The sequence below is a fragment of the Camelus ferus genome, chromosome 16 (assembly GCF_009834535.1).
Source record: "Camelus ferus isolate YT-003-E chromosome 16, BCGSAC_Cfer_1.0, whole genome shotgun sequence".
NCBI lineage: Eukaryota > Metazoa > Chordata > Mammalia > Artiodactyla > Camelidae > Camelus > Camelus ferus.
The window spans coordinates 3288651-3432829 of record NC_045711.1 but is presented as its reverse complement, the minus strand read 5'-3'; the positions used below and the strand labels follow the sequence as shown (position 1 = coordinate 3432829).

Below are 144179 nucleotides of genomic sequence, written 5' to 3'. Positions count from 1 at the left end.
TTTGGTTGTTATTTATTATATTACAAACATGTTTTCATGTTTCTATGAAATCTTTTTTAAAAAATCATCTTTAATAATACTCTTAAATTATTTCTTTAAGTGAAATTCCAAGGAATGAACCATATGACCAAAGGATATGAACATATCCTGCTTATCTTAAGTATTGCCGTATTACTTTACAAAAGGATTTGACTAGTGTATAATGCTACAATCAGTGGTGAAGTACGCTAACATCACCACAACCTCATCGTTCAGATTTCCTTTTAAAAGCGTAACATAGAAATTAAGAGTGTGAACTCTGGAAACTGACTCCTTGGGTACAAATCCTGCCTCTGCCACTCAACTGTGTGACCTTGACTTTTGTGCTTCAGATTCCTCATCTGTAAAATGAGAGTAATAACTTTATCTACTCCGTAGGAAAGTTACAAGGATTATATGAAATAATATTCGTGAAAACCTAGAATAGTGTCTGACATGGAGTAAATGTTAGATAAAAAAAATTTTTTAATGTTAATTTGGAGGAGCTTCGAAACAAGACTGTGTTATCCAGTTTGTATCTTATCTGCCTTGTTTGATATTGTGTGATTATTTTGCTCCTAAGATTTGTCACTTTTTGTCTTTTGAAGCAAAAACATACCACATAAGTGTTTAAATATGTAACTTTTGAGTAAAAGTACCTGTTTTAGTGATAAGGAAAAAGATGCATCTATCAAATGTAAGAGATTTTGAGTCATTTAATTTTCTGCCTTTGGGCAGGTAAATGTCTGAATTATACCTATTCCACAGCACTTTTGGAATTAACATACTGTATTTCCCACCTGGGTTTCATTGGAACCTGATTCCATATTGGATCTTAGGCTAAGGAAGGATGTGAGGAGGGAGATACATTTAGTGATGATAAACATCAGGTGCAAGCTAATGAAAAAACATTTTTATTGAGCCCTTACTTTCAGATGCTGTGGTTCAGTAAAAAGTGAAAGACTGGGAATAGTAGAATTGACAGGACATTCATTTGATCATTTAAAAAAAATCTAATCTTTATCCAAAAATTGACTGAACATTAGTAATATTTAAGGTTCTTTGATAGGTGTTGGGATACAGATTAATAAGACCATTTCTTTGTTCCCAGAGAGCAGAGGGGAGGTATATAATTAAATCAACAATACAATGTAACTTATGTTATTTGAAAGTTAAAGCATTGAAAGTTTAATATTGAGTAAGTAGTGGTAAGGAAGGTCATTTTGTATGAGGGGCACTTAACTTTAGGTAATGGGGCATGGAAATCTTTAGAATATACTTCAAAAAAAGGTAAAGGAGTGATATTAAACCGAGTCTTGAAAGATGTTAGGCCAGTTCAAGTAATTGGAGTTAGTGGACAGAGGACAGTGCAAAGAAGATGGCAGTGAGTATAATGTAGTTAGGGAATGAATGGTAAGTACAGTTGACCCTTAATCAACATGGGTTTGAACTACGCAGGTCCACTTCTGTGCAGATTTTTTTCAGTAGTAAATTCATGTAGTAGTACATGATTGCTGTTGGATGAATGAGAATGTGGAACTAAGGATACAGAGGAACCATGGATCTAGAAGAATCGTGGATACAGAGAACCAACTCTAAGTTATACATGAATTTTCAACTGCACAGAGGGTTGGCACTCCTAACCCACATTGTTCAGGGGTCAACTATAGTTTGGAATAGCTCAAGCCTTTATATCTATACTTCTTGTTCTAAGGTTTACATTTAAAAATTTCATCTATTTATTACGTGTCAGAACATTTTAGATCTTTTTGGTCTAAGACAAAAATTTTCAAGTCTTGGTAGGTGACATCCTTCGTGGCCTTGTAACCATGTATATTTTCTTAGTTTCTGATGATGCCCTGTGAGGTAAAATCAGAAGCCTTGGGAAGCATCCTCATCATCAATTTTCTGGTCTTGGCTAGTTTCTCCCAATTCAATCTATAGTAAACTCCTTCTTTAAAAATTCCTTTCATTTTTAATCTAATTTTTAGATGTAGAAACTCTTGCTTGGGCTCCTGTTTTCAGAGTGGTCTTTGATATTCTTGATGTACAGAGTAACATTACCTTTATTAAACCCTACCTTTCTTGGTTTTCTGCTCCTTTGAATTTTGCATGATTTATATTTTTCTAGTACTATTTCTCAGTTGTGACATTCAAGCTGTAACTGATTTTTTTCCTGATTGCTTCCTATACATTTTTATATATTAAAGTAGCCATTAATTGTCTTTATATGCTCTCCTTATTCAGATCTAGTCCAGAAGTTGTTCTTTTCGACTAGTTTAATATATCTATATCTTTGCAATTTACTCATGCCAGACATAATTTATTCATCACTAGTTTGCAGTTTTCCTGTCATAGTTGTAGAAATTTTTTTGTTTCTATTCTGAGATTTCTTCTATATTACTTCTACTTTTATGTTTAGTTAATCATTTATATTTTACCATTCTTTTCCTCTCTAACAGATACTTTGAAAACTTTGGAGGAATGGTTATTTTTGGCTTTATGTTCAGAATGCTGTATTTCTGTTTTAGTTTAGAGTCAAAAACCAAAATATTGTGAATGCTTAAAGGGATTTGTGAAAATGTTATTTTGATAGACATGTTCACTATCAAAAATTAGATTGCACTACTGAGTGATTTAATGAGGTTAGAGAAACAGATTAGATTAGCTGAGCTATTGAAACACATTTTTTTAATCTGAAAGAGAGTAAGCTAGTTTTAAAGTACACTATAGGTTGAGTTCCAAAAATTTTTTTGGTTAACACAGCATTGTAAACCAACTATACTTAAATTAAAAAAAATTTTTTACAGGCTATGCCCCCCCCCCCAATTTTATTTGGAATTTAAAATTTTTTTCTCCATAGAAACAATATTATAAATGATGATTAGATTCATAGGGTGGTGGCATATAGAAATTTAAGTCATTGTGTAGCTGAAATACTGTATATTTGCAATAGAAAAGTAGTAGAAACAATATTGTGGGGATACTAGATGAAGTACAATAAAATTGAAAAAGCATAGGGGAGGGTATCAGTCAGCGGTAGAGTGCATGCCCAGCATGCACAAGGTCCTGGGTTCAATCCCCAGTACTTCTGTTAAAATAAGTAAATAAATAAACCTAATTACCTCCTCCCCCAAACAAACAAACAAACAAAACCAATAGATAAATTAAAAAAAAAAGTTTAAAAATGTATCTAAACGTTAATATTTGAAATATAGAATACTCTTCCCTTCTAGGTCAGCCAGCCCATTTCAGATGCAGCCTCACAGTGTTTATATATAACACTCACCTAGAAGGATAAGAGTATCTTTGGAAATTTTTGTCCATTTGTAAATAGCTGGGGAGTTGTCACTAAGTCAGATCAGATATTTGTATTTGTTGGACTGTTCCTATGCATTTAGGATAGGTTTATTCATTTTTCATGTAAGCAGAATCTACTCTTTTTTAAAATCAGCTTTCTTTTGTTCATACTGTCTGTGAGCTTCGTCCATGTCCTTATGTCTGTCAGTAGCTTTTGCCTCTTTGTTGCTGAATAGTATTCTATAATATTAATGTATCATAATTCTTTGTTAACTTGTTCATGAACATTTGGGTCATTTCCAGTTTTTGGCTATTATCAGTGAAGTTACTGTGAACATTTTGTACAAGTCTTTTGGGATCTTATGTTTTTATTTCTCTTGAGTAAATACTTAGGAGTGAAATTACTAGGTTGTAGGATAGGTGTGTGTTTAACTTAATAAGAAACTGCTGAACTTTTTCCCAAAGCAGATAAACCGTTTTATTATATTCCCACTGGCAATGAGTAAGAGTTTTCAGTGCCACTATATCCTTGCCAACATTTGATGTTCTCAGGTTTTTAAATTTTAGTCATTTGAATAGTTGTGTAGTAGTATCTCATCATGCTTTAAATTTACATTTCCTTGATTACCAAGGAAATTGAACACCTTTTCTAATGTCCTAATGAACACCTTGGCTGTCTTCTTTTTTGGAATCTCATTTAAGTCTTTTTTTTCCCCCCCGTCTTTTAGTTGAGCTCTCTTTCTAATATTTGCTTTAAAGGGAGATAATAAAAGGAGTCTGATACTTTGAGGTCATTCCCTGTGACATGAAGTTGTAGATGTTCAGAAGCGATGTAATTAATACTCTTAAATCTGGCAATGACTGTTTTCTAGATTGACGAGGGGTCTTGGAGTTGGAATTTTAATGATCTTATTTACTTTTTATATTGTGATGGGTAGAATTCAGAGTAAGTAGAAAATTATTATTTTAAACTATAATAATAGAGTCTATTCTTTGGATTCACAGGTACAACCATAACCATATCTACCATAATCTGCCACAGGAACGGTTTGTATAAGCATTGTCTATGAGCCGTTACTTTTTTTGAGGATAATACTGTTTAGAGATCACAATCAGTAATTATAGTGTTAGCACTATCTTTGTTTAGCCAAATCAGTCTTTTGGCCTCACAAAAATTGGGAACTTTTTTCCTGCCTTATAGTGGTACTGTGCAAAATTGTGGCTCTCTGAAGTCCTTTAATCTTTTTAGAAGAATAAATCTTTAATCATTAAAATTAGTTTTTTCCATTATCTTATTTAGAGCTAATTTTTTGTATACTTTTTGTTAACCCTTAAAATACATAAAAACCAACTTAAAATGAAAGTCTACTTTGAAGGAATTGATCCTTTATATTGTTAGAAACTCTAGTTTATAGAACAAATGTTAGGCCAGTTTCAGAATGTCTAATTTTGTGCCATTTGATTAAAGATTATGAATGTCTGTGAGAGTTTAATCCCTCACCTTTACTTTGCCTCTTCTTACAAGAGAAAAACTCTTACGACGCCATTTGACCCTAGATACAATCTGAAACCTTGGTGAAACTGTGTTCTCTACAAAGTTACTAGTGGCAAAAACCATCATGGTTGTGGGCTGCTTCTTGCCTGAGATGTTCCATTTAGGTTGCCCTTTATCTACTTGAAATAGCTTTGCAGTAGCTTTTGCTATAGTTAGTCTGCCAGAGGGACTTTTGGTAGGTAAATTCACTTTAGATCAGCTGCACCAGGCACATTTATAAATTAGTATTGGTTGTGATTTCTTTGCCACGTTGGGCATTTTCTTTCTTTTGTATATTTGGAAATTCTTACGCTGCTTTGGCAGTGAAAAGCATATTTCCCAGTGTTTGTTTACTTCTGTGGTTATCCTAATTCAGATGTTGTTAAATTTTTATCCATGCCTTTGGAACTGAACTGTTAAAACAGCATCTCCTATCTTTTAGCAAAAATCTGATTTTATGACAAGCCTTGGCTCTTTGAGAAAAACGAAGAAATAGATTACTTGGTCCCTGCAAAATCTACTTCGGGGGATAAGATTTAACCATTATCTTTGAAAAAAGTTATGATACAAGGCAGTATATAATAGGAGTATAGATAACCAATATGTGGTCTAGTGTGAAATATTTTGTAACCAGGCAATGAGTAACAACGAAGTACTGAACTTTGTTTTAAAAAAGCGTAGCTTTACAATGGATTAAAGTTCACGTACTTCACACAGGTATGTGATTTCTTAAGTGGAAGTAAAAAAAACTGTAGTTAGAGCTAGAGTTTAGGGAAGGCACATGGAAATGAAAACATCCATCCTGTGTCATTGCAGAAGAAGGTTGATACTACTAGTATAGACATGAAAAAATTATAAGAGTTTAGAGATGAGCACTGTGCTGTTCTTTCTTTTATATGGAGGTGTTTTTGTTTGTTTTTTGGTATGATCATTAAAGTACATATTTTTATTTTCCTTTCGAAGACAGTGAGTTCTAATCTTTTCCACTGACCCTGCAAAAACCATTTAAATAGATTTTCTATCTAAATTGGGGAGAAGGAGTTAGCCTATTTGTTATTGGTATTATAAATACTTATGGAAGCTGGAAAGTCCAAGATCAGGTGGGAAGAAGAGATAATAGCAAAAGGACATTGCTAGCTATCTGGGGCTTTTAAGGAGTCTTTTTAGGGGTCCTCCCTAGTAATACCTATTACATTTCATTTGCCATTTCTAGTTCCATTGCAAGGGAAGCTGGAAAGTATAGTCTTTTAGCTGGGAATATTATCACGTTGAAAAAAGGGTTCTGTTTATCATTCCAGTTGTCATTCCAGCCTCATTTCCTACAGCTCTGCTTCTTGCACCCAGTACTTCATTTATATCAAGCAACCTGCAGTTCCCTGATTATCCATGCCTCTTTATTCTTTCATATATGTTTTCCTTGCAGGGATTACTCTTCTGCCCTTTTCTTGCCAGGTGAATCCCTATTCTTTAAGGATCAACACCTCGTGGAAGCCTTTCTTAATTACCAACTCAGACAAAATTAATGACTCCCTTTGGGAGTCTGTTTTAATATTTCCACTTTAACATTTCCTTTTTGGCACTGCAGTTAGTTTGGTTGTGTGTCTTTCTTCCCTACTAAATTTTGAAGTATGAGAATGCAGGGACTATGTCTTACTCATCTTGACTGTGCCTGACACATAGTAGACAATTTAATAAATGATTGTTGAAAAAAAATCAGCTAACAGTACAATTGAAAAACAGCTAGGTGGCATGTTATTCTTGTAGGCCACATGCAGTTAGGAACTGCCTCTACTGCAGGTAATGAATATGTAGGGTTTATGGACTATAGCATTAAAATGATGGAATTAGAGAAAGTTCTGAAATCCCTGGCTGAATGATTTGAACATGCTTATTGTGTAAAACAGAGTTAAACAGAATTAGGCCTGATAGCTCTGCATTGTAAATGAATTTTTGTAAATGGATTTTTTTTTTTTTTTGCAGATTATGCCTCCTCCTCCCCTTTAAAAAAAAACTATGACAAAACAGTTATAACTAACTAGCTCTGTTTCATCTTTGATTTTTTTCCCCTCAGGGACAGTGTATCCATTGCCTTGATAAGTTGTACTTCATTATCCAAGTTGACTATGGGAAAAGAGAAAATTTTCATTTAAACTTTCAGGAAGAAGGGCTCTAGCTAGACCTAGAACCTCAGATCACAGATTAAAGCTAACATAACTTTTTTTTTATCCTTTTGCTTTGGAATATATTTCCTTTTTCTTTTTCTTTTTCTTTTCCTTTTTTTTTCCTTCTTTTTTTTGCTCTTCTTTTGCTAGATCTTAGTTACTGAAGTTCTTAGTGAAGAAGTTGATCAGTTGCCTCTCCTCTTTTTTTTCTCTAAGGCTAGGTTACTCCCAGTTTGTGAATTGGTGCGCTTAAATATACTACAGATGGGGTTTTGATCTCTCTCAGTGAAGTAGCGGGTCACGTGGTTTTATTCTTTGTCTTCTCCGTGTTGATCCTGTATCTTTTCTAAGATGTTAGGTTGAAAGTTTAAATCTTTAGTTTAACTCTCTTTGGCTAGAGGTAATCCTCTATAGTAGTTTAGTATTCCTGAAGGAGAGTTGCATGATTAACAGTTTTAGGACCAAGTTCTTAGTAACACTTTTTGCTGAAGTACCGTTTTCTCCAGTACTTACACTACTGGAGAAAGTTACACATCTAACTTACCTTGCAGAGATTTGTAAATATTTAAGAGTAGAATAAGATGTAGAATTCTTCAGGTGCCTACAGGAAAAAGGAAACCCAGTACAAATGTAATATGTAGTATTCTTGTATATATATGGTAGATTATATTTTCAAAAGATAGTTATGACGATATCTCCCGTCCCACAAGGTGCTTACAATGTGACTTTGACGCTTACTTCTCCCATGAGATGTGGAACCTGTGGTTTGCTCCTTTTGAATCTGGGCAGGTTTATGACACAGTAAAAGTGACAGTCTTGTTATTTCAGCTTCTAAAATTTGGAATACTGGTGAAATGTATGTTGATTTCCTTTGCCTCTTTGTCTAATATTTTTTCTCTAATCTTTCTGTTTTTGCTTTGTTAACTTTCTTATTCTATTTGCCTTCCTTTCCTCAGTCTCATTCTCTTTGTTTTCTGCATCCAGGAAGCAGATGCTGGGCATTTTGGTAAATATTTTTCCATAATGCTGGAGAGTTCAAACCAAGGCCAGTGGCCCTTCTTTTTTCTTCTCTGTTATATCAGAAAATGAAATTAAATGAGGTGTGGGTTTGTATGAGGGCTCATGTATGTTTCTCTGGCTTTCTTTTTCAAGTTGTAAACTTTTTCAGTGTGGACCATGTGTTTATATGAACACTGAGCACTTAATAGTTGTCTTAGATCAGATTTAGTTTTTCATTAGCTTCCAGATTTTCATTCCCAATTTAAAAATCTTACACCTTATTATTACTTCTTTCACACTCTCACCAGAATAACTCCTGAAAAAGTAAAAACTCATTAACATGTATTACCCTAGATATTCCTTCCACTTCTCTTTCCATACTTTTCTCTCTTGTAATCCCTACATTTTACATTCCAGCCTCTCAAACTGTCCTCTAAATTCCCTAACATCTTCTGACCTCTGTGCCATTGCTCATTCCCTTTCTGATACTTGACATGTTCATGTCTCCCTGTCTTGTACTCATTCTTGATTTTCTAGCATGAGAACTGCCCCCCTTTCATGAAACTTTTGATTCTTCCCGTTATCTTTTTTTCTGTACTCTGATAGCATTTGTTTATACCCCTTAAGCCATTTATTACATAATACTTTTGTGTTATTAGCATGTTACTTATGTATTCATTTATTTAGCAAACATTTGAATCTCTAGGTACTACTTCCAGAGACTCTGATTTATTGGTTTGAGATGGAGCCTGGGCATCAGACTTCTTTAAATGATCCTCAGGTGATTTCAGGATTAAGAACTAAAGGAATGAAGATAAAACACAGTGACTGCCTGGCCTGTAATGAACACTCAAATATTTGTTGACAGTTTTTAAGCTTTTAAATCCAAGGGCCATAGTTTGTTTTTGTAACCCCCCATAGCACCCAACACACTACTGCCTATTATTACATACGGGTTTCCCCCACTATCTGAAAGTAGAGCATTCCTATGAAATTTTTTGTGAGCTGAAATGGCATAAAGTGAAGAGACAGTTACCCGAGGACACATCATGCTAGCAATGTACAAAATAAATTGAGATAAAGCACAGGTAGTCAGACACGGTTCAGAGCTATGGCGGTTTGATGCTGAGATGCTGTTGTAGCTCCTGGGGAAGGAGCTTGGCGGTGCCACTCTTGCTGCTTGGAGTGCATTACGTCTCTGTAATAGACAGATGTCTGCAAAGCAAATGCTGAAAGCTATTTTCACTTTCTTTTCGTAAAAATGGAAATCCTCTTTGGATTTTGTTCAGTTGGGAAAAGCAGGTGCTAAAGTGGATTTCTCATAAAAGCAAAGTGACATAAAGTGAACTTTAAAAAAGTGGGAGATACCCGTATATAATTAAGTGACTATATAGTTCTTTTCAGTTTTCATGATATTTCATGTAGTTGTAAGGGCCGTTCAGAATAAGCTTGGATTACCGTATAACTAGAAACTGCTAGACAAACAACTGTGAAAGGTTTTTCTGCTCTTGTCTGTATTTTTAAAAATAAGTTTAAAAATGCTGTCTAGAGAAGTCTTGGATTTAATGAATGTTTAAACAAGTCTTGTGCTCGATCTATGGGTTAAGTAGAATATAAACTCCGTTCTTTAATCTGGTACAAAGTAGACTTTATAAAATGTGGCTTTAGTTCAACTATAATTGAGATCCTTTATAGATAAGTATAATAAATAATAGCAAATGAATGTGCCCATGTTCTCAGTGAATATCATTTAGCCCAACCTGTATAGCCAGTGCCTGCAGCAAAATTACCAGGTTGACCTATTAAGATCACATGGCTCCTGTCTTGCTTCTTTTATGTGATATTGATAGCAAAATTTGTTTTACAAAGGTTTTATTTTGTTTATAATTTTACGGAATGTTAATGTCCTCTTTAAGTGTTTATGAATAGTCATAGTTATGTGACTCGCCTGGCTTTGAGTAGGACAGCACTCGTGCTCAAATGTAACACAGTTGGCCGTCCATGTCAACAGGGTCCGCGTCTGTGGTTTCAACCAACTGTGGGTTGAAAATATTTGGGGGGAAAATTCCAGAAAGTTCCAAAAAGCAAAGCTTCAATTTGCCATGCCTGCTAGGCACAGACAACTATTTATATAGCATTTACACTGTATTAGGTATTATAAGGAGTATGGAGATGATCTGAAGTATACAGGAGGACTTTTGTAGGTTATATGTAGATACTACACCATTTTATATAAGGGACTTGAGCATCTGTGGATTTTGGTATCCTGGATGGGAAGGTGGGAGGGTGTCCTGGCACCAGTCCTCTGAGGATACCGAGGGATGACTTGTATGTTGACTTGGGTATGGTCTTTACAATTAATGGCAATACTTGCTTGTCTGTCATACCTGCAGAAATTGCCTTCCTCTTGGTATTTCTCTTCCCCTTCTGCTCACTCTCTCTCTTTTCCTTCCCTTCGTTCCAGTGTTAGGTGGCAGCTGGGTCTGCTGGGATGATATTAGTCTGTAAGGAGGAAAGAGGATGGGGGCAGAAAAACTTGTTTTTGTTTGTTTGACTTTTACCTCCTTTCTCCAGTCCTTATTTTCACAACTTTCCTCCAGAGTTAGGAATGGAAAGTGAACAGGGGACATCCTCACTATTGCTAGAAACCCTCTCCTCCCAGACTATCATTATTAGGCATCCATTATTTCCCTGTGTTTGTTAAACCATTATATACATATATGTTTTTTATACATATATAAAATACATATTAGTAAGTGGCAATGTTGGATTTGAAGCATACATATGTTTTGTTTGTACCTTTAACCATTCAGCCAGAGGTTGCCAAACTTGGCAGATAGCGGGCCATATTAAGACTGCCTGTTGTTTACAATAAAAAAAAAATTTGCGACTAACAATTTTTAGGTAGAGCTATTTTAGGAAAAAATGTATATTCTTGGTTTCCTCATTGCCACTTTGCAGCAAATACCTTGAACTTTGTAGCAGCTTCATGCTGCAGATGGGAAATGGGATATATACTCTCAGGTTCCACAGGCCCCACCTGGCCCACTTCATCATTTATATTACCCTCCTGGTCCCTGTATTCCATTTTTGAACTTTGCATCATCAGTCTTTACTAACTCCAGTAATTCCTTTTATGCTTGAATTTGTGTTCCAGAGCAAAGGAGCTACAGAATATTTTTATTCATACAGCTTTTCTTCCCAATGTCAGGTCTGAGAATAGTCAGGTGTAAGGGAGATGCCTTATGTTTCTGGCTTTTTCAGTTGGAATTACACATGTATTTTTATTTATTTGGCCAATATTTATTGATAGTGAGATAAAGGCTCAGATGGAATGTGGTTCAGAAATAGTGGAGAGTACTAAAGAAGCACAGGTCAGCGCCCACTGCCCTGATTATGTAGTCCTTCAGCAGGACATAGGCTGCCTGGAGTGAATTCAGTGTCCTCCCTTAGTTCACCAGGGTACACAGTTGCCTTCACTGTGCTCAGAAAACCAAGTGATGAGAGAGGATGGGAAAGTCTTGGATGAGAGGGTGTCCAGGAAGCACAAATTCATGGCTAGCACCATTGTCTGTGTCTGAGGGCTGTTCATTCTTCCATCCAGATGAGGAGGTTGAGGGCCTTAAGTCACATGGGGAATTCCTAAAGTTATCTGCTCTCCTTCAGGTTACAGTTAACTCACACCCAGCCATGTTAGTCGCAGTTTTATCAGCTGATGTAACCTGTAAGTCGTACTTAGCTCAGAAGGCTACAGTTTTCTCTTAAAAACATTATAACTGGTGATTAGGTTGTTTATGTTGATAAGTTGCTATATTAGGTTTATTATAGGTGAAATAGATCTTGAGAATGTCATGCTATCAGTGATCAAATGTAAGAATTCACAGTGAGACCTTTACAGAGAGTATATATGCAAATAATCACTAGGTGCAGCTAGCTGTTTTGCTCAAAGTTGTGCTTAGTAATGTAGTTCTAGAGCATTCGATCCCTCCTTTTAAGGTGTCTTCCTTTTTGCACAACTATGTCTTTTATATTTACTATGTTGTTACTGTTTATTCACGAGTCTGTCTCTTTGCTGTGAGTTCCTTGAAGGCAGAAGTTGGGTGTCTTACTTTTTTTGTGTTCCTCATGGCCTAGCACAGAGTTTGGGCATAAGTAAAGGATCTAGTAGCCTTTAATGAATTAACTGATGATTGACTGATTGGTTGTATTTCAACAGGATCTTACTGGAAGAATTCTTTTTCACTGGTGATCACCATAATCTTTATTTTATCTGTTTCACTATCTGCCCTTTCTGTGTAATCGCTTTTACTTTTGTAATATGATCATTGATTATCAAGTACTTTTTCTTACCAGATCTTGGTATTTGATCGTGAGTTGCTAATTATACTTGAATATTTAAAAAACTGAGATGTCTTGAAATCACCACGGCTTTTTGTTGGGAGAGATTTGTGTTAAATTCCCTTGAAAATCTGTTTTGATGTGAGAAAAGAAAACTTTCTCCCTTTGTTCTTTGCCTTGAGTGTTCCTTGGTCTTTTGTTCACGTTTACTTCCTGTTTGAGGAAAAATTTTAATTCTGTTTCTGTGGTTTTCAGTAAGATTCTGGTTGGTTGAACTCTCATGACAGTGTTGTAGATGTACTTGAAACATTTCTACACTTCCTTAGATTAAGAAAAACCTAAAGTAAAACCAGTCCTTGACATTTATTTTTTGAAGGTGAAATACCTCTTTAAGCTGTTCCCATTGTGGTCAGACGTATTAGTTTACTGTTGTGCTTTCCTTTTTTTATTCTGAAGTCCTTCATTTCTAATCTGGTCTTGTTCTCTAGGCTTACTGCATAGCTGTCCTCCTGGAATATTGTATCATGATCATCCTGGAAATTCCCTGTACCTCTCTGATGCAGCACTCAGTGTTTCCTGGATCCCTTTTCTTTCCTTTGTTTACCCCCTCATTGTGTTGTAGGACATTCTCCTGTAGCTTGCTAGGAAAAGGTACAAGATATTGTTTCTACTTTCTCCTTGTTATATTTTTATAGTACTCTGTTCTTATTTAGATGTAATTTTCTTTTTATCCTTCTCCAAGAATATTTGGAGGTTTTAATATTTTTTCTTCTTTCTTCATTATTTCTGTTCATCCTTGTTCCCCTGTTGGTTTGTTTTGGTGCCTTTCTTGTTGGAGTCTTCCTCAATATTTGGTGTTCCTTGACCATTCATTTTTTTAAGGTCTACTCTATTGATACATAATTTACATATAAAATGCTCAAATTTTAGGTATACAGTTTAATAACTTTTGATGAATGTATTCATTTATGTAGCCACCACCCCAGTCAAATGTATAAAACATTTCCATCACCTCAGAAGAGTTCCCTCCTCGTCTCTTTGCAGTGTCTGTTCTCTACAGTTCTAGCCAGTTCTCCCCACTCCACCGCCTGTCAACCACTGTCTTTGTCACCATAGCTAGTTTTGCCTCTTTAAGACTTTCATATAATGTGGTCATATGATATATGTTCTTTTATGTCTGGCTTCTTTTACTCAGCATGGTTTTTGAGATTCATTTATGTTGTTGCATGAATTGGTAGTTTCTTCATTTTTTTTGCAGAATAGTTTTAATAACTGCCAAACTGCCTTTTAAAAAGTGATACATTAAAAGATTGATTGGAAGACTCACATGTTTGAATATATCATTTGTTGACTTGTGGATTTTCCTGTTGGGTAATTAGTTTGGAACCCAACCATTTCTAAACATGGAATGGAGACGCTCCCCTCACCCCATGTCAGTAACAGTAGGTCTTTATTCTAGGATCATTTGCTTTGTTTAGAGAAGAATCCTCATTTATTCTGCCCAGGTGATATATATGTCCAAGTAGGGCAACAAAGTTCAGCTAGATGCAAATACTCACGCCGTCTTCACCTTTTTCATACCTCGTTGTCCTTCCTGTAGCTCTCAGCTAAATCTGGTGTTACCGTGTATGGAGCCTTTCTAGCTCGCTTTCTCCAGAGAATGTACCTCTGGTTTTTGATATATATCTACATTTACAAGTGTTGGTTATGTGGGCAGTTGGTAGGTTGGTGCCTGACTGCATTGTGCTACTGTGGACTCAAGAGTCTAAGCACTCTTCACATAGACTTTCAACCAATGTCTCTTCAATCCTACTCCCCCCACCCTTGCTGGTAATTGATACAGTGAATTCCTGAGCCTTTTTTTGGGTGCTCTGGACAGAGTAAATTAGTTTACTTTCTTGTTCACGTTTCTCAGCTGCTAGTGCTTAGGTTTTAATTTTCTTTTGTCTGCTTAGGTCAGTCACCACTCCTCCAGACACTAATGTTGACCAGAAAAAATGACTGCCTCTTAAGTCCTCAGTTATTTCTTCTCCTATTCCCTTTGTCCTCATGAGTTTATATATTTTTTTATTCTTGCTGTAATTTTAGTGAAGTCTCTAGAGAGACAGAAAAAAAAAAAACGTGTTCAGTTTTCTTTTCTACTGAAATTGTTTTTCTTTCTAAAACTAAAATAACTGCATTAATAATATATTTTCCTACCTTAAAATTTTACTAGGCTTGATTCTGTTTTATTTTCCATCTTGTCTAAATTTTTATTTTTTGAGTTTTCAAAGTTTTACTTGTATAATGAACACTTTTATGTATTTCTTGTCCACAGATGAACTAATTGTTGTACTGATTATTTTGAATAAAAATACTGTTTATTTTCAGTAAAGATCTCTGGCAATATTTCAGTGTATGATAGTCTATTTTGTGCATGTATAATAACTTATTCAATCTGTCCTCTGCTGATGGATGCCTGCTTTTAAAATGCTTTAAAAAATTTATATTTTCTCATGTTATAAATGAATAAATTCACTAGTCAAGTTGCTATTTTTTTAACATATTACTGAACAGTCCTTCAAATATCTGTAACCAACAGTGTATGAGATTATCATTTTATATCACAATGATTGATTTCTCTTGTCTCCTCCACTAGACTATGAGCATCCTTATTTGTTAGTAAAGCCATTGATGAAAATTATGCATCTTAAAGAAATAGATACTCCAGTACCTGAACTAATTTCTTCTCTGTTACTGTAATATATGAAACAAGGCTTTGTTCTGTTTTTTACTTTTGCATTCTAAAAAGGAAAAAAAATCAGTTAATTGGGGTTAATGTTATGAGTTCAATTTTTAATGAATTAAGCATCTAGTATTCATTCTTTTTTCTAGCTACTTATTCAAGTACTACTTCTTACTTATGTTTTATCATTGCCTTACAGGTTGTTGAACCCATGAACTTTCCCTCCCTGCCACAGACTTTTATTGGGTGATAATCTGTGCGCCAGGCCCTCTTCAGTCTTTATCTTGCTGGCCCTTTCTGCCTTACTTGCGACTGTAGACCAGCCCCTTCTTCCTGTCCTTTGGAGACTACGCTGTGTGGTTTTTCCTGTTCTAACTATTCCTCGTCAGTCTTCTTTAGGGTTTTCTTTTTTCTTTCTTTCTCTGCAGGTACTGTGAGCATTGGTTTCTTTCAGTTGTGTCTCTGTGTCATTGTGCTTTTTATTCATTCGTGACTTTAATTGCCACCTGTATGCTGATGCCTTTCATCAATGCCCTCCTAAGCTTTACACTCAAAACCCAATGACTCTCCCCAAGGTTCATCATATTCAATACGTCCTTACCAGAATTTATTATTTTTTCTTCCTCACTTACTCTTTTTCTTACTTTCCCTTTCTACATGCTAATACCATCCTTCAGGTTTCCCAGGATGGAATCCTGAGTGTTATTCTAGATTGCTTCTACTTTTAGTCAAGCTTCAGGTTCTACCAAATTTTCCTTCTAGTATTTCCCAGATTTAGCTCCTTCTTTTCTTCTTCTCATACCAGTCTACTTTTTGCTTCCAGGTTGGTTCCTTTCTCTGCAAAACTGATTAACTATCTGAATTTTATCTGTCTGTTTTCCTATCTGCCTGTAGTTTTTATTTGAATTGTATCTGACTGAATCTCTTCCTTATTATGACAGAATAGAACCTCTATTACTTGATCAGTGACTGCCTTAGGTTTATCGTTTCCTGCTCCTTGCTTTGTTCATTTTGTCCCAGTGACATACAAGTCTCCATACGCTTGGTACATCATTGTACTTTGAAATAAACTATTATCTCTGCCTGGCATGCCCTTGTCCCTTTGGCTTGGGTTAGCCTTTAAAATTTTATGTAATCATCTTTTTTGTACAGAAGTCTTATCTTCTGGCATGGGCTAAAGGTACCATTTCTGTGCCTCTGTTGTGACCATTTTACTGACCCCATAATACTAAAGAATATTTACTTTTTCTGTCCTTGTAGGCAGAGATTGTTTTATTTAGTGGAAAAAAAAGTCTTCAATGCCAAAAATATAAAGTAATGGCTTAGTAATTTTTTGATAGTGGGTATCTAAAAATTATAGGTTATTAGAATCATCTGTTTATTTATAGGTTACTTTCTTTGTAGATGATGATGCAATCTACCCTAAACTTGAGGGCTGTCTTCTACATACATAGATACATGCTCAGAGAGTACAAATAATACAATTTTTATCCTGGATGAAATGAGTTAATTGTTGCTAAAAACATATTAATGCCAAAGTCTAATGCCATTTAGCTTACCCGCTAATGTGAAATACTTGTTACCTCTTCCTTGCCCTTGCCTAAAATTTGTATCCATAAATTAATGTTCTGTCATTTGAAGATAGTGAGTCAAGAATTTTCATATTTATTTTCTAGGTTAGATTTGAAAATAGAGAATTACGGCAATATCTTTGGGTTTGTTTTATTTACTTGGAAAGAGAGGTAATATTTGCCAGTTTTTATTAGGAACTGGGTTAAAAAAAATGTAAAGATTTTGAGAGATGATTTTTCTCCTCCAGTGTCTTACCCGTCTCCTATTTCTGAATTGCAGTTACAGATGTAGAGCTGAAACGACTGAAAGATGCCTTCAAGAGGACCTGCGGACTCTCGTATTACATGGGCCAGCACTGCTTCATCAGGGAAGTGCTTGGGGATGGAGTGCCTCCGAAAGTTGCTGAGGTAATCTTTACGTTCTAGGTTTTCCTTTGAGGTAGTTATCCACCAGCTTGAATTCTTGAGGGCTCTCCTGGTCTTGACAGATTTAATCTTCCCTCCAGTTACTTTTCCTGCTGAGTAGGTGAACAGATCTTGTTTTAGATGTCAATATGGCTGTGTTCTTGGAGGCCAAATGGGAGTATTGTAGAGTTGCAATTCTCCTTCTTATGCACTGAACTCTAACAGCCATGATTATAATCATGGGACCATGTATATGGCTGGCTTCTTAGTCTTGCAGACTTTGTCACTCTGACATAGAATTTTTATGTTGGGAGTATTTTTTTTTTTTAATAAGTTTTGTGTTTAAAAACCTCCCCATATTGTAAAACCTAATTAATTCTGTAAAATTAAGTATCGTATATGAAACACTAGCTTATTAGAACTTGTGAAGGCTTATTTGAATTCTACTAAAATTTTTTGGTGGAGATAAAATGACCTAAACTGATATAAATATCCCCTTTCTAACATGAATTTCACTGTTTTATAGGTATATACACAGGTATGTGTTATGTCATTCTAAAGGTGAAATGAGAATAAAATTAATAAAATGGCAAAAATTACAAGAACTTTAAGCTTGGTGTATTACATAAAACCTTAATTCACCATTTCTAGTTAGTGACAGTGTTTCTAACCTGTTCTGTATGCTTTTGAACTTTGTGGTTTACATAATATAGAAAGTAAATTTATTGCTTTTTTGGTGTGTTTTAATCTTTTTTTTGGTGGGAGTATATGACGCATTAATTCTGGTATATGTATTCTTGTGTAAAATTATGTACTTTCTTGTTCTGCCATTATTTTGGATTTATGACAAGATTATTTTTTTCCTGATACTATTTATTGGGTTGTCTTTTTCAGTATGAATTTATCTTCCCATTTTCTTTTAATCAATTTGTCTTAAATACTAATATAATATAAAATTTGGAATTTAGAATTTTTCATTTTAGGATATACCTAGCAATTTAATGAGATAATCTAAGTTGCCAATTAGAGAAAGGGGTTTAAACTGAATCCATAGTAATTAATACAGGATGCTTCCAAATTCAAATATATACTAACTTCAGCCTTTCTTTCCCCTCAGCCTCTTCCTTAAAGCCAAAACTGTCAGACTCAGAGTAATTCATAGTGCTAAGAAAACTTAGGTCAGAATATACTTATCTCTTTGGATCATGTATAAAGATTTACATGTGTATGTCTGCACACCTGTGAACGGATAACCATTCAGTTTCTTGTCCATTTTTTAACTGAGTTGTTTGTCTTTTTATTCTTGAGTTGTAAGAGTTCTTTATATGTTCTAGATACAAGCCGCTTACAAGATACATGATTTGCGAGTATATTCTCCCATTCTTTAGCTATCTTTTTACTCTCTTGATGGTGAAACACAAAACTTTAAAATTTTGATAAAGTCCAGTTTACCTGTTTTCCCTTTTATTGCTTGTGCTTCTGGTGTTGTGTTTAGGAAACCTTTGTCTAACCCAAGGTCACAAATTTCCCTCTAAGAATTTTAGCTCTTACATTTGAATGCCACCCATTTTGTGCTAGTTTTTCTGTATGGTGTGATGAGTCCAACTTTATTCTTTTGGAAATAGTTCTCCAGCTGTCCTATTACTGAGTCCAAGCTCATACTGCTCTCTGCATGACAGACCCAGTAAATTGAGAGATGAGTTGTTGGGGCAAGGAATAGAGCCTTTGTTTGGAAAGCCAGGAGACCAAGAAGATGGTGGACTGGTGTCCTAAAGATCCTGAGTTAGAATTCAGGCTTCTTTAGTACTAGAAGGGGAAGAGGTGTGGCTTGTTGTTACAGACTTCTTGGTGTCAGAACCCTTTGTTCTTGCAGCTTTCCACATAAATCTGGTCACAATGTTCCTATAAACCTCCAACAAGACAAATGTTATTCTGTCTTTTTATCTCTATATGAGTGGAAAAGTGTTATACCTTTAAAGGTCAGAGTCTTGAGAATGGGCTGTCCTGTATATTTAGGGCTATAGGCAGCATTCTTTTACAAAAGGTGCAGAGCCAGCATGACTAAGCACAGGCAGCAGAGCACAAAGGTTAGAGCTAAAGGAACAGATTCAACATGGAGTTAGGTTAGTTCTCTGCAGTCCTATCCCTGTTTGTTGAAAAGATTATTCTTTCCCATTGAATTGTCTTCTCACTCTTGTTAAAAGTCAATTGATTGACCATAAGCATAAGGTTTTATTTCTAGGTTCTCAATTCTGTTCTGTTGATTTCTGTGTCTGTCCTTGTATCAGAATCACATTGTTTTGATTACTCTTGTTTTGTAATAAGTTTTGAAATCATGAAGTGTCATTTCTCCAGCTTTCTTTTTCAAGTTATGTGTCTATTCTGGGTCCCTTGCATTTACGTATGAATTTTAGGATCAGCTTTTCAATTTCTGCAAGAGAGGCAGCTGAGGTTTTGATAAGGATCATATTGAATTAGTAGATTGATTTGGGAGTATTGCCATTTTAACAATATTTAAGTCTTCCAATTCACAAAATTAGAATGCCTTTGTTTGTTTGTTTGTTTCTTTCTTCCTATCTATCTATCTATCTATCTATCTATCTATCTATCTATCTAACTGAAGTACAGTCAGTTACAATGTGTCATTTCTGGTGTCCAGCATAGTGTTGCAGTCATACATATTTTTGTTTTCACATTCTTTTTCATTATAGGTTACTATAGGATATTGAATATAGTTTCCTATGCTATACAGAAATTCTTTTTTTATTTATTTTGTATATAGTAGTTAATACTTGTAAATCTCCAACTCCCAATTTATCCCTTCCCACCCCTTTTCCCATTTATTTCAATTTTTGACTTCTTTCAGTGATGTTTTGTAATTTTCAGAGTACAGGTCAAAAGTCCATCAACAGAACAAAATATGGTACATCCATACAATGGAATATCGTTAATAAAAAAGGAATTAACTTTTCTGATATGTGCATGGATAAACCTTCAAAACATTCCAAGTCAAAGAAGCCAAACACAAAAGACCACATATTTTTTGGTTCCATTTGTATGTAATGGCAATGATAACCCAATCTATGGAGACAGGAAATAGATTAGTGACACTTTGTTAAAATTTTAGCTGATTTTTTTTCTTACTCACGTGCATAATAGCTGCATCTTCCTACTGTTGTTTTGGAGGAACCTGTCTTTCTTGGAATGTCAGACACAGGTTGCCCTATTATCTCAGCTCTCTGATAGGATCGAGAAGTGTAATATGATAGTTCAATTGCTTTTTCTTGTTCTTAGGTTAGGAGCGACACTCTTTCAGGCTTTCTACATCTAAGGTGGAAGTGGAACTCCCTGCAGCATCAGTTTTATGTGACTATTTCATAAATTTCATTTCACTCAAAATTGTTTCAAGAGTCTCTGTCCTTTGGACTATTTGTTAAGAGTCATTACTGGCTTGAATAATTAAAGTAATTATTTTGCAAGAATGATCTTAATTTTAAATTGTAAAATCCACAATGATAGTTTCAAATTTCAGTTTCATTGTAGTTAACACTTTTATGTAAACTCTAGAACAGTATTAAACACAAATAGAAAATTTATAAATGCTTTTAGTAATAATGGTGAACTTCTTTTGCCCTGTTATTCATTGAGTTGGCTTATTTTAAGTGAGAAGGAGGCTGTACACCAGAAATTGACGCAACATTGTAAACTGACTACACACACACACACACACACACACACACACACACACACACACAGGCACACACACTTCTACTGGAAAAATAAAATAAATGAGAAAGGAGTATTATTAGCAAGTAAATATTGATTAATACATATAACATACTATGTAAGTTTTAAAGTATTATAAGTAACTGAGTCCTTCTGTCTTTAATTAATCTCTGGTGTTTTCTTACAAAAGTAAATCTTTATAGTTTTTCATACAATAATTTCAAAGGATGGGTGAACCCCATTAAGCTCAGTTCTGAAACAGTTTCAGCATTCAAATAAAATGAGCTTATGGCACATTTCAGGCACCCCTCCAAGACAAGCAAGTCAGTAGACAGATTTCACCAGCTTTTGTGTGTATTTGGGAAAGGGAGAGAATTTATGAGCATATTTCATCCTTGCAGAGTACGGAGTTATTTGCTGAAGGAGAAATGGTGCATTTTAAATAAAATGGAAGTATAGATCTGGGCAGATAGTTTTGAAGTTTGAATTTAGTTTTAGTGCGTAGGTAGACTCATAGAATGGGAGATCTATATTCTTTAGTTGCAGGGAAATCAAGTCAAATGATGGGATTTATAAACAAAGTGATTAGTTGCAAATCAAAGGAAGTAACCTTTCTACTGTATATGGCCTTGTGAGATCTTTCTTAAAATCCTACAGAGAGCTTGGGCCTTAAATCTGGGTGAAGTGGGCCACCTACTCATGATGAGATTCTGAAATTAATATTTTTGAGGCAGTAGCATTATTTTAACATCGATACCTCTCTAAGAAGAGCCATAGAACCAGTATAAGCTGCCAATTGTGGATGGAAACTTTAAACTTTATTCTCTAGTTAATCAGAGCTTTTATTTACAGTAGAAGTAATAACAATATCTTTCAAGAGCAAGAAAAGGTGTTTTTGGAATCTTAGTGCAAAAGAATGCTAAACCTAAAAAGACAGTAACTTTAATCCTTAACATATTAAGGAGGCAACATAAATTTCTCAATTATTTTCTAGAAGAGAGTAGCTATATATTTTTAAAGCAAAAGAGAGATTTATCTAGGATTGAACTAACCTCCCATTTTTTACCTTCTCTGAAGACTTGGTGTGATAAATTCCAAGACAGAGGCTATTTTGGATGAGGAATAAGAACTCATGGCAGTTTACAATTTTTAGAATCAAAGCATTGATTTTATTAGACTCATTATTTCTAGGATAGATGAGTGTAATTAATATTTTGATGAAATCCTGATCTTGCTTATAATAATCATGTATTATTTGAATAAAATATTAAATGAATGGAATTTGAGAGGATTAAGAAAACAAGGTCAAGCAAGGTAAATGGAAAAATGTGTTATATTTGAAATTGGGCTTTTCTGAACCAAGGCCACTAACTCTTAATAATTCAGTGTTTATATTTTCTTTAGTGTGTCACCCATTCCCTAATCCCTATTCACCCAAAGATATCTAATAAGAAAACATTGCCATGTAGTATTAATTTGTAATCATTTCCTATTGTTTTCACATTCACTTAAAAGTGGTTTTCACCATTTACAAAATATGGTAGGCAGGTGAATTTATAGTGGCTACTCATTAGCTCTTTCTTTCAACTGGAAACTCTTAAATCTCTATCCCAGGATTGATTTCAATTCTGGATGACTGGCTCATACGAAAATACCACTCCACCTTCCTCCATAAATCTGCTTCTGGCAATTTTAGCCCACACTTTTCCTCCAATTCCTAAACCCTTAACAGACATTAAAGCCTGTCTCTGTACTGCATATGTAGCACAATATTTTATTAGATGATGGCTTATTTATTGTGTCCATTTAAATATTGTCTCTCAACTAAGTTATCATTTTTGATGGGCAAGCTTTATGATTTTTTAAAAATGTGCCTCAGAGTTCTGGGCATCTAATATAAACTTAGTATTTTGATTAATTTTTGTTTGTTTGTTTTTTAAGTAATTGCATATTCTGCAAAATCCTATTCCAAGAATGACCAGGACAGTGACCAGGAATCTGTGTTCCTAAAATCAGCTTCGCTAACTTTGCAATCTTTGAGCATATAACCTTTTCCAAATTAGAGGAAAATGCACATTTTAATCAAAAGCAATCATAGGACCTACAGTGTTTTCAGACAGTGTTCAACATGTGAAAACAAACAGCTGATTAGTAGGATATTTTTCCATTAGTGGTGGTAAATGTATGCTGCGTTATTCATACTGCATTTAGATGCCCCTTTGGGACTAGGGACATACATTTATTAGATAGTCTAGGTTTAGGGAGACTGCCTGACCACAGAATAATAATTTGTGATTTTTTTGTTTTGTTTTGCTGTTAGTTGATCAGTATTATTGTTTACATCCTTTTATGTTGGATTTACTAGCATCGTGAGTGACAACATTCTTGACAGCGCTAGTCATTGATTGTTAGCTATTGATACTGTTAATCATTGACTGTTGTAATACACTAAAATAATGTGTTTATATCAACCAGAGAAAAGCAACTAAAGTTTTCATTTGTTATAGTAAATCCTAATCTTAGCATTATGGCTAACAGGAGAACACGAAGCAGGATACTGGTTTAAAATCTTTCTCTGTAACTGGAATCTGTAAAATATCCACTAGTCTTTATCTTAAGACTTTCTGTTCGAGTTCTTAAATTTCATTGTTTTTCAGTATTTCTCTCTGTAAGACTGGACGAAAAAGATTCCAAGGGCTCTGTTAGGTGAAGATAATCACAGAATATAGCATTCTTCTTGCAAAATTACATATGGACATTTAAAAAATGTACATTACTGTCTTGATGGTTCTTAACTGCCAGGTTTTATCCTAGAGCAGTTTTTAAACAGTTTGATAAACTGTTGAAAACAAAGTTTATCGTAGAAGAGCTGACATGTCATTAAGCATAATGGGACTAGTGATCTCCTTATAAAACATTACATCAAATATATTACATAAATTATGAATGTTCTAAGTGATACGCCAGATGTCAAAGAAGTTATTCACCTATACTGGCACTAAAAAATACTCTTATAGAAAATAACTTATGTATAATCACTTACTTTCAATCCCTGGTGTATTAAGTGAGCTACTGACATGACTGGTATAGTAGATAATAAAAATAATTGGTATCCTGTTCAAGTCAGTCTTGATAGGATAGTTCTATCTAATAGCATATTCCTTAATTGGTATTATAAGGTAAAATAGGTTGATTTAATTTATAACTGAGAATGTTAAAAATCTCTGCCAAAATTTAGCTGATAAAATTTTGCTGAGTTTGTCTATAGAAATTGTAAATTTTTTTCTTCTTTATTTTTTTTGATCTTTTTGTGGGGGGGAGGTAATTAGGTTTACTTATTTACTTTTGACCAGATTGACTATAATTAGAAGAGTTTGAAGTGCAGTTAAATTGTGATGCTCTACTCTTGACTTTGAAATCTGCCTGGATTGGAGGGAAGAAGGAGATGGGCCAGGTTAGGCTGCCTTTTTTCTTCTGATTTAAACTTGCAGGTTAAATTAAGCTTCTAGAAAATAAAAGTTAAAGCAACGAGATTCCAGAATGAGATCATTAATCATAGAGCATCCAGGATAGTTATCTTCCAAGAGATGTATAGGTACAGGGAAACGTGTGAGGCCAGGCATCCAACCTTAGGATCATGAATTAAAGTTGGAACAGCAAAGGAAAAAGCTAGCCAGGCAATCTCCATAGGCAGAACTCAGGGATGCTAACTCCAAGGAGAACAATTTTGACTTGAAACCTAGTAGTTGAACCTGAAACCTAAACAGGCTTCTTTGTTCAAGCATCAGTGGGTTTAAGGAGAATTCAGTTTCTTCCTTGGGATAGGAATAGATCAGCTATAAGAAAGGGACAAATAATTGCTCTGAAGGAAGCTAGTGAGTGGAAGGGAAGTTGCAACCCAGAACTTCAAAGAAATTATTTAATTATGTTAAGCCAATGACAAGCTAATTGAGAGGGTGTACCAATAATTTACCTCACTGATGTCTAGTGACGCTGTAGTTTGTGCTCTGATCTCTCTTGTAGTTGTGTCTTTGGATAGACTTAAGCAGACAAGGTATCTTCAGAGATGAGAAAAGAGGGTACAGATTGAATCTCAGGACTTGCTATCCGGTGTGGTGGCAACAGAAAGTCACCTAAGACAGTGGTAATAGTCTGGCTTGTCCAGTCAGTCCTGGGATTAGCTTATTGGTCCAACAGTCTGTCAGATATAAATAAGAAAGTACAGAGGTATTCTGGATATTTTGTTTAGGCAAAGCTCTTTTGCTTTTGGACTTGAGGAAGAGAGAGAAGTAATGAGTATTATATTCTCTAAATTTAGGAAGAGTATTAGTAACTTACTTTCTGACTTATCTAAACATTTTATGGCATAGGTTCATGACAGGCATAAAATGTCAACATTTCTGTGGGATATATATACCTGACATAGGCCTAGGATAATTCTTATGTAAAAAAAATGAATTGTAAGGCAGATATTAATGAAATATACTAAGAATATGGAGCAACTAACATGTTTTAGTTTTTTTCTGAAAATAGTATTTAATATTTTCCCTTTAACAATAAATTCAACAATTTATTTTTTAACAATAATGTTGACAGGATAGCAATTTATGTAAACAAAATTAATTTCTGTCTCTTAGAACATCCTGTGAAAATAACCAGACTTATTTTCATGAAACTTGGTAAGGCTGTTTGGGAATATAGGACTTAAAGACTATTCTCTACGCTATGCATGAACTTTTCTTTGATGATTTTCTAGGGGAATTTCAAAGAGAGGCATCTTACAAAGTATCTCATACTGAGGTCCAAGAATTCCATGTGACTAACCACAAGTATTAAGTCCCAACAGAATGAGAAAATAAACCATGGTGTCAAATATGGACTCCAAATCAAGTTGCAAGGGCAGATGGTCTGAAATGCAGGCTTCGATTTATTATTGATCTATATATCAGTGGGAAACACATCACTACTCTCTCCCACCTAAAACCCACAGTGACTAAATGTATTAGTTTTGTTTTTGTTTCATGTAAAAGAATCTCAAAGCTAGGAATTGAATGGCAGCTGCACTTTGTCATTAGGGACCCAGGTCCCATTTGATGAGTCTTTTCCCACTGACTTTCAGTTATTTCTCGTTGGCTGTCCCCAGTTGCCAGAGCCTCTAGAAAATGTAAAAAATGTATGTAAGTTTGAACAGGTATATACGTATCTTGGAAAAAATGGGGTTCTTTTACTAAGGAAGAAGAGAAAAATGGATATTGTGTAGATAGCTAACAGTTTCTGTCACAAACTATATCATTACAAGCTGTATTATGATCTAGGGTAAGTAGCAACAGGAATATGTTTAAATGGATTGGACAAGGTTGTGGAGACTAGTTATTCCTATAAAGATGTAAATTTTATTTAGTAAAATTGCCTTTTTAAAATGTATGCAATAAATATTTTAGTTATGTTATTTAAATAGAATTAGTGCTGTTTTGTACTTAATTGCTCTGTATTTCATGTTTTATAATCCTGTGAACTATTATTTATCAAGTGATTTAAAAGAAATAGGTAATGTGTACTTATGGCACGTTATTTAAAACTACAGCAGTTTTAAGTGAAAAGTAAGACTTCTCCATTTTACCCCCATTAGTCTAGAGACCCTCCCCAGCAGCAACGAGTTACTTGTTTTGCAAAAACAGTGTTAAAATTATTATTTTTGTCAAACTGATATGTGTACATAGTTAAAGCAGAATCAGAGAGAGTGAAAAACAAGAATCTTTGTCCCCACCTACCTCAATCTCATCCCAGTTCCAGAGGCAACCACTTTCCTTCTAATAGTTTTTTGTATATACCTCCATTTTCTAAATACTGTTTTTTACTGATATTTCTTCCTTAATTTTAGATTTTATCCTTTGCTTTCCAATTACAGAAGATATTTAGCATTCTTAAACATTCCCCTCCACATCTGCCCAATGCAATTATATCATAGTTTTTGGTTAAATCAGTATTTGTTACTTACAGTATTATGACTATGTAAGTATTCTCTGCAACATGGTATACTATGATTTAGTTTTCTTTCTTACTCAATTTTTTTGTTTTTTTCTAGAATTATAACAGTTGTCTTATTTTTTTTTTACTATAGTTGATTTACAGTATTTTATAAGTTTCAGGTGTTCAACATAGTGATTCACAATTTTTAGAGATTACACTTCATTTATAGTTATTATAAAATATTGCCTTATTTTTTCATCTGCTTAGTTTTCATACCTGTGGCTAAATCATTCTATCTCTTCCAACAACTTTTTAATATAATTTTCTGTGAGACAGTGGTTAATTTTTTACACTGATCTTTTAAATGTATTTTTAGCTTACTTAAGTATTATAGTTGTAAGAGAGAGAAAGAGATATTATATATAATGTCTGTCTGTCTGTCTTTCTGTCTGTCTATTTATATCAGGCTCTCTTTGTATCCTCTAATATTCCATGAGTTTTGATGCTTTTTGGCCACCTTTGTCCCATCTGTGAATAAAAAAAAACTCTGTTGCAAGACTTAATTATTGAGTTTTCTTTATTTGCTGTTGGAGTAATGTGGAACATCAAGATAAAATATAAGAGGTGAATTGAGGGTGAATTTTAATCACATCATTTGCATGTTGTAAAGTTACCATTAATAACAACAATGGGAATACACTGGATATAAAATTCCATCTGTACAAAGCAGTTGACCTCAGAGGAAGGAGAAATCAGGCTTAAGGACTGTTATTTTTTTTCTTGCTTTGTGTGAAAGAAGCTGAGATACTCTTTTTAAAATCAAGTTAGCATCTCTGAAAACATGTTTTCATTTTTTACAGATTCTGGTTAGAGTTTAGTTTTTTAAATAGTTTATAATTTTAAAATCAGTTTAAGTTGGTATTATTCATAAAAATTGCTACTAGGCAAAATAGTTTAAAGTTATTTTGTGTATGAGTGGCAACTTTAATAGTATTCCAGCTTTGAAAAATAATTTTTCCAAATGACAGAAGCAATGAAGGTATTTTGATATGTATACAGAAAGCTATACTGGCATATAATACCTCACATTAAGATTTGTTTTGAACTATTTTTCCCATCTTCGCTCTTTCTGATAGTTAATTTGATTTTGAAACCTTTAGATTAGGAATAAAAAGGAGCAGTCTTTGGGAAAGTGTGTTAAACTGACTTTGCTGCGTATACCAGTTCTTTGCTTTAAATGAAATATAGTAGTATTCTTTTTTTCCTAACAGCTTTTTCCTTAACAGTTATTAGGATATAATACATGCTATTCCATTCATCCATTTAAAGTACGCAGTCAATGGCTTTTAGTTGTTCAGAGCTGTGCAACTATCACTGCAATCAATTTTATCACCCATAAAAGAAACCCTATTCTTTTCACCCTGTCCTCTGCCAGCTGTGAGCTAACTAATAGACTAGTCTACTTTCCATCTCTATAGATCTACCTATTCTGGACATTTCTTATAAGTGGAACCACATATATGGTCTTTTGTGACTGGCTTCTTTGACTTAGTTGTTCTCGAAAACATTATGCTATGTTGCAGCATGTATCACTTCATTCCTTTTATTGGTGAATAATATTCCATTGTATGGATATATCACATTTTGTTTATTCATTAATCAGTTGATAGATATTTGAGTTATTTTCACTTTTGGGCTAATAATGATGCTATGAATATTCATGTGTATTTGTGTGGACATTTATTTTCATTTCTCTTGGGTATATACCATGGATGTAATTTCCAGGTCTTATGGTAACTGTGTTTAACCTTTTGAGGAACTGCCAGACTGTTCTCCAGAGTGGCTGTGCCATTTTACATTACCACCAATGGTGTATGAGAGTTCCAGTTCATCTACATCCTTGCCAACATTGTTATTAACATCCTAGTGGGTATGAAGTGGTATCTCATTGTGGTTTAGATTTTCAGTTCCCTGAATAGTGGTATCCTGGAGTAAACTTTTTAATTTTTAAAGCAGAATATTTGAAAAGAATATCCAAGTGTTCAAGTATCCTGATTAAATATATTAGTGGATCTGAAATGTATAGTAAAGGTTTGTACATTCTGTGATGTACATGTATATGGAAATTTGTGTTTGGCTTAATTGGCTCAAGCCATTTCAGGGCACGGAAGAATTTGAGGTTTCCTGTATTTCAGCAATAAATAGTTTTTAAAATGTAAAGTAATAGTCATTTATCAAATTTAATGTTGATATAAAGAATTTAATATATATTTCATATGGTGGTTCTATAAATATAACTTAAGGTCTAGAACCCAGGGACTGTTGTCTCTTTTTTGAACATCAAGTCATTTAATTTTTTTTTCTTTTTTCAAGTCATTTAATTTTGATGTTTTCCACTCTTGATCCTTTTCTGAAATTCTACCTTTTAAAATTCATTTTTTACAATATCTATTTAGCTCGTAATTTTGTATAAATAACATTCTGTGAAGACTTACTAATGTAGAGAACATAGATGAAATGCCATTGGATTTTAAATCACTTATACATTTTCTTGGTTTGTAGTTTAATACTTATTAAACACATAAATGAACACGGTTGAGTTCTACAGAGCTACCTACCCATCTCACTTTAAAGAAATAGCACATGGAGTCTCAAGATATATTAAACATATCTTGTAAAACAGTGTGTCTGCTTTGTACCTAGTAGTCACATTTTAGTTAATTTTTTTCTTCATCCCTTCAGGACTTATATTTTGATACTATTTATTTTTGTTCATTAACTTTATTCAGTAGTCAATGAGTGCCAACTATGGGCCCTTTGTCAAAAAGAGGTGACTAAAGTTGTGACAAAGTTGAAATACAATGTCTCTTTCACTTAGTCATACTAGAGTTATGAAGAAAGTCATCTGATTAAAATAATGAACACTGAGATATTAATGACTAATAGAGTTGGTCTTCACAAGAAGTTGTCACTCTTAAAAGAGGAGCTTGTTTTCCCAGATTTCCAATTTAGACTTCCAGTCTAGGGAAGTGATTTTTCTTTTTTTTCTGGTTGTTGTGATTTTCAGTTCTAAAATTTCCATTTGGTTTCTATGCTGAGACTTTCCATCTTTCCATTCAAAAGTGTTTGATCTCATTTCTTTGGACGTTTTTATAGTAGTTGCTCCAGGGTCTTTTGAGAAGTCTCATGTAATAGTTGTAGGTAATAGTTGATGCCTGTTGATTGCATTTTTCTAATTAAATTGAGACTTTCTGGTTCTTTATATGCTGAGTAATTTCGGAATATAGTCTAGACACTTCTAGTATTATGTTATGAGATACTGAGTCTCTTTAAATCCTACAGAGATGTTGGTACAGTTAGTTCTCCGTATCCCCAGGTTCCCTTTTGAACTGCAGGTCAAAAATAGTTGGAAAAAAAATTCCACAGGCTGGCAACTATTTATATAGTATTTACAACTATTTAGTTAGCATTCACATTGTATTAGGTATTATAAGGAATATAGAGATGATTTAAAGTGTAGGAGAGAATTGCGTAGGTTATATGCAACTACTACATTTTATACAAGGGACTTGAGCATGCATGGATTTTAGTATCTGCCAGGGTCCTGTAACCAGTCCTCCCTGAATACTGAGGGATTACTGTATTTTTGTTTTTATTAGATCGTGGATATTGATGGGTTCAGGCTGCAAATTCCACCCAGTCTTCTTTTGTTTGTGTCAGTGAAGTTTTTACAGCCGTTGCAGTGCTGTTTGGATCTGTCCCACATGTGCACCATCCAGTGGCCAGTCTGGAACCTGGGCATTGATCTATCCTGAATTTGTAATGCTGTTGTTTAGGGTCAGATCCATGCATGTGCAGTTAGGAGATGAACCCAGGAGTTCAAAAGCAACTTTCCTGAGCTCTTTCCTCCTCTCAATATCCATAGTTCTTTTCCTTTCCCTGAGCTCCCATTTTTAGTCCTCTTATCAGGTGCTTTCATTACCCTGCTGTGCCACATGCTTAGCAAGACCATCCCTATGTCCTGAGCCAAGCCATAGGACAATAGAGAGAGGAGAAAACAATGGGAGTTTATCTCACCCTCTTAGGACCATAGCTACTCTGATTGGAGAGTGTGGTAGACTGAATAATGGACCCCCAAATCTCTAGGTCCTAATCCCTGGAACCTGCATGAGGCATGTGTCTGTGAAATTGTGGTAATAAGTGTGCATGTTCTAAAATGCCAGGTTTATTACTTATAACTTAACCTGAAAATATTTTTATTTATTAAGGAAATCTTCCTTGCCTACTGGAAATAGGTTTATATAATTATGTATTCTCGGTCGTTTAAATCTCAGTTTGAGATTTTTAACAGTGATTACTCTCTGAAAATTTATTGTGTGGGTGGCATTGTTCTAGTGATGATATGAAAGATATTTATAACCTGTCCTCTTTTGTTTTGTAATGACCATTCTAGATAAAATAAAATTCAGCTATTGACACAGTGTTTATCACACCCTCATACAAGTTGTTGAGTTAGGTTTTGATTTTCCTGTTTCTCATAGAGGTATGTAGTATTTACCTAATAGTTGAGTGCTATAGTGGATGAGGATTTTTTTTTTCCATTTTAGTGTTAAAGACCTTTCCTTCCCCCAGCCCCCCCCCCCACCCCCCCCAAAGGTTGTAGGTAAGGGCATGAACTGGCATGAGTTTTGGAAGAGCTCACTCTGAGCATTCCTGTCTCTTAGCTGGAAGGGGAGGTCAAGCTAACAACTGTATGTTAATGTAATTTGCTCATTTCTTGTCTAGGTGACAGACATTTTGACTATGAAGGTAGTTCTCAGAAAAGCCATGCTTGCTACAACTTTTATGAAATGAGAGTAATACACCACTAGATCAAATCTTTCTCCATCTCAAAGGGCTTTTAAAAATCTAAGAGAATAAGTCTGCCTTCAAAACCAAGACACTTTGAGATGAAGATGTAGAATAAGGAAGCAAATTAAGCACATGTAACGGAAGACGTATGCATCTATTTATGACTAAAGTTCAACAAAATGTTGGTGCCAAGAAAGACCAATTAAGTTATTTCTCTTCTTCAGTCTTCCTTATCCCATTTGATGCCTGGCACATAGATAATATTTATAATGTGGGATATAATTTTTATTACTTATTTGACTTTATGAATAATTTGTTTCTTCTTTTTAATCAGAAAAGTGTTATGTTGTTTCTTGTTTTCACATAAGCTCATGTTCTATATGTATGGATCTTTGTGGAATTTTTTCCCTTGGTCACATGCCCTTAGGAGAAAAACTGTTAAAGCTAGGAGTAGGGAGAAAATATTATTTAGAATACATTGAATATGAAATTTTTTCTAAAAATTCTTTCCATGGTAAACTTACTTAAATATTCCGAAGATCTGTTCATCCTGAATTTTTTACTTGAAATTTTAAGATAAATACAGATTCACATGCAGTTAATAAGAAAGAAAATAGAGATCCTTTTTATATTCTGCCTGTTTCCCCTGAAGATAACATTTTACAAACGCATAAAATCATAACAAGGGTATTGTCACTGATACTATCCATTGATCTTATTCTCTTTTCCTCAGTTTTATGTGTGTGTTTGTGTGTAATTCTATACAATTTTATGTCATGGGTGCATGTGCCTACCACCACAGTCAAGATACTGAATAGTTGGTGAGGTCACCAAAGCTTGATAGTTTGATAAACTTTGGATTTTTTGGTGTTATACATCTTCTGTTGGTGGACATCACAGCATGGAATCCATGTGCACTCTGCTTTGCCACTGTCCATTTATCAGTCTTCCAGCAGAGTTTCTTTGGTTTCTGGTTCTGATTGGGTTTGGTTTGGGGCACTTTTCGTGGTACCCTTTAGTTCTTGAGAATTGGAGTCCCTCATCCAAATATGTTTGAGGATACTTTTGTTTGTCCAGGACAGCCCTGAAAAAGGATCAGCAGCTTAATTGTACTGATATTTTATAAGCTATGTATTGAAGTTTTTTGGACTGAAAAATAGTCACTATTACTGATTTTCATTATCTTTTTCTTTTCCCCTTCATTATGTTACCACCCAGGGTTCTTGGGTTCTTTAATCAGTAGAAATTGGTAAAAGGCCAGATGAGAAATTCAGGCAAGGCTTTACTGGGACTCGTGCTGCAGCATGAGCTTCCCTTTCTGGCTCTCTGAGATGAGGTGAGCTGGTCCCTTACATGGGGTGAGAGTCGTGCTGCTGCGTATAGGGATCACGCATAGGATCCTGCTTCTGCTCCCGGGGCCCTACTTTTGCTCCCGACACCTCAGAAGTGACAATTGGGTTTTTGATCTTCTTGTATCTTGTCCATATTTTGCCCTAACTGTGCATGTACACAGTTATTTTTAGTCCCTTACAGTTTCTTTGTATTATGTTGGTCGAGGATAGGAGACATTTGTCCAGGTGCAAGCACTGCAGCAAAGGGTCCCAGGTGCCAGCTTGTCTCAGTTAGGGTCAGGGACATGTTTTCAATAACCCCAGGGAACCACATTAAGCCCTCGCCAGCATATTTATTTGAAGGATAATAGGATATTTGTTTAACATCCTTAAACTCCAAAGAGATACTACTTGAACGTATCATTAGTCTGTTTCTCTGTTAGGTCATTTCAGAGCATCATGCTACAATGGCCACGGTTGTTAGATTTACCCTTCTATGGATAATTTTAGTTAAACCCCAAGCCAGAAATATTGTTATTATAATAACAATTATATATAATAACATAGTTTGCAAATGTTACAGGAGGTACAAATAAAAGTATTTAGTTTATTTGAAACCAAACCATTCCTTCAGAGACACTATATGACTCTGAGGGACTTTGGTTGTTGTTTAATATTATATGCTAATTATTTTATTAGCAGCTTCGCTAATATGTCACTTAGTACTTTGAACAACTACATTATACTATTAATGGGGATGTTAACTTTGACTACTCAAAATTGTGTTGCCTAGTGAATTGGCAAATTTTTATCAATTCATTTAATTTATATGACATTTGTCATGATTCAAGTACTAATGTTACTACCATTTTATGAATGAGAAAAAGATACTGGGGCTTAATTAAGGAGGTTAGGTTACTCAAGTATTAAAGCTAATGAGCAGATCCAGGATTCAAGTCCAAGCTTCCAAATTCTTTTTAGCCACTGTTATGTCTTGCCTCTCATAGATGATGATAATAACTAAAATTTGTGGAGTTATTTACCATGCACCTGGCATTAGGGTAAACATTTTATGTAAATTATGTAATTCTCACCACACCATGTGAGGTGACATGCTATTTATTAATCCCATTTTCTAGAGGAGCAAGCTAAAGTTATATAATTTATCCAATTATAAGATAGCTAAGATTTGACTCCAGGTCTACTTGGTTCCAGGGTGGTTCACCATTTTGTTTCACTGAAAACTCACCTACAGTTGCATACTCATATATTTATCTGTCATGTTGACTCTTACTTTTATATAAAATGCCCAACACTGTCTTATTTGGTCTATTGGAAAACTGTCTTGTCTGGTGACTATGGCTTCATTTTTGCCTGATTTAGAGCTCTGTCAGTATGAAATGGCTTGTGGGATATTTAAAAAGTACATTATCTTTTCCTTATTCTCTTTCTGTACTTCTTAACAAATGATACATTCTCATGTCTCAAAATTTTAAAAAGAACAATGAGAATCTCCTTTCCACCCAGTCCCCTAGCCACCTAGTTTCCCTTCCCAGAAGGAATGATCTTACCAAGTTTTGATGTATCCTATCAGAGTTAAGATGTATCTTAAAAGTATGAATTGGGATATTTACTCTATTTTTTAAAAATTACCATCATAGCAGTTTCTTTAGATTTCTAAAACACTTTGTTACCCTGGAGTTTACAGAATCTAACTCTTGAGTTTTGTTTTGTTTTGTTTTGTTTTGTTTTGTTTTGTTTTGTTTTGTTTTGCTTTGTAAGAACATTAAAGTACTCTTCTTAACAAATTTGAATTAGTAGTATATAATATAGTGTGATCAAATACAGTCATCATGTTAAACATTAGCTTCTCAGACCTTATTCAGCTTAAACCTGAATGTTTGTGCTCTTTTATTAACCTGTCCTCGTTCCCCCCATGCCCCCAGACCTTGGCAGCCACTTTTCTACTCTCTGGTTCTAAGAATTTGACATTTTTTCTCTTTAAAGTTTCACATATAAGTGATACCATGAAGTATTTTTCTTTCTCCTGCTGGCTTATTTCATGTAGCATAATGCCCTCAAGGTCCATCCATATTGTTGCAAATGGCAGGATTTTCTTCTTTCTGATGGCTGAATAATAGGTGCTGCATTGAAAATGGGAAGTGTATGTATGTCTTTGATATCCTGTTTTCATTTTCTTTGGATATATTCCCAGAAGTGGGATTGCTGGATCGTATGGTATTTCTGTTTTCAGTTTTTTGAGGAACCTCCATACTGTTCTCCATAATAGATGCACCAGTTTACATTCCCAATAATGCACAAGGGTTCTCTTTTCTCCACATTCTCACCAACACTTTATCTCTTGTTTTTTTCTTCCAATCTTATTGAGATATAAATTGACATACAGTATTGAAATTCAAGATGTACAGCATAATGATCTGACTTACATATTTCTTGAAATATTACCACAGTAAGTTTACTTAACATCTATCTTCTTATATAGATATAAAAAAAGGAAAAAAAGGGTTTTTTTCTTGTGATAAGAACTCTTTCAGTTTATGCTTAACAACTTTTACATATGCCATAGAACAGTGTCTCTTGTCTTTTTGATAATAGTCATTCTAACAGGTGTGAGGTAATACCTCACTGTGGTTTTGATTTGCATTTTCCTGATGATTAGTGATGTTGAGCAACTCTTAATGTACCTGTTGGTCATTTGTATGTCTTTGGGGAAATGTCTGTTCAGTTCCTCTGCCCTGTTAAAAATCAGATTGTATGGTTTTTTTTGCTGTTGATTGAATAAGTTCTTTATATATTTTGGCTATTAACTCCTTATCATATGTATGATTTGCAAATTTTTTTTCCCATTCTATAGGTTGCCTTTTTATTTTGTTGTTGGCTTCCTTTGCTATGTAGAAGCTTTGTAGTTTGATGTAGTCCTACTTGTTTATTTTTGTCTTTGTTGCCTAGAATGACTTTGTATTTGGGTTAGTGTGGTGTTTCTCTAATTTGCCTGATGATAAGATATCCCAGGGTGCTGTTTATTTGTTAAATGTAATTCCAGTTTCTTTGCTGGATCATACTGAACTGAGAGAGAGCAAATAGTGTTTGTGTTAAAATATATAACAATATATATAACAAAATACTACTGAGCTGTAAAAAAGAATAAAATAATGCCATTTGCAGTAACATGGATAGACCTGGAGATTGTTATACTAAGTAGAGTAAGCCAGAAAGAGAAAGAAAAATACCATATGTTATCACTTATGTGTGGAATCTTTAAAAATGACACGAATGAACTTATTTCCAAAACAGAAACAGACTCACAAACTTATGGCTACCGGGTGGGGAAGGGAGAGGGGGGAGGGATAAATTGGGAGTTCAGGATCTGCAGATACTAACTACTATGTATAAAATAGATGAACAACAAGGTCCTACTAGATAGCACAGGAAACTTTATTCAATATCTTATAATAGCCTATAATGAAAAAGAGGATGAAAAGGAATATAATACATATAATACATATGTGTAACTGAATTACTATGTTGTATACCAGAAATTAGCAGAGCATTGTAAACCAACTATACTTCAATTAAAATATATATATAATAAATTTGCCATTTTAACCATTTTTCCTCAACATAATGATTGTATTTATTATTTTATTGCTACATTAGAAATGAAAATAAACTGTGAGAAGCTGCAAAGGCATACATACCATGAAGGTTATGGAATGACGGAGATATCCAGTGTAGAAAGTTAAAAGTGGCTTATCCTTTAGGGATGCAAGGACTACATGCACAAAGATCATTAATGGTGAGATTACTGACAGCGTCAGCCAGCTGGAATTTATGCACCAATGGAAAGTTGAAAAATGAAAGTAAGGGACCATTGGCTACCCCTGACTTCTTAGCTAAGGATTATGGGTGAGAAGACATCAGAAGATGCCTAAAATCTCTACAAACACATAGGTTTACAAAAACTAAGCCTAAAACCAACACTCAGGCAATGTTGAAATTTGTTCTTGAGAGGAGATCCCCATGCATAGCCCTGGACGTTGTCATACTAAGTTAAGTAAGCCAGAAAGAGAAAGAAAAATACTATATGATATCACTTACATGTGGAATCTGAAAAAATGACACAAATGAACTTATTTACAAAACAGAGACAGACTCAGACATAGAAAACAAACTTATGGTTACCAGGGGGGAAAAGGGGAGGTGGAGGGATAAATTGGGATTTCAGCATTTGCAGGTACTAACTATTGTATATAAAATAAATTAACAACAAGGTCCTACTGTATAGCACAGGGAACTATATTCAGTGTCGTGTAATAGCCTATAGTGAAAAGGAGTATGAAAAGGAATATATATAAATATATATACACACACGTATACACATATGTATAACTGAATTACTATGCTGTACACCAGAAATAAACACAACGTTGTAAACTGACTATGCTTCAATTAAAAATATATATATAAAGCAAAATTTGCCTTTTTAATCATTTTAAACAATTTTGAGTGTGCATTTAAGTGATATTAATGACATTCACAGTGTTATGGAACTATCACTACTATCTTTATCTAAAATGTCTTCATCAGCTAGGAGGGTATAGCTCAAATGGTAGAGCACATGCTCAGCACGCATGAGGTCCTGGGTTCAATCCCCAGTACCTCCTCCAAAGATAAATAAATGAATAAACCTAATAAAATAAAATAAAATATCTTCATCACCCCAAACAGAAACTCTGTACTAATTAAGCAATAATAACACTGCCTTTTCCCCTCTCCAAGTCTCTATGATTTGCATACTCTAAATATTTCATATAAGTGAAGTCATGCAATATTTGTCTTTGTGTGTGGCTTATTTCCTTTGTATAATGTATTCAAGATTTGTCCATGTTATAGTATGTGTTAGAACATCATTTCTTTTTCTGGCTGAATGATATCCCATTGTAACTAATAACTTTTAAAAGTGGTCAGTTTTAACTCAGACATCCTTCTCTTTAACATTTCTCTTACATTATTAAAAGTTTTGTGTCTTGCTGAGTGTTGGATGTTGTAAATCAATGTGGTAAATCACCTTGAAAATGTAAGGTATTATGAATTCAGCGACATTTTTGTTTTTTGGTTCCACCTCATTTAGATTTGGGGGCATTGAACCAGTTCTAAATATTCATCTGACCTAGACCCAGCCTCATTTTCTGGCTTTAGAGATGGGGTGGGGCTTGAAGCTACTGGGGATTTTGGCAGGGTATCATGATCTCAGAGTTTTTGCTTTCTCTACTAGAACCCCCATTGGAAATCTGCTACCTCTCAGAGATGGAATTCAGCTCTTTGAACTGGGAAACTAGAACCTTCCCTTCTAGGCACGTGAACAAGTCCTTTTCCCCTGCTGCTCCTTAACCATAGTTAATATGCATATTGATTAATCCCATGCTGTTCTCTAGATGGAATTAGATTAGTGAACAGTAGGGGAATATTTAATTCTTTAATCACTACCATGCAGCATAAATTTATATAAGCTTAAGCATAAAGGTCATAGTTATGTTGTCTAAAATTTACAAGCTTGATCTTGTTCTTTTATCCTTACATACAATACTGAGTTTTTAAGAAACTCTAAATATATTACATTTAATCTTGTTGCATTTAGACTAGTGTCCCTGCCTAAGATGAATCTGACTCTGTATTGTTAACTATTTTCTTAGCCATTCCTCCCAGCTTTGTCGTTTTTAAAATTAATACACATGCCTTACGTCATAATCCAAATTACTGATTAAGTGTTTAATAGTTATGATAAAAATAAAGTCCAGTTGGCACTTCTTTAGAGCTTTTTCCCCAAGGAAAATGTAGAATTTTTAATCAACACTCTTTATGTGGTGGGGAGGGTATAGCTCAGGGTAGAGTGCATGCTTAGCTGGGTTCCATCTCCAGTAGCTCCAGTAAACAAATGAATAAAACCTAATTACCTCCTCCTCCTCAAAAAAAACCCCCTCTTTATGTTTATAATCTTCAGCCAGATTTGTATGACCCTAACTATAATTATTCAGTCTACAATATACTATATTATCTAAAATATACTGTTATGAGACCTTGTCAAGTACTTTCTTAAATAAAGTCAGCATATATTTATCTTAATTCTTATTAGTTAATTTGATCACTATACCATTTTAAATTTCTGGAACATGATCTTTGTCACAACATAGAATCTAACTTTTTGTAACTTCTAGGCTGGCTTTATAGTCAGGCATATGTGGTTATTGGTCTACTTCTTATATGTGATCTCTTAGCAGGAGAGGTATATATATACATTTTTTTCTGATTTATAAACCTCTTAGGTTCTTTTTTTTTTCTTTCCATTTGCCTATTTTTTAATTGGGTGTTTTTCTTTTTGTTAATGGATATAGAATCCTAGGCTCTGTGTGTGTGTGTTTTGCTTTCAGCACTTTAGAAGTGTTTCTTCTGTTACCTTCTGGCTTACATTGTTTCTGATTAGAAGTCAGTGATTATTTTTATTTTTATTTTTGTTTTGCTATGTATGTGTCCTTTTTTCCCTCAGGGCTTTTCAGGATTTTTTCTGTCATTGTTTCTCAGTAATGTATGATACACTTTAGTTTGGTTTTCTATGTTTATCTTGTTTGAGATTCTTTGTGCATCTTGGATCTGTGAGTTTATCATCAGACTTAGGAGATACTAGCCACTGTTCTTTAAATATGTCTTCCACCCACCCCCTTCCCTTTTCTTGGCCTCTAGTTATATGTATGTAAAAATGGTTGGTGATTTTTCACATTGCTTGAGACTCTGATTATTATCTCTCTTTTATTTACTTTCTATCTCTCTCCTGCCCCTCATTTTTAGCTTTTTTTCCTCTGTAATTTTTTTTCCAAACTGTACTTCAGTTTGGATAGTTACTATTACCTTGTCTTCAAATTCAGTGATCTTTTATTTGCCTGTGTTAAATATGCTGTTAAAGCTCTAAACTTTGTATTTCAGATGTTGTATTTTTTCACTCTAAAAATTCCATGTTTCTTTTAAAATAGTTTCAATTTCAGTGTTCATATTTTCATTTAAATCCTTAAGCGTATTTGTAATAGCTGTTTCCAACTTCTTGTATACCAGTTTTTATCATATTTGTCATTCTTTTGCTTGTATTTTTTCTAGAGATTGGTTAATTTGCCTTCTTCTTACATTTAGTAATTGTTTATATATGCTGGACATTGTAAACTTTATGTATCGAGCACCTGAATTTTGTTGTCTTTATTTAAAGAGTGCTGACACATTTTTATTCTAGCGTACAGTTTAATTAGTTCCAGATTAATATAATCCCTTTGAGACTTGCTGTAAAGTTTTGTTATGTTAGGTTTTGAGTAGCCTTTACTCTAAAATCTAGTTTAGCTCTAATACCATGGATTGACTCTTCTGGGGTTTCTACTAAATTCACTGGATGTTAATTGAGGTCTCTTTTCTGTCTGACTGGTCAACTCCATTTGACCTTTGAGCTTTGAGCACTATTCAGCTTTCCGATTCCTGGTAGTTGTTTCCTTAGTATTTTGTTCTTTGCTTGTGGAATTTACTCTATGAATTCATCTTATTATTCATTCAGAATTTCAAGGGGCCTTTTATTATTTTCTGGAGCTAAGTGTGACTCTATCTTATGATATTCCTATATGGAATTTATAGAAAATAAAAAATGTGATTGGTATTATGAAATACATTTGCAATGGACTCTTCTCTGCGAAGACAGTAATGTAAACAAAAGTACTTTTTATCTGTAAAAGAAAAAATCTTTTTAACACATATATATAGAATCAGAGTTTGAATTTAAATTGCAGTATTTCAAATTTTATGAGTACTAAGTATGTTTTATGCAAGTAAGTACTTAGTGTTTTAATAGTTTATACACCGTGGGTCTTATGGTGTGCTCGAATTATTCGCTGAACTTCACCAGCATACAGTGTGACTCCTTTTGTCACATGTTTGTATTCATGTTATGTATCTGTCATAGGTTACCTAAAGATCGTTTTTTAGGCATCAGGTTCTTTGGGAAAGGGTATCTTTTTTGACTTTTAACTTCTGTGCTATTTTCTTTTCTAATTCTGTGTCAGTCAGTGTAGATTATGCTTTGCTTTTTTAACAGATGTACCCTCCAAAATACCTTGAGATAACATAAGGTTATTTTTCATTCATAAAAATTCTATTGATGGAGTTGGGTGACTCTCCATGGCAACTTTTTTGTTGCTTCAGCTTTTCAGGCAGTGTCCATTTCCCTCATTTTTCTTTTCTTTTTTCCTGCACTGAAGCCAGAATGCTGATTTGCAATTTGTTACTCATTTATAAGATAATAGTGTACGTTTGCGTGGGTCTTTTTTACTATGAGTTTTTTTGAGGTATATTTGATGTCCATTTTTATTATGTAAGTTTCAGGTGTACATCACAATGATTCTAATTTTTAAATATATTCCACTTATAGCTGTAAAATATTGGCTATATTCCCTGTGTTGTACAGTATATCCTTGTAGCTTATTTATTTTATATATAGTAGCTTGTACCTCTTAAGCCCCTACCCCTATCTTGCCTCTCCCCCACTGGTAACCACTGGTTTGTTCTCTGTATCTGTGAGTCTTTTTCTTTTTTGCTGTGTTCACTAGTTTTTTGTTTTTTTGTTTTTGTTTAGATTCCACATGTAAGTGATGTCATATAGTATTTGTCTTTCTCTGTCTGATTTATTTCACTTAGCATAATACCCTCTGAGTCCATCTATATTGTTGAAAATGGCAAAATTTCATTCTTTTTTTATGGCTGAGTAGTGTTCCATTTGTGTGTGTGTGTGTGTGTGTGTGTGTATCTCACATCCATCATCTTTATCCATTCTTCCTTTGGTGGGCACTTAAGTTGCTTCCATATCTTGGCTATTGTAAATAATGCTACTATGAACATGGGGGACACGTATCTTTCTGAATTAGTGTTTTTGTTTGGCAGTGTCAATTCTTTGGTATTTGCGTATTAGAAAGAGCTTCTATTGGGGGAGGGTATAGCTCAAGTGATAAGAGTGCATGCTTTGTATGCATGAGGTCCTGGGTTCAATCCTCAATACCTCCTCCAAAAATAAACAAATAGATAAACCTAATTACCCCCCCCAAACAAAACGAAAAAAGAAAGAGCTTCTATAAATCAACAAGCGTAGTGGAGGTCATGCTAGAGAGGGGTCTCTTGCAATTAGGTAGTTGGCCCAGAAGTGGTGCCTGTCATTTCTACCCATAATCTTTTGGCCAGAAGTAGTCATACAGCCCTATTCAGTCGTAAAGAGTGTGAAGGAATGTTGCCATGCCTTATGCCCCCAAAAGAGGAGAAGTACATTTGTGAGAGCATCGAGTCTCTTCTTCAATTTCTAGGCCCAGTATTCTCATGCTTTATGTTCTCAAACTCCCTTTTGAAGTTATCATTTAGAATTATCTTCTCATTATCCTACCTCCCTGTTACCTTAGTTCAGTGATGCCCTTTAGAAATATTGAAACATTTAATCCATATCAACATATAATGATTAACTTAGTCGGAGATGAAATGGAAAAGATTGTATGTACATGGGAGTACTAGTATGGAGATGAAATGGAAAAGATTGTATGTACATGGGAGTACTAGTATCCATTCATGATATGTTTTAGTTTCCTAGCTCTGTCCACTGAAAAGTTTGAGAAACAGTCACTAATATCCAAGCTCTAAGCCCCCCTAGTACCTGGATGGTAACCTCTAAATATCATTTCCCACTTAAAAAAACCAGGGCTGCTTGGAAAGATGTTTGATTCTAGGTCTGGGCCACGAAATTTTTAAAATGAGCTTGGAATCATATAAAAAGGATTCAGGAGCCAGTATGGAGAGTCTCCCTTTACAGAGGGATGGGCAAAGATGGCAAATTTGATCATCAATATGGATAATTGTAAGGAGATCGAAATGTATCAAATACGGTATTTTTAAAAATACCCCTTTTGGACACAGGAGTTTCCAAGACTACCCCTAGATTGATGATTCACAGGAAGGGCTCACAGGACTCAGCATATAGTCATACTGACTACTGTGATTTATTGTAGTGAAAGGATACAAAGCAAAATCAGCAAAGAGAAAAGGCATATGGTGCAAAGTCTGGAGGAAACCAGGTACAAGCTTCCAAGAGTTCTCTTCCAGTGGAGTCACACAGGATGTCCTTTGTTCCTTTAGCAATAAGTTGTGGCAATAGGTGTGAAATGTCTCCCAGAGAAGCTCTTTAGAGAGACTCAGTGCTCAGGGCTTTTATTGGAGCTGGTCACATAGGTATCTTCTACCTGTTACATACTAAAATGCCAGTCTTCCAGAAGAAAAGCAGAAGTCGAGCATAAATCACATTGTTTTCACAGTTTAGGAAGTTAGCCACATTTCACATTTAGGGAATAGTGGAAACCTCCCTGAAATCCAAGTTTACAGATACCAGTCAAGAGCCAAACTTGCAAGCAGACCTAAGGATAGCAGTCCCAGGTCTTCTGTGTTCTCTTTTTTCTGCTCAGATACCTTTGAAAGTTGCTGGGAAACCACTTGTTGTTTAAAAAACTGATTAATGAAGGAAAAGAATCTAGCATTTATTCTGGCTGTTCTATAGAAAGTATATCTCAGGGTAACCAAATAGTAGATTAGGAGAATTCTCTCTTACAGAAATATTCCAGCAAATAAACAGAAGAATGGAAGAGTTATAATTATCAGGATTTTTTAACCTTTAACGAATTTATGAATATAGGCAATGATTATTAGTGGCTACGAATATCACAAAAAGAGAGATAAGCAGTCATTATGTGCCTCCTCATGGAGACACAATAGCACCAACTGGGAGATGGTTCTTGCCAAAAAATATAACTTAAATGTGATCAATTCTCTGGATCTAACTACCACTTTACAAGAAATACAGAGGACAGAAGATACAGTCATCAAAATGCAGACTTTGGGAAACTCCACAGGACAAACATCTTGGTTCCTTCAGCAAATAAATTGCAATGAAAAAGAGAGAAAAGGGTGAGAAGAAGAAAGAGCAAAAGAAAACCTACAGATCAAGCGACTTAAAAGATTAGAGACCAGTTATATATTTTAGATCCCCAGTTGGACAAACAAGTTGGAAAAAAATTATGAGACAGTGGGAAAATGTGAATACTGACTATATATTTGATTACGCTGAGGAATTTCTGTTTGTTTTTGTCTCAGTCCATTCAAGCTGCTATAACAGAATACCACATTCTGGGTGGCTTATAAACAGGATTTATTTCTCACAGTTCTAGAGGCTAAGAAGTCTTGAGATTAAGGTGCCTGCAGATTCAGTGTCTGGTGAGGACCCACTTCTTGATTCATAGATGGCTATCTTTTCACTGTCTTCACGTGGCAGAAGGGGCGAGGGAGCTTTCTGAGGCCTCTTTGGTAAGAGCACTAATCCCATTCACCCCCCAATCAGCCCCCAAAAGTCCCACTTCACATTGGATTTCAACATGAATTTTGGAAAGACAGGTTTTTTTTTAAGTTGTGATAATGACATTATGGTTATACTTTAAAAGTGTCTTGTAGACATACACAATAAAAATTTATATATAGAATTAAGAATAAACTGTATAGCAGTTTTTTTTAAGCACAGAAAGTTTCTTGTTATTTAGACATTTCCAGAAAAATCAGTTCTTCATTAACAAATTTAGATCAGCTAAATTTGATGTAAGAAAACTGGATTTGATAGAAATAACATCTTCAAAAAATAGTACAGAAAATTTTTGATATGGAGAAAAACCAATTGGTAGTCAAATCATTAAAATCTTAAATGGAAAAGCACCGATCATCATGAAAATTATGTAAAATGAAATGAAAATTTGAGAACATTAATTTGGTTTGTTGAATGTTTTACACCATTTAAAAGGTGTAATAGTTTACTCAGGAAAAATATTTTCCAAGGCAAAAGGCATGAGCTCATCGATGCTGAATTAATTCTTACTAATTTACAAAGTGGAATCAAGCTCAGATTTCTGCCTTTTGCCCTGAGACTAGCATTTCCCACACAGGAACCGCTCTTCAACCTGAGTCCTGGAATGAGAAGACATGTGACACATTGCTCCTATAGTGGAATGGAACTAAGGCTCAAGTAGTTAAGGGATTTGCCCAAGATCACATAGCTGGTAAATTAATAAAGCCTGGCTTCAGACTGAGGACTCCCTGACTCCAAAAGCTGTAATATGAAACCGTATGCATCACTTACTACTTTGCCCAAGGAATAGTGGAATACCCTTGTACCTTAAGTCCAAAAGAACGTGGAATGAGAAGGACCCGGGCCTAGAGCATCAATTGAGACAAGACACAACCTTTTCTTAACTCTGGAGACCTACACACATTTGCCTTTTTTAACCTTTTAACTAACTGTTTGGCAAGGGGTAGGTTCTTGGTACAAGTCTTTTTTTTTTTTTTTTTTTTTTTTTTGTTAATGCAGACCAATTTCCCTCTCTTCTCAACTAATCATATTTACTGGATGATATCATTGTCTGAAAGGATTCTAGTGAGATCATTACCACAAGCATCAATTTTATACAGCAGTATAACAGTATGCCAAGTCTCCATCTGGATATTAATGGCTACCAAATGTTTAAGAAAATGTCTGTTTTTTTGTTCTTTATCTTTTAATAGCTGTAGAAAATTATTAGAGGAATTTTAAAATAAAGATCTTATAGCAAGTTATATTAATAATAATAGTTAACACATATGCTTTTTTAAAAAGTAACATCACAATATCCTTGCTATCCTGTGCATAGTCCCTCTCATCATTCCTAAAAACAGTGTGAATAATAATGAGCATAGCACTTAATATTTCATAAATGTTAAAGCACTGTCAGTTGTAAGATGATTGTTGATTTAAAAGTAACTTTTTGGGGTGAAAAAAGTTTACATTTGATGTGTGAGATGCATGATGATTTCTGGAACATTAATAAAAGGTGGAAAATACATATATCTTAGAATTCAGGAAATAATGGCGATTTTTTTTTTCCTGGGACTCCTTTCCTCATCTGTCAGATGAACTTTTGAACTTTATTGTTTTAGAAAGTTATTGCTGTACTTGTATGCTGGGAGTGAGGTGCCAGTATATTTTCAGCATTTTAACCAAATGTATTTTTTAAAAATCTACACTTTGAGAATACTTGCAAAACTAAACATCATATCTTACCCAAAATTTCTTGGTTAATTTTTACCCTTATTACTTTACTCTTTTTGTATTAAAGTCAGTGATGTGGTCAAAAGTGAAGAGAGTGTACTATCAAGCTAAAGTGGGGAGAAACAGGACACCAAGAACTTCGTGTCTGTAAATTGAGTTTGTGATCATTTGAAATTTCTTGATCTTCAATATATTTCACCAAAATGGTGTACATCTTTATGGTGATGTCTTTCATTTCATACAGTACTATAGAATGTATATAATTGTACTGTAGAACTATGAAGTGGTTAAGAGTTTAGTTTCAGGAGCCTAGGCTTGAATCTTGACCCTACCACTTCATTTGTATGGCTCTGCACAAGTTAACTTAAATCTCCTTGGGCTCTAGTTTTCCTCAGCCATAAAATAGGAACACCAGTAATATCTTCCTCATGGAATCATCTTGAGGCTTAATGCTGGTAAAGCACTTAGGACAACAGTCATATGCCACATAATGACCATTGAAGTGTTAGCTGTTGTTTTTATTACTATGATAAAAATTTATTAATGGAGTTAATGTTGAGTTAAACACAACATTTTGTGTTTTTGTGCTATGATTAATTTCTTGCTGACTGACAATGTAAAGATCAAGGTACGTGGTATGACGCAGTATACAACAGGATGCTTTCAATTCCTCTTCCAATTCCTTCTGTGCTTTTGATATATGTTTTACTTTTACATATGCTATAAACTCATTAAATTTTTACTATTATTCCTTTAGCCAGCCAGTTACCTTTTAGAACAATTAAAAATAAGAAAACAAGTAAATTTTATATTTACCTTCATTTATGCTATTTTCTACTCTTATTTCTTTGTGTAGATACATGTATCTGTTTGGAATCATATTTCCTTCAGCCTGAAGTACTTTCTTGTGTCCTTGTGTGTAGTAAGTTTTCTGGTAATGACGTCTCTGTTTTAATTTTCCTGAAAAAGTTTATTGTTCTTTCTTTTTCAAAGATATATTCATTGGGTATAGGATTCACAGTTTTGTTTTTGTTTTTGTTTTTGTTTTTGTTTTTGTTTTAGTGCTTTCAGTGTGTCACTTCACTGTTTTCTGGCTTATGTAGTGTTTGATGAGAAATGTTTCTCTCAATGTAATTTGTTTTTTTTTTCCTCTGGCTGCCTTAAAGATTTTCGTTTTATCTTTTGTTTCAAATAGTTTGGATATGATTTGTCCAGTTGATTTTGGGGGCGAGGGTTAGAGGTGTGATTTATCCTCCCTGTTCTCTGAACAGCTTCTATCTGTATAGTTTTATGTCTTTATTAGTTTTGAAAAATTCTCAGTCTTTAGCTCCACCTGTTTCTTCTGCCTCATCCTCTTTTCTTCTAGGATTTCGATTACGTGTAAAATCATTTGATATTTTCTCACAGCTCTTGGGTTTTCTGTTTTGTTCCCTCCCATCACCACATTCTTTTCCGCTCTGTGTTTCATTTTGGATAATCTCTAACTTGATTCTGTTGAGTTTACTGTTGAGCCAGTCCAAAGGTTTTTTTTTTTTTTTAATTTTAATTTATTTATTTAATTTTTTTTGTTAGGGGGTGATAACCAAAGATTTACTGAACTCTGTTGCCATGTTTTTCCTTTGTCAGTATGTGAGGTTTGGGTTTTTTTCTTTTCTTCCTTGTGTGACTTACAATTTGTGGTGGGAAGGTGGATGTTTTGTATCAGACAGCAGAGATTGAGCTAATAATAGTGTTTATGCCTGGCTAGGTCTTTAGCATGAGTAGTTGAGTCAGTCTAGTCTGTAGATGAGCTGTTTCTTGTGTTGCTATGGCTACCCACAGTGCACTCTAGGCTTCAAATTCCAGTTTAGGGTTACCTTTTTTACAGTAGAGGCCTGTTTGCCAGAAGACTCTTTTCCAATGTCTGCTCTGCCTTGATCTTTTGAGCTTATTTTCTCTTTGTTTCTGTACCTCAGAGAAGATGTCTCTCCACACCTTTCCGCCTCCTTCAGCAGTGGACTGCTTGCTGTTATTTATTCCTCAGTGTTTGCTGGCCCAGTGGCGGGGGTGGCTGAGGGGTACAAATGTGGGGAACATTCTCTGTTGTCCTATTTCTGTCTCAGTTTAGGCAGTCATTGTGTCTCTGGATCTTGGAGGGTGAGACTTCCTCAGTGATTCTGCCTCTCCCCTAATGATAGAGCATTTTTAAAGGTCTGAGGTTAAGATGTTTTCCTATTCCTCCCCCAGGGATAGAGTATTTTTTTCTGTTACTTTCTTCTGTTTATGGAGGGGCCAACTAGAAATAGTTATTCCACAAAGTATATTTGCTATGTTCTTTTTATGTTTTTTATCTTTCTGATCTGGAGCCATCTCCCTATGCTAGTTTTTGCTATCAGTGGCACTAGAGACACACAGTTTTTGCATCAGCTGTCAAAATGTTATTAAATATACTTATAAATATCATTTAATGAATATGTATTTTCATATGTTGACCATTTAAGTTTCATTTTTTGAATTATCTTTAATCATGTATTTTAGTGACAGACTATGCATAGCAGATACTAGATCGGGTTATTTTGTTTTCTTTTTAAACAGCACAGCACTTCTGACACCAAATATGTGGGGTTTTTCCCCCACATTAATCAGTTCTCCAACTCTCTGGGCACCAACTGGATGTCCTACAATTCAGCTCAGTTCTGATACCAAGTAACCAGGGTTAGCGCAGACCCCACAGGTCTGCCCCCTTCTTCAGAAGATGCCAGTTGCAGGTCCTAGACTCTGTACTTCTGACCAATCAGCTGTAAGTCAAGGGTTCCCATGTCCCCCTCCTGGGATTCAAAAATTTGCTTCAGAATGGCCCGCAGAACTCAGGAAGTCACCTTCTTACCAGTCTATTGTTATAAAGGATACAACTTAGGAGCAGCCAAATGGAAAGAGATGTGTGGGGTGTGATGGGGAGTAGGTAGGAGGAAGGGGATGGTGCACAGAGCTTCCATGTCCTTTCTGGGAGTAACACCCTTCTTGCACCTTGATGTGTACACCAGCAAACCCTGGAGTTCAGGAGTTTTTACATAGGCATGATTGATTAACTCACTTGCCATTAGTGATTAGCTTCAGCCCCTCTCCCTTTCCCTGAGATTAGGAAGTGGGGCTGAAAGTTCTAACCCTCTAATCACAGCATTAGTTTCTCTGACTACCAGCTCCCAAGCTTTGTAAGGACCCACCGAGAGCCACTTTATTAGCATAAATTCAGGTACAGTTGAGAGGGGCATATTATGAATAACAGAAGATGCTTCTTTCACTTATATCACTCTGGGAATTCCAAACATTTTAGAAGCTTTTATGTTAGGAACCTGGAGGAAGACCAAATAAATGTTTGTTATATCACACTATCACCCTAGGCGTTCAACAAAGAATTGTTGAATGAATGAATTTATGTGATTGATGTTACTATCCCTTTCTTTAATGGAATAGCTTTTCTTCTTTGTTTCTGAGTACTTTAATACTCAATTCTAAGAGTGTAAAGAAGTCTTTTGTATTTCCTTCTTTTTTTAACTTAAAGAAATCAAATATATTTGACATATAACATTGTATAAATTTAAAGTGTACAACATGTTAATTTGTACATTTATATATTGCGATTTAATTGCCATTGTATTTCTGAATATTCACTTAGAGAATGTTGATCTTTCAAATCAAGTTGATGTGTATAAGTTTAACAGAGTTTGAAGGATGTTCTCTCATTGCACAAAATTCTTATCACATTATTGGGACTATTGAGGGGGGAGGAACTTACCTCCTTGACCTTGATGAGTACTCTCCAGAGAAGGTGTGTGATCTAGTGATATATGTACTTTAGAGCAGATACAGTATATTCTTGGCTGAGTGCAATAACAGGTGTAAAGGAGGAAGAGGAGGAAGGACCTTTGTAGTAAATCATTGCACTTAAGTTTGCCAGGGCCTTGTTTGAATTGGAGATAAGATTTGTTAAAGCTGATATCAGCCTCAAATTCCTCAACAACTGAAACATCTAAGGTTGGCTTTATCATTTTCTTCTAGGTGATTTACTGTTCTTTTGGTGGAACATCCAAAGGACTGCACTTCAATAACTTAATAGTTGGACTTGTCCTTCTTACAAGAGGCAAAGATGAAGAGAAAGCAAAATGTAAGTACTTTTACTGTCTCAAAATGTAAAAAATACTACATCTGGTGCAGAATAATCTACCTCAAAATTTTGATGACGTTCCAAGGATTTGAATTGATATTTCTTCAAAGAAGATATACAAGTAACCAATAAGCACTAGAAAAATGCTAAACATTAGTTATTTGGGAAATATAAGTTAAAGTTAGCAATGAGATACCACTTCACACTCACTGGGATGGCTAAAATAGATAGTATTAATATTGGTGAGGTGAGGATGTGGAAAAGTTGTAACCCTCATACGTTGGTGCTGAAAATGTAAAATAATGCAGCCACTTTGGAAAATTGGCAGTTCCTCAGACCATTAAACATTGAGTTTTCGTATGACCCAGCGATTCTACTCCAAGGTACATACCCAAGAAAATTGCAAACATATATTCATTAGGAAAAAAATGTTCATAACAGCATGTTTGTAACAGTCACAAAATGAAAACAGCCATAATGCCCATCAGCTGATGGGTTCAGCTGAGTAACTCACAGTGAAGAAAAATGTGGCAATGAATATATGTATGTTCATGTATAACTGAAAAATTGTGCTCTACACTGGAATTTGACACAACGTTGTAAAATGAGTATAACTCAATAAAAAAAGTTTAAAAAAAACTGATGGGTTCAGCTGAAACAAAATATGATATAACCAGCAATAGAATATTACTCACCAATAAGAAGGAATAAAATACTTTGTAGGAGCAGAAAAAATTTTCCTTCTTCCCTTCTGTATCATAATTAAATTGATATAAGACAGATTAACAGGAGAAAAACAAACAAATTTTATATGTATGTCCGTGAGCCCCATAAAAATACGAGACCCAAAGAGCAGCCAGGTAATTGAGGCTTATATAACATTCTGAGCTAAGGAAAGGGACAGGAGTCTTGGGGGTACAAAGGGAAGGAAATCCATTCACTGGAAGGCAGCAGAGATGTTTGGAAAACAAAGGCTGCCCAGTTATGCAGGTAAGTTTCTTAGGTAAAAAGGTTTCTGTGATAATAGCTCTCTTTCTGGTATTTGCCCCCTTTTTTAATGTAAATTTAGACTGTTGAAGGGGAGGGAACAGAGGTTTTCCTTAATCTGCTGAGTTTCTATTGCCTTTAAGCTCAGAACAATTCTCATGCCAAAATGACATATTCAGGGGCAACAAATTCAACTCTCCTCCAACTGATATATGCTACAACATGGATAAACCTGAAAACATGTTAAGTGATAAATGCCAGTCAAAATAGGCCACACATTATATGGTTCCAGTTATATGAAATGTCCAGATTAGGCAAATCTATAGAGACAGAATATAAATTAGTGGTTGCCAGAGGCAAGGGTGAGAGGGAAATGGAGAGCTACTGCTAATGAGTATGGAGTTTCTTTTGGGGTAAAAATGTTCTGAAATTAGATAGCGGTGACTGTTGCACAATCCTGTAAATATACTAAAAACCACTGAATTGTACATTTTAAAAGGGTGAATTGTATGAAATTTGCATTATATCTCAATAAAGCTACTATTTAAAAAACAATTCTGGTGACATAGACTTAGTAATCTCTTCTTGCCGTACTTCACAAATACACCAAAAGTTCATTTACTTTATAATGTTTTATACAAATTCTTGGTAAAATGTTTCTTTTTAACGGTTTTATTCTTAACTTCAGAGATTAAGTTTATTAGGTCAGTTATCTAAGCCTAGAAGAGAATGGCACCTCATCTATTACTTAAGTCCTACTAAGAAGGGAAATGTTATGATGAGAGGGCATCATTTACTGCCTAAACATGAAAGGGAAGATAGCCTTACGTTCATTGTCCATATGTGTTTCCTAGGATATTCATTTATTTTACTTCATTTTTAATTTATTCATTTAATTACTTCTACTATTTTCTGTCTCCTCATTCATTTCTTTGAGGTCCCCAGAGATAAATCTGCTCTTACCTAGGGTATTAATAAGCAAAGGAAATTTTATTGGAAAATTTCCAGGGGAAGTTTAGGAAGGTGTTTATATTAAACAGAGAATGACATTTTGCTTTAAAAATCCCTGGGTTTTTACCCTTGCCCGCTGGATGCTGGTCTTTCTCTCTGCTTTCTTCCTTTTCTAACCTACACTCTTAACTGCATCTAAATCTCTCAGAATCTTCTTACTTCTGACTTTAGACTGTTGTTCTTAATCTGTTTCCTTTTTTACAGTTTTATTGAGGTATAATTGACATACAATAAAATGCACATATTTAAAGCATGTAGATTTTGATACGTTTTGAAGCATGTATATATCCATGTTATCACAATGAGGCTGATGAACATACCCAGAAACCCGATTTTGTGTATTGGAATTGAACTGTGACCCTGGTTTTTTCAAATTAGCATCCCTCTACCAACAAACACATGCTCTGGCTCCAGGCAGCCAGTAAATAAAGATAACCAATTTGGAGGTCACAAACACCTATATTTTAAATTTTTAATAATTTTTATTATACAGTTGTATTAGTTTCCTAGGGCGGCTGTTACAAATACCACAAACTGGATGTCTCAAAACAACAGAAATGTATTATCTCTGGATATAATTCTGAAGGCTAAAAGTCCAAAATTAAGATGTTAGCAGGTTCTTGCTCCCTCTGAAATCTCCAGGGAACAACCCTTCCTTTTTCCCAACTCCTGGTGGTGGCCATCAGTCCTTGATGTTCCTTGGCTTGCACCTGCATCACTCCAATCTCTTATCTCGTCACATGGCTTTCTTCCCACTGGGTCTGTCTTCTCTTCTTATAATCAGTCATACTGGATTGGGACCCACCTTAACCTCATCTTAACTTGGTTATATCTGCAAAGACCTTAGTTCAAATAAGATCACATTCATGGGTACTAGGGTTAGGACTTCAACATCTTTTGTGGGGGATACAATTCAATCCATAACACCAAATATTCCCCACAAGGGGATCAGCCTTGGGATGTGGAAGGTCAGGCAGTGGAACCCACTGGGCCTTCAGAGAGATGGAATGTCCTTTCTATCTTTCTGTCTTCTGTCTTTCCACATAAGGTCATATTCTCAGGTACCTGAAGGTTAGGATTTCAGCGTATCTTTTGGGGTGATGCAGTTCAACCCATAACAGTATTTCAAACGTACATATAATATGTCCACATCGTGTTATTTTTGTACCAGATCTTGTTTTTTAAGAAATAGAAGTCTTCTCCACGGCGCGGAGCCGCGATGTCTCTGGCGGCTGCTGCGGCTGGAGGAGGCGCGCGGTGGCGGCCCATGGCGAGTGCCAGGGACGGCCGGGGCGGGGGCAGCGGCGGGCCAGCTGGGCGGCGCTCCTCCGCCTGTCGCTGCTCGGCCTCGTGCTGGCGGCGGCTGCGCTGGCCTGGTGGGGACTGAGCCGCGAGCCCCGAGGGTTGCGCGCCTTCTGGTTCGTTTGGAACGCGCGGCGTCAGCGTACACTGCTCGCCTCGCCTCCAGCTAAGTCGGCAGTAAGCTGAAGTCTCCTAGAGCCGCGGAGCCTTCTCGAAGGACCTGACCGCGCTGAACTGCTCCTCATGGGCAGTTACCTGGGCACGCCCGACCCCCCGCAGCCTGCCCCCACCCCGGAGGCCAGGGACCTGCGGGAGAGGCCTGGCCGCCGCCCACCCGCCCGCCCCGCAGCGCCGCCCGTTCAGTCAGCGCATCCCAATCGCGTTCGCGTTCACCCCTCCTTCCCCTCTCCTCTTCGACCGTCTCGGAGGCCTGCCCACCGGGATTGTGGGACTTCATCACATCCGTTTGTAATAACACCTCGAAGAAGATACCCAATCCAGCGGGCCCAATATTCCTTGCTGGGGACACTTCCCACAGTATGCTGGAATGGTTATCACAAGAAGACTGTGCTTTCTGTTCGAAACTCCAAAATGGTGTGCAGCCCAGTGACAGTGAGAATTGCTCCTCCGGATAGCAGATTGACTCGTTCTCCAATACCAGAGAAGATTATCAGCTCAACATTGTCCTCACCTTCAACTAGTGCCCCAGACCCATGTGCAAAGGAGACTGTACTGCGTGCCCTCAAAGAGAGGAAGAAAAGAATAGTAGAGGAGGAAGACCAAATATTTGCTGATAGCCAGGAAAACAAAAGAGGGCGCCATGATAGCAATGTGAGAGGACTTTCAGCATTTGAGCCCCTGGTGGCCAATGGAGTCCCTGCTTCTTTTGTGCCTAAGCCTGGGTCTCTGAAAAGAGGTCTCAATTCCCAGAGCTCAGATGACCACCTGCATAAGAGACCCTGCACCTCTTATGTGAGCTGCTTGACAAGCACGTACACGGGTGGCATCCCTAGCTCCAGCCGCAACGCCATCACCAGTTCTTACAGTTCCACTCGAGGTGTCTCTCAGCTGTGGAAGAGGAGTGGACCCAGTTCATCTCCGTTCTCTAGCCGCCCCTCACCCCGCTCCCAGACACCAGAGAGGCCAGCAAAGAAAATAAGAGAAGAGGAGCTTTCTCATGATTCTAGCTCTTCAACTCCATTGGTAACAGACAAGGAGTCCCGGGGAGAAGAGGTTGCAGATACAACCACAGGGAAGACACCGAACTCGTGGAATTCCCCATCAACACCTGGCAGCTCTGGGCAGCGTAAACGGAAGGTGCAGCTGCTGCCCTCCAGGAGAGGGGACCCGCTGACCTTCCCTCCACCTCCCCAGCTTGGTTATTCAGTCACCGCTGAAGACTTCGATTTGGAAAAGAAAGCTTCACTACAGTGGCTTAACAAGGTCTTGGAGGATAAGACTGATCCTGCCTCGAACTCTGTCACTGAGAACCCATCTCCCAGTCAGCCTTCTTTCACTTTTACCCTGCCTGCTTCTGGGACTGCCTCCTCCCCAGCCTCCTTCCCAGCCCCAAGCACTAACCCACTGCTGGAGAGCTTGAAGAAGATGCAGAATTCCCCAGGCCTACCATCCCTCCCTGAATCTGCTGGAGTGGCAGCCACTGTGGCCCATTCACCTCCAAAGTCACCCAGCCCTCTGGCCCTTCTTGGCTCTTCACAGTCAGGACCCCTTCCAGACATCTCCTCAGACTCCACATCCACAGCCATTTTCTTGCGGCTGACCCCTGCTTCTTCCACAGGACCAGTCACTGACACCACCAGGTCACTGCCAGCCCCTCAGGCCAAGACACCTGCCAAGTCCCCAGCTCTGCCTGCCCTATCTCCCACCCCCAAGCAGAGCATTCTGTTTGGAATGCTGAACACCACACCTGCAGACCCTCCTGTCTCTGCAGCTCCTGCTGTGTCATCAGCATCTCCCATGATCAAGCCAATTTTTGCAGCTCCACCTAAAAGCGAGAATGAAGGCCCCTTGCCTTCTAGCCCATCCAGGGTCACAACCATGGCCTCTTCCAGCTCAGCCCTCCCCACGACGACCAGCACCCCACCCCTGACTTTCAAGCCTATCTTCAGCACCGTGGGGCCACCTACATCTGTGCCCCTGTTAACTCCCTTCTTCAAGCAAACAGCTTCTCCAGTCACTACCACGAGTGCCCCTCTCTTCATGGGCCAGGCCAGTGCCACCCCGACAGTGGCTTCCATGACCACAGCCAGCACCTCCACAGACTCTGCTCCGAACCCTCCATTCGGCTTCAGTGTGAGCAACACGACCAGTACCCTGAACAGCATGACCAGCACGACGGCCTTCACCTCCCAGCCCTTCCTCTTTGGGACCCCCCCTGCTTCTGGTACCAACTTCACCCCAGCCGTGGGCTCCATATTCCAATTTGGCAAGTCTCCTTCCGTGTCTGCTTCAACAACAGTCACCACCTTTGGCCAGTCCCTTCCCAGTGCCACTCAGACCACTGCCAGTGGCAACAGCACTGCCAGCTTTGGTGGTTTTGGTGGCACCCTCAGCACCTCCGCCCCGGTCGCCAGCAGCCAGCCCACGCTGGCATTCAACATTCCCTTAGGCTCAAGCGCCAAGCCCCCTCTGCCACCCTACCCGGGAGCCAACCCCCAGCCCACCTTCAGGGCCGCTGATGGGCAGCAGCAGGGGGCGAGCAAGCCAGGCCTCATCCCCAGCTTTGGCAGCTCTTTCACTTTTGGAAACTCTGCAGCCCCAGCCCCAGCTGCAGCCCTAGCGCCAGCCCCAGCCCAGCCGGCCTTTGGCAGTACCACGCAGTCAGCATTTGGTGGTGTGAAGCCCACAGCCCCTGCCTTCGGCACCCCTGCCAGCACCCAGCCAGCCTTCGACAGCACCACAGCTGTTTTCTCCTTTGGTGCAGCCACCGTGTCTGGCTTTGGAGCTACAACCCAGACCACCAGCAGCTTGATGTTTGGCAGCACAATGCCATCGCCCTCCACATTTGGGGGATCGGTGGCGCCAGCCAGCAGCGGGGGCTCTGGGATCAGCGTGGCCACCCCAGGCACCAGTACCACCTCTGGAGCGTTTGGCTTCAGAGCAGAACAGAGTGGGACCACGGGCAGCACCACCCCTTTCGGGGGAGGCTTGAGTCAGAACAGCTTGGGCGCGTCTAGCCAGAGCACAGCCTTAGCCTTCAATGTGGCCAGCACGCCAGATAGCAGACCTGTGTTTGGAGGCACCTCCACATCCACCTTTGGTCAGAACACCCCTGCCCCTGGAGTGGGCACATCGGGCAGCAGCCTCTCCTTTGGAGCATCCTCAACACCCACCCAAGGCTTTGTTGGAGTCGGACCTTTTGGACCGGCGGCCCCTTCCTTTTCCATTGGTGCAGGATCCAAGACCTCAGGGGCTCAGCAGCGACTGCAGGCCCGAAGGCAGCACACCCGCAAGAAATAGCCTTTGTCCCTGCCCCACTCCCCTGCCCCTTGCCCAAATCTGGATCTCGGCACCTGCTAGGAAGAGCCTCTGACCCCTCTAGTTCCATAAAGCAGACCTACCCCAGACCTCTGGCTTCAACCACCAGGGAGGTAGTGGCAGCCCAGGCGGCTGTTCCCCTCTCCTCCGGGAAGCAGAATCCTTGGGCCTCTCAAGGGAGGTGGGGCAGGATGGGGCGGGGCAGGAGCTTGCTACCTTACTGGGACAATTCCGCTGGTGAGGCTGGAGAGAACTTAAGAAACACCTATACATACGGTCTACTTCCTTCCCTGACTCTTGTGTGGTGTATAAGCTTAGTCAGGCGGCCTTCCTTCCCTCCTTTTCCCCCAAGAGCCATCTTTGCTGGAGGGTAATGGAGGGTCACCCTCTTGCATCTCTGATATGCACTTGATGGGATTGGGGGAAATGGATTATCCCTAAAGCTTTACCTTGCTTGGCTTGGCTATAAAAAGTGGTTCTCCCCTTCTTGTCCCTTTAGGGGACTGTTTCCCCATTTCTTGCTGCTTTATCCCTCTCTGGTTCCTTACAGGATCGATTCCTTTTAAAATGATCCTGAATCTAGCTTTGCCTTGGAGACCCCAGTGGGTGCCGCTCCTGCTGTTCCACTTCCTCCTGCCAAGTCTGAGCCGATGTTTCATCCCCTACCCTCTCTGCCAGTTTGGCTCCTAAAAGCTTGGTGGCTCAAGACTGTTAGCCTGGCAGACCCAGGGGTGGTACCTCACTCCAGGAGATGGAAGCTCTTGGAGCAGGCAGGATGCCCACCGCTGCTTTCAGCTGCCCCCTCACCCACCTACCCTGTTGGCCTCACTGGGCTTGTCTGCCTCTCCGGGATTGTACATTTAAAGCCTTGTTCTGTGTTATTTTGTCTGATGCTCATGTCTGTTGCTCTTTGAATCGAGTTTGGAGGAAGCATTGAATTGTATGAGTGGCGGCACGTTGGTAGTGCCGGACTTAACTGTTTCTTATGTTTCTAGAGCCTAGCTAATTGAATGTGCAAAGTAGCACCACTTTACGGCTGTAAGTGCCGAGTCCTGGATTTTCAAATGGTGTTTTGACTTTAAGGGCTGGCAGCCCAGGAGGATGGGGCCAAGGGGAAGCAAAGGCCTCTTCCCTCTGCTGTTTCTTTTCCACCTCCCTCACTTCACTCTAGGCAAGATCACGCATAGGGTATGTTTGAAAATCTAAATTAATGAACCACATTTTAAAGTTATATTACTCCCCACCCCTTCCCTTCTTTTTCCTTTGTTCCAAAACCGCATACCTTAGGCCCAAGAGCCTTGCTGCCAGGCCCATCCTCTTTGGGAGAAGTATGAATGTGTGTGTCTAAACTAAAAGAAAAATATTTTTAAAAATTTTTAACAAAATAAAAATTTATTTTTGTATTTAAGCTAAATTGCCTTTTAAATTCCTTCAAGCTTGGTTCATTGAGGTGATTAAGTATAAATGCTATTGACTAGAAATTAGCTGTACTGTTAAGATATACCTGTGTGAAGAAGAGGCTCAAATGCTGTCCCAGGCAGCTTTCCCAAGGGACTAGAGCTCCTTCTGGAAACATTATATAAAAATGTAATTCTTATTTTATAAATAATGTGGTGTAGATGTAACTAGTCCCCCCACCTTTGTGACTGAGGGTGAATGTTCTGTGGCAGGGGACTGCTCCTCCCCGCCCCAAGAAGAGCTCTGTTGGGTGTGGAGCTGGGGGGGGGGGCCTCAAATACCTACTAGATTGGAGTCGGGGTGGGGCATGGGTCTAGAAACCAAGCTTCTACCTATACCTTATATAAGGTGGACTCTCTTAGTTTAGTGCTCTGAGCTAGTTTCCCTCAGTTCCACCCACAGGCAGGACCGTTGTTCCAGGAGTCCCTGAAGCGGGCATCCTGGCACCTGAGTGTGAGCACGAGTGTGTACACGTATGTGCACTGGGCAGGCGCAGGAGGCTGGGACTTTCCACAACAAAGACTGAATTCCTGTGAGTCTAGTTGGAATTTTTAGTATGAATGTGAGACTCTTCTCCTTGCTTATGTCATTAAGAATCTATCTTTAAAAAAAAAAGGAAATAAAATACAGCCAAGGTAAAGCTCTCTCCAGTATCCCTCTGTGGTCCCATCCCCATTCTTCCCTTCACAGAGGTAACCACTCTTGTGAATTTGGTGATCTTTCATTCCTCATTCAAGTCTTAATACATTTATGACATTTTATATACCCATACACATATCTTCAACTGTTTTATAGAGTTAAAAATTTTTATATAAATGGTATACTATACAGATTTTGCAGTTTGTTTCCCCCTCGATTATTATTGATACTTACCCATGTTGAAACACTTAGTTCCTTTTTTCTAATATTTCATTGTGTGTATCAGTTTACCTTTTTTCATTGATAGATACTTATCTTTTCCCCTAAATTTTGCTATTACAGGAAATAGTCCAGTATATGTTATATCTCATGCACATACGTATGAGTTTCTCAAAGGTGGAGGTGGAATTGCCTAGAAATTGAATTTCTACATAAATCTTCATCTTTACTAGATTTTGGCAAGTTAGTCTCCAAAGTGGTTGCAGTAGTTTATACTCATTTAACAGTATATTAAACTTCCTGTTTCTCCCAGTTTATTGCTAACACTTTGTATTGTCACACCTAAACATTTTTGCAAGTTTGGTATTTGAAAAGGTATCATATCATGCTGTTTTGATTTGCATTGTTTTTTTTTAAAGGAATAATATAAATTATATATTTATAAAGTTCTTGGCACTAGTAATCAGCCAGTAATTGTTACTTTTCTCTTCCCTTCATACTTCCACCAGGGTCCATTTAATCTGTGATAATGTTAATTTATTCTTCCTTTCTCCTAGACATTTTTAGTCTTTTTGCAAGCGAATCTGGGAGCTATGTTATACGGGAAGAAATGGAAAGAATGCTCCATGTGGTGGATGGTAAAGTCCCAGATACACTCAGGAAGTGTTTCTCAGAGGTATTTATTTAAAGATTTACATTTCACGCCTACCTGTTGATAAAGTATTAACTCTTAGTTGTATGAGTTTGGCTATGATGAATAGCTGTTTACGTACAGCCTATTCTTGACACTTTTGTAATTAATGGTTGATGTTTTAACGATTTGTGTGCTACGCTCAAAGGTCCTTGACACATATTACTGCTGTATTTGAATCTGAAAAGTCTCAATTCTACTGTAAAGGCAACTGTCTGTACCTAAGTTATAATGAAACACACGCCCACACTCTCATGTCACCAAACACAGACACACACGAGTGATCCTGCAGAAACCTGAGCGTTACTTAAGTTGTAGTCCCATTGCTTTTCATCATGAACGTGAACGTGTAGATGTGTCACTCATGGCCTTGAGCCATAGGTGGCCTCTGTGACTCATCAATGCCTATTTTATCATTTATTTTACTTAGTTGATTTGCATAGTGAAGGAGTTGGGTTTTAAAAATTTGTCGTTTTTCTGTTTTTGTAAATAATGTGTTTTCATTGTAAAAAAAGACTTTAACAATAGAAAATATGTATCATTAACAGAGAAAATTCTTTTATTTCTTTTCTAGTGTCTGCTAATATGGGAAAAGTTCTGGGTGTAGAGGAAAGCACTTTTACAAATTTCTGACCCTTTCCTGTAGCACTCAATGCTGTATGATTTCTTATGACTGTTTGACCCGCTTCCATTTCACGGATATGAGAGTCTTTCACTGCTCTTGGTTTTATTCAGGGAGTTTTTATTCAATTATTTTAGTCACCTTCCTAACTACATAAGCATTGATTGTTAGTACTTCAGCCATATGCATATTTCTGGTTCTGATACCTCTTCTGACTCTCTGGCTTTAGCTTTTCATCGCTCTGGCTTTTGAGTTTCCTCTGTGTTGATAGCACCTGGAGAGTTCCCTTTCTTGCTTTTGAGCTTGGCTAAGCAGTTTTCAGTAGTAGTTATGGTGTTACACTTTACTTAGCATATCTGTGTGTTTGGTGCAGAAGGATTGGCCTCCTGTATTTTTGGTTGTGATTTATGACTGGAAGTTTCAGTATCTCAAGAAAAACTAGATTATGGGCTTTTTTTTTTTCCCTCTAATAACAAATATTTTTCATTTTATGCAGACATTCCCATTTTATAGATGGGAATTAAACGTGGTTAGCCACCCAGTTCACTTAAAATTTAGGCACAATAGCAGGTACATATATTAGATGATATTTAGTGCTATAGAAGAAAACAAAGTAGACTAAAGGGGAGGGGGCCAAGTGGAGGTATTTTGTATAGGATAGTTGGGAAAAGGCTTATCTGAGAAAGTGACATTTGAACAAAGAATTTTAAAAGGAAGTGAGAGAGAAAACCAGGCAGATATCGAGGGGAAACATTTTCCATGAAGAAAATATAGCAAAGGCCCTGAGGGAAAGTGTACTTGACTTGTGCAAGGAACTAGAGGCCAGTTTAGCTGGAATGGAATGAGTGAGGGAATAATAGGAAATGAAGATACTGAGGTTGGGGGAGGGGGAGAGGGTGGGGATATTATTAATGGCCCTGTAGGACAGTGAATTCTTCAGCTTTCACCGTGAGTCAGACAGAAAGCTTTAGAGGATTTTGAGCAGAGGAATATATGAGGTTTTGTTTAATTTTATTTTAAACGTCATCACTTGGCTCTTATGTAGAAAGTATGCTGAAAAGAGTCTGATTGAGGTATCTGAATACTGAATAATCTAGGTAAGAGGTTTTAGTCATTTAGATCATGGTGTATCAGTGAGGTGATGAGACTTTCTGGGTTCTGCATTTATTTTGAAGGTGGAGTTGACAGGATCTTTTCTTGTATTGATTATGGACTATGATGGAAAGAGAAGAGGATGACTAAGTTGTTTGGCCTGATTTAGTAAATGAATGGAGTTGCCATTAACTGAGATGGTGAACACTACAGGAGAGGGAAATTTGGACTTTCAGTAGCAAGAGAAGTTTAAGACATAATTAATATATGTGCTGCCGAAGCGAGCACTAAGACATAATTAAAGAATCATTAGACATTCAGGTGGAATTGTAACTGTGCTTCTGATTAAGGTGGAGTTCAGGGGAAAGGATTTTTGGCTTATAGATGTGGATGAGATCATCTAGGAGTGAATTTAAATAGAAAATCAATTGGAAGACTGTACTCTAATGTTTAGAGATTGACGAGATAAAGAAGAATCAAAGAAGAGCCTAAGGCATATGTAGAATAGACAAACAAGATTATACTGTATAGCACAGGGAAATACATACAAGATCTTGTGGTAGCTCACAGCGAAAAAAAAAGTGACAATGAATATATGTATGTTCATGTATAACTGAAAAATTGTGCTCTATACTGGAATTTGACACAACACTGTAAAATGACTATAACTCGGTAAAATGTTATAAATAAATAAATAAATTAATTAATTAATTAAAATAAAAAATAAAACAAACAAACAAAGAGCCTAAGGAATAGCCTGTGAAAAGGACCAAAAGAGGGTGGTGTCCTGGAAGCCAAGTGATGAAAATATTTCAAGAGGAAGGAGTATTTAACTATGTCAACTAAACTGAAATATCAAGTGAGTTGTTCTTTAATCATTGAGAAGTGATCGGTAGATCTGGAAGATAGGTTATTGGTGTAGGTACTGTGGAGTTCAAAAATCACTGGGTCAGGATACTAGAAGGAATACGTTCGTAACAGAAAATTGTGACAGGGAGAGCAGAGTGCTTAAAATTGCATTTATTGGAAAGGGAATGATTACCGCAATAAAAATATGAGACTATGGTAGTAAATGTGTAGGGTAGTATATGAAGAATAAGGTCTTTGGAAGAGGAAAGATCAAAGAAATGAAGGCCAAGGTTTTGGAATACTCATGTATATGGCTGTTTAAATCATTAGGTACCTATGGTTGGTTAAAAGTCAACACACATAAGTGGGCTAATTTTATCTGATTCAACTATTTGATGTATTTACCTGCTGTAATTCCTGAGTAATGTGTATGATGATTATATCCAGACCCTTGCTTTTCAAGTTACTATGTTTCAATATCAGTTTACTTTTATTAGAATAGGCTTGTTTGGACCTTCCATAGCAATGCTTTGTGTTGGATTTTTTTTTGTTTTTTGTTTTTTGTTTTTCGTTTTGCATTCCTAAAAAAAGACCTCACACTATAAAGGAAAGACTTTAGCTAAAAGATGGGGAACCTAGCACCTAGATTTAAATGACGTGGATTTAAATGAAATGGTTCTCAGCTTTTTCTGTCTTGTGCTTTATTAGCCGTGACAGATGAAGTTATGAAGGAAATCCACATAGGAGTTAAATTGCTTTCTTTTGGTTTTTGATACCTAAAGTGGAAATTTGTGTTTTATACTGTTCTTGAAAGATGTATCAGTTTCAGAAGCCTGTTTATTTTTCATTGCCTTTAGTAGTACTGGAAAGTTTTTTCTAGACTGCTATTATGACAGTTTATAAAAGACTTTCTCTTTGCTTCTTTTTTTATTTAGATCCATGTCTCAAAAACATAGTCAGATTGCACAGATGGCATTTTGGTGCTACCACTTATGTGGAGTGATCCCAATGAGCAAGTGGTTGCTTTATATTTCACTAAGTCAACCAGGCAGTGTAGTGTATAGATTAGGCACAAGGCTTTGAATTCTGTCTCTGCTATTGTATAACTTTGAACTGATAACTTTTTGGTGCCTCAGTTTTCTCATGTGTAAAAGGGGGATAATGATATCTCCTATAGAGGGTTGCTTTGAAGATTAAATGAATATAGAAGTGCTTAGAATGGTGCTTAAGGCCTTGTAAATACTCAATAAATATTAACTTTATGTGAAGGTGGTGGATACTAGCAGCTTCTTTCTTAGCGGTTCATGAAGGTGCATCTTATAACAACATCTTAGCTTCACTGAAACCATTGTTCACCAGTGAAGCACCACCATGTTCACTAAGTCTAGGATGCCATTAATAAGATGCACCTTTATGTATTAGAAAGAACAAAAGCTCTGCCAGTTATAATTGAATGATATTATTGATTTTAAGACTTGTCCCAGGGATGGGGGCTGTAGCTTAGTGGTAGAGCACATGATTGGCATGCATGAGGTCCTAGGTTTAATCCCCAGTGCCTCCATTAGGGGGAAAAAGAAAAGACTTACTCCAGTGTCAGAGTTGGTAACATGTAAAAATGTGCATCACTTTGTGGAATTTATACTGCAAACCCTTTTTCTAGACTAAGTGTGAGTTAGATAAAAAATATGGGTGTGATCCCCAATCTCTAAACATATTGGCAGTGTCACATATCCCTGCAGTAAATCTGAATGTCATATTCTTACTTTTAGAAAAATAGGACTTTCAATGTTGTCTTGATTGTTTGGATTGCTCTGTTTAATGTTTTGAAACTATGAGGCTGAGCATATTGCTGTACTTAATAGGATGCTACTAAACATTGTAGAAATTATTTCTACCATTTCTCTTTTAGGTTATAAATTACTTTTATCTCTTAATATCTACATCAGGATGAGAGCTGCTAGGCTCCCGAGTATCATTCATTGTGTTTCTTTGTGGGTCGCTTCTCCCTTTTCCTCGTAGAAACCTCTGGCCCTCACTCTACCTAAGTCCTCTTGTCTTCCAATCAGAGACTGACTTGCACAGCCATGTGATATTCTTTCTCAGCCTGGATACTTTTTTTCTCCAGAGATTTAGCAAGGCAAATACTTGGGGTGGGGGGAAGCAAAGAAATTAGAAATCTCCATGCTTCTTTTTGAATACACGCTTTCAGCGATGCCTTTTGGAGAATGACTCCTGGATAGTTTTTAATTCGCCAGTGAAATTTAAAAGCATTTTAATTCCATACATATTTGATTAAAATATGCTAATTCTGACCAACTGAAGTGCTGAAGAAGGATAAAGCAAGTGAAAAATCGGTTTTATTAAATTTTGAAAGAAATGCAGTTCACTGATTTCAGGATATGCATTAACAAATAAAATGTGGCTTATTAGTAGCAGTGCATTGCTGTAATGAATTAATGAAATAATTTTCAATTAGCATATACATTTTTATGCAAATGGAAATTCTAAAGTACCATTATATTTGCAGGCAGTTTCATTCCCAGGTATATAGACAATGGTGGTATTTAGTTAATTCTTCACTTATAGATATTACAAGGGCAAATGTCAATTAAATGCAAGTTTCAGGTAGTATAAGTTCCAAGTAAGATACCTTAAAATTTGACTCAACCTGTGTTTGTTTTCATTTTAGGGTGAAAAGGTAAACTATGAAAAGTTTAGAAATTGGCTTCTTCTAAACAAAGATGCTTTTACCTTCTCTCGTTGGCTGCTGTCTGGAGGTGTGTATGTGACCCTCACTGATGATAGTGATACTCCCACTTTCTACCAAACTCTAGCTGGAGTCACACATTGTAAGTAATGGCATTGCATTGTGTACCATTCACTTTTTAATGCAATTGTCTGGTGATATGAGGATATGCCTATAAAGGAGAAATTTATTATCAGTGTTTTGTTTTTTTTTTTCAAAGTATAATAAAGTGGAATGCTGGAGCCCTGGGTACATAGCTGAAAAGGAAAACTCTTTTTTTCCTACTCACTGATTACTTTTGTACTCCAAATGTATAAGGTTTTTTTCCCCACACCAAGCAATTCTCCAGTGCTCTATGGACACCAGCTGGGTGTCCTGCGATTCAGTTCAATTGTGACGCTGTCTACCTGGGGTTAGCACAGACCCCACAGGTTTAAGGCTCAGTCCCGAAAGACTGGCCCTCTGACCCCCACTTCAGACACCAATCACAAGTCCAGGTTGTGATCTGTGCTTCTGACCAACCACCTGTAAATTAGAGTTCCTATGACCACCTTCTTGGGTTTGGTGATTTGCTAGCCCAGGTCACAGGACTTCAGGAAACGGTTACATTTACTGACTTATTATATAGTAAAGGATATCTTAAAGGATACTGATGAATAGCCAGGTGAAGAGATACATGGGCTGGGGTCTGGAAGGGCCCCAAGCGCAGAAGCTTCTGTCCCCATGGAGTTGTAATGCCCCAGTCCTTCTGGCACGTGGATGTGGTTGCCAGTCCAGAAGCTTTCCAGACCCTGGTGCTTTGGGGAATTTTTGTGGAGGCTTTGTTACTTAAGCATGATTGATAATTAACTGAATTCTTAGTTCCTCTCTCATCTCCAGAGAAGGAGAAATGGGGCTGTAAGTTCCAAGTTTCTAATTATGGCTTGGTCTTTCTAGTGACCAGCCAGTTTCCAGGAGCCTACCAAGAGTCACCTCAAGCATGAGAACAAAAGATTCCTATCACCCAGGAAATTCCAAAGGGTTTAGGAGCTCTGTGTCAGGAACTCCTGTCATTCAGGAAACGACAAGAATTTGATCAAAGAGCAAATAATAGCAAGAACTGGGGGCAAAGACCACTGTCTTACTTTTTCACAGTAGCCTTCTACTGATAGTCCTTAACCAAGCTGTGTTAGTTTCCTTAGCGTTGCTGTAACAAATTACCACAATCCATAAACTGAAAAAACAAATTTATTCTCTCATAGTTCTGGAAGCTGAAATCAAATTGCTAACACAGCCATGTTCCCTCCGAAGGCCCTAAGGAAGCCTTCCTTGCCCCTCCCAGCTTCTGGTGACCCCAGGCTTTGCTTGGCTTGTGGCAGCGTGATTCCAACTTCTGCCCCCTTCACAGGACCTTCTCTGTGTGTGTGTATATATGTCCTCTCCTCTTCTTATAAAGACACCAGTCATTGGATTTAGGGCCCAGCCTAAATTCAGGATGATTTTAACTCAAGAGCCTTAATTCATTATATTTGCAGAGACCTTATTTCCAAATAAGGTCACATTCTGTGATTCCAAGTAATGAATTTTTGAGGGATACTCTTCAATCCCCCACAACACAGGCCTAAGTGTTAACTCCTATTGTTCTTTCTTGTGGTTACAGAGATGTACCTACGCTGGGCTTTTGCTCATGCTTCTTCTAAACACTGGAATGAATGCTTTTCCTTTTTTTTTTCTCCCTGTAAACCCTAGTCATCTTTGAAGACTTAAATCACATACTACTTGGTTTTCATGAAACATTGTCTTGCTTTCCTATGAGAATTCATCTGTCCTTCCCCTGAACTCTCATAGCACCTTTATTGTACCTTTCCAGAATGAACTTACCACTTTCATCCTTGTATTGTAATTATTTATAGCATTCTATTTATTTGTACATGTCATCTCTCTTAAATCATAGGGAGTCTGTATTATTCCTATTATTCACCCTCAGCGCCAAGCCTTAAATAAGTATTGGTTGACTGAGTGGAGGACCTTGGGTATCAAGTGCTGTTTGTGTCTATTGCTTAATGTGATTTATGAGTTGGCTACTAGTTACACCCTACCTACTTTCCCTGCTATTTTCATTCATTGTTATCAGAAGGTCTGACAGATAAATTCTGGCATGAATAGGCAATGAATTCAGTGCTCCTACTTTTTTTTTGTTTCTGATAGGAAAGCCTTTTTTTTTTTTTTTAATGTTTTGCATAAAAAATTAGGGAGTTTATACGTACTTCAAGCTCTATCTAACTTACATTAATATTTAAGTTGTCAGTCATACAGATATTCTGCTTTTGTTTGTAATTGTATGGTGAATTATTTTTCTGCTAATATTGGCTAAGGGTGTGATTACTTTCCTTGAATGACTTATGTTAAAGAAAAAATTATTCTGACACTTGTTAAAATGGTAAACAAGACCTTATTCAAGACTTTGCAGTAGCATACTATAACAGGGGAGAGAAATTGATCTTCCTCCAAATATTACAAGGGCAAGTAGGGGATATATAGCCAAGGAGCAAGGTGAGGAGGTGAGTGGAGGGAAAATTACTAAGAGGAGACATCAAGAGTAGGTGAATTCTTGCTAAAGGTAGGCCAAAGGCTTATTCATTAATTATGGGGTATGAGAAACTTGATCATTTATCAGGGGTGGGGGATGATTTAGCAGAATTTTTTGCTAAGATTGGACTAAGCAGGCTAAAGATGATATGGTGGCCAAGTTCAAGGCCTAGTACAAAAGAGGGCCAGGAGTGGAACTCAGTTTGGTCAAGGAGAGGGTTTTTGTCAGTTGCCTAAAGTTAAATTAGTTCTGACATACTTTGCAAATGCAAACATTGCTTACTGCTTGTTTTTGAAAGCACTGTATTAAAGTTTACAGACTTATTTACATTTAATCAGTCAAAATAATTTTCAAATGTTAAAGTTATCCCATTATATGGCTCCATTTTTATTTGAAAATGATCTTTTCTCTTTAATTTTTTATCAGTTGGGAAGATTTTTAGATTTTTAATTGTATCTGAAAGTTGCAATGCCTTTGCCTTGTTAAAAAATATTTTATCTTGAATTATTTAAAACATTAACACAGAGGCATTGTTTCACCTGGAATAATGACCTTTTAATTTCTAAACTCAGTGATTTCTTCTTAGGATCCCTGAACCTACCAGTATCTCTGCAGCATTTTAGTACCATTGACTATTCAGTTTTCTTGAAATTCTCTTCTTCTCTGGTTTTGAAACATTGTAGTTTTCTAGTTTTTTACTATTTTTTTTTTTTGACTTTCCTTTACTGCTCTCCTTTTTCTGTCTGCCTTTAAGTATAAATTATTTCTCTTGGCTCAGCCTGTAGAGCTGATCCATACTCATTTCTCCTCTCATATGTTCTCTGCTTCAACTCCAGAGCACTAGTCAATATTCCATGACTGTACCACTTTTATGGCTACCCTATCTACCATCACTCCTAATATTCCTTCATTAAGAATGCATTCCATCTTTGAGTTCTTGACAGTTGAAATACTTTGTCATTACACCCAACTCACACGCTGCCTCTTTTATCAAGCCTCCTCCATTTTTCTGCAGCTTGAATTAATTAATTTTCTATTTGCATTCTCGTACACTTTACATTTCAGTTAAAGCAATTAAGGTGCTTTTTGCCTTACCTTAGAAACAGTTGGAAATGGCTTTGTTTCTCACCAGAAGTGACAAGTCCTCTTGAGAACAAGGCTCATATCCTATTCGTCTTTTTGAGTTTTCCTTAGTGCAGTGGACTAAATGCATGTTGGTGGACTGAACTGTATGGAAAATTTTTCAGCCACCAGAAGTCTACATTCTAAGTACTGATTTAAACATTTGATTTCCCCAGGAGTGAGCAGGAGGAATATCTTGTTTTAGGATTGTAGGACTAAAGCCCCACCAAGGAAAAGGATCATGAATCATCATGTTTGAATAAGTTTTGAATAAGGCTCAACAAAATCAGAATTACTGCTAAATTTCTTATAAAAATTCTTACATGGGCAGGTTTATATTCTGATGACTATGATTTATCTATCATATTTACAAATTCTGAGCTTCTGGCTAAGCAGTTCACTAGTGATGTCTTTGCAGGCTCTTCCACTCAAAGAATATTTGGTACATCAAACTTCCCAAATAATATGTTAGGAATGTGGAACCTTGGGATAAAAATAGAGAATGCCATTAACTGATTTATAAGTAGACAGAAAGTATTTATTTTAAAGCATTAGTGACTCCATTTAAATTTGTGTAATGAGCCAAGGCATCGAGGAAACAAAAAGGAGTTACAATTTTTCACTTGTAAATAACTTTTATACTAGAATGCAGATGCCTTTAATTCTTTTTCACATATAATTATAAAGTAAAATTTGAAATCACAGTAAGTTGAACATACTGCCATTTTTAATCAAATTTTGTTCTCTTTTATGTAAATCACAGATGAAACTGGGGCACTTGGTATTCAGTATAGAGTTAGAATAAGTAACCAATTTGATTTATGCAAGATTTTAGATTTTGAAAGGCCAGTACAGTTTTCAGAACTGCAAACTCCAAACTCTTGTTACCTTGCCTTTTATTTAAATTTAAGAAATTGAATTGGAACTATAGCCAAAAGTTCAAGGTTTTATGCTTGAGTAGATCTTAACCAGATTTTTATTGACTGATATATTTTTCTTTTATAATTTGCTATTTAAATATCTAAGATTAGATTTCCTAAAAAGATTTTTTTTTGGTCAAATATGTACAGTGTTCTTAATGACAATGACAAGCTAATTTTTAAAGACATTGTACTAGAGAATGTTTGTGATGATCCTGAACATCTTAATGATATTCAGAATCAGAGAACATGTATAGAGAAGATAAATATGGTCTGTATAGTTAAATTTTTTAAATAATTTGGTACAGGTTTTCTTTCTTTCTTTCTTTCTTTCTTTCTTTCTTTCTTTCTTTCTTCTTCTTTCTTTCTTTCTTTCTATCTATCTATCTATCTATCTATAGTAATAGCATATATATGACAGAAGATTCTGCTTTCTAAGACTAGTTATTTGGCTTTTTCCTATAAAACCCTTGCCTATCCATTTTGTTCATGATTATTTAGCAACATATAGTGTTAGAGTTTGGAGAGACACACACAGCAAACTCAAAATGTAATTTGTTTTAATCAGCTTTTCACAAATTAAGATCAGTGTGTCACATCCCCTACTACTGTATATACATAGTCCTAACCAAACACAGTCTGGCAGCTCCCTGCTTGAGTTTGAAGGCTTATCCTTTATTTAATATAGTTCTTTTTTGTTTTTTTAGGGGCAAGGTAATTAGATTTTTATTTATGTTTAATGGAGGTACTGGGGATTGAACCCAGGACCTCATGCATGCTAAGCACATGCTCTACCACTGAGCTTTACCCTCCCCACTTAAAGTCTCATCCTTTAGATGCTAACCTTTGAAATATCTACATTCTGACCAAACTGCCTACTGTAATTCTAGGTTGAACTGTCATCTTAACACTTATTTTTGGTTACTTACTGGAAAATAAAGTTCTTTCTTATTGTTTGTCTTTTATCTTGGGTCCATAGTGTAAATCCTTCGATAGGTTATCCTTTTCCTAGTTTCTGAAGTATAGCAGAATACAACAGTTATTCTTTGTTTTTTGTTTTTCTATCCTGTTACTGTATGTTTTTCTACAGACTTTTACATATGCTCCTTTGGCTCTGCTTATAATATCCTTTTTCTGCCACAATCTTCTTTCTTTCCCTGGTCAACCTTTAGATGTTCAGCACATACCTCTTTAAATATCAGGACCTCTAGGGCCTACCTGCTTGTGTGCTCCCAGAAAGGTCTGTGTGTCTGTTCTTTCATTGTACTTTCCACACTGGATTCAAATGACCAATTTTCTCTCTACTAGAATCTAAACATAATTGTTCACAGTCATATATATGATTTTTAGCACAATATCAGGCACATATATTTTCATTGAATGTTACAGAATATTAAATGAACTTGACTATAGCTCCTGTACTTTTTTTTCCTAAAAATACTTTGAAAGGTTCTAATCTACCACATGCAGATTGACAGCTTACTAGAGGAGGCACTATACTCTGTGTACATTATCTCATTTAATCCTTGTGCCACTTCTGAAGTTCACTTTATCTCCATTCTAAAAATGAGGAAACCATGGCTATGAAAAGTTGAAGATACTGTCTTGAGATCAGATGGCTAATAGGTGCCAAAATTGGGATATTTGAACCCCAGAGTATATGCTTATTATCATTTTAGGACTCAAAGGCAGTTTATTGATACATAGTCATTTTATTCTTTAATCTTTTATGAGTAGTTTGTAATTGCAAATAAAAGGAGTTGGTCATGTGGTGGTTGTGGCTGTGGTGAGTCATCTTCCTCAGACTCACTTCAGACAGTCTTGTAGATTCCCTTTTCCAATTTCCTTTCTTCCCCCTTGGGATACCTTCAAATGATTGCAATGTTATGTTTCTCTTTAAGAATTAATTTCATTTGATCCAGGTGAGATCATTGAATGATTGCCTATTTGTACTAGACAGTGAACTAGGTAATCAGAAGAACTATGATTTTAAGAATTATGTTTTAAGACTAATTGAGATTGATTTCCCTTAATGCTGGCCATATTTTCATAGAATTTAGCTATTTTATTTGGAAGAAAGTATGTGTGCTGACTCTTTTTTGTAAATATGTTTTTGACGTTTCCCTAAAATGTAGAAGAGTAAATAGCCTGCTAACTCAGTGGTTTCTTTTAAGTAGCAGAATCTGGATCCTGAGGTAATTATTGTAATATTTTTGTCTAATTTTAGGGCCATTGAACCCATTTTGATTATTTTTCTTTTCATATATAACTCATATATTGTCTCTGTTTTGGCATTTATTATCTCAACTAAAATATGCATATTATTATATTCCCTTGCCACATTTTAGTTTGCAATGTTAAAACCTTCTTTCAATAAGAAAAAACTACTTCAGTGATCCTTAGGCCATAAACCGCCTAGTAAATCTGCACGTCCCTCCTTCATTATCCTCTTAGCGGGTTGTAACTGATGTAAGGCTTACAGCCATCTTAAGTAGACCTCAGAAGGTCATTGCTTTTGAGAACAGGTTGCTTCCTCAAAAATGTAAAAGAACTGTGTTACTGTTTGAAAATATTTGGATATTTTGCCGGGCTTTTTCTTCTTTTTTTTAAATGAGAATTCATTTCTGGCATTAAAGAGCTATTTCTGCAGCTGAAGCCTCCGGTAAGGTGGGACTTGATTAGGATGGCCCAAAGTGGAGGCCCAGAACTATTTAGAATGTTGGGAATATGGTATGCTGCTGTTGCGAACCAGAAAAAATTATACCTATAGGTGGGTGATAAAAAATTCATTCCTATTTAGCTAGTAACGTATAAGTTTTGGTATTGATGTGTGAATTGCAAATAGAGTAACTACTGTGGCTTTTACCTCTAACTTTAAGTGAAAATAAGTTTAGTTATCTCCCTCTTCCCAACAGTTCTGTTGCCAGCTCATATAAAATGTTTGGGTAATGATAATATAGTATATATAATTTACTTTAACATGCTTTTGCAAATATTTAATTAACAAAATTACAGTCTATAACCAAAAAATGAACAGATCACGTAAACTTAAAAAGGAGCTCTAAACCATGATTTTAGTTGGTAATTATGACCAATCTGATCATTTTTTTTTCTTCCAAATGTGTTCTACTTATCTTTCCACATTTCTACTTCAGCAGAAAAATTCTGTTTTTTAAGGAGATTAATAAACTTAGTTTTCAAAAGTAAAAACATTTGGGAGGCAGTTGATGTAATTTTTCTGTTTTCTAGTTTAGTGTGTTAACTAAACACCAATTAATCAGAAGTACTTACTGAGCATCCATAATATGCTCAGTACCTAGAAGTATAAAAATAAGAACATAGTTTCTGTCAAGGCTGCTGTCTTCCTCCTTTTGTTTCAGGGTCAGATTTTTTATCTGCAGATCTACTACTTGGAAGAAAGTTTAGAATTTGAGAAAGCTGTTTCTCTGAGGAACAGAAAAGGTTTCTTTCTTTCACATCGTAAATGGAGTGAACAGACTTCTTATTTAGAAAAATGAGACAGTAATGCTCAATTTATGTATCAGACTCTAGTGTTACTCTCCCTATTACTAAATTTTTAACGTATTCCTTTTAAATAAATTCAGTCATCTAGGTATTTGAAGCAGATACTTCTGTTTTAAAAACTGGAAGCTATATGCCTATGTAGAAGTTTAGTACATTTTAAAAATCAGTTCCAGTTCGAAAGTAATTGGACCTTTGCAAAGGTTGATTTATCAGGAGGTTACAATATAGTAATGAATGTTGTATATTTGTTATTTGGTTAAAAAAGAAAATATATATGACAGTGTGTACTTTTGTATGAAAAACTTACCTTTTTTGTATCATGGTCTTTTTTGAAGATTTTTCTCTAAAATTTTAAGAATGAACTTAGCTGTTTGATTGTTTAAAACTGTGAACTAGGATTTTATATAATCTGAGAAATCATACAGTGGTTAAGATGCTAGAATGAAAGTATTGGAAGTAATCTTCCCAAACAACCAGGTGACAGTCAATTAAATACTATGATTATAGTTATATGAAAACATGCAGTTATGTTTTCTTTTTCCTTTTTTTGATTACCTACATTTTTAAATATTTTTCATGCAACAAAATCTATTACTAGTTTAATAAAAACAAGTAATACAAATTTTAAAATTAATCTAGTATTATTAGTACTTTCATTTTTTAACTTCTTAAAATGTATTATATAACTTGGTTACTCAGTTGTTTATAATTACTTCTAGTAAATAATAAATAATTCTATTCCCTTTTGATGCCAAAAGTATAGGGTAGCTTCACTGTTGATCTTGGAATCCCTCTCCGTAGGTTTTGTGTATCATTAAGAGGCACTATTCTCAGGAAGGGACAGACTGGGATTTCAAAATGTAGAATAGATAAACGAGTATACTGTATGGCACAGGGAAATAATATATATGAGATCTTGTGGTGGCTCAGCAAAAAAAAAAAAAGTGACAATGAATATGTGTATGTTCATGTATAACTGAAAAATTGTGCTCTGCACTGGAATTTGACACAACATTGTAAAATGACTATTACTCAATAAACAAATGTTAAAAAAAAAAAAAGAGAGAGAGAGAGGCACTATTCTAGGGACAGCCAAGTCACGAACTTCCCAGGAGAGCATTCTTCTTTGTAAAATGTAGGGACTAGTTAGAATCAGTGTACTTGACTCCAGGTACATACTGTCAAGACCTCTTTTGTTTTCAGATATGGCAGGCGTAAGTCATTCTCATGAATTTTTCCTTGTATGTCAGAATAAGGATAGTAGCTTTCTGAAAATCTCAGTTCTTTGGTCTACTGGTTTGTGATAATGTGTACAAAATTCTGTACCTCCAGCACAGGATTTTTTCCTTCATTTTTATATTTTGCTTTCAAAAGAAATTCACTCCTGTGTCCTTAAGTAAAAACCTCTCTTTTAGGTTTCAGACATAATGAGCATCAGGGAAGGGTAGGGGATAAGAAGGAAAGATAGAAAAACATTAGCTTTACGTCCTCAGAGCCCCCTTGAAGGTCAAACAAGAGGAATATAGTTTTTCTTAAAATTTTATAGAAGTTGGTGGAATTTCTTTTCATTTATTCACCACTTTTTATGGCTATAGTACTTGTATCAATACAGTATAATATGCATATTGATTTGACTGTCTGTTAACTATCTTGCTGGTGAGGAAAAAGTTTTCCCCTTGAATTTTTAATTAAAACTGCTAAGGAATAGAGTAAGAATGAATGCTTTGAAGGCCCTAGGAATTTAAAGTGCATTGTTCTTGGAGGAGATATAACTCAGTGGTAGAGCGCATGCCTAACATGCACACGGTCCTGGGTTTAAGTCCCTAGTATCTCCACTAAAAATAAATAAATAGATAAATAAATAAACCTAGTCCCCGCCGCCAAAAGAACTCCTGCCTCTAAAGTACATTGTTCTTGTCTCCCCAGGTAACTTGTAAGCTATTTGTCCATCAAAAAAAATGTTTATGGAGTGCTCAAAATGTACCAGGTATTATTCTAAGGATTAGAATATAGCAATGAATAAAATAGACCAAAAAACCCTGCTCACAAGGGGCATATGCTCTAGCTGGAGAAGACAACAATAAATAAAACAGACAAGACTTAGGGAGCAAAATAAAGCAGGGAAGAGGGATGGAGGAGTGTCATTGGATGCAGTGCAGTTTGGAAGGTCTGAGAATGTGACATTTGAGTAAAGAACTGAAGGAGTTGTGGGAATAGCCATGCAGGTATATTGGGAGAAGAGTGTTAAAAGGTTTTGAAGCAGAAAAGTGCATGATTCTGCTTAAATTTTTCTTTTGAGATAATTTTTTTATTAGTTGTAAAATAGTAGTCCCCCTCCCATTTTTATGAATTGTCTGTCTGTCTTGTACTTGTTAATCTATTGTAATCTTAATGCTGTTCAGTTGCATATAATGATGATTTAAACTCTCTATTAAACACCTGACTGGTCTTCTCACTTCTGTTCTTAGCTGCCCACCAGGCTGTTCTTAACTCAGCAGTCGAGTGATCATGCAGATTAGATCATGTCACTCCTCTGCTTCGGACCCTAGAGTGGTTCACACTTTCACTTAAAACCAAAGTCCTTACCGAGGCCTGTATAATCTGACCCTCCTTTTCTCCCTGTCTTTACCTCCTGTTACTCTCCTGTCACTATTCTCCCCGTCCCTGACTTCATTTTAGCCACTCTGTTCTTTCTCTTCCTTGAGCTTGTTAGACACGCTGTCCTCTCCAGGCCTCTACCCTTGTTCCATCTGTCTAGAGTGTTTTTTCCTCTGTGATTTGCCCCCTTGCCTCCTTCAGATCTCTGCTCATGTTACCCTCATAGTACAATCTTCCAAAACCACTTTCTCTTCATTTATTCAAATCTTTAATATTATTTATAAATTTTCCTTCATAAAAATCTCACTTATTAAAGTTTATTTTTAGATATTTAGTTCTTGTGAGGGAATTGCTATTGTTATACTTTTTTCTTTTTTATATTTTCTTACATGTTATAAATGTTATATAGGAAAAATCATTGATTTTTGTATCCCTACAAATTTTTTAACTCAATTTTAATTTGTAAATGTTTTCTGAGTTTTTTGATATGTATTCTACTTATATGCAGATAATTACCTTGCTTCTTGTTTTCTAATATTTTATACTTCATATTTGTACTTTCTTTCATTGGTGAGAATTTTCAGAATCATCTTAAATAGTAATTGAAGGATTCTACTTTAAGTTGGAAAGTAATACATGAAAGACTTTGTCTTCATTCTAGTAACATGAAATCACATAAACCAATCATAATCTTCTTTAAAGCCACTGAAGATACATCAATAGAAAGAAATCTTAAGAAACAAAATGAAACTGAACTCCAGAGGGACAAAGCCCTTCCTAGGTGATCAAGGGATGTAAGATGCTTTCATTTCTGAGGCCAGATGCTGAAATTTGGGGTAAGGCTGGCAGAGGAGTGAGCCTGCCTAAGGACAATCTTTGCTGGAATGAGGACAAACTGGCCAAACTTTGAGAAACCTGTTTCAGATTTAAATCTGAAGGAACCCCAAATGTGAATATAATCCTCTCTACACAGTAATTAATTCTCTCATGTGGAAATTTTGCTGAGACTGGGGCTAGGCTGAAAAGTGAAAAGAGCTGTTGATTATGTGGTTTCATGGCCTCACTATTTTGAAATCTCAGAATCTTAAAGGTTGCAGTGTCAAGGCTGCGTGGGCCTGAGGTGCTGTCGTTTTATGGAATCGCAGTCTTGAAGTCTTGTGGTTATGCAGTTTCAGCACTGGGATTGGCAAACATTTTCTTAAAAAGGCAAATTGTAAATCAGTCAGACTTGTAGGCCATATGGCTCTGTTATAATTACTCAACTCTGCCATTGTAACACATTAGCAGCCATAAACTATATGTAAGCAAGTGGCATTGTTGTGTTCTAATAAAACAATACTTATATAAACACTTATGCAGCCTTCAGGCTCGAGTTTAATAGACCCCTAGTTTCAAAAACAAGCAGTTTCTGAGCTCTCCTGAGAAGAAATCTGAATTAACCTTAAGAATATTTGAACCAAAGGTAAACTTAGTCTAACCAAAACTGCAACTAAACTCCCATCCCAAATCTGTTATGATTAATAATACCAGATGGAGGTACAGGACTGGGCATTTCCTGTTATCATCATCCCTCTTTGTAGATACTGACTTCCATATGATACCATTTAATTTAGTCTGAAAAACATCCTTTTAATATTCCTTTTGGTGCAGTTCTCCTGTTAATGAATTCTCAGGTTTTGTCTGTCCAAAAAAATACTTTATTTTGCCTTTATTTTTGAAGGATATTTTCATAGAATATAGAACTTGAGATTAATAAGATTTTTTTTCTTTGAACACCTTTTTTCTCCCCATTGTCTTCTGGCTTTCTTGTTTCTGAAGAGAAATCATTGCATATCTTAGTTTCCCTGTTTGTAATGTGTTTTTCCTCCCCCTCATGCTGCTTTTAAGATTTTTGCTTCATCAACTTGTTTCTTGCCTTAGTTTGATTTTCTTTGAATTTTTCTTGCACAGAGTTCATTGAACTTCTGGACCTATGTGATTATAGTTTTAATCAAATTTGAAAATTTTTCATCTGTTGTTTTAAATAATTTCTGCCCACTGTTTTCTGAGACCTTGATAATATATGTGCTATACTTTTAATACTGTCTTACAGGTCAATAAGATTCTAATAATTTTTTCAGTCTTTTTTCTCCTTATGCTTTTATTTAGACAGTTGTTGCTCAGTCTTCAAATTCACTGATCTTCTGTGTTTTTTAACCTGCCATTAAATTCTCCCATGAATTTTTTAAAATTTCAAATACAGTTGGCCCTCCATATTCACGGGTTTCACATCCACAAATTCAACCAACCGTGGATCAAAAATACTGGAAAAAAATGTTTTCCAGAAAGTGTCAAAAAGCACAACTTGAATTTGCCATGCACTGGCAACTATTTACATAGTATTATAAGTAATCTAGAGATTATTTAAAGGATGCAGGAGGATGTGCAAATATAGGTTATATGCAAATACTGTGCCATTTTATATAGGAGACGAGCATTCTCAGATTTTGGTATCCTTGGGGGTCCTGGAACCAATCCTCCATGGATACTGAAGAATAATTATATTGTTTCTTCGTTCCTAATAATTCCATTTGCTACTTAAAAAAAAAAATAGTTTCCATTTCTTTTCTCATTATAGTCATGGTTTCATGTCTGTTATTTCTATCCCGCTTGTTATTTTTGTATGCTAGACATTGTAAATGTTAAATGGCTAATTAGGTTCTATTAGCCTCTTTTAAAATAGGAAGTTTGCTTTTTTTGATAGGCAGTTATCTGTGGATCAGCTTGATATTTTCAATGATTTTTTTTTAAGCTTTGTTGGGGCAAGTCTGGAGTAGCCTTTACTCTAGAGTTAGTTCTTCCCCTACTAATTAAGTGTGACCCTCTGAGTCTGTGAATGTTCCCAGTGTTCAAAAAGGTTGACATAACATTGTAAACTGACTATACTTCAATAAAAATATTTATATACCAAAAAAAAAAAAAAAAAAAAACCAACCCACCAAGGTATCTCCACTCTGGTTGTTGAGAACTTAGGCATCTCCTAGCGCAGCCTCAGTGAATTTCACCATATGCACACGTGGCTTAGTACACTGCCAAAACTCAACAAGACTCCTATACATATTTCTGGAGCTCTATCTCTATATAACTCTTTCCACTCCAGTACTCTGCCCTGCAAATTTCAGCTGCCTCAACCTCCCTGAACTATAGCTTCTCTTCTTAACTCAGTGAAATCTCGTGGCTTAGGTTCCTCATTCCTTGCCAAGGTGTGGAAAGAGACTGCAAGCAGAAAGCCAAGGCAATGGAAGGACTCACCTTGTTTGTTTTCTAAACTTTCCTTCAGTTCCTTAGAGGGGAAAAAAAGGCACATATAAAATGTAACCATAGTTGGAGCTTATCTGTGATTTTTAAAAGAAATATATCTTCTGATGATTAAGGAGAAAATGATGTTCATGTTTTTGTGATGCCCCTGTTACATATCACATTATAAATCCTATTCTACCTTGTCTCTCACTTACTGACTTTATTACTTATAACATTTTATCATATTCTTTTTCGTTTATTTAATAAGTATTAAATGTGTAAGTGGTTACCATAGCGACAGGATGAATCAGACATGGATTCTGCTATTAGAGTGTTTACTGTGTAGCCAGGAGAGACTACGTATATAGAATTTTAAAATCCAAGCTGGAGATTAAAATTACCAAAAACGAGTACAGATAAAAGTGGTGTGGGAAGCCGAAAAGCAATGTCTCGGTTGTTTATTATTTTACATGTTGGACTTAAACAGCCTGCTTAATGGGAAATTGCAAAAATTGTTTCCCATTTTAAAGCCTCTTTTATGTGAATTTGAATTTAATTTTCATGCCACTTTAGATATAATGTATATGTCTTTCAGAGTTTTTGTTTTAGGTAATTCTTTTAACGTCTTAGCTGGGAAATTAAAATATATCTTTAGAAGTTGCATTATCAGGATGAACTAACTAATTGCCCAGAAAGGAAGAGTGAGGTTTTATAATCTTATTTGATTTGATTGTCAGTGGAGGAATCAGACATCATTGATCTGGAGAAACGCTATTGGTTGCTGAAGGCTCAGTCCCGAACTGGACGATTTGACTTAGAGACATTTGGCCCATTGGTTTCACCCCCAATTCGTCCATCTCTGAGTGAAGGTAGGAATCATTCTATTTTCTACAAATGTTCTTTGCTAAACAAATGAGCCCGTATCTGATTTCTAACCAATACACCTTAACTCTAAAAGGCCATAGCATTACAGATTTGCAAGTTTCTTGTAGATAGTGTAGTTTAGTGCAGAAAAACTGAATTGAGAATTAAGACTATAGTCTTGAGATTCCTATTCTACCTTTGGAGCCTTGCGTAAGTTGGTTTACCTTTCTGCAGCTGAATATTCTCATATATAAAATGAGTTTGACGAAGACATTCATTATGACACTGTGCTCCAGTGCGGTGCCTCAGCGTCTGTGCAGGGATCAGGGTGGCAGACGCTGACTAGGCAAAGCTCTGGGCTTCCGCGCATGACCCCACCTCTTCCTCAGCTGAGGAGTGTCTACTGTTTTGCTTTTATATATAAGAAGGTTCCACTGCTGCGTCCTTCCCCCACCCTTAAAAAATTAAGAAGCCACTGGACTAGACCATCTCTAAGGTCCCCACTTAGCTCTAAACTTTTCACTGCTATAACCTTTTTTTTTTTTTAATGAGGTTTACAAAGCGTAGTTGTGGATGATATCACAAAAACTATATTTGAAATTTGAATGCTTGGGTTCTGTTTCTGGCTCAGAACTTTTTAAAAAAACTTTTCTTACTTTTAGCAAGTCATTTAACTACTTCTTAGCTTTAATTTTCTGCTCTTTAAACTGAGGGCACAGAATTAGATTCTTGAAATAGACAGTCTGTATTCTTCAGATTACTGGTGTGTTTCAGAAATACTTGTTAGGGGAGCCAGGACAGGGCTTCCACTTACTTCACAGTGCAGTTGTGGTTTTACCTTTTTAGAATTGGAGATTGAGAAATCATTTAATTTGAAAACAAAATTATTTCATTTCTATTTTTTACGAAAAGTTTGGAAACCACAGGATTAGATTATAAGTTGCCCTTTATTTCTAAAACTTGAAATATTTATTTATACAGATTAAGTAGTACAGTGAAGACTGCAGCACAGAATTTCTTTCTCTTATAATATAATGTGTTATTTTTCTTTGCTTCATGAAGGAGCTGTATGAAGCTTATTAATAACAACATAGTATATCTTTGATAGAGTTCAACTTTTCTTCTTCTTTTTTCCTTTTTCTTCTTAGTCTTTCCAAATTAGGATAATTGTGGTCTCTGACTTTTTTCCAGTTAAATTTTTAAAATATATTTTTATTTTTTACATACTACAATCATTTTGACTTTTGGAATTAATATAAGATAGAGACAGGTAGGCAAACAAAACCAAACACTAAATGATAGTATTTTCTTCTAGGAAGTTAAATTTTAGTTATAATTATGCCAGGAAAAAAAAAGAAATACTTCCTGAGACAGTGGAAACTACTGATAACTTTTTAAAATTAAGTCAGTTTATGGAGTCATGCCTCCTTTCATAAGCATGTCATTATTAACAGGAAGTTTGTTGGTTGTGATTTATGCTGTCTTTTCCTATTTTACAGGTTTATTTAATGCCTTTGATGAAAATCGTGACAATCACATAGATTTTAAGGAGATATCCTGTGGGTTATCAGCCTGTTGCAGAGGACCCCTGGCTGAAAGACAAAAATGTAAGTGTGTTAAACATTGTCACAAAACGTGCAGACTATACAGAGAAAAACATTAGCATTCATTCATGTAAAAATCATCTGATTAAAATGGCTTGAATTTTCATCACTTTGGCAAATAGCAATCTCTTGTTGAGGTTTTTTCTGAGGTCAGTGTGAGGATTCAATCAACTATTCTCTTTTACTGTAAAGTAATTTGGGATTTGGTTATTAATGATGAGATTGATTTTCCAGATGAATGTACAATTCATGATAAATGAACTACATCAGTCATGATGTGTTTGAAAATATTAAGCATATAGAAAATATTTTCTGGTAGTCTACATAGAAAATTTTGTGTCTTGCTTAACTTGAATTCCAACTTATTTTCTATCACATATATATTGATATTTTATTAGCAAAATTAAATTTATGATCAAAGCACAATTTTATTAAATATTAAAATAGTATTTTAAACCTAGCTAAAATGTTATAGCATAATTTATAAGAATTACATTAATAAATCTTAACCATATTTGAGAAAATGCAACAGTTTACATTTAATTGGAACCTAATTCTAATGTATTCACTAGGGTTATTATCTCTGCATCTTTCTAAAATACAGCTTCACAAATATTGCATATTTTGGGTATGACATTTAATATTTTGATATTCTTTAGTAATGTTGTACTGTGATGCACTCAGTTAATTTTATAGCATAATTATTATGGGGGTGTATGAAGTAGATAATTATTTAATCTTAAAAATTTAGATTTCTTTTTTCTTCCCTAATAGTATGCCATTACTCTAACTTGGCTTTATGATAGATTATTTGTTCACATTAAAGTTGTGATATTAAAGAGGCTGAAATCTTTGTTTCTCAATTGAGGTTTATTATTGCCTTAAAATTTTTGTAAATTTCTTTTCTTGCCAGTGGACTAATGGAAGTTAACCAACTAGACTAACTAGCAAATGAGCTAATTAGCAAACTGCTGATATTTCTGATTCTTAGCTTGTTATATATAAACTTCATTGAAGACTTGAAATTGTTCTTTGGCAAAAGTATTTAGTGCACATTAATTACATTGGAGAGGCAAAATCTTTATACAGTCATCCCTCATTATCTGCTGAGGATTGGTTCTGAGACCCCCTCAGATACCAAATCCATGGATGCTCAAGTCTTATGTAAAATGGCATAGTATTTGCATATAACCTGTGCACATCCTCTTATATACTTTAAATCATCTCTAGGTTACTTATAACACCTAACACAATGTAATTAGTTGTAAATACAATGTAAATGATATATAAATAGTCAGTGAGTAGCAAATTCAAGTTTTGCTTTTGAGAACTTTCTAGGAAAATATTTTATATGGATATTTTTATTTTTTATTTTGTGGTTGTTTATACCTGTGAATGCAGAACCAATGGATACAGGGGGCTGACTGTACCAGCTTTTTGTTGATTCTTAATGTAGATGGAATATTTTCAGCATTGTAAGAATCAACTCTGAAGTGATCAGTTTTAAATATTAGAAATTAATTTAAAAGCTTGAATTACCTTCTCAAAATCTGTGAGATATTGTATAGTAACTTGGCCCTTCTTTTTCAGTTTGCAAGAAATTTAACTTTAGATTTAGGTGAAGGATAGAGTTCTCTAAGCTGGCTAATGATATAAGGAGAGAGACTTGTGAAGTGTACAGGAATTCCTACAAGTTCAAAGGACTTTAATGACACAGTCTCCTCCAAATAAGAACTTAATCCAGAATGTAGTTGTTTGAGGAACTAAGTAATTTTACTAGGGCAGCTTGTAATAAAATGTATTATACTTCAGAATATGAAAGTAATTTCCCTCCATAAGAGTTTCTTTTCTTTAGTTTGCTTCAAGGTATTTGATGTTGACGGTGATGGAGTTCTCTCTAGGGTTGAACTGAGAGACACGTGGTTGCACATTTAGAGGTCTGGAAGGACAACTGCACCGATGATACCCTGGTAAAGTCTGATTGTATACATCTTCTTGCATGTAAACTTCCAACAGGAACATAGAGTGAAGAATTTTTTAAAAGAGGTTGAGAAAAAGATTTCTTACTACTTCTAGGTTCTATATTATGCTACTCAAAATATTCATAGCCAAAGATGCAAAATTGGGAAGAGAATTTGCCTTAGAAAATTTAATAAACTGAATGTATTATGTAAAAAAAAAAAATGAAACCACTGGAAAATTGTCATAAATTTTTAAGGCAAACAAGCAATCTATTTCTGTAATTAAAAAAAAAAAATACTTGACCAAAAATACTTTATACTTCAGCTACTGGCTAATAAAAATGATACCTTCTCTATCCTAACTACTGATTTGGGTTTCTGGTTTTAAAGGAATTACATGTGGATCTATCCAACATTGTAGAAGACACATAGAATGCACATGACACCACAAAGTTGAGTCTAGCAGAGACTAATTTATTCTTTCCTATAAATACATAATACTCTGAATTGGTATATATACCTTACATATACATACTTGAATCTCTTCTACATCATCCCTGCTAAATGCTTATTTGGACCTGTGGTTACAATACCTCCAAGTTGTCCCTAAGTAAAGCCCATTCCACCTTTAAACAACTCCATTAAGTGTTATTTACATAAAAACATTATATTTTATAAGCTAGGCATTTTATAAAAATTAAGTAGAGACAGCCCTTGCCATCTGTAGTTTATAATCTTTACTTCTCCCATTTTAATACATTATGGTAAGACAAAACTTATATTGAGCAAAAGAAGCCACAGAATAAAAGAACACATTGTACAATTCAATTTATATGAAGTTCTAGAACAGAGACAGAACTAATGTTAATAAGTGTTACAATAGTGATTTTGGAGATGGGTGATTTAACTGGGAAGGACCATAGGATATCTGGGATGATGGAAATTATTTTTTATCTCAATCTGGGTGGTGTATATAGTTTTTTAAAATTTTTTTTCAATAATATTGGTGAGGGTCTGTCCTAAGTTCTTTAATAGCAGCCAGAATAAGTGTATAATAGCAGAAACAAGCATGTACTTTACAAAGAATAAAGCCTTGAATTTTTTAGTTGCACAACATTTATTAAAGATATTATAATAGGTTTGCCTTAATGTCTATGTATCCCTGTGAAACTGAAGATAATCCATATATGTGAGACACATATGAGTTAATTTGACCCTTTCTATTCAAATGTTGACATGTACCAAGTAGCAGATGGTAGGATGTAGACCATAGTGTTCTTATACAGGCTTAGAAAAATAAGTAACATTTTTTTTCTTCAATCACAAATCCAGAAGAAATCATCATAGTCTTATTAACTGACACTCAATAGAAATAAATAATAGAAATGAATTTTTCAGGGCTTGATCTTTGGTAATTCAGATAATCATCTTCATTTACCTTTCTGCCCAAAACTAAGGTATCCATTTCTATTTGGTATACACGAAAACAGAAACATGGGAAAGTTTCTGTTAGAAACTGCCTTATGTAGAGATACAATTTCCAGCGCCTTTTTTCTGGGTGTTTGAGAAGTATGGAGGTATCATTGCTGTCTATTTTTATGTAAGATCGAGTTTCTACTTATGGCTGTGCTTTCGAACGTTAAAAAAAAGATCATTTAGCTGCTCCATCTCCATGTAACCATAATAATGAAATGGTAACAATTTAGAATTTGGACCTTTCAACCAAACCTATTACCCGTATTCACTGGTGACTAGATTGTGACAATGTTACCCATTATTTTGTACCTTTAGATTGGTATTAATATACTTGAAGTTGTATCATGAAAGCCAATAGTTACAATCACAGTGCTTTAAAATCTTTTCTTACCATAAATGATTATTATATATTGAATGAATACATCAATGTCATTAATAATAAATGTTAAATTATATCATTAAATAATAAATCATTAGATAATACAAATATAATTAAATAATAAAAGCTAAAAAACATTGTTATTCATCTAGGATTGTTAAGGTGATTGTTGGAAATGTGAAGTAAGAAGCATTTGGTTATATTTTTGCCTGACAAGAAATATTGTCTTCCATATGTGAATGTAATTTTTGGTACACTTTGACACCAAAAAAAATATTGCTATACTCAACTTATGAAAGTAATGTTAAATTTTATTTTGAAGAAATGTAATATAGATACTCATTTATTATATATACTTAGTTCTTTTAAATCTCTAGGAAGTCTAATAATATTGCCAGATGTTTTGAAGAAGATCTTAGAAAATTGTTAGGATCAAAGGACATAATCCAGAGAGTTAGAAAAAATGCTTTCAAAATTAGTAAATAGTCTATTTTCTCTACCCAGGACCTTTTGTGGGTTCTATTATTAACTTTCACCTTGAACCAGAAGATGTTGTGAGTTATTTTTCAGGTCTTACTGGATGAGAGAGATTTTTTGGTGATAAATTGTCCGCATTACCCTTGACTACTTCAACAGAATTTGGTTACTTTTAAACTTATTCTTGCTGGCCTGCTTTTCAAATGAACACATAGGATCTACGTTAAATTGTTAGTTTTCTTTCAGACAAATGACCGTTACAGTTTAATAAACCAGATTTTATTCAAATGCTGTAAGAAAATGAAGATATAAGATCTTTTTAAATACTGTTTCTCCTTCAGATGGGCCATCTTACTCTAGAAGACTATCAGATCTGGAGTGTGAAAAATGTTCTTGCCAATGAGTTTTTGAATCTACTTTTCCAGGTATGTTTAAGGTAAATGACAGGTACTGAGGGCAGTGGTACCAGTAGTTCTACATCTTTTCCATTATGTAGTAGTTGTTACAACTAGGCTACAAAACCATATATTATCAAAAGAACTACAGTAACCTGTATGATGGTAAGTTAGAGCATGCGTGCTTCTCAGAGTCACTATGTGAGAGATAGGAAAGTAGAGTATGGCTGATTATGTTTATCTTATAACTCATGATAGAGCAGAATGTAGACACATAGAAAATAATTTAAAATGTAAAAGCCATTACAATTTGCTATTTTTCTTCACTGTTGTCTTTTCTAAAGACCCTTTCTAACAAGTAAGGCAGTGTGAACAGAGACTCAGATCATAAGTCGGCAGCTGTAAACTTTTCACAAAGTATACAGTCTTTCCAGTCAGGAGATTATCTTAGATGCAAGGCTATTTCTTAATTTTCTTCCCTTCTTTCTTTTTTTTTTTTTAAATTCTTTAGAAGGTCCAAAAAACATAGGAGGAGAAAGGAGAAAAGAAAAGCTGCCAAGGGTGAATATGAAGTCATAGAGCTTGCCAGGTTTTAACTGTTTTTCCCAGTTAAAGTCATTCTCTTTGCTCCAATTTTAAGAAACAACTTATAGTTTCCCATTTTTCATAGTTCTTCATAAATATATAAGTTGATTTAGTAATAGTATTTTACAGGGGGGAAAGGGGTGGGTAAGGACAGACTGAGAGTTCGAGATTTATAGATACTGACAGGTATATAAAGAATAGATAAACAAGTTTATACTGTGTAGCACAGAGAAATATATTGAAGATCTTGTAGTAGCTCACGGTGAAAAGGAATGTGAAAATGAATATATATTCATGTATGACTAAAAAACTGCTCTACACCATAAATTGAGATGGCATTTTAAACTGACTAGAACTCAATTTAAAAATAAATAAATAAATAAAGATAAAACTGTTAGAACACTGGAAAAAAAAATAGTAGTATTTTAGGTTTTCCTTATTTTATTTTCCTTTTCTTATAAAAGCACCCCTATGAAGATCAGTAAGGTTTGGTATCTTTATATCTATCATGATCCTCCATTGTAAATAAAGAGTAATCTGTCTGCAACAAAGCTATGTTAGAATAAATGGAAACTGAACTCTTCCTGACAGCTGATAACTAATTAATGTATATTTAAAGCATATGACATCTGATAAGCCTGTGATATCCATTTAAATCAGTTGCTCCACTATCAGTTATCAGCCGGGATTTAAGTTGATGGCTTTGTAAAATATAAATACATATAAAAATAATATAAATCACTACTATAAACCGAAATGACTTGCTTGGTAATATGAAAATTGAGTAGCTATTTTTATCTCATTTAAAATAATATACTCAATTACTTTAAGTCGTCATTCATTGTATAAACATTTTGACCACTTAAGTTTGTATCTGAGTCATCTTGTAGCTCTTACATAGCAAAGCATTTTGAATTTGTATCTTGCCTTTCCTGTTTTCTCATGCTTATCAGGGACTTGCGGTGGCACTATTTTTCTATGACTAATTTATAAACAAACATGCTTGAGATTTGCTTTTGTGTGTCAGTGTTTCCAGGTTTTTATGAAAAACTGAAAGATCTTTTTCATTGGGTATCGATCCAATTTTTGGGATATATGCAAATATATTTTTTATTGAAATATAGTCAGTTTACAATGTTGTATCAATTTCTGGTGTACAGCATAATGCTTCAGTCAAATATGAACATACATATATCCATTTTCATATTTTTCACCATAAGTTACTACAAGATATTGAATATAGTTCCCTGTGCTATGCAGCATGAACTTGTTTATAAATTGGGAGTTCGAGATTTGCAGATACTAAATTTTAACATTACATTTTACGATGCTCACTTTATCCTGTATTTGGACATGGTTTTAAAACTTTATGTTCACTTAATATGTAAGTAAGCAGACTGTTATTCTAAGTTGTTTTATTTTCTATCTGTTTCTTAAAATAGAGTTAGCTGGTAAATTCAGTGATAAAAGCTTGAATTATGCTTTTATTTAACTTGCCAAGATCCCACTCTTGGCTAGTAGTTTTGGGTATTTAAGTATAACATAAGTAAGTGTCAGTAAAGTTAGGAAACCATTCCTGTGGTAATATCATTATTTTCAATCCTTTTTAATAATCTCAGTGCCCAATATTTTGCAGAGGAAGCATGCTAAACATGAGTGAGATCTTCTATCTTGTACATTTGTCAGAAAGTATCAAATGTTGAACAGTTTGGTAAACAGAATAGTGCACCCTGCCCCCCACCCATGTCCACGCTTTAATCCTGGAACCTGTGAATATGTTATTTTACATGGCAAAGGGGATTTTGCTGACATATCAGGTTAAGGACTCTGAGACAGGTAGATTAGCCTGGATTATCTACATGGGCCCAGTCTAATAACAGGAGTTCTTAAAAGTGGAAAATCTTTCCCAGCTGTAGTCACAGAGAAAGAGATCATGTTGGAAGAAAGGTTAGAAAGGTGCAAAGTTGTCGGCTTTGAAGATGGAGCTAGGGGCCATGGGCAAAGGAACGTGGGTGAACTCTAGTAGCTGGAAAAGACAAGGAAATGTATTCTTCCTTTGACCTACAGAAGGGAACACAGCCCTGCTGACATCTTGATTTTTAGCCTAGTGATACCTGTTCCTGACTTGACCTACAGAACTATAAAATAATAAGTTTGTGTTGTTTTAAGCTGCAAAATGTGTGATAATTTGTTACAGCAGTGATTAAAAAAAACAGTATAGGGGAGATAATCCATATTTATGGATTGGAGGGCTCAACAGATGTTAGTTCCCCTTCAATTGATTTAAAGATTTGTTTACTCACAGTCAAAATCCCAAAATGTTAGTTGTTGTTTTTGTTGTTTTTGTAGAACTTGATAAGCTGATTCTAAATACATAGAGAAATGTGAAGGGCCAACAATAGCCAAGATGATATTAAAGAAGAATGCTAAAGGACTTATTATAAAACAATATAAAGACTATGTGATAACTGCATAAAGCTAAACATATAGACCAGTGGAACAATATTGAATTAAACAGACCTACATAGATATGATCACTTGATTTATAACATTGCATTGCAGATGAGATGGGATGGTCTTTCCAATAAATGGTACTGGGTCAATTAGTATTCATATGGGGACCATGTGTGTCATTATTCCTACCCTGTACCATACATGAAAAGTAGTTTTAGATAGATTATAAATCTAATAAATTTGAAACAAAAAATTAAGTGTCTAGGGGAAGGTATAGCTCAGGTGGAATGTGTGCTTAGCATACATGAGGTCCTGGGTTCAATTCCCAGTACCTCCATTAAAATAAATAAATAAACCTAATCCTCCCCTCAAAATAAATAAAGCATCTAGAAAATAGTGTAAGAGGTATTTTAATGACTTTGAAGTGGCAAAGTGTTCTTAAACAGGACACAGCACTAAACATAAAAGAAGAATTTTAAGTTGGACTTCAGTAAAATTAAGAATTCTTTTTATCAAGAGATACCATTAAGAAAGTGAAAAGATAAGCCATACAATGGGAGAATATATTTGCTATACCTGTTTCCAACAAAAGACTTGTATCTAGGGCATATAAAGAACAAAAACCAATGAGAAAAAGGCAGAACCTTAATATTAAAATGTGCAAAAAACTTGAACAGGTGCTTCGTAAAAGAGAATATCCAAATAGCTATGAAAAGGGGCTAACCTCTTTAGTAATAATGGAAATACGTATTAAAACCACACTTGGAATACCATTAGACGTCACTGGAATAGTTAGTTGTTAAGTGATATGAAGCATTAGTGAAGACAAGAAGCAACGGGAACTCGTACACATTGCCGGTGGGGATATAAATTCTTACAAATACTTTGGAAATGGGCTTTTTTAAATGAAAGTTTAACATATGTATACCCTATTACCCAGCAAGTCTAACCCATGTGTGTGCCCATCAGAAACTTGTATATCTGAGCACCAAAAGACATGCAGCAAATTCTCAAAATCACTGTTTGTTATAACCCCAAACAGAAAATGACCCAAACACCTATCAACAATAAATAAATACATAAACGTAAGTGGAGGCACATGCATACAAATGGTATACTTTAAAGCAATAAAAATAAATACACTAATGCTACATTCAACACAAGTGGATGAATCTTACATAACGTTGAGTAAAAAATACTGGACCAAAAATTTCAAAAGCAAACAAAACCAATCCATGGTGGTAGAATTTAGGATGGTGAATACATCAAAGGAGTGCAGTAGTATCTAGGAAGAACCCAAAGTGGAACAACAATGTTCTGTTTCTTGACTGGATGTAGGTTACAGAGGTGTGTGTACTTTGTGAAAAGTCACTGAACTGTACGCTTAAGATTTGTTCACATTTAAGCATGTGTATTATATTTGCACTTTAAAAAATGTTTGCTTGCAAAAAAAGATATCCAAAGCCCATGTATTTATCAGTAGGAGAATGGATAAAACAAAAGATAGTATATTCAAACAATGGAATATCATTGAACAATAAAAAAGAATGAACTACTGATACATGGATGAATCTCAAAAACCTAACTTATGTATTTCATTGTCAGGTAAATTTTAACTTAAAAGTTAAACAAAACTGTAAACAGGCATGCTGATATATTTACAGAGAGCTGTGCTAATATCTGTAATTTACGTTGAAATGCATGCAAAAATTAAGATGGATTAATGGATGAATTGAGGGATGGATAGATTATAATAAAATGTTAATGTTAGAATTAGGTAATGGGTATCAGTGTTCAGTATAAAATTCTTTCAACTTTCAGCAACACTTGTATTTTTGAAAAGTTTCAGGTTAAAATATTGGGGGGGAAATCACATCTTTTGTGATGATATTTAGAGAAGCCAAATAAATTGAGAAAATGAGCCTTAAAAAGCATAATTAGCCTTAGTGGCAATAATGTTTTTCTTATAGCTGTTCAAATTGAAATGCCACCTTTATGCTTCATCTCCTATATCCTTTTCGTCTCCCCTTTACCTTTCTCCCCAATCTTCAGATTTCAGGAAAGAAAATATTCTCTGCATGAGATATATTAAAATATGTAATATTAATGAAATATTCTGCAAAGTGGTACTTGCTTGCTTACTTCCTTTCTTCCTTTATCTCTCTCTCTCTCTTTTTTTCTATCTCACATAGAAATTTGGAAATCGGCCTCCATTGAGATGGTTTGTTTAAAGAAAGAAAAATTTAAGTTTAAAGTTCAAATTTGCTAAAGTGAATCATTGATAATTCATTCAGTTGAGAGTTATTGCTAATTCCAGCTCCCATCTAGAAAGTGGATTTCATATAGAGAATGTGAAATAGTCTATAGTCTATCATCTGACACCAATCAGTGAAGTTAAATTTACCATTTTTATCTCTAGGTGTGTCATATAGTTCTGGGTTTAAGACCAGCTACTCCAGAAGAGGAGGGACAAATTATTAGGTAAGTTTATAGTTTCAATCTGTGTCTTTTTCATCATAGTTGAAATCTCTGACACCTGAAATACATTGTTACTAAGTAATAGCATGTCCCATTTTAATGTAATCATTACCACAGCACTCTGTTTCTCAGAAATAGTTATATAATGAAAGTATTTTTGTTAGAGTAAACTTGCTAACCAGGGGATTGGATTAACAGATTTTTAAGTGTACAGTGTTATTGCTTGATATATGTATACATTGTGAAAGGGTTCCCCTCATTGAATTAATTAGCACATCCATCACAGTCACCTCACGTATTTATTCACCTTTTCGGGGCGAAGAGGGTGGTGAGAAGCATTTAAGTTCTAGTCTCTTAGCAGATTTCAGTTATACAAGACAGTGTTATCAACTCTGTCACCACATCAGATTTAAAGACCTTATATATCTTATAATGAAAGTTTGTACCCTTTTCCTAACCTTTTTTTTTCCTCCAGCTCCTGGCAGCCACTTTTCCTACACTGTTTCTGAGTATATCTGTTTTATGTTTTTCCTTTGAAAAATTTCTAATGATAATTTGTGGGTGTGTGGTCATCTGTTTTACCTACCTTTTGATATGCTGAATTTCTCTTGTGTGTACAGAGGATGGTTAGAACGAGAGAGCAGGTATGGCCTGCAGCCAGGACACAATTGGTTTATCATCTCCATGCAGTGGTGGCAGCAGTGGAAAGAGTATGTCAAATATGTGAGTAAGATTCCTGTTTATCTACATTTTTCATAGACTCCATAAGACTTTGTTAGACTACTGACCAGTAATAAAATGCCCCAACCCAGATAAAGAATTTCCACATGAATTTCCTCCCTTGCAACAACTCTGTGAGGAAGGTAATACTGGGCATAGGGGTGCATGTATATGCACCTTATATATCTCATATTATTCTCACAATATCCCTGTGAGAAGGGTGGTATTATACCCAAATGTGGGCCCTGTGTGGAACCTAGGCTGAGTTTAAAGGCTACCTGAATATCTTGCTCAGGGTGGAAGTTCTGGAGTCAAACCTAAGGACCGATTTAATGCCAGTGGTGTCTCAATCACATCACTTACATTATCCTTCATTTGTTCACCTTTTCCATCAAAAAGTTGAAGGCCCTTGGGTAAGAAGTGTTGATTTCCTGTTCAAGAAAGTTAATTTCAGAACTAACATTAGAACTCAATTTCTAAATGATAATCTGCCATTGTTCTTAACGAAGAGTTAGATTCTCATTAGTGAATATTCTAGAGCTTTATTTAAAACAAAGAAGGAATCTTTTTTGGAACTATGAAACTGAGAAGAGCACTTCCAGGCATCAGTTCCTCCATTCCTGGAGAGATGGGTGGTATACAGACTCATTGTCAGTTGCCAAATAATCACTAACCAGAATTCTAGTAATTTGATCCATATTTTTCCTATGTGTCCTTTTCTGTCATCGTTTATCAGAATGTTAGTAAACTGTTTACATTATCTACCTCATTATTCTACCTGGTTGTTTCCCCCTTTTGCAGAGTTTAGTAGTGTGTTTTCACACATAAAATATGTTAACTGGAAATGGTAGACTTTGGTGTCACTGCAGGAATAAAAGTAGGCAAATGACCTCAGAGATCTTGTAGGTAGATAATGATGGTTCACAGAGGTAGAAATTGAGAACCCTGGGGTAAAGTCAGTGTCACAGTCTATTTTGAAACACCTTTTAGTTTTTATATTCGTAGTTTGGCCGTAGAATGAATGGTTATTAATGTCTTAAGAGGCTGTAGACTCTCAGAGAATAACGTAGTTTTGTATTTGAAAGATTACTTTCTGTTTCCTATAGGAACATGATAAAATCAGGTCTTGCTCTTAGCAGTTCATCTCTTATAAATAGAAGTGCACTGCTAAAAACATGGACTGAGTTTGTTCTTGCCTGCTACTGTAACCCTCCTGTACATTAAAAGAATTAGTTGAGGATGGTAAGGGAGAAATGTAGAGAGAGGGAATCTATACTTCAGGGCCATCTTCCCCTCCTCACTCTGGCACTTTATTTTATTGTCTAGTATGTGCCTGTCAAATGCAGACTTTAACTGAGAAACCTGGGAAGAGAGTGTCAGTTCATTTACAGGGAAAGGTATTAGAGACTAATGGCGACCTGTTTAATTAGAAGGAGAAAAATGTAAATGGAGTAACAGCAGTCCTTTCTGAAGATGCGTGTTAATTAAAAAACAGTTCTTTACTCAATAAAGAGTAACTTTCTTTTAAATGCAAATAACTTTTTTTTTTTAATGGCATTCTGGGCTTTGTTTTCCCTTTGTAAAATGAGAATAATAACAGTAACCTCCCTCATAGGTATTATGAGGATTAAAGGAGTTGACACACGTTAAGTGTCAGGCACATAGTAAGTACTCAATAAGTATTAGCTAATATTATGAGAAACCAGTATAGGATAATAGTAGTAAGCTTGCACTCCCTGTGTTGGAGTCCTGGTCCTGCTGTTTGATATATGACCTTGAACCAGTTACTTATCCTTTCTCTAACTCAGTTTCCTTATATGAACAACAAGATTAATCGTAATACCTACTTCAATAGGGTTATTATGAAGATTAGATGAGCTGATGTATATGTGAAGCACTCAGCCCTATGTCTGGCAGGTAATCAGTGATCTAAACTTACCTTTCCAGTATGTATGACAACTTTGACAAAAGCCTTGCTTAAAAAAATAAATTGTTGTTCCTAACATGTTGGCTAATTTTATCTTATTCTGGGCTTAGTCCACCTGCCTAAGACATCGGTTAGCTTTAGTTCATGTTTTCTCTCCACAAAATGGCATATTTGCTTGTGTGAATTACTGATTGTCTGTGAGGGCAGACTGTCTTCTAGACAGCAGCATGCCTAACTGCAAAGAGAGCAAGGAAGCAGGAAGAATAAGCAGTCCTTTCTCAGAAGTGGTTTACTTCCAATTTGCTGTGATTCACTTGAGCTTGAATACTTGATCTGCTCGTGGGATCTTGCTGATCTTGTTCCCTCTTTATGAGCCAAGTGTTTTTCTGCTGTGTGAAATCTCCTTTTGTAAAAATGTAAATGGGAGGGAGGAGGGTATAACTCAGCAGTAGAGTGCTTGCTTAGCATGCATGAGGTCCTGGGTTCAGTCCCCTTACCTCCATTAAAATTAAACAAAACTAAACTAAACTAACTACCCCCCCCCCCAAATTTTAGGAAACAAAAATGAAAAGTTTAAAAAGATGTAAATAGGAGTAATGGTGAAATATTTTATTTGTCCTCGTTGTGGTATATACATTTGTCTTTCCTCCTGTTTGAGAGCTGTGAGGGAACAGCACAGATTTTACTGTTTAGTTGTCATGTAACTTTAGAGCTAGAAAACACTTTAAATGCCTCTCTTCTCTAAATTTACAAATGATGCTTCTGAGGTCCCTTAGGTTTTTTTTTTAATTGCCCGAAGTTGTATTAGGCAATTACTCTATTACCTGATCTAGATCTCTGGAGCTCAGGTCTCTTGATTCCTACCTCATTACTTTTTACATTACTTCATATTGCCTTTTCATTTATCCAAAACCAGCATTGTAGACTAATGAAATATAAAATTGGCATAGCTATTAGTTGTTTTAGATCACTAATACTTATAGTATACATCTGTATAAGATCTAAAAAGAAGTAATATTATCACTGATAGAGAAGACAGTGAGCCCTTATTTTGGAACATCATAAACCATTCATATAACTTAACTTAGAAGGAATCATAAAATTCTCAAAATAGAATTATCTTACATTAAAGTGCCATGTAGCCCTTTTAAGGAATCATTGACTCAGAGAAAGTATGGATATTTTTCACCATAGATGAAACTTGACCTCTCCAGAGACGTATCTTTCTGAAAACAGGCTTCTAGGATAGTTTCTAATAGTTCCAGACCCAGAAGTCAGGGAAAACACACCAAGATGTTTAGGCAAAAAAATTTCCCAGAGCAACTGAAAATAACAAAGTCAAAAAGATCCAGTGACTACAATATATGACCATTATTGGTTTTTCAACATATAGAAGGAAGGTACTAGTGATAAGATTAGTTAACTGTAAATGTTGACAATTTTACTGAAAGCCACGAAGGGTTAAAGCAGTGACTAGAAAAACAGGGCCAATAAGGAAGAAGGAAAAAGAACCTGAGTAGTGGTGAGTTTCAGACAGTGTTGGCCACTAAGAGCAGTAGGTTCCTAGAATAGAAAAGAAAACCAGAGGCAGTGAGAAAACAGACACTAGTTTGGAACATTGAAAAAGAAGTGAAGAAAATCCTGTATTCTCCAAGTCTAATGGTAGCATTCACTGTGCCATGTTAAAAGCAGATGGTACACTCTACAGTCTTTGAGGGCAAACATTGCAGCCTCTGATAAACTAGTCCAGTCATTCTATTGCTAAATTACTGTAAAACTCAACCTGAAAGGTTTAATGCCTGCCATTTTTTATCATCCTGTTCTCTTGCCAGTGATACCTGTAGAGTCAACCTATGGACTAAGCTTTTCAGAATAGGAAATACTGTAAGAACAATTTCATGTAGATTTTCTTCAGAAACATCTAGATTCCATATAAGATTTCCAAACCCATTAAAACATTTCAAATACAATTCAAATATTTCTCCTTGAAATTCTGTCAAATGCCAGACTCAGAGGAAAACTTGAATAAAATTATCTGCTCAAGTGAGATTAAGGAGAATTAATCTTTCTTTAAATATATTACTACAGATTTTTTTCAAGAAATTAATAGGACAGAAACTTAATATAAGTGGAATAGAAAAGTGAATATAAATTTAAAAGGAAGTTGCCTGTCAACCATTTGATGGTTATGCAGACATTATTTAAACTCAAGAACATCTAAAACAAGAATAAAGTGATTTTCTGGAAGATAGTGAGGTTCTGCAGGACCTGGGAGAAGACTAATTTTTCAGAAAGTTATTCTTTCGACTGGCTGTGCTCCATCTTTATAGGAAAGAAGCAAATAACCCCAAAGCTCATTAAAGTCTGAGTCTTTTTCTAAAAAGCAAGTTCCAGAGCAAGTAATAGATTCAGTAAGAAATCATTTACTATACTCAACATTTGGAGAATGTTATGAAAACAAAAATGTGACATTATAATCCTCACTAGGGCAGTAGTTAACAATTCTGACTGCATAAATCACGTAGAAAGCTTAAAAAGAAAAGAAAGAGAGAGAGAGGAAGGAAGAAAGAAAGAGAGAGAGAGAGAAAAGAAAGAAAGAAGGAAAGAAGGAAAGAAAGAAAGAAAGAAAGAAAGAAAGAAAGAAAGAAAGAAAGGCCAAGCCTTCGTTCCACTCCAGACCAAATAAATCAGAAAGCATAATTGCAAAAAAAAGTTGGATTAATTTGTATAAGTCATTTTTGTTTACTGAAAATTTTCTTTTGAAACCTAATTTAAATGTAGTGCATTTTGTTAGTGTGGACTCAGTATCAGATAAGCTGATCAATGTTATCTTTAATAAATTGCTATTAAATCTAAAAACTGAAGCCCAAACAGATGATTAATAATATAAACTACTCAGGCCTAATTTCTATTTCTATATCTTTTGGCCTTTTGACTTTGAAAAATGAAAGAGCCAGATGTTATACTAGCAAAATGAGTTTATTTGGGAATAGCAGAAAATTGTAATTGGGGATAAGCAAATGATGGCGAACCCCAGAGGCAAGTCTCTTTTTTTTTTGTAATGGATTGAGCTCCCCTTTCAGGGCTTCCTGACTCTGTGTGTGTGTGTGTGTGTGTGTGTGTGTGTGTGTGTGTAAAGGATTGAACCCAGGACCTCCTCATGTACTCTACCACTGAGCTATGGCCACCCCCCCCACCCTCTGACTACATTTTAAATGAGGTTTCCTTTTTAGTCCAATAAAGTTAATTGGTATGTAAGTTAATTGGTATGTAGAAAGAAATCTAAGTTTTATTCTCATTCTTCTTGACACTCTTTTGATTAAAGATCCTTCAGAGCTGGCTTCTGAAGGATCTACAAATTAATAGTATTCACCTGGCTTACAGATCAAAGAGGAGAAAACATCTAATAAAATGTTGATACAATGTCTCCTTTTTTAGCTAAAATTAGAGATGCTGTAATTGCATTAATAGAAACTAAAGCATACACTGTGCTGTTGCTATGCTATCACTTGGAGTTTGTCTTAAATTCGTTGTTTATCTAGGGTTTCAGTCAGTTACTTTATAAGCAGTACCTTCAAGACCCACTTCCATTGATCTGTTTCATCTACTAAAATTCATGTCACTGTTTATTGAATGCCACTGGAGCTCCTCTACCCATGCTTCTCAGATGCCTATGGGAACTTGTTCAACTAGTTAGCCCCTTTAGTCTTTCTCTTTACCCTCTCACTTACAAATATCCTGATCTTTTTAAAACACGGATACACATTGTCATAGCCCCTTCCCTCCTGCTTCTCCTCAAGTCTTAGCTCTCTCTGTTTTGTTTTGTTTTGCTTTTTTTTTTTCCCCCCACACTGGTAAGCTTCTTAGAAAATAGATCTGTGCTATATATAAAATGGTCTCTACTTCTGGTAGTCTGCATCTCCTGATTTTTCTCTGATCATTCAGACTCAATGTCCTTCTCAGATTCTTCTGTTATCTACCCTATAAATATTGTTCTCTCCTTATTCTGCATATACCATTTTCTTGTACTTCTGGAAATCCAGTGAGCCCCACATATTTATATCTAGTCTCTTTCTGTGTCCTTAAATATCCACGTATCTCAAACCAGAATATCCCAAAATAAGCTTGTTCCCAAAACAATCCCATTCACCCATATACCTTATCTTATGAAGCTGTCATCTCTCCTCCAGTCATCTAAGCCAGCACCTCCTGTTCTGCCTTGCAAGTACCTAGGCCCCTCTTTCATACACAAGGTTTTGTTGACTCCTGAATCCGTGCTCTTCTCTCCTTACTTCTGGATCTAGCTTTTGGTTTAGTGCCTCATCATCTCCTATCTGAATTACAGAAATCTTCTAACTTGTGTCTCAGTTTTCAATTTCTACTTCCAGTCCTTTCTATACACTAGAGTTATTTTTAAAGCAAAATCTGGATTATATTATTCCCCTATTTAAAAGCCTTTCATAGAAAAATCTTGTCAATACAATGTTATGTAAAAGAAAAAGAAGCATTATGCTGTATTTAAAATGTGGGATCTGTTTGATAACAACTGGAATGCTGGTTCACATTTACTAAATGCCAGGCACTTTACGTGTGCCACTCATGTAATCTTCATACTACTTCTAAGGTAGATACTAATACTGTCCTAATTTTTGCCTAAGAAGAAACTGAGGCTTATGAAGTTTACTTATTGTGAAAGGTCAGATAGCTGGCAAGTCAGTGCCCTGCCCTTAATTTTAAGTGTATTCTCCACACTACTTGGTTTTTCCATATATGTATATGTTTTCAGTCACAAAAAATAAAGGAAATACATCAAAATGTCAGCTACAGTTAATACTAAATGGTGGAATCTGAGTACCTGTGATGTTTATTTTCTTCATGGTTTTCTATATTTTCTGTAATAACAAAGTAATCTTTAATAGAAAAAAGAATAAATATTATTTATTTTTTAGTATCAAAAAAAGCCTTCCATGGCTTCCAACTTTAAACAGACTAAAGTCTAAATTACTTTACCTGGGAGAATCCTTTGCAGCCTGTTCCCATTCTGCCTTACCAATTTTATTTATATATACTATTCCCCTTTGAAGAATAAAAATTTAGCTATACATCCAGATGTTTTTAAGTGGCTGTAGCCAACCACAGGAAGATTAGAAACAATAGATAATTTGGGGATTTATTTTTGAAGGCTGCATAATTGTCAGATTATTAAATTTTACCTCTTAATTTCTGACTTCATGGTTTTTAGGATGCCAGCCCTGTTGTAATTGAGCCGTCATCTGTTCTGAATGGAGGAAAATACTCATTCGGAACAACAGTACACCCTATAGAACAGAGTGAAGATAAAATCGGAGGAGGCAGCCCCAGTTATGTGAACACCACGGAAGAGAAATTTTCAGACAACATTTCTACTGCATCTGAAGCCTCAGAAACTGCTGGCAGCAGTAAGTATGGCTTGTTTCCCTTGGATTTAGTCCGGGTCATTCTTAAAGGCCACAGTTTGTCAGAGAGTGTGCTTGACAGGAAATGGAGCATCAGGCTTCCATTTCCAGAAGTAAGTTTTGAATGAAATGGTCAGTTGTCAGATTCTTGATTGTATTAGAAGCTTTACAAAGAGAAGCTCTTCTATATTCTACTTCATTTGTCTCTCAAAATGAAAATATTTTCACTGTTTTCATTAAGCCACATCCTTCCATATTGCTGTTAAATAATTTTGTCAGCAAATGTAGATTTGGGAAGACAGCTTTTAAGAAAATCTGTTTTTATCTCCAGAACTCTCTCTGAGCATAAGCAGACCTTCATTGCACTAAATGCACCCTCACATCAGATTCTGCAGACATTTCAGGCTGGAATTTGGGGGTTATTTTGTTAAAATATTGAGAAAGAATTCATGATCTTCCCATAATTCCCTTCAGTCATTGGTACCTACCTAAAACTTAGTGGTTCTACACTTAGGGGGGAAATGTTTTGGTGTATTTTGGCCCAACTGAATTTAGTTGATCACTATTACTCTGCTGATACAGTAGCAGGACTCTTTATCTTGTTCTGTTGTTATTGCATCGTTGAGATCTTTTCTCCTTTTCTGTGGAAGGAGAAGGCAAATTGGACAGAGCTAGCATTTTCTTTACAAAGCTCTTTGTAGAATCTACTGCCCCTCTTTCTCCATCTGACATTACAAAGATCACTTAGCAGTCCTAGAAATGCTCTCTCTGATCAGCTTTAAAACTAAGATTGTTAACCCTCCATAAAGTCCTTTTTGACGTGGACTCACTCTGTACATAACCTGTGTTATCTACATGCTGAGCAGTACCATAGGTAGAAGGTTCAACGTGATTGATGGCTAGATTAACATGTAGTTGAGAGGTGAAATACCTTAAGTTACCATTGAGAGTCACAACTCCTAGTCATCATTAATCATTTTTCTGTGTATATTTTTCTATAGTAATGTTCATGCCTTCCTTTCAAATAGATTTATTAGGAAACAGTTCCTTCCCTCCTGGCACTCTTCTGTTGGAATTCTTGTTTTAGCTCCTTCCCTTTGGTTTAGGGACTTGTTATCACCATTATCTACCAAGAACATTTGAAATGTGTTTGCAGGTGGAAGAGAAGAATTAAGGGAAGACTGTGAGGGCCCAGCTACTTGGCCATATTTCTCCCTTTCCTATCAGAGGGCATGTAATTCTTGTGAATTATTAGATATTCTAGGAGGCTGGCCAAATGTTCATTTGGTAACAATTTTTAAAGCTTTTATTCTACCTAGTGCTATATTAGATATTGTCCAGAAAGGGATACATCTCTGTTTCCTATCTTATGCAGAATTATCAGAATCTAACACTGTACTTTTTTTTAATCTAACACTGTATTGATAGTCCCACAGAATAATACCATTAACCTAATACATGGACACTGAGTTCATATCTTCAAGCTTACTTATATATAACAAAATAGAGAGATCCATCCTCTTTCTCCTTACAGGCTTTCTGTATTCTGCCACACCAGGGGCAGATATGTGCTTTGCTCGACAACATAACACTTCTGACAATAACAACCAGTGTTTACTAGGAGCCAATGGGAATATTTTGTTACACCTCAATCCTCAAAAACCAGGGGCTATTGATAACCAGCCACTAGTAACTCAAGAACCAGTAAAGGTAAGTAATTTGACATCTCTTTCAAGTTGCTAGTAAATTTCGTTCTAGAGATTTTAGCACATGGGAAATGTTTGTGGTACATTTCACTAACCTGTTGTAGATGGAAATCTCTTTGCATAGAAATGTTCCTGTGACAATATTTTATGATTTAGTACTTACGTAGAAGCCATTTAGTGATCCTTGGAAATGTTTTTCTTACTTTGGACAGCTTCTGTGAAAATGTAGTTTCAAATGATTTGCTTTGAGTTTCCTTTCTTAAATAGTTTATTTTGAAAGCTCAAAATAAGACTCTTTTAGAAAATTCATTTTTTTTCCAGTAACATGAAACTGAGTAGTGACATATGTGTTTATTCTCCTGCGTCTAGGTTTTGGTAAAACACAAGAGCCTGTAATATTAAAAATCAGCATTTACATTCCATTTTTTTCTAAGGCTACATCATTAACACTAGAAGGAGGACGATTAAAACGAACCCCACAGCTGATCCATGGAAAAGACTATGAAATGGTCCCTGAACCTGTATGGAGAGCACTTTATCATTGGTACGGAGCAAACCTGGCCCTACCTAGACCTGTAAGTATAGCCAGTAGTGCGTTACATAAGGAACAATCATAGATGGGGTCCCCTATTACTTTTCTGTATGAACCTCACTATCTGCAAATTAGTTCTTGCCCACAGTAGCACAGTATTCAGTACCTATTCAAGTTAGTTGAATAAATTTTAGATTCTTTCATATTCAGTTCATTTATTTATGCATACATTTACTGAGCACTGCATTAGGTACCAACCATATAATAATGTTCCTTTGTGGGTGGGTGACTTATATGGAATGGAGGAAATAGTCATTGGACTAAATAGAGTCAAGAAATTATGAAGCTAGTCTATGCTAAAGTCATTCAAACAGACATTAAGATAATGCAGAACTTAGGCCAGAGCAGAAGTCTGAGAGCCTGTGCCAGAAAGTTTCAGTGAATTGTAGGGGAAGTGGTGCAGAGGTTACTTTCTTGCACTGTTACTCCCATTAACCATACAGGCATCCAGGTAGGGACTGAGTTCATCTTGCAGCTGTTGGTGGATTTTTGTGGTTTCTCTTTTTGAAGGAGGGACATTTAAACACCACAACATAAGATAATAAGAATGCAAAGCTAATAAATTCTGATTATTGCCATTATTAGAATGAGTCATTTAGAGCATAAATAAAATGCTCTAAAATAATTTAAAAGACTTAGAGTATATAATATCAAATGTTAGTGAACTAACTATACATCATTTGTTTTGCTTATACAGTAAACAGCAGTACTCACTGCTCTGAATACTCTTTCCATTATCAATACAGTAAAATACCTCATAAGAAGATTCTCTTGGTAGAAACCCTCTCTCTTATATGGTGTCCAAGCTAGAACTTTTTTTATACCAGAAAGGTTTTAAATAGATAAGATACAGTAAGTTAGGTCACTTCCAAAATAGTAAAAATCTGCTATATATCCTTAGTCTATAATTTCGATAATGATTTTGAGTTATTAATAATCATGTTTATTAAAAATTATGTTTAATTTCAGGAATTTAGGATTTGTGTTTGTTAGCTCCAAAAGATTTCTACTCTGTTTGGCAATAGAACTCCTAGATAGATATCTATAAATATGAATATACATGCATACATATACTTACATATTATATTCTTTAGTGGGAGGTAGGGTAGTCCTTGAGTTAATCACTTAATTTCTGAGACTTTCCTATTCAATGTAATATTCTGTATCTGTAGGGGAATCATTGTGATAATTGCATTAGATAGATCGATAGGTAGGTAGGTAAGTAGGTAGGTAGGTAGGTAGGTAGGTAGGTAAGCAGGCAGATGTAGTTTGATGTGTTAGAGCCTGCCTAGATTGAGATTACCGGTGTTCTAATCTCTAAATCTTAGTTTCCTCATCTGTAAAATGGAGGTAACAGTAATACCTACCTCGTTAGAATTATTCTGATAATTAAATAATACATAATGATAAGCACTGCCTCTGATTTATAGTAAATAGTCAATAAATTTTGCCTATTGCTCCTGTCACCATCATCATTATAACTATAATTATAATGATTAAATGAGTTTTTACAGAGGCTCACAAAAGGTCATGTTTTTTAACAATGCCAGATAAGTACTAGTTTAAGCTATAATTTTAGTACATTAAATCTTCATTTGCTGAGTTGATAATATTTTTTCATCTCTAAATATGATAAATTTGCCTGATTTCAGGAAAAATTGCTATAAAACCATTTAGAATATGGTGTTCCAAGTTAAAGAATACTAAATATTTTTGCCATGGCAAGTTTAAAAATACTTTCACCTTCATATTTACATAAATCATACCATTTTTTAAAAAAATATTTTAATTTGTACATGTACATGCTCAGTGATAACAAATTAAGCAATATAGAAAAAACGAAGAAAATAAAAATTATGCCATATCCTACCACTTAACAGATAACCACTACTAACATTTTGGTGTGCATTTTCCCAAATGTTCCTCTGTGCTTATTCATATAAATGTATAAATATGTTTGGATAATTTTATGAAATGAATCATATTATACTTGATGTCTTGTGATCTGCTGGTTTCAATCTAAGATAGATGCTACAGATATCTTTCTAGGTTAATAAATTTAGATCTCTACCATAACTTTAAATAATAGCATAGTGCTCCTTAATATACACTGCATACATATACATATGCATATATACATACATCATAATTTATTAACCAGTCACCACTGATGGACATTTAGTTTGCCTCTAGATTTTAGTTGTTTAAAGCAATTTTCTGGTAAATAATTCTCTTTCCAAACATGTGATGATCTCTTTAAGGTAAATTTCTGTAAATGGAATTGCATGTATTGTTTGCTGGTTGTCGTTGAAGTTAACAAGTTTATAGACAAGAATAATTGAACTGTAAATAAATATGTATGTATGTATGATTGTGCATGTGTGTAGAAGAATTTATCAGTAATTTGCTCACAAAATCACTTATCTTGGAAAGCAAACTACATATTATAAAAATTATCTCACTGTCAATTCAGATTCTGCCAAAGGTATGTTTTTAGGTAGCCCGACAACCACAGATGCAGAATTATTACTCTTTCCCAAAATCACATTTAAACTGGAATCATAAGAAATTTTTACTGTTGGCTTTGCAGCTATCAGTGACTGTCTAGAAATGGTCAGACTTGTTTTCATCTAGTAGTCTTAGTGTCACAGAGAGCTCCTTTTACTGTTTACCATCTAAATAAGTGTTTAAAAAAACTCCCAAGTGGAACTTTTCTAGTGCCGTATGACAGCATATCAGAACATGCAGAAATAATCCTGAAGGTTTGATTTTGTAGCACTGTTTTTACCTGGTTCTTTACTGCCCCCTCTTGATGTTAAAAAATGCTCTGTTGCAGAATACACTGGTTAGTAGGGCAAAAGGAAGTGAAATAAAGCCTGATCACTTGAGACTGTTAAAGATTCTGTAAGAGTTTATGTTTGAAAGAGTTTGAGTGTTAACCCTCCTGTCCTTTTTGGAATGTTAAATTGATAATGTGCTACTCTCAAAGCACTGTTTTGATGATGAAATGTTTTTCTGTGTCTTTAAGCCAGCAAGCAAGTTACTGGGAGGAGTTACTGAAAAGTCCTTTTTCAGCCATGTGAATCCCAGTTTTGTACATCTAATTTAATTGTTTTAATCATAGACGAAAAAATATATGAACAGTTCAGTTACACAGAACATAAATAGTAAATTATATATGGAAACATTTTTGTTCTCACTACTAATACAAAAAATAAAATTTAAGTAAATTTACAATATTCTTTATATGTATTAAAGAAATGGGGTGTTTTAAAATTATGTCCAATGATAAAGTTTTATGAAAGTAATACACTCATACATTTCTGGAAATACTGTAAATTGTTACATTTTGGGTCGCAGTATGACTTAAATAATTAACGACATGAATACTTCTATACTTTTTTACTTGAAATATCAGTCCTAGGAATTTGTCCTTTAAAAGAGCGTCATTTTTATGTATGAAATACGTAAAAGTGAAGAGAGTTACGGTGTGAGGGTACTAAATTATAGATAATATTTAAGATTTTTTCCCCTTAATTTTGATGTTACTTGCTTTTAAATGAAAGGGGAGGAAATACCCACAGGGGTCTTAATCTTGGAAGATGGATTTAAGAACCAGAGCTTGAGAGTCTTTAAAGCCATGTAATTTAAACCTGTGAACTTCTATAATCTAACTGAATATAGGCAGTGAACCTATTGAACAGGTGAGTTTAAAAATAAATCTCGGAAATTGGGTAAAAATGGCAAGTTTTATTTCTTTTATAGTGATCACTTTATGTCTTTTAAAACAACAGGTGATCAAGAATAGCAAGACAGAAATCCCAGAGTTGGAGTTATTTCCTCGATATCTTCTCTTCCTGCGACAGCAGCCTGCCACACGGACACAGCAGTCTAACATCTGGGTGAATATGGGTATGATGAGCCTGAGAATGTTTCCTCAGCATTTACCAAGAGGTAACTTAAGAATGCAGCAAGAATACCATGCATTTCCATTAAAAAATAAAAAATAAAGACCTCAAAGTCTGGTGCCACTGTACATAATAACACGTTTCCATCTGTTTTCATACAGAATCAGTAAATCACTGTGGGGCTTAGATCTATGGTCATGCGCAAGACTAGATGGGGTGGAGGCAAAATCTCAGCAGCAAACTGAGAATGGTTGTCCCCTTTTCTGGTTTGTAAACATACAAAGATAATGAGTAGAAGTAAATTTTAAATACTTTGTGTCTTTGAGAACAAGCCATTATAAATTATGTGCTTGACCTAAATTACAGTCTGCTGGTCAGTGATTGGTCTTCTCATCTCCACTCAGATTTCTAAGAAGTAATTTCTTAGACAATATCATCTTTTTTTGTTTGTTGTTTGTTTTCGGGGTTTTTTTGTTTGTTTGTTCATTTTTAGCAAAATATATATTCCTTATGCTAGGTCCAAGGTACCTTTAAAACACAGATAATACAAAATAAAGGGTATATTTTTGAAAATGATACAATTCCTTTGAAAAACATCAAACCTATCAAAATGACATATAAATAAGTTCTCGTTTTAATGTATTACATGCAAAAAATTCCCTTTTGATTTCTCTTAAGTTAAATTTTATTAATGGGCAGGACTTGCTCTATGCTTTTGCTTTGCAAATATTTGAAATAGTTCTTCAGTAAAAATAATGAGTTCATCCATTTAGACAAAGTCCCAGACTTTGTGTTACTAATGCCAGAATGTTATTATAATTAATATAATAGTGTACAAGAACTACCTGTGAACCCAAACAACCCCGTAAGTGTAATCCTTCCTTTGAAATTTAGTAGGGTTTGTTTTATGTCTTCCTTAAAGGTTATATTCAGATATTCTGTGGAGATTCTTATACATACTGTTTGGTAAGAGTTATAAAGCAGTGGACTCTGCCTAGCTAAATTTTGTCTTTGGGGAAAACATCAAAATTAAGGAACAGAGAAATAAGAATCTCTATGAAACACTTTTGATTTAATTTTCCATTAAATAATATTATTTGCCTCACTTTCCTGTACCCATAGCACATATCTTTTAAAATTCTCTTTGTAACTCTTGTGCTGATCCTAGATTTTAGCTGCTTCTGTAAATTCCACTAGGTTTGTTGGTGCTATTCAAAAGCACGAAATTATGTATAATAAGTGGCTGCCTGCTTAATGAGCGATGCTACAAAAACTGTCTAGAATTCAAATAAATTTCTTACGTGGCTTAGGACAGTAGAAATTGAGTTGGACACTACACTTGCAAATGCTTCTGAATCCTAGAACTGGATAGTTATGCTCCAAATTTGTTCTTAATTTGAAATTTTATTTCTTACTAATTAGTTGTGAAATCAATCTTTAATCATTTTGAAGTTTATAAAAATATGCTTTCTTGCTGTAATCTTATAACTAATCCTCTGATGTGTAATTAGAGAAATTTGCTCTTTGTTTTCTTCTAGGGATTGTCTTCTGCTTGCTAACAGTAAATGATTTGCTTTGCTAGATGTTTAAAAATTGATCAGAGTTGCATTTTGTTCTCCGTAATGTGATTTTCATCTTTCTCATTACTCAATTTATCAGCTGTTTACTAGGCTCTGTTATTCCTTTTGAAGTGACAGGTATACAAACCTTGCCACAGTTACATTGACTTAAACGTAGCCTTTTCAACAGACAAGGCTGCAGAAGTCATTGTTAGATGATTTTTCAACCAATTTTAGGTGAGTTAATTCTTTTTGGAAGCTCTGAAAAAGCAGATGATGCCAACACTTCATTTTTTTTAAGTAGGTGAAGACTCAAAGCACATTTAACGGGAGGGAAAAAGCCAAGTCATCATTAAATGGGTGGAAAACTACCTAGAGTGTATAATTGTACCCTAGATGAATTATATTGATACGTTACATGTGTTTTTGTTTTGGATTGCTCAGTAAACTATAACCTTCCATAGGTAGAGATGACCGTTTTAAGCTACAGCTTTTGTCTATAGATTTTGGCTGAAACCAGGGTTTAGCAGATTTTCTTAGCAACCTATTTTTGATTTCCATAATCTGTTGTCATTTCTTCACCCTTCTCTTTTGAAGGATGTAGTTAGACTTTATATATTCTTCCTTCAGTCTTTACTCTTTCCCCATATTGCCACTCTTTGTTTCCACCTTGAGCCCTTTGAGAGCTCAAGGTCATGTCTGCTGTCCTTTTATTGGGTGAGCAGGCCATATGATTCTCCCAATGCATACTACCTTTCAATAGGGCAATTTTTTTTGTCATGGGAAGCCCCGTGGCTTCACTTTAAAGCTCTGTTTGGCCATTTAGAGTCTATGCCAACTTAGAATTTTAGTAAAAATTTCCTGTGTAATTATACCAGTGTGCCAGGTAATTGGGCCACTTAATGAGAGTGATAGGATTAATAATTCAAGACAGTTTATTTTAAGAAGGCGGATCAGGTAAATCCAGTTATCTGTGAAGTTCAAATCCAGTCCCGTTTTATCTTCCCCATTCTTATACTGAGTTGTGATTTTGCTGGTGAGTGTGACCCAGCTGAGGGCAGCCAGGATACCAATGCCCACTGACATTTGCCACTTTTCTGGGGATCCAAATACTGCCTCTTATTTTGGGGGCCGCTATGATTTTGTTCTCCCTTTCAAAGTTAAGTCTCACTCTTAAAGACGCTTGAGTCTCCTACCTTCATTTTAAAGCTTCCTTTAAAGCCTCTTTAATTATAAAATTATTAAACCTGTAATTCTCATTTTTCATCATTATTTCCTGAAATGGCCTGGTCCCCACTGCTGAGGGGGGCACTGTTATACTCACATCTGCCTTTTTCCTTGTTGTGGTCACCGCGACCATAGGAAATGTCCCTTCTCCGAACGCGCCGTTAAAGCGGGTCTTGGCCTACACAGGCTGTTTCAGTCGGATGCAGACCATCAAGGAAATTCATGAATACCTGTCTCAGAGGCTGCGCATCAAAGAGGAGGACATGCGCCTGTGGCTGTACAACAGTGAGGTGAGAGGCCTCAGGGTCCTGAAAAGACCTGATTAAGCGTCAAAGCCGTATTTCATGAGTCTGGGGTTTTTGTCTACAGCAATTATGCTGAAACCCATATCTAGGACCTCAGTGGGAACTTCAACTTTTAAATTACTGTATGCACATGTGTAGATATTTGTCACCTGAAATCCATGATAACAATTGATTATCATGAACAGTACCAGCTTATAAAGATTATTATTATAAAGTAACAGCAAATATCTTTTTTAAATAAACAGAGTTTATTTTGGATTTGTTTTAAAATAACTTATACAGATGTTTTAAAAAATTCAAGCGGCACAGAAGTATATAGTGAAAATTCTTCCTTCCCATCTTCTGACCCCTTCCATCTTCCATTCTCTTCAGAGAATGGTCAGTTGCTTATAATCTTCCTAACACATGCAGTATGTTTTCATTGTACTGTGAAATTGGATTATAAGTAGTTTTAACCAGTTCTCTGTTCTCTAGTTCTTTCTCTCTTATACATACCCTCCTTTGGTCACCATAGAGAGGCAGTATAGCATAAGTTAAGAGCATAGCTCCTGGAGCCATGCTGCCAAGAACTAAATCCTGGCTCTCACATCTGTTAGTTGAATAACCAAAGGCAAGTCGCTTAACTCTCTGTCACAGTTTTCTTACGAGTAAATGAGAAAAATAATAGTTTCTCCCTTAGGATAGTTTTAAGATTTAAGTGAATTAACTTTGTGAGTACTTTAGACAGGGTGAGCGTCAACAAAAATGTATAATTCTACTTCTTGACATTTGGTTTTACATTTTCGGTTCCTAGTAAGCAATCAAGTTCCATCTTGATCACAAGCACATTTACTGAATTTCATACTACGTACTAGAAAAATTTCGCTTCTGTAAGCCCTTCAGAAAAATCAGAATTCAGTGAATTTTGGGTTGATGTGTGTTAAGTCTTTTCTGGTCTCCCCACAGTCCTATGTAACTGTTTTAGAGCCATAGTTTATGTTTACAAAGTATACATTTTCCTTCCCTAATTTTACCACCAAAATTATAAGTATTTCTGAATGACTATAATATACTAAGTATGTCACATGAGTTACGTAACTACAAGGACGTTTTTAATTGTCATTCATTTTTATATCCGTATTTGTTTCAAGATTAGTAGTTAAATTAACAAAAACATTTCCTCCTCCATATACAGAATTACCTTACTCTTCTGGATGATGAGGATCATAGATTGGAATATTTGAAAATCCAGGATGAGCAGCACCTGGTAATTGAAGGTACAAATGAAGGGGAAGAATTTAAAGATTTAGTTACTCACTGATAATCCATTTTATAATTTTTCCAACTGTTATTTGATCATTATATTCTTCATGGTAATGAAAATCCATGAAACCTTTATGTGATCCTGTTGTGATACTATTTAGATTGCTTTAAAAGATAAATATGTCTACATTCATTGGCTGGCAAGGGTGAAAAACTGTAGGTAAAAACAGGTGAATTCAATTATAAGTTTACAAGTTTCTTAAAATTTTCAAGCTGCCTTTCTGAGTTAAAGAAACTAGCAAGGAGGGTATAGCTCGGTGATAACGCACATACTTAGCATGCTCCTGGTTTAAATCTCCAGTACCTCCATTAAAAATAAATTAATAAATAAACAAACAAACAAACCTAACCCCCCCCAATAAATAATAAATAAGGAGACTAACTTTCTTGCATAGTTAATGGTGCAGGCTTTCATTAATCATCAACACGGATCACTCACCAACAGAACTTAACTTGTATAAGCATAGATTTACACACTGGCATGCACATGTCATTGAAAACTTAGTGTCTTTTCTCATCAAGATTCAGGAACTATTGTTAACTGCCTTTGTATGAAAATGAATAGATTACTCTGGCATTTGTCACAAGGTGAGAAAAATTGTAATAGTTCTAACGTACTAAATTTAAGAGTTTTAATTGCTCCTATAGATGGTTGAGTATAAATTTTTTTAATATTTAAAAAAAATTTTAATGGTGGTACTGGGGGTTGAACCCAGGACCTCTTGCATGCTAAGCATGCACTCTACCACTGAGCTATACCCCCCACCAATTCAGTATAATTTTACTTCAGGTAGGTAACTGAGGGATTAGCTTACTGATTAATTCTAACCAAAGACTACAAAGTCCCCAGTATAAAGAATTGAAGTGGTTTCAGAGTCAGTTACTAAAATTAACTTCACTTTTTTTTTTTCCAGTTCCTGGTTTAGAAATAAGAACTTTCTTTTTTTTTAACAAAAGTAATTGAGTAGGTATGATTTGAATGGAAAAGAAATTAACACATTGCTATCTCTGTCTTTCCAGTTCGAAATAAAGATATGAGTTGGCCTGAGGAAATGTCCTTTATAGCAAACAGTAGTAAAATAGATAGACACAAGGGTAAGTCTCCAGTGTATTATTTTTAAAGAAATTATCTTAAAATTATTCTTTTGGTTTTTTTCCTTCTCTCACTATTGAGGTGTTAACAGCTTGTGGCTTTCTGGCTCAAAAGTGATCAGGCCTCCTCTTATTTTCCCTTTTCCTAAAGCATCAGATTTCTTTTTAACCTTGCAGTTTAAATAAGTATGCTTTTTTTTTAAGACATGATACTAGAAGAGAATTGTTTGAAGCTTAGAAAACTGTTAGAACAATTAAAGAGAATCATTGCTGCTTCTAGATTACAAATGAGCATAGATACCATGATTGCCAGTGATGCTCCATGAAAAACATTTAGTTTAGCCTTGCAAGACCAGATAGAGAAATGTTAGCTCCATTTAACTGATTAGAAGAGTCATTAAAATCATTGCACTGAATACAAGTAACTGTTTGGTCTATAGCATCTTCCTACAGCTAGGCTTATGTTCTTATATTGTTTGTTCCAGTTCCGACAGAAAAGGGAGCCACAGGTCTGAGTAACCTGGGAAACACATGCTTCATGAATTCAAGCATCCAGTGTGTTAGTAACACACAGCCACTGACACAGTATTTTATCTCAGGGAGACATCTTTATGAACTCAACAGGTAATCTTTCTTGAGTCATTGGCCTCTCAAGTTTTATAACTTTGATATAAACACAATATTACCTAAATCTCCTCTTCTTCACCCTGGGGGAGAAAAGTCTTAATCTTATTGGCTCTGTTTAGCATGAAGTAAGGACCAAGTGTTATTTTTCTCATTTTGAAAAGATACTTTGATATGAGAAAACAGATGCTAGGCATTTCTGTGCCCACGTGATTGTGATTTATAAGAATCTTTGGCAACAAATTTTCTTCTCAAACTTCTAGGACAAATCCCATTGGTATGAAGGGGCATATGGCTAAATGCTATGGGGATTTAGTACAGGAACTTTGGAGTGGAACTCAAAAGAATGTCGCCCCATTAAAGCTTCGGGTAAGCATGTTAAAGTAATATAAAGGTATTTAAGTCCTAGGCAGTTGTGTAAGTAATTATTTTTCTCTACATATTTTTTTATAGTTAGCTTTTTAGTTCTAGTTTAATGTTTTGGGGTCCTTCACAAGGCATAAACGGGACATCAGATACTTTTACTTGTTCACATGTATGTACAATACTGCTGTAGATGTAGGTAGGGAAAGATCAAAAGTATGGTCTAAATTTGGGACGTCATTCACTTTACTAATTTATCAAGTGTCTTACATGTATATACAGTAAACCTTTCTTTCTTAGTCCTTCACAATTAACAGTGTTCTAACTGCAAGGTAGACCTCTGAGTCTAATTAATGATTCTCAATCCATTTTTAACATTACTAAGATAATTAGTTTTATCTGTAGGATAAAAGGTAGCTGAAAGAATGTAATTAATGGATACAAATTTGACATTAGTATCATATGTGAATTTTAGTGAAGTTAGGATTATTTTTTATCTTTAAAAGCAAGACAAAGGCTTTTTAGGTCAGACATTAATAATCATAATCATAATAGGTTAAAATTGGCTCCTTACAACTTACCAGCTACGATTTTAATTACTTTGTGTGTATTAACTCATTTAATCTTCTAAATGGCCCTGTAATATGAAGTAGTGTTACTATCTTCACTGTGTGGCTCAGGAAACTAAGGCTTATAGCAGTTAAATAGCTTGTCCAGAGTTGCAAGCTAGTATAAGTCCTCACAGTTAAACACAAGGCTATCCTGCAAGTTAGGATGCAACAAGACCAGAAAAGTTAACTGTAAAAGAAATAAAACGGAATTTTTTGGTGTGAGAAAATGCTGTTTTAATATTTCTGTCTTATCTGTCTTAAATGGCATCTGTGTACCTAAAGAAGTCTTTGCTCACATGATACTAAACTGGAACACAGTATTGGCCGTAATACTTTCTGAGGGGGAGAGGAGAGGTCATTTGAGATTAAGATTAGAAAGATTTTCATGATTATCCAAAATATATTTGCTGAAATTAGACACAGACTAAATACTATACTGTTTATCTTCTTCTAATGCTCTGATTGAATTATGGACATGTTCATTCTAAATTTTATAGATAGATATATACATAGAGAGAGAGAGAGAGAGAGATGTAGAGATAGCAAGTAATGAGTTTGATTCCTCTTATGTTCATAGTGGACCATAGCAAAATATGCTCCCCGGTTTAATGGGTTCCAACAACAGGACTCCCAGGAACTTCTGGCTTTTCTCTTGGATGGTCTTCATGAAGATCTCAACCGAGTGCATGAGAAGCCATATGTGGAGCTGAAAGACAGTGATGGTCGACCAGACTGGGAAGTAGCTGCAGAGGTTTGTCAGTTTTCGGTTTCTACTGTAAGCAGCAGAGAAAATGTTCTGGTCACAAATGTATGTTACACAACTTTAAATGCTAACTTAAACTATCCTGTGATCAGAATTTCACTGTGAAAATGAAGGAATTTATATTTCTCTGCTTATTTCTTGAGCAGTGGTGCCAAACAAAGCATCTTTAATGAAAATAGAAAAGTGTTACCTTTTCACATTGTAAATTTTGGGGACAGAATATAGGAATAATTATTCACAAGAACTTCAGGGGTCCCCGTAATTGCTAAAGTAATGTATATAGTGACCAATAGCATATTTTATCTGCTTTGTAATGGACATTGTTACCATGGTAAGAACAAAGAAAAAAATAAGATTTTCCATCTGATGGAATGTTTTATAGGTTGAGCAGAAAGAATCACGCTCTACTCACTTCATGTTGTTTCTGCTGTCTCAGTAGGCAATACATTTTAAATTACGTATCTGACTTGTAAATGTGTAGACAAAAAGCTTTTATATTTTAAATGAAGATTAAGGTGAAGTGACGATTTAAGTGAAGATTACATTCTTGAAATTTAAATCTAGTATATTTAACCATTTTCTTTGAATTTGCAGAGAAGTATTTTTTATTTTCTTAACTTGAGGGGATCCAAAAGTTCTCTCATCTTTTTTATTGCTAGGCCTGGGACAACCACCTGAGGAGAAATAGATCAATTGTTGTGGATTTGTTTCATGGGCAGCTAAGATCCCAAGTCAAATGCAAGACATGTGGGCATATAAGTGTCCGATTTGACCCTTTCAATTTTTTGTCTTTGCCACTACCAATGGACAGTTATATGCACTTAGAAATAACAGGTGAGTCACAAAGTTCTGAAAAATGATTTGATTCCATTGTCTTTTACCTTGAATTCAAGCAGCCTGAACTTGTAAGTATAGTCTTTTGTTTATAATCCATTCTCCTAAAGATTGGTAGTCAGCATGTTATAATTTAGTGATCTAATTTCAGGGATGATTTGAGGTTTGAAAGATTTGGAACATGGATCCATTTTTGTGCCCATTGAGTCCTCTGTTAGTTTCAAGCATGCCAGAAACTCTTTTTATGATCTTGCAAAGCCACTCCCACTTCTGGATCACATGAATATTAAAAAAATAATGATTTCACTCAGTATTATCCCTAAGTATCATCTGTTGTGATGTTTACATATAAAATAAAAATCCTAGACTGGAATGTTTGCTAGTTCTAAGTCACACGCAAGCACAGAGTGTAAAGCTTTCAATGAAACCTGAATTTTACTGATAAAAGATCTTTCCTCTTTACTAGTTATTAAGTTGGATGGTACTACCCCTGTACGATATGGACTAAGACTGAATATGGATGAAAAGTACACAGGTTTAAAAAAACAGCTGAGCGATCTCTGTGGACTTAAATCAGAACAAATTCTTCTCGCAGAAGTACATGGTTCCAACATAAAGGTGATACTACTATTCTTTCTAGGAAACCCTTGATTCCTCCTTCAAAGATCACAGTTTTCTTAATTAATTATTATGTTAAATGGCCAAAGGAGATAATAAACCAGAGCAAAAACTGAAAAAAGAATTGTCAAGTTTTTCATTCCAGAGAAGCTTAAGGGTTGTCTATCAGAATAAAAGAGTAATAAAGATGGTGGTATTTGTTTTAAAGGAGAAACATATGTAAGCCCACGCTGCCTATATGGAGTGATCTGACTATGTCGTTGTAGTATAGATGTTCCCAGTGACTGTTGCTGCTACACTTGACAGCTCTTCTGTATTACCACTGTTAATAGAGTTCTTCTTAGGTTATTTTATGTACTTATGAATGTGTGCTTTTAGTACTTATGAATATGTTTACCAGGACTTTCCAAACTAAGGAGTTAGAAAGTAAAGACAAAGTGACATAAATCACTTCTTCCTGCATACCACCTGGAGAAACAAGCAGTGTAATAAATATATTGTCTGCCCTAAATTGAGCTGCTACCATTGGTATTATTTATATTCATTTTGAGAATTTCTAAACAAACTTCCACCTCATTGATATTTTTTTCATATGTAATGCAGAAGTTGAGGTCTCTGTGGGGATTCTTGAGATGAAGGACAGAATTTTAAAAGGCACTTATAAGAGACTTCCTCCCTATGGAAGGGGATGAGTAGTTTTGTCAGTAAGGTGGTTTTTCATTTCGTGTATCAAGCTTTCATCTTCTTAGTTATTTTAGAAAAAATTATTCAGATGTCTTGTTTGTTTGACTGATGAAAGCATTTAAGACATTTGCTTCGAATATATCAGAGACATGATTCTCCATTTTATCTGAAACACCTCCCCCTTCTCATCTTGCCTCTTTTTCTATAGAATTTCCCTCAGGACAACCAGAAAGTACGGCTTTCAGTGAGTGGATTTTTGTGTGCATTTGAAATTCCCATCCCTGGATCTCCAATTTCAGCTTCTAGTCCAGTACAGACAGGTAAGATATAACTAGAGCTCCCTCTCATGATTCTTTGAATATTGGTCTAAAGGTTATCATCCTTTTTATATTTGTTTAGGCTAAAAATATTAGAGTAAGAGAGTTTTGGAGCCTGAAGGAAACCTTGGTGATCATTTATCTCAGATTCCTCAATTTATAAATGAGCAACCCAAAATTCAGAGAACCTAAGTGACTAAGTTAGATAGGTAGTTATTAGCTAAAACTACCACTGGAATTCAGATCTCTTTTAACTCTTTTATCTAATACTAACGTGGTAACAGATGTCTGAGAGGAATATACTGTCAGAAAACAATAAATATGACTAAAAAGGAATCTGTTCATCTGATATTGCCTATAATTTAATATCATCCAGTGAATCTTTTTGGCCATTATTAGGATTTGTCTATTCTTCTTTATACTGTTGATAATTAGGTACATTCCCCAACTGTAAAGGGCTTCAGAGAGAATGAGGCTCCTGTCATTGGCACTCAATAGGTAGTACTGATGGTGAGTTGGTAGATGATGTAATATTGCTTTTTTGTTTATATCATCACTGTACAATAGAACTCTTACCAATGATGAAAATTATCTGTAATCTTTGCCATCCAGTACAGGGTCCACTAGTCACATGGACTATTCACATTTGAAATGCAGCTAGTGAAACTGAGGAAATGCACTTTAATTTAATTTAAAAAGCAGCATCTTTCATCAGTAGTAACAAATGTTTTGCTCTGGTGGGACTTGTTGTTAACGGAGGAGGCTGTGAATGTGTTGGGGGCAGATGTGAAGTCTCTATCTTGCTTTTTCTTTTGCTGTGAATCTGAAATTTATCTAAAAATAAACTCTTATTTAAAAGATTAAACAATTTTTTAAAAGCAGCATCTGGCTAAGGATTGCTGTCCTAGAACATTTTTAGAGGAATGGAGAAATGAATTTTTAGAGAAGAAAAAGAAAGCAAGCAGTGTAACTGTTTTCCTGTCACATCCTGGTGCTGATAAAGGTTGTTGCAAAAATTCTACTTACTCTTCCCAGTAATTACTCTTGCTTTGTCATTTTGTCAGAAGTGTGAGTTATAGAAATAGAATCTGAAACTAAAATCTTCCAATTAGTCTAGAATTATTTGACCTATGCTTTCTCCCTGTCTTCTGTTAAGAGACTGTCAGTAGTCTGGGTCCCAAAGATATTTGAGAAAAGAGCAAAGATTAATGTACCACAAGCTTATGATGCTATACTTATCTTCAAATTTGTAGATTTCTCCTCTTCCCCATCTACAAATGGAATGTTCACCCTAACCACCAATGGGGACCTGCCTCGACCAATATTCATCCCCAATGGAATGCCAAACACTGTTGTGCCATGTGGAACTGAGAAGAACTTCACAAATGGAATGGTGAATGGTCATATGCCATCTCTTCCTGACAGTTCCTTTACAGGCTACATCATTGCAGTCCATCGAAAAATGGTTAGTTTAATGTTAGGCAAGTTACTGCTAGTCTTGCCAGTGTGATTTATAAAACGTTATTTTCTCTCTTTGCAACATCTTCATTGTGTGTACTTTCAATGCCTTATGAATGCTGTTCTAAGTGATTGGAGCCAGGATTAGAATCACACGTGATGGCCTATGTATGAAATGACATCCCTCACTCATATATTAAGCAACCACAGGACAGCTGGTGCATCTGAATACTACTTTCTTTAAAAAGTTTGTGACTCCTATATGTTCATGTAGGTATGTACATCTTCTTTGCCATATAAGCATGGCTGCCTTTAGAGAACAGTTTGTTTGTTTTGAAGGGAGAAAGAAGAACATTCTTGAGCAAGACAAGTTGTTTCCTAAAACTGCTGTAACAAATTACCACAAACTTTGTGGCTTAAAGCAGAAATTCTTTCACAATTCTGAAGGCCAGAAGTCTGAAACCAAGACATCACCAGAGTCGTGCCTCCTCCAAATGTGTTAGGAGAGAATCCTTCTTGCCTCTTCCAACTTCTGCAGGCATTCCTTAGCTTGTGGCCACATAACTCCAATCTCTGCATCTGTCTTCACATGGGCTGCTTCTCCCCCTGGCTTTGACTGATAAGAACATTTGTCATTGGATTTAGGGGTCATCCAAATAATCCAGGATGGTGTCAACTTAATTCCATATCCAAACCTGTTTTGTCACATAAAGTCACATTCACAAGTTCTGGGAGTTAGGATGTGGATGTATCTTTTTGAGGACCACCATTCACTACAGATATCATTTATCATAGTATCCAAAAAAATTAAGTACCAAGAAAAAATGTAGATACCTAAAAATAAGCTTTATAAAAAATACACAAAGTATCTACATAGAAAACAATAAAATATTATTGATAGAAATTAAGGAGGACTCAAATGTTTGAAGAAATAGGTCATGTTCATGGATTAGAAGACTCAATTTTTCAAAGATACCAGTTCTCCACAAACTGATCTACAGATTCAATGCACAATCCCAATAAAAATGCAAACTCTGTATGTGTATCCTTGTTTGTGTTTAACTTGATAAAGCTGATTCTAACATACAGTAGCACAAAGCACTAAAATAACAAAGACATTGCTGAAGAAGAGCAAAGCATGAGGCACAGAGCTACCAGATATCATGATTTTATAAAGCAGTGATACTTAGACATTATGATATTGGTGTGAGAAAAGACAAACAGACCAATGGAATACAGTAGCCCAGAAATAGGTTCACACATGTGTGAACACTTGATTTATAATAAAGATGGCATTGCAGAGCAGTAAGAAAATTTCCTTGATAAATGGTGCTGGGATAATTGGATATCAATATGAAACTTGACATCTACCTCTCACCACACAAAGATCAATTTCAGGTGGACTGTAGAATTAAATATACAAGCAAAACAATGAAACAGCCCCTAGATAATAATAAAGGTGAATATATTCATGACTTTGGTTTAGGGAAAGACTTCTTAAATAGAACGCAGAAAGCACTAACCACAAAGGAAAAGATTGATAAATTAGACATCATTAAAATTAAGAACTTCAGTTTCATCAAGAGACGTCATTAAGAGAATGAAAGGCAAGCCTTGGAGTAGAAGATGTTTGCAACTCATGTGACCAGTAAAAAGGCTCAATCCAGAAAATATAAATAACTCCTTTACATCATTAAGGAAAAAACAGTTTAATAAAAAATGGTTAATACTAAGATAGGCACTTTATAAAAACGATACCTGAATAGCCAATAACCATGTGAAAAAGTGATCAGCCACATTACTAATCCAGGAAATGCAAATAAAAGACCACATTATGATATCACAGCACACCCACCAGAATAGCTGTGATTAAATAGATTGACAGTGCTGGTAAGGATAATTTAGCAAAAGGAACTCTGATACACTGCTAAGAAGAGTGTAAACTAGTACAGCTACTTTGGAAAATTTGTTTCCTAGTTAGAAGTAAGTAATTCTACTATTCCATCTTGTGTTTTTATGAAACCATTAAATGTCCATTGGTAGTAAAAAGGATAAGGAAGTTGAGACATGGTCATATAGTAGAATATTATACAGCAATGAAAATGAATGGATTTATAATTATACTGAACATAAATGAATCCAATAAACATAATGTGGGGGAAAAGCCAGGCACAAAAGAAATGCAACTTATATGATTCTATTTATAAATAAAACATTTAAAGACAGGAAAAATGAAATTTACTGTTCATTTATGCATAGGATATAAAACTATAAAGAAAAACAAAGAAGTTATTATCATAAAATTCAGAAAAACCGTTAACCTTTAGGATGAAGGAAGAATTCATAATTGGGAGGAAGCAAGAGGAAGGCTTTTGGAGTGCTGGCTGAATTGTTTCTTGACCTGACTGGTGATTACATAGCTATTCGCTTTCTGATAATTCTTTGAAATGTACTTTTTCCCTCCTTTGAATTAGTGACCACTGACTTAAAGTGATTTTCTGACCATGTGGATGATATTCTGTGGACCATGTTCTAGACAGGGTAATGTGACTAAACATCCTACAGAATTAAGGGATATATTTGTGTCTTGGAATTTTGTTTAGGCACAGCTCGAACTGGCCCCATCAGCTAAAATAATTGGGGTGATTCATGCATTTCCCTATGTTTTTTTTTTTTTCAACTAGGCTTTATCAGATCACACATTAAGAATTCTGGTTTGTTTTTGTTTTGGTTTATTTTTTCATCTTTCTTAGAAAACTCTCTTCAATTATCATGTATATGTTATATAAAGTGCTTGGTAAATGCTAAAGATAAATACTCTTATATACAGGTTTTTGTAATTATTGGACCATACAGCCATATTCAGCTCTATATGTTCACCTTTTAACCAGTCCCATTTGTAGTTTCCTTCATGACCTAGGAGCTGCTTTGGGGAATGCCTAAAACTGATTTTACTATCTGTCTGTCCCAGGTCAGCTCTTTTTTTCCCCATTATTTATGTGAAAGGCCCCACCGTTCTTCCATGCTAAAAGCTAAAGGCTGGGAGTGTTTTTAGATTTTTTTTCCCCCTTCTCATCTAAAACCCTATATTCAATATATCTCTATGCCTTTTAATTTCTTTTTCAAAATACTGCTTGAATTTACCATTTGTTCTTCATTTTCATTGCCACTTTCTTCTTTCAGACCCTTTGATCTCATGGTTGAATTACTTTGAAAGTAGTTTTTCTTCTACTCCCTTCTACAAGATAGAAAAAGAAGAGGAGTAAGGCAAGGTAACATAGGCAAGAATATTCAGAGAGTAAAGGGAGAAATAATAGTGTTGTATTGATACAATAAAGGAATGTCAATTTCAGAAAAGAAAGAAAGAAGTGGTCACATGGGCCAGAGACGTCAAAAAGAATGAAAACTGAAAAGTCTGGCTGTGTGACCAGGTGAAGAAATAGGGTGAGACATTAGCACAGTTAGGTCAAGTGCGTTTCTTCAGATTAGAGAAAAAATTGATAGGAGAGAGCAAAAGGAGAATTCCTGGTGCAGTACAGCTGGGAGCATGCCTTATATAAAGCAGATAAACATAAAAAATAATAAGAAAGGGGGAAGGGTATAGCTCAAGTGGTAGAGCACATGCTTCACATATACAAGGTCCTGGGTTCAATCCCCAGTACCTCCTCTAGAAATCAGTAAAACTACCTCCTTCCTGCAAAAAAATTTCTTTTAATAAAAAAGTAAACAAAGACAAAAACACAATGAAATAGATAAACAACAAGGATTTACTGGATATATAGCACAGGGAACTATATTCATTATCTTGTAATAGCCTATAATGGGAAAGAATCGGGGGTGAAAAGAATGAGAAAAAATATATATGTGCATATATATATAAAACCGAATCACTTTGCTGTACACTTGAAACTAACACAGTACTGCAAATCAGCTATACTTCAATTAAAAAAAAAAAAATCTGGGAGCATTTTCCCATGAGGAACTGAGCAGGTATGGGCTGGAGGTCTCTGGGAGAAATGACCTTCAAGAGCATGCTAATTGTGTGGGCTTAAAAAAGAGATACACTGAAAAGAGTAGAGGAAAAAGTGACTTGATTGATCTCGTTTGTTTAGTAAAGTAAGTCAAAATAAGTCATCTGCTGAGAGTTGGAATGGAAGAAAAGTAGAAGTTTAAGGAGAGAAGTAATCTAAGTTTTTAGATCTTTTTAAAAAGTTGTTCTGAACTCTGTCCACATTTCTGTGGGTCCTATAATAATGTAACTACCAACACATGAGTTGGTATCTTAAAATCACATAACTAGCTAAGCTTAAGTGAGTAACAGCAAAATAAATTACTTGAGAATCTGAAATAAGAGAGTCTTTTCACTTAGAAATTACTGAATTTATAAGTTGTTGGTTTAGCTTCTCTACTACATAAAGACCAAACTTAAAGAATTAAATGTCCAAGTGCGCAGCAATTTTTTTGAGTAATCCTGCAATTCCTATCAACCTTTCTATTATACTAAACTTTTGTTTTAAGCCACTGTTTCCAAGCTAATTCTGTGCAGTATCTCCATGTTAAGAAATACAGAAGACTTCTTAACATACTTAAAGCAAATATTTTAAGTTTACCTTCTATCATGTAATTAAAAATACGATTTTTAATCTTTTTACATATGATTCAGTCTGTGTCAGAAATATCTATCAGAGAAAACTACGTACTCTGACAATATTAAATGCTGAAAACCCAAGTCTGGTAGACAGACAGCCAGTCTGGAATTGGCAATACCTCAGCATTTCCATGACCCCACTTTGAATGACCATTCTCTTCATAAATAAAGAAAAGTGTGGTAGTGACTAATTTGAAAATGGTAGTGATGCTTGCTGTTGGCAGTCTTAGAAGAACAAAAGGGAGGAATCGGAGGCCTGTCTTCTTAGCCTCTCTTGTTTGTACATACAGATGAGGACAGAACTGTATTTCCTGTCATCTCAGAAGAATCGCCCCAGCCTCTTTGGAATGCCGCTGATTGTTCCATGTACTGTGCACACCCGGAAGAAAGACCTGTATGATGCGGTTTGGATTCAAGTATCTCGATTAGCCAGCCCACTCCCACCTCAGGAAGCCAGTAATCATGCTCAGGATTGGTGAGTTCAGTGCATCTTCCTAGACCTGTGGTTTCCAGACTGTAGAAGAAGAATTTATGTGTGATTTATAGTACATGTCCCATGTCAGGTTAACCACTCTCTGAAGACCCATCCAGAGAACATAGAGTTCAACCATTTGGTTTGGTCTTTTGAGTAGGCAAGATCATACACCTTCCTCTCATCACCTAGACTTTCCAGTTTCTAATAATCCTTTTATTCTCTGATCTCTTAAATAAATCTCTCTTGCTAGTATTTTAAATGCTTCAGGTAGTATCTTTGGCTTCTGTAATTACAGAAGTAGTATGAGTTCAATAGGAAATTTGTACCATCTCAACTCTCTGAAATTCAGAATGGGAGCAATACTATACATGTCTATACATAAACTCTGGAAAAGTCTCATGCCGTAACAGATGGTTCAGTTGGATTATTTCCATACCATGTCATTTTAACATGGAATGATTTCATAAGTCTAGGTAAAGGAAATAAACATCTTGTGTTTTCTTTCCGTTCCTCTTACCACTGTTCTATTGGATTAGTAAATGTATTTACTTCTAAGAATCCTTGGGATTATGTTGTCTTATTTATATCTCATTTAAATTGTAGATTATTTTCTTGCTATCATGGTGCAAATGAGAGTTCTGCTTCTGTGTTAACTAAGTAAAGACATTCTTTTTGCTGATAGGTTATTTGTTATGGTATGGGGGTGTTTTGATGATTAGGATGAGGTTTAAGGTAAGTAAATTTTAGAGGAAAACTGCAAATAATAGATAAGTGATTTAATTGATGAAAGTTGTGTTTAGTAAAAATAACAGTAGGGCAAGATTAAATTTGAAGTGAAAATCTAATTGAATTAAAGGACTTCTAGATGAGGGCTTTTCCCAGAGCTTGCTAATGAATCAGATACAGAGTATGAGGGGAGGAGAAATCTAAGCTAGGCTTTTAGCCTGAACAATCGTTTGTGAATGGTGATACCACTTAATGCAATGAGGAAGACTGGAGAAGGAGTAGGTTCGGGTAAGCAATGACAGGAATCAAGTTAAATTTAAGATGTGTGTTGTATTTTCAAGTGGGAAATGACTTAATTCCTTTCCTAGAGATATAAATATAAGTGTCATCAACAAATGGTTGGTATTTAAAGCCCTGAGACCAGATGATGTTATTTAGAGAGTAAGAGTCAGAGAAGATGCCCACGATCTAATTCCTGATGCATTCCAGCATTTAAAGGTTGAATAATGGATGGAGGGGCAACAAAGGAAATTGAGAAAGAACAGCCAGTAACGGAAGAAGAAAATCAGGAGTAAGGAGTGTGACTGATCAGTTTCAGATGCTACAGAGAGATTGAGTAAGAGGACTAGGAATTGACCAGTGGATTTGATAAAATGGCAGTCTTTGGAGACCTTTGCAAAAACTGTGCTAGTGGGGTGGTGTAGATGAAGGCACACAGGTTAAAGTAGGTTAAAGAAAAGATTATCTTGCAGACATTTAAAGGATAATAAGAGCTTCTCTCTCTCTTGCCTTTTGAGACGGCCCGCACTCTGTCTTTGGAGTGTGTATCTGCTTTTACTGTAAACTAAACACCCCCACACCTCTTGGTCTCTCTCCCTCTCACCTTTCCGAGATGGCCCAAATTCTGCCTATGGAATATGTATTCTTCTAAGCCGTTTTCCCTTCTGAGTGAGACAGACCCCACTCTGTCTGTGGAGTGTGTAGCTCTCTAAATAAACTTGCTTTCACTTTTTAAAAAAGCTTATCTTTTAGAGATAACACACTGAAATATTTATGAATGAAAATGATTAAATGCCTCTGATTTTATTCAGAAGTATCTAGTACATCACAATAGCCAAGAGGTGCAAACAGTCCCAAAGTCCATCAACAGATAAATGGATAAACAAAATGTGGTATATACATAAGTGGAGTATTACTCAGCCATAAAAAGGGATGGAGTTCTGATACATACTATAACGCATGAAACCTTGAAAACCTTATACTAAGTGAAATAAGCCAGACACAAAAGGACAAATAGTGTATGATTCCACTTTTATGAGGTATCTCAAATAGGCAAATTTGTAGACAGAAAGTAGATTAGAGGTTAACAAAGTCTGGAGGGGAGGGAGCAGACGAATTTGTTATTGCTAATAAAGAGTTTCTGTTTGGGAAGACAGGTTCTGGAGATAGATAGTTGCACAACATTGTGAATGCCTCTGAATTGTACACTTAAAATGATTAAATTGTGAATTTTATGTATATTTTACCGCAGTTTTAAAAAATGAAATAGAAGAATCTAGTGGGGCTAGGTAAAGGTATAGATAAAATAGGAATGGTCAAGAGGTGATGATTATTATAGTTGGGTGATGTTCATTGTACAATTCTCTACTTTTCTGAGTGTTTATGTCAATAAATTTGAAAATTTAGACTAAATGGACAAATTCCTGAAGTTGACGGTCTATACAAAAGGTGATTAGTTTGAGGGACAGTGGTTAAGGAGGAAAGTGAGGATTTGAGGGCAGTGATTTAGAGGTTTCTGCTGGGTCAAAGAATTGTTAGAGTAGCGGTACTTTGAATAAGTGATCCAAGAATCTAAGAGATGGTTTCTGCAAATTAGTATATTGGAAATTGAGATTTTCGGAGGTGTCAAAGTCCTTATCGTCATTTCATTACCTTCAGCAGCCGTTTGGCAAGATCTAGAATATGACCATTGGAGAGGGTGGATCATGTAGAATGGAGGAAATGATTGTTGGAGGAGAGAAGGCCTTGGTGTCGTTGGATAAGTTACATTGATGTTGAAGTCACCAAGGGTAATAACAGAAGTGACGGAGAGAAAAACAGTGAACCAGGTGCTAAAATCTTCAGTGAATAAAGTAGAGATGTCTCTACTAGGGAGGAATCGCAGGTATAATTCAATAGCTCATGCTACAGAGAAACCAGAATTTTTTAGAAAGAGAAGGAAGGAGAAATACCATCTAGAAGTGATAAAGAGGGGTAGGGAGGAGACCCGTATCACCTCCAGGTCCTGGGATCTGTGAGGCGACAGTCAGCGTTTAAGAAGCAAGTGGAAAGCAGTGTCCTCAGGAAAGCCAGGTTTCAGTTAGAGCAAAAAGGTCAAGAAGGTGTTTAGAAGACAGGTGCTGCACAGTTCCCTGCCAGAGTGCTCCCTGGTGGTTTTGCTCTCTCTCTGGATTTTTCACTTACCATTGATCTGGTTACCATTGACATGATGGCATGGGCACGACAGCATGTTCTATGAATAATCATTCAGTCAGTAAGTTAGTGGGAAGCTGGGAACTGCTGTGACAGATGCGACACTCACTTTGGCCCTTATCACGATTTCATTACCTTCAGCAGCCATGTCATGGCCACTTCAAATTGCCAAATGATCCATTATGTATATTGCTCTTATGTTGTATTCCTTGCTTTGCTTCTTATTAGGGCAAGGATGAATAAACTTTTTTAAAAGTTGGAGAACTCACAAGCTATCTTGCAGTTAAGACATTACTCTAAAAATGTTATGTAACTTACAGTTTTAGATAGTTAAGGCAAGGAAAAGATAACCTACTATGTACCACATCAGGGGTTTTGATTAAAGAGGCTTCTAAATATACAGTCAGTCAACTCCTCTGAAAACCATCATGACCATTCAGCCTTCTGTGGTGTATCAATGTTCTTGTCATGGAGAAGGTCTAATTATTTTAGTTTAATGTGAATTAAATCTTCTGATAGAATTAGGGCTGAAGGATAATTAGTGTTTGGTTTCATAATTAGCTTATTTTATAAAATTTGCACGGACCACATGGACCCTCTTAGAGACATCTGGCAGTCTGATGTGTCTCCCGCTCTGTGAGGAGGAAGCCCTGAGTGTGGTTGTACAGGGCTGCGGTTAGTGGCTTCGGATGACCAGCACTGAGCCGGCGGTGTGAGCATACTGCCATGGCAGCTGCCCCTCTCTGGGGTCACTTCAGGAGAAGATGAAAGAGACCTCAAATAAGAAAAGTTTCTTATACTCTTTGGTTTATGTTCTGTTTCAGTGATGACAGTATGGGCTACCAATATCCATTCACGCTCCGAGTTGTGCAGAAAGATGGGAACTCCTGTGCTTGGTGCCCATGGTATAGGTAAGGTGACCTTCTGCAAAAGAACGTCTTTAGTAGAATTGCAGCTTCATATAGTATACCTTTTCCACAAGGTTTCCAGTTTTTGGAAGCAGCAGTGAAGAATGAGATACTTGAAATAAATGTAGGAATTCTTCGTTCATCTCTTCCCTATAAGGTCTACAGCGAAGTTCTGCTCTTGAGACTCAGCTGGTTTTGTAAATGCTACAGTGCTCACCAGATTCAGGTTTATGATCAACATTTATCATTCTGTACCATCTGCTCCTTAGATATCAATCAGTTTAGCGATTCTGAGCCCAGCAGAATATAGTCTGTTTACTGGACCTTGCTGGAAGTCTGTTTTTGGTTTTTAGAAGAGTTATGGAGATTGATTGGTCATTACTGTTCCAACTTGGGAAATGCCCGAGTATGGAAGTCAGCCTTCAGAAAACGTAATAGCCTTAGCAAACTGAGTCTGCCTAGGCATTGGAACCATGGCCTTTGTCATGGTCCCCGCCCCCCCATAAATTCTTATATATGTCTATTTAATGTGCCATTGTACAAACAAGGAAATAGGTGTTGTTATGTTAGATAAATTGCCCTACTGCTAAGCATTAAAAACTAAATTTAGAATTTCTTGAGAGGTGCATGATCTCAAATATCCAATTCCCATATCATTTATTTGCCATAAAGTCCACGTATTCATGTGGGTTAACAAATGGTTATCAAGTGCTTTGAAAAACCAAAGACTTGAGAAGTGATAAGCATGATTCCCTGAAATAATAACGCTTACTAATACATACTCATGCACTTATCAGTCTGCAGTTAGAAGCCCATGCCCAATTGTGAGGCCCAAGAAGTAGAACAGAGAAGTAGAAAGGGAGAATACTTCTGATAAAGAAAATCTGGATTCCTTCGTAATTATTCCTTCCTCAGCAGATCTTTCTCCCCCCTTTAGGTTTTGCAGAGGCTGTAAAATTGACTGTGGGGAAGACAGAGCTTTCATTGGAAACGCCTACATTGCTGTGGATTGGGATCCCACAGCCCTTCACCTCCGCTACCAAACATCACAGGAAAGGGTGAGTACACAGAAAGGTCGCTGTAAGGCAGTGGTTTTTATGTGTAAAATTTTCCCCCAGTTTAACTGTATCATATCATTTCTATTTTCAGACAGTTTAAGGACAGCCAGGAATACCTTCATTGGCATTCTCTATAGCACTTAAATGTGTTGACTAATTTTATGGATGTTTCAGCTTTCCCACTTGTAGAGTTAATTGTATTGAGGCATTGAATTTCAAAAATACTAATAATAAGTAATTCCTGAAATAAAACTCTGGGTGTAATTAAGAAGTTATATTCTCTGGCCATGAGATACCAAGCATAACCAACCTCTCTGCCTGTTTGTTAACGATTATTGAAGCTGTAGCACTTGGTGACCACTCTTACTTAGCTCAAATGCATTCCAGGGCTATAGCTGCTGCCTTTAATGGGCACAGTGATCAGAAAACTTAGAGAAAATATTGAATGTTTCCAGACTGGGCACCTAAGAGTACATCTCCGTGCCTGGTCTTCTCACTTAGCATTCCTCTACTGCCACTCTCTGGCCAGAGCAGTTTTTAAATTTTGAAAATGTAACTTCAAAAGGAATACTAACTCCATACCTAAAAATGTTCCCCAAATTTGAAGGGTGGATTGACTAGGTAGCTTGTGGGTAGAGATATGAAGAATCTGATGGAGAAGTAAAAGCAACGGAATCAAAGGAGCTGATTTAGTCACATGAAGAATTATAGTGGCTTTTGCATGTCTTTTTTTTTTTTTACATATTTTATTGAGTTATAACTGTTTTACAATGTTGTGTCAAATTCCAGTGTAGAGCACAATTTTTCAGTTATACATTAACATATGTATATTCATTGTCACTTTTTTTTTCACTGTGAGCTACCATAAGTTCTTGTATATATTTCCCTGTGCTATACAGTATAATCTTGTTTATCTATTCTGCATATGCCTGTCAGTATCTACAAATTTCGAACTCCCAGTCTGTCCCTTCCCACGTCCCACCCCCTTGGCAACCACAAGTTTGCAAGTTAGTATTCTATGTCTGTGAGTCTGTTTCTGTTTGTATTTATGTTCTGTTTTTTTTTTACATTCCACATATGAGCAATCTCATATTTTTCTTTCTCTTTCTGCTTACTTCACTTAGAATGATATTCTCCAGGAGCATCCATGTTGCTGCAAATGGTGTTATGTTGTCATTTTTATGGCTGAATAGTATTCCATTGTATAAATATACCACATCTTCTTTATCCAGTCATCCACTGATGGACTGGATAGGCTGTTTCCATGTCTTGGCTATTGTAAATAGTGCTGCTATGAACATTGGGGTGCAGGTGTCTTTTTGAAGTAGGGTTCCTTGTGGCTATATGCCCAGGAGCGGGATTCCTGGGTTATGTGGGAAGTCTATTCCTAGTCTTTTGAGGAATCTCCATACTGTTTTCCACAGTGGCTGCACCAAACTGCATTCCCACCAGCAGTGTAGGAGGGTTCCCTTTTCTTCACAGCCTCTCCAGCATTTGTCATTTGTGGATTTTTAAATGATGGTCATTCTGACTGGTGTGAGGTGATACCTCATCTTAGTTTTGATTTGCATTTCTCTGATAATTAGTGATATTGAGCATTTTTTCATTATATGACTCTTGATGGAGGTTTCCTCCGCTATTTCTTAAGGTGTTCCCTTTAGACAAGTTAGTAATGAGAATTGACTTTTCTGTCTTTTTAGTGCTACTGAGGAGTGGGGGAGCTACCGATTCCAGACCAAATTCCCTATTTGAATCCCTAAATATGCCCCCACACACCCCTAAGCTCTCACTGGTCAAGGATGAGTGTTCTTTGTGGATATTTGCCAAATGAAAGATCCCTGGGCTAAAGGGAACAGAAGGGAAGTTGATGTCCTAGCAGGTTATGCTCACTGTAACAGGGTGATTCAATACCTCAGCCATGCTTCGTCTGAAGAGGGAAAATTTTAGCAATTGAAAGAGATGCTCTTAAATCTTCATCAGCACAAAATCGGACAGGACGTTATTGTGACAAGATACTCCTGTCAAAGACAAAAAATTTGGCTGTAAATCTCTTTCCCCCCTTTTGTTGTTGTTGTTTCTCTTAATGAAGGCACTAGGGATTGAACCCAGGCCCTCATGCACGCTGAGCACCCACTCCACCACTGAGCTATACCCCTTGCCCTCCTCTTTCCATTTTTAACAAGCCCAATGTGCAGTCTGTAAAGCTCTGGAGGACATCTTTATAGGAAGAAGGGCCTATGTGACCTATTAAATCTCACCCCACTTCCACTTTCAGTGATGCTCTTAAGATACCATGGAAACCAAGTTGCTGTTGAGATATCCTTCCTTGCTGGGAAATGGCGCCACATGACTAATTTCTTCCTACATGTGGTTTCTGCATGTGCTTGGAAAGTCACGTAGACAAAGGAGATACCTTGGTTCAAAATTGAGATTACTGCCCAAATGTTTTATGTTTTTTATTCCAGTGATTCCCCTTTAAGAATCTATCCAAGGAGAATACTCTGTGATTTACTGATAAATTTCTTCATAACATTTGTTGGAATAGTAAAAAAAAATAATGGCGGGTGGGGTGCAGCTCAGTGGTAGAACACATGCTTAGCATGCACAAGGTTGTGGGTTCATTTTCCAGTACCTCCACTAACAACAACAACAAATCACTTTAAAAAAAATAACTCAAAAATAATTTGAAGCCATTTATATTTGTCCCACATTAGAGGAGTGGTTAAATAAAGCGTGATATAGTAATTGGATAAAATATTACGCAGTCATTGAAAATGATGATTACAAGGAGTTTTTACTAACAGGTATGGGGACATACTTATAATATCATGTAAAGTTTTTTATAAAGCAAGATATAAAATTGGATATACTGAGAAATCTATTCAATATAAAAAGAAAGGATAGAAGAAAATCTGTCAATATTTTGACAGTTTGCCTTTGTATTCAGAACATAAAAGAAAATTACATTTTCCTCTGCTTTCCAGAATTTATATGTGAATGTTTTATTTGGTAAGGAGGGCGGCAAAAACAGGCAATTCCCTGTTTGGACCTCACACTCCTCAATAGAAAATTAAGCTAGGTAACTTCTTAGATCTCCCTCTTTTTCTAATAGTCTTATAATGTATGAAAGCTATTACTTCATGCCCTTATGTTTTGGGCTAATGATGAGCTTTTTTTTTTTTTTTAAATGTTGGTGCTGGGGATTGAACCCAGGAACTCATGGATGTTAAGCACACACTCTACCACTGAGCTATACCCACCCCTGCTAGGATGAACTTCCAAGCGACTTAGAAAAAATGGAAGAGGGTGCCAATAAGTAACTTAGGCTATTTGAATAATCATAGAGGATCTGGAATTGGATCCTAGGAGGCAAAAGGAATCTTTGTCATTTAGGGAAGTTCTCTTAATAAATAAAACTTACTGTCATCTACGAGTATGCTTTTTTAATCCATCATCTTTTTCCTTCCTGTCTCCATCAAGCTCTGTATCTATGTCTGTGTGTTCTGTATAAAATATGGTCAGTAAAAATCAACATTCTTTACTAGCTTGCTGTAATTTGTGGTTGGCCATAAAGCATCCCTGGTAGAGATGATATAGATAATGTTTAACTGACTGTGAGAAAAGAGACGCTGCTCCATTTGATACACCTTTTTTTCTACTCTGATTCTAACCCCCATAATACGGCATGTTTCCTCTTGAAGCATGTCAGTTTTTCCCTTGGATGACCAGCCCTGAAGATGACGTGAGTTTTTGTATCAGAAAAGAAATTAGTGTAAAACCTTTAATGAAAAAGAATATGAAAACGAATATATGTATGTATGTGCATGACTGGGACAGTGTGCTGTACACTAAAAACTGGTATATTGTAACTGACTATACTTCAATTTTTTGAATAATTAATTAAATTTTTAAAAAGAAAAGAGAAGTTAGTATAGACAGCTAGTTTTTACTGTATAGCACCGGGAACTATATTCAATCTTGTAGTAACCTATAAAGAACATGAAAATGAATATATGTATGTGTATGTACGACTAAAACATTATGCTGTACATCAGAAATTGACACATTATAAACTGAGTATACTTCAATTTTTAAAAACTGCAAAAAACAAAAACAAAACAAAAATAAAAAGAAGTTAGTGACTCAAGATCAAACCGGATTTCCCTTTCCGAAAAATAGGTTTCCTCTAAGTTCCCCTTTTAAAATGGTTGATGATACAGTGCCAAAACCCTTCATTGCCTCATCAACCCCAGCCTTGATAAAAGTTTATAAGAGCATTTGACCATAAACAACAAATTCATGCTGTATAGCACAGGGAACTGTTTTCTATATCTTGTGGTAACAGGTTTAAAAAGAATATGAAAACGAATATATGTATGTTCATGACTGAAACATTATGCTACACACCAGAAATTGACAGCATTGTAAACTGACTATACTTCAATAAAAAATACATATATACAAAAAAAAAAAAGTGACAGCCTATTACTCAGCCACCTTCTCATGTAGGAAAAAAGCCACCTCTGAAAACCTGTTCTAAACCATGACTTCAGGAAGGAAAACATGAGGGAAATTGCCTCAGGCAAAGAAAGCTATTCACCCCCGGAAGGGATGACAAGGACATGTATGTGACCTTTGCCAAAAGTTTCATTGTTGTACTTGTTGTCCGGGCCCCACCCTGGGATGTGATCCCTGTGTGAAGTCTCACGGTCATTCATAGTCTTACTGTGCCTGCCCTGCTCTGGTTCTTGATTGCTTATTAAGCAGCAGCCAAGAATTGGAGAGCACCAAGTTCTTCCTTTCTGTCACGTTCTGGGTTCCTCCTTGTCTCCCTCCTCCTGATTCCCACGCCACCTCCAACATACATCCTTACACACCTACCCCTGCCTTTGCTCTCTCCTTTCCTAAACTTACCTCCTTGCCCCAAAGCCTAGCATGCTGGTTAACGGGACCACAGAGGTTTGGGCAGGTGTTAAAGGTCTTCGCAGCAAAATCCGGCTTTTTTGTGCCTGCTGTTCCTTTTATTGCCATCTCAGATAAAAATGCATCAAGAGACAGGAGTCATAATGATACACACAGTATTCTGATAACTCTCGGGCATCAATATGCAAATAAGTTGTAGCCTGTGGGTTTTAACACCCTGATGTTGTCTTCTCAAGGTGAGCTTTGTGTGTATCCTTTCTTATTTAATGCGGATCTGGCGTCTGTTCCAGTGATACTGTTTCTCCTGGTCCCTGTAAAGCCTGCAGCATACTAATAATAATGTTAAAAAGTAAATGGCCTAATCTCTAACCCTTGAGAGGGCCAGCTCACATATAAGCTGTTTTCGGATTTTGAAACTGTAAAATAAACAGGCAATTCCTTGATTGTTTTTGTTTGTCATTTTGAAGGATGCAGAAATTTTTCCCAAATAGCTAGGGTCACGTAAATAGAAATTTGCCCAAGAATATTATTATTGATGTGATGTTTGTGAATAAATGCGCAGATGCTCTGTTTGCTCAGACTCGAGTTTGGGTTGTATGTTTTTCCTCGTGTAAAGTAAAATGAAGTTGAGTCCCCTAGAGGACAATGCACGGCCAGGTGACCGTTTTAAACTCCCTCCCTTCCGCCCCTTCCCCCATCTCCCCTGTTCCCTCCACCTGTAGGTTGTAGATGAGCACGAGAGTGTGGAACAGAGTCGGCGAGCGCAAGCCGAGCCCATCAACCTGGACAGCTGCCTCCGCGCTTTCACCAGTGAGGAGGAGCTCGGGGAGAATGAGATGTACTACTGCTCCAAGTGTAAGACACACTGCTTGGCAACCAAGAAGCTGGATCTCTGGAGGCTCCCGCCCATCCTGGTAGGTCACAGCCCCGCCTCTGAGGGAGCAGGAGTCTGGCTCAGAGGAAAGAAGCCATGAACAAATGATGGGTTTAGAGAATAAGTCCCTCCCTGCAGCAGTGTTCAAAGCGCTTTTGCTGTGTGGGGTCACACAGAGGTGAACTGTGCTACAGGTATTTGCTGCCTCTGCTCCTGGACAGCGCACAGCCTAGAAGGGGAGAGAAGCCGTGTAGACCAGTGGCTCCAGTTACGGCCAGTATGTGAGAAGTGCCACAGCTGGGACAACCTGGTGAATTTGAGCTTCAGGAGAAGGTGGAGGCACTTCTGGCTCCAGGGAGAGGGGAAGCTTTATGCTTCCGCTTTATGAGCTACAGAGGAGCACCTGGGCCCGAGCCTCCGGTCCCACCAGGCTTGGTCACGTGGCCACTGGCACACTGCTGGGGTGTGTGTGTACACAAGCGCACTGCAGCTTACGTATTCGTTTCCACTGGATTACTTCTGCCTTCTCCGTTCCTGGGTTAGGAGACTCTCCTCTTGCTTGTCAAGAGAGTTTGCAGTGTCAAATCTTCCTATTCATTTAAGAGAGTTTTTTCCTTAAGGGTGGAAGTATCATATCAAATGTCACTGAAAAAAACAAAGTCACTGTGAGGCACTGGTGTATTTTAACTAGTCCTTGTGTGTATCTTTTTGTTCATGGCTTCTTCCTACTATTCTGTGAGACCATGAACAGCTTAGACCAGAGCAACTTCTCAGGGAAGGATGCACAAGAAATTACTAACTAGCTCCAGGGATGAGAATTGAGGGAAGGGAAGCAGAGCACAGGGGCAGGCCTGGGAACAGGTAAGTGGGAAAGGGGAACGTGTCTGTGGTTTTTTTTTTTTAATTGAAGTATAGTTAACATGAAATTAAATTAGTAGATCTTAAATGTGTAGTTTGATGAGTTTTGACAACTGTATGTACTCATATAGCCATCACATATCGTGAAGTATGGGCATTTAAAAAACCATGTTTCTGAGGAATAAAATATTAGGCTGAGAACTTGCTGGGCTTCTGTTAAACCCAGTCACCAGCATGCCCCTTAGGAAGAAACCCTCTTTACGTAGAGTACGTAACAAAATTGTTAAGCATTTAGGGTAGAGGTAGCAACCCAAACATCTGTGACCACAACAGAGAGTGTAGTAACACTGGGTAAGGCTAGAGGAATTCATTGCTCTTGAAAAGGAGAAGAGAAGCCAGAAAGATGAAGGGAACTTCTTAAGCTCTTCAGAACAGTGAAGCTCCCTGGAGCAGCCAAAGGATGTAGTAAGAAAGGAGAGTCCTTCTGGGGATGACATAAGCTTCATCTGTAAAAAAAACACCTCTGTTTTCCTTCAGAACATTAAATACAGTCTTCTATCCTCATGAGTGTATTTGTGACTGGGTTTTTTATGATGTTGGAGAGAAGTAAAGGTCCGTGTGCACCACAAGCCCAGAGAACATGCAATTATAGGCTCTTAGGATGTTGAAGAAATTTGGGAGAGAGTTTTGGATACACACAGACTATGAAATGGGGGGGTTATACCATGTCAGCCACATAGCTGAAGGGCACTGGCCCAACTGATAACTTTGTTACATAATAAAATATATTCTTGGGGGTAAAAAAAGTTATGTTATATATTTTGGGAACATTTACATGTATTAGACCCAGCTTTGTTGTTGTTGTTGTTGTTGTTTTAATGTGTATTTTCTATCTTCAGAACTCTTTGTTGCAAGTGTTTTTTATATTTTCTTCTCCAGATTATTCACCTCAAACGATTTCAGTTTGTAAATGGTCGGTGGATAAAATCACAGAAAATTGTTAAATTTCCTCGTGAAAGTTTTGACCCTAGTGCTTTTCTGGTGCCGAGAGACCCAGCCCTCTGTCAGCGCAAACCACTCACACCCCAGGGGGACGACCTCTCTGACCCCAGGGTTCCAACAGGAGAGGTGAAGAAAGTGGATGCTCCGAACTCAGCTGGGGAAGACAGTGTGCTCCTGAGCAAGAGCCCATCCTCACTCAGTGCAAACACCGTCAGTAGCCCTAAAGGTGAGGAGGAGGCCGGGGGACTGCATGGAGCCAGGCATCACCCTGAGACAGGGCCCTCCTGGGACCCCTCTAGGCTGTCTGTTTCCCTGTCTTCTACTCTGGAGCAGCAGCTTAGTGAGGTACAAGGAACCTATCTGGAATCAGACTGATCTAAATTTGAGCTCTGTGACTTGTAGCAAGAGATACACCCTCACTAAATCCATTTTCTCATTTGTAAAATAAAAAATAGCACTAAGTTCACAGAGTGTGAGGATTTCATATATCAAGAGTAAAGCACTTTCCATAATGCCTGACATTTGGTGATCATGAAGGATACTTTTCATACTTAAGCAGAGGTTCTCAGAGTATCACCTGGGAACCCGTAGAGGGTCCCTGAGACCCTTTCAGGGAGCCTGGAGGACAGGAACTATTTTCATAAAAATTCTGAGACAGTATCTGCCTTGTCACTCGCACAACCGTACAGTGGAGTCAGCCAGCATTGCATGTGATATTGTCAGTGAACTGTGTGCTTGCGTATTGTATTTTTTTAAATCCCTCAGTTTTAATTTCTAATGTGGTAAATGTTGATAGATATAACCCACATGAACAAAAGTCCTAGGGGCCCTGGACAATTTTTAAGGGTATATAATGGGGTGGGGAGCTGTGACCAAAAGGTTTGAGACCTGCTGCTTTACAGGATTGTTGTGAGATGTTGAGATAATAGGGGGAGAGAGCTCTCAGTGTCGTGCTAGCAACAGTGAGTCCTTGGTAATTGGTGATTGTATTTTTTAATCTAATTTAACAAAGAAGAAGAATGTGTATTTGTAAAACTCCTTAGTTAAATATTATTTTGAACTGAATCTGTCTTAAATTATCTTTCTACTATTTTCTAGGTCCGTACTTAGTGGCATTTTACATTTTCAGGACATTGCTGCCTCTGGTGGGGTTTGGCACTGAGGAAGATAAGAGTGCAACTTATTGGCCACATAATGGGAATAAAGAGTAGCCAGTCAGGACACCCCTGTCTTTACCTTTAGGTGTACACTTGTGAAATTGGCTTCAGTTAGCATTTGGTGGCTGGTTAAACTTGTGGCATTTGGATTTATGAATCTTTCCTTCTTCCCCTTTCACAGGTTCACCTTCCTCATCAAGAAAAAGTGGAACCAGCTGTCCCTCCAGCAAAAACAGCAGCCCTAACAGCAGCCCCCGGACTTTAGGGAGAAGCAAAGGGAGGCTCCGGCTACCCCAGATCGGCAGCAAAAATAAACTGTCGAGTAGTAAGGAGAACTTGGATGCCAGCAAAGAGAATGGGGCTGGGCAAGTTTGTGAGCTGACTGATGCCTTGAGCCGAGGACATGTGCTGGGGGGCAGCCAGCCTGAGCTGGTCACCCCGCAGGACCACGAAGTAGCTTTGGCCAATGGATTCCTTTATGAGCATGAGGCATGTGGCAATGGCTACAGCAATGGTCAGCTTGAGAACCACAGTGAAGAAGACAGCACTGATGACCAAAGAGAAGATGTTCATGTTAAGCCTATTTATAATCTATATGCAATTTCGGTAAGTGGTTTGTTGTATGGTTTTCAGAATGATCTGCACTTTTCAGTGGTTTGTTTGTTCGTATTCATTCACTCATCATGTTTTCAGGGCCTGCTTATTTGAACTTGACAGTAGACCAAGTTGGCAGTAGATAACCTTGAGCTTTTAGATAGACTCCAAGATGCTCACAGTGTGATGAGGGGAACAGTCATGTAATCATTGTAACTGGAGTCACAGGTTCAGGCCACTCACAGTTGTGTGTTCCTAAGGAATTTTTGCTTTCCAAAAATAATTACAAGTATAAAAATGGTAAGATTTAGAGTTTTTGAATTTTGACATTTCCTCTTTGATTTGTTTTTGGGAAAAGGGAAACACTTTTTTTTTCCAGTAAGTCTTTTCCTGCTGGCATCCTGGTGCTGTGCCCTGGCCAGAGTACTGTCAGCCACTGACATACCTCCACTTCTTCTCTCCTGCAGTGCCATTCAGGAATTCTGGGCGGGGGCCATTATGTCACTTATGCCAAAAACCCAAACAGCAAGTGGTACTGTTACAATGACAGCAGCTGTAAGGTAAGTATCTCCCATCTGTGAATGAAAGAAACTGAATCTGTCAGCAGATCTGGAGGGTATTTGTAGAGATAATGTGTTTTGTTTTCTCCTGAATAGAAAATAGTTATTTCTGTTAGAATCAGTGTGTAGATGGCTTCAGCATAAAGGAACAAAAGTGATATGCGGGGGAGACAAGGAAAACATGAGCAGTGAGGGAAAAGAAGGTGTAGGTTGATGAGAATAAGTTCTTGTCTTTCGAGCTGTTAGAATTTGATGGGATTTTGTATTTGGTTTTGTTTTTTGTCATTCTTTTGACTTGTCTATGGTCTGAGTATTTTCCCTGAAACAAACATTGAAAATACTGGGTTTTATTTTAGGAGCAGGCACAAGACAGCCAAAATATTAAGCTGATTGGAAGCAATCAGGTTTAGTAATTAAAGAGGACTGGTCCTCCCTTCCCTGGCAAGAATTAAGAGCCAAGCTAGTGACTGGCTTTTTTGTTAAAGGCTTTTCTTTCTCCTCTAGGAACTTCACCCTGATGAAATTGACACCGACTCTGCCTACATTCTTTTCTATGAGCAGCAGGGGATCGACTATGCACAATTTCTGCCAAAGATCGATGGCAAAAAGATGGCAGACACAAGCAGCATGGACGAAGACTTCGAATCTGATTACAGAAAGTACTGTGTGTTGCAGTAAAGCTACCACTCTGGCCGCTAGACAGGCTGCTGATGAGGGAGGTGACTCCCAGTAGCTGACATTTGGCAAAAGCGTCGCTGAAAGGCAAGCTAAATGTAGTTATTTTATCCTGTGACCCTGAAGCACAAAATAAAAATCCTAATTAAAATAGCAGTTAACAGAACAGTAGTAATAATTTTGTTTGGAAGTGTCTCACACAAGCTCTCTGGTAGAGAACTTTCAGGCAGAGCCCACCATTAGCCTGTAAACAAAAGGGTTTGGCACCAGCCACCTGGGACCAAATAAGAACTAAATTGTGCTTGTCCAGATATGAACAAACATGTAGTGAGTATAGTTTACCAATAATCATAACAAAATACTAAGAATTTCCTTGGAGTCAAAGTAAAACAAAAAATTGTAGTGTTGTCTGGGGACGACATGATATGCTACCTCCTTTTTCCTGAAGTTTTATCCCATTGTATTGACTAATAAGATGGAGAAAGCAAGATCGTGAAGGTGTGCAAAGGGTTCTTGTGGCTTGGACACAGATTTCTCGATTTACTTTTTGAACCATCTTCCCACTCTTTCTGTGTCTTCATTGCTTTTTGTTGTTGTTGTTTTGTGTTTGAGACACAACCAGTCGTTGGTAGCAGAGGCATATTTAAGCAGTTGGTCTGAAAGGGAGAATCTCTTAAGAGCTGTGTGCCTTCTACCCAGGGCCTTGGTTGGGAGACCCTGTAGGAAAAACAAAAAAGCATCCTGGGAAATCCAGCCAACACAGCCCTCCAGACAGAGGCAGCTTAACTTGAGGATACTTCAGGGGCCCTCAGAAATGTATCTCCCCATTGCTGAGTGTGGGGGGTGGGGGGAAGCTGCCAATATTCGTACCATCTTTACAGGCACTGCTGCACAAAGAAATTCTGAGAGGGAAAGCAGCAGCAAAGCTCAATGGTATTTTACAGCTAGTGACTGTTTGTTCTTTGTTTCTTTGTTTTGCACTTTAAAAAAAAAAAGAATATGTGCAAATGAACTTTTCAAAACTTGTTCATATTTGATGGCTGTAAGGGCTATAAAGTAACTTGATTGGGGTATTTTTCCCCCATCATATTAAATTTAAAAACAAAATACATCCCAAGCATTGATAGTGGGTAAGTATTTTTAATGAAATTGGTGGTTTTAGGAAGTAAACTTTTGTTTTGTTTGCATGTCCTTTTTTTTTTAATTTTGATGTTTGTCCTTTTTACTTTATTTTATTTTATTTTAATTTCACAGTAGTGGTCATCAAAAGTTATGTTTCTTTGCTCACTTCATTTTTTTTTCCTCTGATAATTCAAGACTGGAACAAAAGTTTAAATGTTATTTATTTCAAGCAGTAATTTTTTTCTGTGTTGTTTTAAAATATGTGTTTGAAGTAATTATTCCACTTTTTTTCAGTGATCTTTTTTTATTCATCTGAATCCTGGAAGTTGATTCTCATTAATTATCAGATTCCATTGCCCTTACTTCCTCATAGATAGTAGGTACCAATGAAATGAAGCATTTGTGTTCTGATATCTAAGGCCGGTTACTATTCAGTTCTTCTCAGAGCATTAGGAAAGATTGTCTTAAATGGCTACCTAAGTTGAAACCCTATATAGAAGAAAACTATAATTGCAAGTAGGAAGGAGTGGCCTAAATGGTATATGAAATCAGACAGAATGCAGACTTCATAGTTTTGTGATTTTCCATATATAAAATCTGTCCATTCCTACCTGGACAAGTCCCATGAAACAGTGGAAGCTTTTAAATAATTCCCTTACAGATGTTTTATTTAAGCAGGTAGCACAATCTACTAATGTTGTTTGATCTGTGTTTGTTATATTGGTTGTAATTAATTTTTTTTAATTCATGACTAGCAGAAAATTTATTAAATTAACTAACTACATTCACCTTGTAAATTACTGTATAAAACTTGTTGACAATGCACTGACTTTAGAAAGATGTTAATGTATATAAATAGAGTGTAAATAAAATAGTGTTGATGTTCTGAAATATGAACTGTATAAAAAGTATTGGTAATTGTATATGGAGTGTACCTGTTTATCTGTAACTATTATCCAAATAAATTAAATACTGTGGATGCATCTATGTGCTGTTTTTCCTTTGTACAACTAAACATAAAAGAGACATTCTTTAGCCTTCCTCTCTGTGACCCTGTTTTAATCCTCCTTCTTAAATAGTACCTACCTGACTTATAGAGTGGACATTCCCTCTCTGAGAGGATGGAAACTGTTGGCGGTAGAACAAGATACCTGCAGTGAGCAGGTACACTGATTTAAATTTGGTTCACATCCCTGTTAGGAGATCGTTTGGAAGGCATTGAAGGAGTCGGGGAGAAGGCTAGCTTGCTTGTTTGGAACCGAGAATGGATGAAGGAGGTTTCACAGTAGTTTTTCTGCAGATTAGGAGACGAGGTGAAGAGGAAGATTTCTTATTTGTATGATGCCTTGAGATGATCCTGGGTTTCTAGGGGGCGCTGAGAAACCAGGGATGTCCCTGGCTGTCTTTCTAGGAGGTCTCCAAGGAGGCAGTTGACAGGGTTGAGAAGAGTCGAAGATTTAGACTTGTGGGTCCTTCAGCCTCAGTCACATTTGCGTTTAAAATTAGAATACCTTTCCCAGGGGCTTCTAGGTAGTAAATGAAGTCTGTAAGTGCCTGGCAGAGTTTCTTGGTAAGTGTTCAATGAATGTGAAACCCTACCCCCATGAAAGTCAGTCGTGTTTCACAAAGAGATTTTCTTACTCCTTTGCTATACTGATGCTAAAAGAATTTAATAGCCCTCTGCTCACATTCTCCAAAAAAACAGGAATACACATTAAAAATGTATAGAATGAAACATGTCGAATCAGCAGCAATAGTGCTTGTTCAAGGAAACCAACAAACAGAAGAAGGATCCAAAAAGTCATCAGAAATGAAGCACAGCTTCTAAAGTGTCTCTGGCTTTTTAAATGACAACCTTGAACATCTTTTTATCTCAAATGTTGTTCCTGGCACATAGGAGGTTAAGTAATATAGAAAATAAGTAATGTTTAAATGAAATGAAAAACAAAATACAGCCTTGAAAAGGACCAGCACGCAGAGATGGGCAGACGTTTTATTTTTAGTTCCTGAATGGCCCTGTAAGTTGAGAGGGGTCTTCAGCCCCCGAGCCTCTCTGTGTAAGCATGGCAATTCAACATGGAATCTCTCTTCCACTTGGTGGCATTGCTCACTATGGGTTCTTTTCTTAATTGTAGATACCATTGCATTGGAGCAAGTAGGTGAATTGCCACATTTTCCTTGTTTTAAAGGTTACGAATTTAGAATTTTACTAGGCTGCAGCCAGAATGTGTAGCTTAGGGAACAGAGATTCCAGTTTTCTTTGATGGTGTACCAGCAGGTTCCTTAGTTTTGAAATCCAAGAAGTCACAAATGCACCTACCTCTATGATCAGAGACCCATACAAGACAGAGCAATTAAAAGAGGCTGTCTTTAGGTTTGCCAGACATCTACCCCTGGAAACAAGATAGTAAATAAGAGCGCAGGAGTTGTAAACTCAGAGGCTTATAGGGGCCAGGTTGGGAACAGAGCGTAAGAGAAGCTGTCTCCAGCTATGGATGAGAAGAGGGAACAGGAGGGAACTATGGTGAGCTCTAGGGCGTTCAGCCATCTAAAGCTTCCATTTGACTTGCCATGCAGGAATGTGGGCCCAGTGTTACCAAGCCTTTTTTTTGTTCCCCTCAAGAAAAGCCAGAAATCCAGATGTTTATACAAAATACCCAATTTAGAAATGTTGGCAGCTTTTTTCTTTTTAATTTTAAAAAATTAAACCTATTTGCAAGCCAGATTCAAGCCACCAATATACACCCTCTGGTAAGTTGAAAGGTCATGGACTTGTGAGTGTAAAGTCCGATCAGATTCTAGTTCTTGCTGTGTTACAACAGCTGTGCGTTAAAACAAGTTCCTTGGAACCTCAGATTTCTCATGCTCAGTAAGAGTACCACTGCAACCTAATAAAACTGAAAAAGGAAAAATAAAAGAAAAAGATAACAAAGGAACAACAACAGTTAAACAAATTAAAACAAGGTAAGACATTGGTAAGTATGATTCGTTTATAAGCCTTACAGTGTCTTAAATAGTGAAAGGGTTGTCACCATATTAAAATCCTCCTTGAACAGTGTATGTTGTGAGGAATATTCGTTTGACGATGTATTTGGCAACTGCACATTTATGGTAATGTCCCATACCCATCCCAGGATGGACTTAATTATTGAGCCATTATGGCTTGCTGTTAATACTGCACGTTGACATTATTAATAAAGGTCTGGTTGCATCATTAAAAAATAAAAAGAATACCACTTCAAAACGTTATTGTCAGGAACAGATGATGTAAATAGGCACAGACTCTGACACAAACAGTATTATTTGCCCACTTAGAGAAACAGCACAGGTATAAGACAGCAATAATGTTATGATCAAGCTCACCAGTCCAGAGGCGTCCAGCTAACAACATATGAGCACATGCTAGGCACGGAGCTCTGTGCTAGGTTTTCTAGGGGCAGCTTTTCCCAACCTAGCAATTGATCAGCATCAAAATCAACCAGGAGCTTGTTAAGTGTGCTGATTGCAGAGTCGCACCCATCACTGCCATATTACACCTGCGTGCTAGGCCTGTTTACACTCAGATTTATGAGATCTTCTCCCATGCAGTCCAAGAATCTGCTTTAATAAGTTTCTCAGGGGATATTCTTTGGCAGCCAGTTAGCACTGGTCTGCAGATCAGTCATTTATGGAAACCACTGCTCCAGGGAATGGATCATTACTTTCAGTCTAATGAGGAAAAGGATATGCACATGCACACCTGGAAGGAGGAGTGATCAATATAATCATCTCTGATGAAATGACAACTGAGGACATTAAACAGTAGCTGTTGGCAAAGTACTTAGTGAAAAACAAATGGAAAAAGGAAGCGAGCTACACTATGAAGCAAGACCAGGATTTTATCGTCAGAAGTGTGCAAAGCAGTCTGGTAGAAACCGGGAGCTGAGGGAGTGCATTCCACAGGCTGTGGAGGTCTGTGTGAGGCGAGCTGCAGGTGCACAGGGAGCCCAGGGGAAGATAATGAGCAG

At 36.1% G+C, this 144179-nt stretch overlaps 2 protein-coding genes across 5 annotated transcripts; both read left to right on the top strand.

Annotated features, from left to right (window-relative positions):
* Window positions 1–53450: 53450 nt before the first annotated feature.
* On the top strand, window positions 53451–57184 carry LOC102505938 (nuclear envelope pore membrane protein POM 121C-like). Its single transcript, XM_032498334.1, is given in 2 exon segments — window positions 53451–53589; window positions 53592–57184. Coding segments are annotated over 2 exon segments (3561 nt in total). The 5' UTR covers window positions 53451–53492; the 3' UTR covers window positions 57056–57184.
* A 25627-nt stretch (window positions 57185–82811) lies between these two features.
* On the top strand, window positions 82812–141155 carry USP32 (ubiquitin specific peptidase 32). 4 transcript variants are annotated; one of them, XM_032498332.1, is made up of 27 exons: window positions 82812–83840; window positions 84222–84284; window positions 86505–86588; window positions 92017–92078; window positions 92696–92798; window positions 99965–100160; window positions 101692–101867; window positions 102298–102438; window positions 106250–106409; window positions 109285–109439; window positions 110629–110710; window positions 111777–111851; window positions 112334–112472; window positions 112736–112841; window positions 114024–114197; window positions 114869–115043; window positions 115510–115661; window positions 116554–116665; window positions 117916–118127; window positions 123059–123243; window positions 127266–127352; window positions 128287–128407; window positions 134053–134244; window positions 136002–136290; window positions 137403–137827; window positions 138283–138375; window positions 138880–141155. In XM_032498332.1, the coding sequence occupies exons 3-27, from the start codon at window positions 86505–86507 to the stop codon at window positions 139051–139053; spliced, it is 3870 nt and encodes a 1289-aa protein (XP_032354223.1). In that variant the 5' UTR covers window positions 82812–83840; window positions 84222–84284; the 3' UTR covers window positions 139054–141155. The 4 variants fall into 4 exon arrangements, with proteins under 4 accessions (XP_032354223.1, XP_032354222.1, XP_032354221.1 ...); XM_032498331.1 differs by having other exon boundaries at window positions 84222–84288; XM_032498330.1 differs by lacking the exon at window positions 84222–84284 and having other exon boundaries at window positions 82813–83840.
* Window positions 141156–144179: the final 3024 nt, after the last annotated feature.

What these genes read in the sequence shown, in the direction of transcription:
- USP32 (XM_032498332.1), top strand. Translation starts at nt 86,505, where the DNA reads ATGGGCCATCTTACTCTAGAAGACTATCAGATCTGGAGTGTGAAAAAT. An exon ending in TATGCACTTAGAAATAACAG is followed by an intron (nt 115,044 to 115,509) that starts GTGAGTCACAAA and finishes CCTCTTTACTAG; the next exon opens with TTATTAAGTTGGATGGTACT. An exon ending in TTCTAGTCCAGTACAGACAG is followed by an intron (nt 116,666 to 117,915) that starts GTAAGATATAAC and finishes TCAAATTTGTAG; the next exon opens with ATTTCTCCTCTTCCCCATCT.